The sequence below is a fragment of the Aotus nancymaae genome, unplaced genomic scaffold, assembly GCF_030222135.1.
Source record: "Aotus nancymaae isolate 86718 unplaced genomic scaffold, 86718_ANA_hifiasm-v0.15.2.pri h1tg000004l, whole genome shotgun sequence".
Lineage (NCBI taxonomy): Eukaryota > Metazoa > Chordata > Mammalia > Primates > Aotidae > Aotus > Aotus nancymaae.
This window is the reverse complement of record NW_026988415.1, coordinates 29,194,960-29,339,138: the sequence shown is the minus strand read 5'-3', so window position 1 is coordinate 29,339,138 and position 144,179 is coordinate 29,194,960. Positions and strand designations below refer to the sequence as shown.

The 144,179-nt window shown below is 43.0% G+C and overlaps 2 protein-coding genes and 1 pseudogene across 2 annotated transcripts; all 3 read left to right on the top strand.

Moving 5' to 3' along the window:
• The first annotated feature begins 56,660 nt into the window (after window positions 1-56,660).
• On the top strand, window positions 56,661-57,049 carry LOC105733449 (small ribosomal subunit protein uS17m-like; annotated as a pseudogene).
• Window positions 57,050-75,137: 18,088 nt separating this feature from the next.
• On the top strand, window positions 75,138-127,459 carry SLC25A43 (solute carrier family 25 member 43). The gene is made up of 5 exons (XM_012475851.2): window positions 75,138-75,412; window positions 82,719-82,960; window positions 86,948-87,120; window positions 122,405-122,539; window positions 123,226-127,459. The coding sequence occupies exons 1-5, from the start codon at window positions 75,138-75,140 to the stop codon at window positions 123,424-123,426; spliced, it is 1,026 nt and encodes a 341-aa protein (XP_012331274.2). The 3' UTR covers window positions 123,427-127,459.
• Window positions 127,460-138,677: 11,218 nt separating this feature from the next.
• On the top strand, window positions 138,678-141,751 carry SLC25A5 (solute carrier family 25 member 5). Its single transcript, XM_012475839.3, has 4 exons — window positions 138,678-138,870; window positions 139,869-140,355; window positions 140,582-140,722; window positions 141,330-141,751. The coding sequence occupies exons 1-4, from the start codon at window positions 138,760-138,762 to the stop codon at window positions 141,485-141,487; spliced, it is 897 nt and encodes a 298-aa protein (XP_012331262.1). The 5' UTR covers window positions 138,678-138,759; the 3' UTR covers window positions 141,488-141,751.
• The last annotated feature ends 2,428 nt before the right edge of the window (window positions 141,752-144,179 follow it).

Genomic DNA, 144,179 nt, shown 5'->3' with positions numbered 1-144,179 from the left:
GGTTCCTAACCTGTGGTAAGTAAACATTGTCAGTTTCTGACAGGCCTAGGAGCCCCAAGTTTATCTTGGAACCTCAAGAGGGGAGGAATTCACCAAATTCATAGTGTTATTTTTTTTTTGAGACAGTCTTATTCTGTTGCCCAGGCTGGAGTGTAGTAGTATGATCTCGGCTCACTGCAACCTCTGCTTCCCAAGTCCAAGCGATTCACGTGTCTCAGCCTCCCAAGTAGCTGGGATTGCAGGCATGTGCCACCACACCCTACTAACTTTTTTGTATTTTTTGTAGAGACAGAATTTCACCATGTTGACCAGGCTGGTCTCAGACTCCTGACCTCAAATGATCCACCCGCCTTGGCCTTCCAAATTACTGGGATTACAGACATGAGCCACTGTACCTGGCCCCAACTCATAGGTATTTGATGGTACAAATCCATGGTTGGGCTTGGCTTTAAAAAAGTCATATATAAGATTCTTTCTATGGAACAAAGTTCCATCAAAGTCAATTTAAAAGCCTATTTAAAAAACTAATAATTCTTGCTGCACTGTATATAAATAATCAGGCCAAGTATAATAAAGCAAATCAGTCCTACCATGATTTGCCTTTAGTTAAGATGGCAAACTGGAGAGAGAAAAATTATGTTTCAAAAACTACAGTGTACCTATTGTTAGATTCTAGTCTTACCTAATGTTTTTCAGTTTTTATTATTTTCTACAGTTTGGACCAAATTCTAATTTTTCTTGGTTACAAGTCTTCAAAATAATGTTTTCAATTTTTTTCCTATTTTCCCCCTATTTTTCCTAATTTGGAATCACTGAAAACTAAGCTGTGCTTTCATAAAGCCCTGTGAACTGAAGCTAGACAACTTAAACTTTAGAAGAAAATAACAGCAACATATTTACATATATAAACCACTTTCATATCTGCCTACTGATGTATAGACTTCAGAGTAATATGGCCTATACCCCAGGATTGTTCTTTTGTTTGTTGTTGTTGTTTTTATTTTTATTTTTTTGAGACGGAGTTTCACTCTGCCGCCCAGGCTAGAGTGCAGTAGCGTGATCTCAGCTCACTGCAGCCTCTGCTCCTGGGTTCAAGCAATTCTCCTGCCTCAGCCTCCTGAGTAGCTGGGACTACAGGCACTCACCACCATGCCCAGCTAATATTTTGTGTTTTTAATAGAGACAGGGTTTCACCATATTGATCAAGCCGGTCTTAAACTTCTGACCTCAGGTGATCTGCCTGCCTTGGCCTCCCAAAGTGCTGGGATTTCAGGCCTCAGTCACAGCGCCTGGCCTGTTGTTGTTTCTCTCCCTTCCTCTCCCTATTTTCTCTTTGTAGGACGTGAAACCTCACAACTTGCTAAAAATGAACTTTCCTAATAATTCGGGACCTAACCATCTAGAAATAAACCAACCTGGCCATGAGAGATCAGATGAAACCTGAGACCAGAGACTCATTTTCTTCTGAAATGCTTTCTCCAAAAGATTTTTTAAAAGAAAAGGGGGGAAATGTGAAAGGAAAATATCTTGGGGCCCCAGAATCACTAAGCTAAAGGGAAAAGTCAACCTGGGAACTGCTTAGGTGAAACCTGCCTCCCATTCTATTCAAAGTCACCCCTCTGCTCACTGAGATAAATGCATATCTGATTGTCTCCTTTGGAGAGGCTAATCAGAAACTCACAAGAATGCAACCATTTGTCTCATTTGTCTCTTATGTACCTATGACCTGAAAGCCCCCTCCCCACTTCAAGTTGTCCCACCTTTGCTTCAAGTTGTCCCCCGTTCCTGGACCAAACCAATGTTCATCTTACATATGTTGATTGATGTCTCATGTCTTCCTAAAATATATAAAACCAAACTGTGCTGTGACCACCTTGTGCACCTGTCATCAGGACCTCCTGGGGCTCTGTCATGGGTGCATGTCTTCAACCTTGGCAAAAGAAACTTTCTAAATTAACTGAGACCTGTCTCAGATATTTGGGGTTCACATAACTCAGGCTTGGGCTTCCAATGTTTAAAATCACACCTTGAGTCTTCCTTTACAAAGCATGCCTTCCATGCTAGTGTGTCTGGATCCAGCCTCAACAACAGTAAAATTTGGGAGAAAAGATTAAAAATATATAGAATATACATCTAGGAGGCCAGCATCCATTTATATGGAATTCCAGAAAGAAAGCAAAAACAAGAGAGGGAAAGAGGTAATTTTAAAAACAGAAAAAAAAAATGTCTCATAACTGAAGAAAGATTTCAGTTTGAAAGATCACTGAGTGGGAATTAAGATGAAAGAAAAAGCCTCACACCTAAACACAGCCTTATGAAATTCTAAAATATCAAGAATAAAGGGAAGATACTTAAAGCTTCTAGAAAGAGGAGAAAAATTATGTACAAAGAAATGGAAATCATTAGCAGCAATAGATGCAAACAAAACAAAGCAAAAGAAGCAAAATAATACCTGCGAATGTTGAGGGAAAATGACTTTGAACCTAGAATTCTGTATTAGTCAAATATAAGAATAAAAATAAAAAGACATGTTTAGGCATAACAGAACTCAGAAATTTTATACCCCCAGCCCTCTTTTCTGAAAAAAATTACTTGAAGATGTGCTCTAACAATCAAAAAAAGAGATTCAAGAAAGAGAAAGACCTGGGATCTAAGAAACAGAGATGATAACCCAGGAATGCAATGAAAAAAAAATCCTAAAATGGTGGCTGTGAAGGAGGGAGGAATAGAAAGAGTGGGCATATGTCAGAGCATTTAACAAGTAGTCTATGCAAACAAGTGGAAGGTATCAGTAATATGGTGACAATGGCACCTATATCTTCTGCCAAAAAATAATTAGAAATTCTAAGAAAGGAAAACTTCCTCATAAAGTCCTGATCCACATATAAAACAATCTAAAATGTGACATAACTAAGCAAGTGGAGTGTAAGGAAAGAGAAACCATCTGAACTGGAAATTTGTACTATTTCCCTTCAAGTGGCCTAGGTATAGGGATATAGGATTACATCTCGTCCAGTGATCAAATCACACATTCTGTTTTCTGCAGCTAATAACATTTACAAAATTATAATTTTGTAAATGATGTTTATTGCCTTTCAGAATCAACCTATGGACAAAGCATGAAAGACAAATATAGAATGGAATGTAAATATGAAAATACTTTAAACTTTAACAATGAAAAGTACTCAAATGACCAAGAGTTGGGAGTAATTTCTTCAGTTGACAGAGTAAGCCTCAAGAAGTAAGTATAAATGGAAGTTTAAGTACGTTATGCAAAGTGTTAAAGGTAAACAATTGAGGAACTAACAAAAAAGAGAAAAGGAAAGAGGAAAGTCAATACTACTTAAAGGAAATAAATCAAGATTTCAAAGTAAAAGCATCTTATTAAGAATTATGGAAGCGGCTTTCCTGCCCAGCTCACCGCTGCTGCGCCGTGCGGTTATCTCGTCCAGACCACCACCACCACCACCACCACCACCATCACCACCACCGAACTGGCTGTAAGGTAGCTCTCTTGCCCAGCCTGCCAGCATGAGATTGTGTGTAAGGTGGTTCTCCTGCCTGGCCTGCCACCACCGAACTCTCTCCCCTGCCGCTTCCAGATTGGTGTAACAAGGCAATGGGAATTCACTCCACAAATCTCAATACCACAAGAAGTTATCTATAAGGTCTCCAGGGATGAGATGATCTACATACTTACTCACGCCTGTTACAACAGCACTCTAGCCCAACATAATCATGTCCGTCTCTTGGAATGCAATGTGTGGACTTTAACTTACATGGCTCTGCTCTACCAATGAAGTCAGTGTCATAAAAAAAAGAATTATGGAAATAGGCAGGGCGTGGTGGTTCATGCTGTAATTCCAGCACTTTGGGAGGCCAAGGCAGGTGGATCACAAGGTCAGGAGATCAAGACCATCCTGGCCAATGTGGCAAAACACCATCTCTACTAAACATACAAAAATTAGCCAGGCATGGTGGTGCACACCTGTAGTCCCAGCTACTCAGGAGACTGAGGCAGGAGAATTGCTTGAACCTGGGAGGTGGAAGCTGCAGTGAGCCAAGATTGCACCACTGCACTCCAGCCTGGCAACAGAGGAAGACTCCATCTAAAAAAAGAAAAAAAAACCAACAGACGAAAAAAAAATTCCAGAAATGGTCAAAAGAGGCTCAAAGGTATCAAATTATACTCTGAATAGTAAGACTGAGGATAAGAGCAGGAAGAATCTTCATACTTTTAATTTTGTAACCTCCCATATGGCTATTCCAGTCAGTCATTCATTTCTTCAGCAAATACTTACAGAACATTACTATTGTACCAGGCGTGATTTAAACCACAGGGATACAGGGATAGATGAGGCAGAGAAGGTTCCTGCCCTCAAGGAACTCATATTCTAGTGGGCAAAAGTATACAATAAACAAGTAAATATTTTCCCCAAAAACATAGGTATAAATATTAAGTGCAATGAAAATTATAAAGCAAAATAAAGTGATAATAACTTGAGTGATCAGGGAAGGCCTCTCTGAAGAAGTAAAATTTGAGCTAAGATACTTTTTTATATGAGAAAGGTATAGGATCATAATCCCTTTCTTCCAAGGAGGCTCTGTGGCCCCTGTCAAATTTATATACTTCCTCCCCAGAAACCAGCTTAACAAACCAAGGAATTTGGGGAGAGGCAGGCTTTCTCAATCCACAAAAAAACTTGTACCCTCAGTCCAGAGCAACGATTACCTACCTACCTCAGATTTACCAAGAGAGCCTTTCCAAGTTACTGTTCCCAGAATAAGGAAGGCATGCTGCAAAGTGACTTGCTGGAAGACATTCAAGTAGCACCTTCTTTCCCTAATGATTCCCTAACCTGTGTCCAGCAGCACCAGGAAGAGATCCAGGCTCATCTCAAGGCGGGCGTCTCCATAGAAGCACAGTGAAGGGAGACCTACTACATAGGCAGAACTGCCTGTTCATCCCTGACAGCAAAGCCCTATATATAGGTCCTAAATCTGTGCTACGATGATATTGTAGCTCATTACCAATGCTCTTTTGAAACACACAGCATGAAGCATCTTCACTTACTCAACATCCTATACTACACAGAGGCATGTTTTTGGCCACAGGGGGGAAAAAAAGGCTAAAAGAGCTCAGTAGAGCTACCCTCCCCTCCCTCAATCACCAAGTGTTACTAGGAGACGTTCCTTACATTCCTCAGCAACTCTCTGTCAACTGTGGTCATAGCAAAATAATCATTGAAGTCAACACCTTCATGAGAACAGCCCACTTTCTTTCTTCAGCTGGACCACTTTCTGCCCCAGTTATCTCTACCTTATTCTTCAGAGACAAAATTGTTCCACCTCTAAGACAGCCTACCCTGCAACATCTGACTGGGGAGCCCAATTTGTGCAAAGTTTCTATAGAGCGTACTTCTGATCCACCACGTCTAAATCCACTTGTCCATTGTCCACAACAATCAAACTGAACAGCAGCCAGATAGAACACAGATTTTGGAGGAGACTTCTGGTTGTCATTCACCTTCAACTAATAAGATAACTGGGTCACACACCTCCCAAATGCTAAATTTGCTTACCGTACTCTGCACCCATCTATTAGAGCACCCCTTTTCACAGTTATTGCAGCTTTCTTTCTCATACCAACCAGCTGCATCACAACCTTTTGCTTTCCGTCAACAGATGTCAATTGCCTATTATGCACCAGACACTGTGCAGGATGTGAGGGTCATGGCTGCCCATAGGCCATGATGTGCCTGCATGCAAATTTGAAAAAGGCTCTCCAGATGGACACCTCTGTACCAGGTTGCATGAACAGGTGAGTACAGTGAAGGCTGGATTTCAATCCTTACTGACCCTGTCAACCAGATGCCCTTGTACAGTGAGCAATTGTACCCAGCAGGCCTATGGGATTCAACAATAAGAGTCTTGTCACTAACTGGAAGCATTCTAGATTCCCCCAGGAGGGCCAAAGGGACATCCGCATTTTCCAAATGTTTTATCTAGCTCTCCTACTAAAGTGTCTGCTCCACTTGCTGCTATTACATACTCAGGAATCATTCCCAGGGCCCAGTTACATTTCTGGAGATTATGAACCCTGTCACCTTTGCCTCCAGCTTCCCCTTTTTCATGTATACCCACCTCATCTTTTATCATCCTTACTAGACTCAGCTAGCCTCAACTCCACCCAGCACCTCACTGTGTACCTTATACCCACAGGATCCAATGTTGCACAATAAGAAACCCAAAAGACACAATACGGGAAATTTTGGAGCAAGCCACTACCTCCAGTACTGATCTTACCTCACCCCATTTAGCAGGGAGAAAGTGAAAGGCAGGAGGGGACATATCCAATCCTGCTATCCTGCTCTTTCTTAGGCTGATCAAATCACCCCCAAATAGATGGCCAACCTCTATTGAGAGTGGCCTTCACATCCCTCTGCCTTGGCCAAACACCGTGTTCTTTGTACCTCATTCCCAGATTGAGCCAGCTGAAGCAAAACCCAGTGAAGACCACCTTTACCATTTTCAAATAGAATACATAAAACCCCAGACTACAGCATCTACCTTCCCCTTTCCCGCCACCATAGAGGAACACTGGCAGATAGGTAACTTACTAAGAGGCCTCAATGAAGTGGTCTCTCCCAGAGAAAAGGCAGGTTTGACCCAAAACAAATTCCAGATCTCTGCTTAGAACCACAGGAAGAAATGCTAAAACCAAACCAAGGAAAACAACAGAAACCCCAGCAGTCTTTTATCTCCTCTAAATCTAGGTGATTTCAAAAGTGTGTCCATCATAAAAGGATCCCTAGGAGTTTGTTTGTACTAGAGGAGCATAAACATTTACATTGCCTTTTTTTCTATTGACAGAACAGTGAGAGGGAAGGGCCTCATCTGGCAATTTAAAGCAATACCATGTAGTCATTCCAAAGCCAGTTCTTTGTGTATGTAAGTAGCTGCCCTTGCAGGAGCCTTAAGGTACTGGGAGCTCAGCCTCCTGAATCAAACGATCTCTCAGCTCTACCACTTATAATTTGAACTATAAGAAGCCATATGGTATTACAGAAAGTACAGAGGCTCTGGACACTTGGCTGCCAAGTTTCAAACCCTGCTCTCCAACTTACCAGCTATGTGACCTTTATGATATTATGTGCCTCAGTTTCCTCATCTTTAAGATGATAGTTATATTCACTGTAACATCACAGGACTCTTATGAGGCTCAAATGAGACCATCCACAATCTCACCTATAGTAAGTGTTCACTAAATCTTAGTGATTATTATTCCTTTCTGAGTCTATTTCTCATTCCTTGAAAATGAGAAGGGAAATAAAGGGAAAGGGGTACTGCTTTGTGTAATCATATGAGGCAACATCACCCCTGTGAGCTGGGAAAGTTGAGAGAAGGTTTCTTTTCTTCCATGTGGATTTAGAGAGCATTCTCTCTGAGAATCTGTTGTTTATCCTGAAGAGATAAACGTGCATATCTGTGTTTCATTCAACTGTCACCTACTGGATATCAGAAAAACAAAAAAAAGCATTTATCTCTCTGTGACTCCAACTGATGGGGACCTCTGGAAAGGGATGACACTTGGAATGCCAGAGCCTACCCTAACCTGTCCTGTTGGAAGGCTCAGAGCCATATGCCAGGTTGAATAACTAAAATGTGGGCCAATGGCCTGCTAGGGGAGACAGAGGTGGGACCTGGGGCAAAACCAAGCCTTGCGAGTAGGGGATGGGTGGAGCTTCATTTGGAAGGTTAAAAAAGAGGAAGAAGGTGAAGCTGAATTCAAGGAAGAGGGGCATGAGGGTTCTCTCTGTGATGGGCCTCTCTAGTGATTTTCTCTTGGTCTACAGACATGAACATGGGCAGTAGATTATTTTTTATAAGTCCCCATACTTGAAATTCCTTTCAGTTATTCCCAGGCCTTCTGCAAAATCTGTACAACCCTGGTGGTGATGTTGGGAAGTACAAATGAGAGGACAGTATAGGAACGTGTGGTGTCCCCTCATTCACTCACCAGTGTCTGTTTATCCTTCTTCAGAGGGGACTTAGTGCTGGATTTCTGGAGGAGATCAAGAGAAAATTGAGTGTTGGTCCATGGAACAGCAGAGAAGAGTAGCTGCCAGATGAATGGCTCAGGGAGGGATGTGGGCCTAACCCTCTACTTTGTGATGTGTATACTAGAAGAAAATGACTGGTAAAGGAGGAACAGCAGGATAACATTGGAGCTACTGTGTATCTTTGCGTGTGTTACTTAACATCCTGGTGCCTCAGTTTCCTCATCTGAAAAATGAGAATAATGATAGTACCTAGCACATAAGATTGCTATGAGGATGAAATTAGTTAACATTTTCAAAATATTTCAGTGACCAGCACACATTAACCATATTAGAAGTGTTTGTTAAATAAAATTCAAGTTCAGCTGACAGAAATGTGGAGTGACTGATAAATGATATATTGAAAATGCAGAGCTGGGCAGTAAGAATTTATCTTCCTCTTCAGAGGAAAGACAAGTATTCTGGCCACTAGAATGTGTACTCCAGTATGGATCAGGTGTTCAGGGCTCCACTGCTTTCCACGTTAAGCTTATTTTCCCACAGGGCACCTGACTCCACCATGGTATAATGCAGATTTGTTTCCCACCCAGCCAGAATACAAAGCAAGAAGGTGATTTCAACCCCAAGTGAAGAAGAATTTCCTTCTTGAAATACCCTTGCATATTTGTACAAACATGCATCAATAAGGGTGTTCACTGCAGCATGTCTTGTAATGGTGAAAAACAGGAGCCAATTGAAATGACAACTGATAGGGACTGGCCAACTGATAAAGATTAAACCAAAAAAATGAATGAAAGAGGTGCATCTATATGGAGTGCACTGATAAGTTGCCAAAATATACTGTTTCATGAAGAAAACAGAAGCAGAATAGTATGAATAACTGTCATCTTGTTACCAGTGGAGGGTGTCCAGGTCCTTGGCATTTTGAACAAAGAACTGGACAAAACACAAAAAAAACAAAGCAAGGAAAGAATGAAGCAACAAAAGCCGAGATTTATTGAAAACGAAAGTCACTCCAGAGCAGGCCGAGTATGGGCTCAAGAGCCCTGGATACAGAATCTTCTCTGGTCCAAATACCTGCTAGAGGTTTCCCATTGGCCACTTGGTGCTCACCTCATGTAAATGAAGTGGCAGCCTGCAATCAGTATGATTCTAATCAGAGGCTCAAGTGAAGTTACAAAGTTACCCTACTATGCAAAAAGCAATCAATCAGAGATACTTTCAATTTCCCATGTGTAGTGCAGAAAAAGGTGGGGATTTGCAAAGGGAGTAGACTCTGGTCCTTCTACTTAGACATGGAAAGTTAGGGTTTTCCTTTCAATTTAGTTCTAGGAAGTCAGTGTGAAACAGCCTTAGGTTCCCTACCTCTACACCCTATTCTCCTGCCTCAATCCTCTCATCTGTGGGGTGTGTGTGTGTTTGTGTAAAAGGGATATGCACACACAGACACACACACACACACATACCATATGCTTATATAAACAGCAAAAACTTCTGGGTGGATAAACAAGAAAATGTAAGTGGTTACCCCTGTGGAATGGAGCTGGGGATGAGGATGGGAAAGGAGATTTCACTTGAATTTTGGGGGTTATTTCTATTTTGAATTATGTTCACAATAAAACTAGTTTATTTTTTTTCTGATTATACAAGCAATGAATGTTTATTCTTTTTTTCATATTTTAACTTTTGATTTGGAAATAATTTCAGACTTATAAAAAAAGTTGCAAAAACAGTACAAAGAATTCAAATATCTGCCCCCCACCAGCTTCCCAAATGTTAACATCTTATATAACCACATGCAATTATCAAAGTCAGGAAATTAACATTGATATGATACTGTTGACTAATCTAGAGACCTTATGCAGAAGTTGTCAATTGGCCCACTACTGCTGTTTTTCTGGTCTAAGATCCAATCCAGGATCCCACATTATATTTAGTTGTTATATTTCCTCAGTCTCCTGCAGTCTGGTACAGCTCCTCAATCTGTCTTTGTTTCTCATGACCTCCACACTTTTGAAAAGTAACAGCTAGTTCTTCTGCAGAATGTCTCTTAATTTAGGTTTGTCTCATGTTTTCTTATGACTAAGTACAGGTTATGTATTTGGGAAAAGAAAACCACAGAATTAATGCAAGGCCCTTTTCACTGCATCCTATTAGGAGGCATACAATGTAAATGTCTAATTACTGCTTATGTTAACTTTGACCACTTGGTTAAGGGGTGTCTGTTGGGTTGCTCCACTGTAAATTTACTCCTTTTCTTTTCTGAATTAGTTTATAGTTTGTAGGGAGATCATTTGAGACTATAGGAATATCCTGTTTCTCATCATACTTTGCCCACTAATCCTTTGATGATCTCTTGCCTAACACAATTATTACTGTGATATTTGTCAAATGGCGATTTTCTATTTCCGTCATTCCTTCTACATTATTAATTGGCATTCTACTGTGAGAAAGTGCTTTCCCTTCTCCCTATGTATGAGTTCAATTATTTATTTATGTAACTATGGACTTGCCAACAGAATGTATTGCCATACTTTTTAATTTTTGCTTATCTGATGGGGGGAAATGATATCCTGGTGTTGGTTGAATTTGCATTTACCTAATTATATGTGAGGTTACAAGGTTAAGGGGCTATTTACAGATGATAGACAGATAATTTTCTATTCATGTATTCCTCCATTTTTCTATTGAGTTTTGGGGACCTATGCCCATCAATTTGGAAGCATTATTTGTGTAGTCACAATTCTAGCCCCTTTATCTGTGATACATATTGCACATGTTTGCTTCCAGTTTTTCAGTTGTTTTTTGATGTTAATTATGATGAGGCTTTTTGCCATGGAATTTTTAAATGTAGTCAAATTTATCCATTTTTTTTATTGCCTCTAGCTTTCAAGTCACGAGTAAAGAGCCTTTCCCTACACCAAGGGTGAAGGGGAATTTGTTCATATTAATTTGTTCATATTTTCTTCTTCTTCTTCTTTTTTTTTTTTTTTTTGAAACAGGGTCTTACTCTGTCACCCACTCTGGAGTGCAGTGGCCTGATCTCAGTTCACTGCAACCTCCAGCCCCCAGGCTCAGGTGATCTTCCCAACTCAGCCTCCCAAGTAGCTGGGACCACAGGTGCACACCACCACTCCCAGCTATTGTGTGTGTGTGTGTGTGTGTGTGTACTTTTAGTAGAGACAGAGTTTTGCCATGTTGATCAGATTGGTCTCGAACTTCCGGCTCAAGCAATCCACCCATTTCAGCCTCCCAAAGTGTTGGGATTACAGGAGTGAACCACTGCACTCAGCCTCTTTTAATGTCTGTATAGTTTCATGTATTACACTTGGATCCTAGATCCATTTAGAGTTGATTCCTGTGTATGGTGTGAAGCTTGGATCTCATATTTTATTTTTCCAGATAGCTAGTCAGTATACCCAGCACCTTTTAAAAATCTTTGTCCCAGTTACATGTATTTATTCTTTACAAATTCTGGTGATAAAGACAAGTTTCAGGAAGAAAACAAAAAATCACAAATCCTACCCAGAGACAACCACAAATTATGTTTTGGTAGACTGCTCTGGTTTAAATATTTGACTCCTCTGAAACTCATGTTGAAACATAATCCACAATGTAACAATATTAAGAGATAAGGCTTTTAAGAGATGATTGGGTCATGAGGGCTGTGCCCTCATGAATGGATTCCATTCATGGATTTGTGGATTCGTGGGTAATCATGGGACTTGGTCTGTTATAAAAGCCAGTTTGACAAGCTCTTGCCCTCTCACCATGTGATGCCCTCTGTCATATTATGATGCAGTAAGAAGTCCCTTACCAGATGTGGTCCCTCAACCTTGGACAACCAGCTTCCACAACTCTAAGAAATAAATTTCTTTTCTTTGTAAATTACCCAGTCTCAGGTACTCAGTTATAGCAACAGGAAACAGATTAAGACAGTGACCATTCTTCCCTACCTTTCCCTATGCACATGCGCACGCACGCACACACACACACACACACACACACACTCTTTTACAAAGATGGGATCTCATACATGCTGTTTTTATTACGAGCATGTTTACTCACACTTTTTTTGCCCCATCCCTAAACATAATTAACAGCCTGTTATGTGACCTTTAGTACCTTTAGTCATGTCCAGCTATTCGTATACAAACCTATTCATACATGCATACGCTATAACACAAATAACAAAATGGGATTATATTGTACATGCTTGTCAGCATTGTATCTTTGCTACTTAATGAAACTTTAAGGAATTCCTCTAAGTCTGCTGGTATAGACTTAATTCCTCCTCGTTATTGTTTTTGTTTTTGTTTTTTAGAGACAAGATCTTGCTCTGTTGAACAGGCTGGAGTGCAATAGTACAATCATAGCCTACAGCAGCCTTGAACTCAAATGATCCCCCTATTTCATCCTCCTGAGTAGCTGGAACTAAAGGTGTATGCCACCACACCAAGATAATTTTTTTTACTTTTTATTTGTAGAGACGAGGGTCTTACTATGTTGCCCCAGACTGGTCTTGAACTCCTGGCCTCAAGAGATCCTCCCACCTTGGCCTCCCAAAGTACTGGGATTACAGATGTGAGCCCACACCCAGCCCTGATTATTCCTTTTTAATGGCAAATATTCAATAATATTAATATATTATTAAATACTGATGGGCGTTAACTGTTTTCCTTTTTCGCCACTGCAAACTGAGCTATCACTAACATCCTTGTACACATAGCCTTTTATAGTAGTGTCCTTGTTTCTTTGGTGCTTTTCAAGTTAAACTCTTCTATACTGTGAATTTTTATCATGAGCAAGCATCAATTTTATCTTAAAAAGCAAAATCTATCAGTGTATAGAGCTTGAGCGTCACAATCAGATTGATCTGAATTCAAATCCTCTAAAATTCAGACACTGCTGGTGGGAGTGTGAAATAATGCATCCATTTTGGAAAACCATTTGACATAATTTACTAAACTTGAGTATATATATACCCTGTAAGCCAGCAAATTTACTTCTAAGCATATCCAACACAAATACATGCACATGTATAACTCAGAGAAGTATCCAAAGATATTCTTATTGCTTCTATTTGTAATAATTCAAAACAGAATATTCCAAATGTCTGACAATAAGAAAAATCAATAGATTGTAGCATATTCTGACAATATAATACTACATAGCACCTTTTCTCAAAAATGTAATCTGTGGATCTCTGAGGAGCCCCCAAAACCCTTACAAGTCAAAATCATTTTCATAACACTAAAAAAAATTGCCTTCTTGACTACATTGACATTTGTACTGATGGTGCAAAAGCAAATATATATATATATATATATATATATATATATATATATATTGCCAGCACCTCAGCTCATAACAAGGCAGTGATATCAACTGTACTGGTATTCATGGCATTCTTCAGCCTACATACTTACAGTAAACAAAGTCCTTGATGAAGTAGTAAAAATCAATTCTATTAAATCCCAATCGTTGGGTACATTTTCCATATGATGAACTAGGAAGCATGCATAAGGCACATGTGTTACATAGCAATGCACAATGATTGTCTCGAGGAAATGTACTTGTTAGAATTGTCAGCTGAACTAGACAATTTGGTCATGGAACACCATTTTTACTTGAAAAAATGGCTAACAGACAAACTACAATAATTCAGATTTAGGCTTTTGGCAGACATTTCCTGGAAAATGAACAAAGTGAGTTTGTCACTTAACTAGCAATATTTGCTACCAATGATAATATTGGAACTTTCTCCAGGCACAGTGGCTCACGCCTGTAATCCCAGTACTTCGGGAGGCTAAGGTGGGAAGACTGCTTGAGCCCAGGAATTCAAGACCAGCTCCAGTGATGTGGTGAGAGCCTATCTCTAAAAAATACATACATAAATAAAATATATGGGAGCTTTCAAGTAAAAATTAGAATTTTGGAAAATTTGTATGAGCTTGACAGCGTCCCCATGCTTAAAGACTGTCCTGATGAAATCTGTGGTAATAGTAACAAATGTGATTTTAAAAAATAATATATGGCAAAGTCTGCTAATATTTGGAAGGTCTGCCTGCATACTTCCGTAAAACAATATTTTCCAAAAGACTAATGCATGTTGTTAAAAAGTTAAGCATGGGTAAAAGATTAATTCAAAGTATGAGATAGATTAATGGATTTTTAAAAGAACTATGTGAAGGAATAATTGACATACAATAAACTGCACATATTTAAAGTGTATGATCTCATAAGTTTTGATATAGTGGATACCTGTGAAACCAGCACCACAACAAAGATGATGAGCATATCTAAAAACCCAAAAGATAGCTCATGCTCCTTTGTAATCTCTCCCTTGTACACTTCTTTCTCTTCCCCAAACCATCCCCAGAAAAACCCTGATGTGTTTCCTGTCCCTATAGATTAGTTTGCATTTTCTAGAATTTTACAAAAATTGAATCATATACTATGTGCTCTTTTTGTCTAGCTTCTTTTTCTCAGTGTAATCATTTTAAGATGTATCCATATTGTTACATGTAGTATTTCACTGCATGATACACCACAGTTTATCCATTCACCTACTGATGGATATTTGGGTTGTTTCTAGTTGTTGGCTATTATAAATAAAGATGCCTTGAACATTCATATACAAGTCTTTGAATGTACATAGGCTTTCATTTTTCTTCAGTAAATACCTAAGAGTAAAATGACTGGGTCATATGGCAGGTGTATGTTTCACATTTTTAGAAACTGCCAAAATGATTTCCAAATGAGTTGTGCCATTTTGCATTCTCACCAGCAGTGAATGAGAGTTCCAGTTGCTCCATATCCTCATCAACACTTGGTTTGGTCAGTAAAATTACCTGGAAACAGTTTGATTCTTTTGGGTTTGCTTTTATGGTTGGTTAGGTGGGTATGCAACAGCACTTAGTCTTGGCTAGTCATTTCCCATTACTGAGGCAAGACCTCCTGAGTATTCAATGTCCCATGAATTATGAGTTTCTCTAGCATGCTTGGAGAGAAGAAGCACTATTTCTGGCCCTATGTGATCACAAGGCACAGTTCCCTCTAATCATGTCAGATGATTATTTGCCAGCCTCAGATAGTTTTCTCACATGTAAGTGCTGATCAGTACTCTGCTGAGTACTCTAGGTCTTTCCTAGAGTAGCTCTTCCTCTCTGGTGTTCTGTCCTATGAGCTCTCCTTTCTTGGTCTCCCTGGACTCTCAGTTCTGTCTCCTTAATTCAAGGAGGTCCACCAAGCTCTACCTCAGTTCCCTTCCCTGTGTTACTTTCTGAAATTTTCTCAAGGAAACAGGCTAAGGTTATCAGAGGGCTCCCCTTGTTTATTTCCATCTCTCTGGGATTATCGTCCTTCATTGCCTGATGTTCAATGTTGTAAAACCATTGTTTCATGTATTTTGTCTGTTTTTATTTATCATTTCATGCAGAAGGATATACCTGGGTTCTGTTACTCTATCTTGGCCGTGAAACCTAAACCTCCCATTCTCTTTCAGTCCAGGAAATTGGGGCCAAGAGCAACAAATTGACTTGCCCAAGTTTGTACCAGTTAATGAAGAAGCCAGTACTAGAAAGCAAGACCTCCTGACCTCTAATCTGATGTTGAGACAGGGATATTTCTTATCTTTCCAGCTTCAGAGATGGCTTGACAACAGAAGGTTAATTAATCAGCCACAGACAAAGTAAATACACATGACCTACAGTCTCTGAAAGATACAGACCAGCCTGCCCACCCATTCTTGATCAATCAGCAAATATTTATTGTCCACCTATGTGGAATGCCTCATATGAGACATATGAGAAAAGCAGGTCCCACTATCTCTAGGGACAAGGGCTTAAGTCTAGTTGGGAGAAAGCCTGCATGTGAAACATTTCCATCTTTACACTCTCACATACTGTCACTCAACTCCCCAGCCAAAATAGTCAGGAGGCATAATTTGTGGGCTTCTCTCAGGAAAGACTTCCCAGGGAAGGGAGGACTTGGAATCAGAAGATGGGTAATATGCCCTACTGAGGAGGACAATAAAGGCAGGACATTATCTCTATATGGCCCTTGTTAAAAATATAATCATAACTTCAGAGGGTCTTTGGCTTTGTGAAAAGCCTAAGCCTTGTGATAGGGGAAGAAGGTGATATTGTCCCTAACCAGAGGGCAGACTAAGGGATTTGATGGAGGTCCTGTGGTGAGGAAGATGCCTCATGGGGCAACCCCATCTCCTACTGCAGTGCTATGACCAGGGCTGCCTCTACTCTTTCTTAGCAAAAACAAATACTCCCGAGTAGATTTTTTTAAATATGAAAACAGAGTATTCCTACTTTCTTTATCTTTTTCCTGTCTCTTTCCATCCATTCTTGCTTAATAACTTTTAACAGGACCATTGCCATTCACTTAAGAGAAGATAACATGTTATAAAAAAACAAAAATCATGCAAATGTCTTACCTGGTCATGAAGAGCTGGGCTGTCCATTTGAAGCTGCAGGACAAACACTACAGACCTTAGTCATTTAATCATTCAGTGAGCATGTATTGAGTACCTACTATATGCCTGGAATTATGTTCAGGGCTGAGTGCTCACAGGTCCCTAAGACCCATGGCTTGCTTTATCTAGTTCTTGGTGTAGAGGGGAAGACAGACACTTGGACAATAGTGACATGAGTCAAATTCTGAAGTAGGAGTAAGCACAAAGTGCTCTGGGAACATAGAAGAGAATGATTCGCTAAGATGTGAAGGCGAAGAAGTAGGTCAGTGTCTGGGTGGGGTGCTCAGGAGCAGGCATTTTGACTGAGTCCTGAAGAATCATCAGGAATTTAACTGACAGTAAAAGAGAGATAAAGAAGGGAGGTCATTGCAGGTAAAGGAAACAGCAAGAATAGTGGCAGAGATTTTGTGTGTGTGTGTGTGAGTGTGTGTGTGTGTGTGTGTGTGTCTATCTGAAATGACTGGAGCATGGGACAGAGTACCAGATGTGTCTAGAAAGCAGGTTGAAGCCATGAATACAACACTAAAGGATTTGCCATGTACCCTGAAAAGTAGGTCTTCTGCCTCCCAAACAAGCAAGATATTTTCTGCCACCATTCCCTTCCCTGCTTGCCTGGTCTGTACCCTCACATTCTCTTCATTTCCTACCCAAACTAACCAACTTTCGTTATCACATCATGCGTTTACACATTTACTAAATTGATTGAGTCCCTTCCATGTACCAAGGTCATGTCTCCTTGGAACATCCATTTGTACCTGCTGCTTGTTGAAGCATGAAACCCAGAGACTGTGGAATTGTGCATGGTCCCCATCCTAGTGCTTCCCGCTGCCATCATTCCTGTGCTTTTCTGGGGTTTGGCTAAGACCTTTGGAAGCCAGCCACTGTATACAGTGTCAGTGTTCTGACATATTTGCCAGGACTCTAGTTTATACTCAATGCCATATTTCTCACTAATCTTTTTGTTTTGGAAAATATAATTATTTTCACTAAAATGTTGTTTATTCATGTTAACATGTAATGGGTTATTTAATTAATAAATAGTTTTAAATTTTTCTCAGTTTTAATTTCTAATACAGTAAATGTCAATAGCTATAGCCCATATAAGCAAATTTATTTGGTTCCTCAATAATTTTTATAAGTGTAAAGGGGTCCTGAGACGAAAAAGTTTGAGAATTGCTGTGCCATTCTCAATAAAAATAAAATTAAAATAAATAAAAATGAGCAACTACTGCTACTCACAATATTTCTAAATTTCACATAGAGCAAAAGTCAGACACAAAAGCATATGTACTATTATATCCCACTTATATGAAGTTCAAAACCAGGAAAAACTAATTTATGATGTTAGAAATCAGGATGTTGGTTACATTGGGGTAAGAAAGAGGGGTAGTAATTTAGAAATAAAGCATGATGGGGTTTCTGGGATACTGCCAATATTCTATTCCTTGGCCTGAGTGCTAATTTAAAAAGTATGCTCAATTTGTGAAAATTCAGTGGTGTTAAGTGCACTTTTCTGTATGTGTCATCTGCTCTGTTTTTTAAACATTAAAAAATATGCCCCTGCAAATCTTAGCTCTGCCATTTTCTAGCCATGAGTTGGAAAAATTACTTGACTGTGTATCATTTATTCAGCAAACATTTCAACATTTCTTGAAGATCTACCCAGTGCTGAATATGGTGTTATACATTACAGATAGCAGCAGTATGTAATGCACAGTCCCAGGTTTATGTAGTGCAGTGCAGGAGAGACAATTGTCTTAGTCCACTTTGTGTTGCTATAAAGGAATACCGAAAGCTGGGTATTTTATTTTATTTTTATTTTTATTTTTTATTTTTTTTGAGAAGGCATTTCGCTCTATTGCCAGGTTGTAGTGCAGTGGCGTGACTTCGGCTCACTGCAACCTCTGCCTCCCAGATTCAAACGATTCTCCAGCCTCAGCCTCCTGAGTAGCTGGGACTACAGGCACGTGCCACCACACTCGGCTAATTTTTTTTTTTTTTTTTTGTATTTTTAGTAGAGATGGGGTTTCACGACGTTAGCCAAGATGGTCTCGATCTCCTGACCTCGTGATCCACCCCCCTCAGCCTCCCAAAGTGCTGGGATTACAGGCGTGAGCCACCGTACCTGGCCAGTAATTTGTTTTTAAAATAGAGGTTTATTTGGCTCATGGTTCTTCAGACTGTACAAGAAGCATGGCCATAGCATGTACTTAGCTTCTGGTGAGGTCCTCAGGCTGCTTCCACTCATGGTGGAAGGCAAAGGAAAGCTAGAGTGTGCAGATATTCCATGGCAAGAGAGGAAGCAAGAGAAAGTAAGGGGAGATGTCAGGCTCTTTTTAACAACTAGTTCTCAGGTAACTAAGCAGGAACTCATTCACCCACCCCAGGGAAGGCATTAATCTATTCCTGAGGGACCCAATCCCATGACCTAAATTTCTTCCGTTAGTCTGCACCTCCCAACACCATCAAACTGGGGATCAAATTTCAACATGAGCTTTGGTGGGGACACATATCCAAACCATAGCAACAACCATTAAAACTATCACCACAAGGGTGCTGAGTCTTACAAAGAGAGAGGTACAGCATGCTGTAGAGTGTATAACAATGGAAGGTTATACTGTGCCCAGTGAGTCCAATATGAGGAGATGACACTTAGCTGAGCTGTGAAAGACAAGTAGGACTAGGCCACCCATGGAATGCTAAGAGTTACTTGGCATCTCCATTTGGCTGCCTAATAGGCATCTCAACTTATCATGGTCAGACTGAACTCATGATCTTCCTCCTCACCCTCCTCTCCACTTGACCTACCTCCTCCTCCTAAGGTGTTCACCATCTCAGGAATGGCAATTTCATCCTATTCACTCCTCAGGCCAAAACCTTCAGAATCATCCTTAATGTCTCCCTTTCTGTCACAGTGCCAGCTTTACCTGAAGCTAATGAAGTTTTATCGTCAGGAACCCTCATAGTCCAAGGCCCTGGAAAGGTCCCTAGTAATGTGTGCACATTATCGTATATTTTTGTAAAATTCGGGACAGTAAGATAATCTTACTTCAATCAATTAAGACCACTGTCTCTTTCCTTTCTAAATTTCCTTCCATCATGTTTCCCCCTTGTATTGGGTGCTGTTGGAGTGACCAAGAACATTTTTGGGATCCTGCTTAGGTGAAGTTGAATTAGGGATACATTTAGCTGGGCTTTGACAAGATACATTTATGTGGTGTGCAGTCACTTCCTTGCATACTGCATACTGCTGTCCCAATAAAAGTTTGGCTTCCTGGAACGCTCCTTACAGCCCATGTGCTGACTCGTCTTGTGTAGTGACAGAACAATAGAGGACCAGAAGTCATATTGTGATATGGATCTGTCCTATGGTACTTGGCACTAAAAGCATGGAGGTAGTGGAGGTAACACAAGGTTTGAAATGTACACAACCAGAAGCTAGACAGTGGAAAATCCTTCTAAAACATAGACTTGTATGCAGAAGATTTGGTTCTTACTGATGCCTAGATTAAAATGGGATTTCTCGGCCGGGCGCGGTGGTTCAAGCCTGTAATCCCAGCACTTTGGGAGGCCGAGGCGGGTGGATCACGAGGTCAAGAGATCGAGACCATCCTGGTCAACATTGTGAAACCCCGTCTCTACTAATACAAAAAAATTAGCTGGGCATGGTGGCGCGTGCCTGTAATCCCAGCTACTCAGGAGGCTGAGGCAGGAGAATTGCCTGAACCCAGGAGGCGGAGGTTGCGGTGAGCCGAGATCGCGCCATTGCACTCCAGCCTGGGTAACAAGAGCGAAACTCCGTCTCAAAAAAAAAAAAAAAAAAAAAAATGGGATTTCTCATGCCGAGGCAGGCAGATCACTTGAGCTCAGGTGTTCGAGACCAGCCTGGGCAACATGGCAAAACCGTGTCTCTACAAAAAAAAAAAAAAAAAAAAAAAAAATTAACCAGGCTTGGTGGCCTGAGCCTGTGGTCCCAGCTAGTTGAGAGGCTGAAGTGGGAGGATCACTTGAGCCCGGGAGGTCAAGGCTGCAGTGAGCTGTGATTGTGCCACTGTACTCCAGTCTGGGCAACAGAGCAAGACCCTGTCTCAAAAAAAGGGATTTATTTCCTGTTAAGAATATAGTGGACAATGCAGCACACACAATTATAAGTATGACATACTCTGTTTTTCATTTTTTTGATGGGAATATCATTAAATAGAATAGATCTGAATCCCTGTGTTTATAGGGCACAAAGCTGTAGCAGTACTACAAGCAATGAATATGTGTGTGAAGTCACAGGTTTTATGAATCCAGCATATCAAATTATGTCTTTGAGTATCTGACTTATCTTGTCCTGACAAAGTTTACCTGATTGGTATAATTGTTCTCATTTTATATACATACTCACATTTGTACTTTATTTTGTATATTTTTTAAACAAGTCCCCACAAACTAGATAACTTTCAGATCCTACATATAGAATATGGCTGTGCTCACACTTTATATCTAATCAGCAAGTCAAGATAGTTACAGTGTCAAAATATGTCCATAATCCAGCCCCTTCTCACTACCTCAAATGCTACTCTACTCTGGCCCAGGCCACCATCATCTATCACTTGGATTACTGTAACATCCTCCTGAACAGTCTTCCTGCTTCCTCTTCCCCTACCTGCATCTTCCTTCGAGTCTATTCTCAACATTGCGTAGAGGGATGTTTGAATAAAATTAATTAGATTATATGACTATTCTGCTCAAACCCCTCCAATAGCTTCACAATTCACTTGGAGGAAAAAGCCAAACTCTATAAAGTGACCTCCCAGCCCCTTCACAGTCTAGGCTCCAGCTGTCTCTTCAGTACCATCTCTTACTGTGCTTGTCCTTGCTTCTTCCACTTCAGCCATACCATCTTCTTTGCCATTCCTCCAACACAGCATGCAAGAGTCTCCCTCACAAGTTTGAAATGATGATTTCCTCTCCCTAGAATGTTCTTCCCTCAGATATCCACATGGCTTATTCTCTCACCTTCTTCAAGTCTTTGCTTAAATATCACCCACTCAAGGAGGCTTACCGTGACCTTGTCATTGAAAATTTCAGCAACGCACCTTCTTCTGTATTATAGATCCTGTTTACCTTGATCTCTACCTTTTCTTTTTTCCAGAGTACTTATCACCTTCTAAAATACCATATGGTTTATTTATTTATTGCATTCATTAATTTTTCTCTCCTCTTTCTAGAATGCAAGCTCCACAGCATGGGAATCTTTATTTTGTTCAGTGGTATATCCCCAATACTTAGAACAGTGCCTAGCACCTGGTAGGCACTCAATAAATATTTGTTGAATGAATAAATAAATGAATAAAGAGTTGTCAAGGCAGAGGGAAGATCACGTGCAAAGATCCAGAGATGAAAGAGTGTGTGGCTTATTCAAGAAACTTAAAGAATTCTCAAATAGAAAGATCAAAAATGAGAGTGGCTCAAGTTGAGTCTGGCAAGACAGGCAGGAAAAAGAAGATGAAGGACTCTGTAGACCAGAATAAAGATACTGAGCTTTAGAACAAAGAAAATCCATCAAGGAGTCATAAACAAGGGAGTGGTATGATCATGGTTTGGAAAGATCATTGGCAGTTGTGTAGGAAACAGATTGGGGGTGGGCAGACTGGAGGCAAAGAGACCAGTTAGGAGGCTATAAGAGTGGTCCAGGCAAGAGTATACAGTGTCAGACCAGTTTGGGTGTGAACAGTGGATATGGAGAGAAATGGAAAAACAATAAAAGTATTAAGGAAGTGAAATAAAAAAGCTCTGAATATGAACCAAAGGAAGAAGGGGTTTTGATAAGAAGGGGATGATAATCTGTGCTAACTGCTGCTATAAGGTTAAGAGAATAAAGACTGAAAATTGTCTATTGGGATTTAGTGACAGGGAAATAATTGGTGATCTTGTCAAGAGCATCTGCCACAAAATGGAGATGGCAAAGGTCAATCTCGAGTGCATTGCCAGGTGAGTGAGATCTGAGGACATGCAGGCCACTCCTAATATCTGCAAAGCACCTGACACCTAGCAGGCTCTCAGTAGGTGCCACTTTCCTCTCTCTCTTCTCTGTATTATGATGTTTTAGTCCTGTGACAGTATTGCTAATTAAACGAACTCCAAGTAAAGAAAACATGTTAACATATTAAAATAATACCATATGTAGTTAAATATTTACTATTTCTTTGGCATCAAATTTCTCAAGGTAAAATATTAAATTCAAATATTACTGAGGGAAACAGCTGGTACTGAATATTCAAGCTCCTGGGGGACCACGTTAATGAATCATTTAAAAAACTGGGCCGCATCACACTTAATATGTTCAAGGAATAGAAACACAGTCTTTTCTCAATTACTGTCTTATGAAATAAATACAAATTTCTGATTAGTCTGTTCCAAAAATGGAAATGGCCTTTTGACATTGTAGTAATAAATGTTTGTTCTAAGAAATTCAGGCATTAACTTAGTGTATAAAGAAGAAACAGGGTACAGAGTTTCAATGCTGCAAGACAAGAACTATTCTGTGGGATGCATGGAGGTGATGGCTATACAACAATGTGATGTACTTGATGCCAGCAAACTGTACATTTAAGAACTGTTAAAATGATCTATGTATATTTTACCACATTTTTTTAAAATGTCTTTTTTCGAAAATAACAAAAGGGGCTGGGCGTGGTGGCTCACACCTGTAATCCCAGCACTTTGGGAGGAAGAGGCGGGCGGATCACTTGAAGTCAGGAGCTCGAGACCAGCCTGGGCAACATGGTGAAATCTGTCTCTACTAAAAATACAAAACTAGCCAGGCATGGTGGCACACACCTGTAGCCCCAGCTACTCAGGAGGCTGAGGCAGGAGAATCACTTGAACCCAGGAAGCGGAGGTTGCAGTGAGCCAAGATCATGCCCTTGTAGTCCAGCCAGCAATAAGAGCATAACTCTGGAAGAAGAAGAAGGAGAAGGAGGAAAAAGAAGAAGAGTAAGAAGAGGAGGAGGAGGAAGAGGAGGAGGAGGAAGAAGAAGAAGGAGAAGGAGGAGGAGAAAAGGAGAAGAAGAAGAAGGAGGAGGAGGAGAAGGACGATGAGGAGGGGGAGGAGGAGGAGGAAGAAGAAGAAGGAGAAGGAGGAGGAGGAGAAAAGAAGGAGAACAAGAAGAGGAAGAAGAAGGAGGAGGAGAAGGAGGATGAGGAGGGGGAGGAGGAGGAGGAAGAGGAAAAAGAAGAAAGGAGGAAGAGGAAGAGGAAGATCACCTTCTAATCCCACTGCTTAAATGGGCATATAGGATTTTTCCTTCCTTCATTCATTCAACAGATATTTATTGGATAGCTGCTATGTGCCAAGCACATGTCTAGATGCTATGGATACATTACTGAACAGAATGAAGTCCTCTCCCTTGTGAAACTTACTTCTAATGGGGGGAGAAAGAAAATATATAAATACACAGGGAAGTATGTATTATATCAGATGTGATAAGTGATATAGAGAAAAATAAGTCAGAGAAGGGAGATAATGAGTGATGAGGAGGCTGTAATTTTACATAAGGAAGTCTCACTGATAAGGTGACATTTTAGCAGAGAGACCTGAAAGAACTGAGGGGGCAAGTCATGCAGATATCTGAAAGAAGACCGTTCCAGGTAGGGGAAATAACCAGTGCCAATGTCCCAAGGTAGAAGTATGTTTACTCCATTCCAGGGTGGCTAGAATGGAGCAGGTTAGGAGAGAGGAGAAGGAAAGGAAGTCAGAGAGATTTGTGGAAGCACAGGTCACATAGGTCTCCGAAGGGCACAAAAACAGACTTTGGATTTTACTGAGTGACGATGGAAACCACTGGATAGTTTTGAGTGGAGGAGGGACCAGATAGGACTTAGCTTTAAAATAATCGCTGTAGCTATTCTGTTCAGATTAGACTACAAGAGGACAAGGGAAGAAGCAAGAAGAAAAATTAGGAGGCTATTGCAATAATCCAGGAAGAAAATGAGGGTGGATGAGACCAGAGTGGTGGGAGTGAAGATGGCGAGAAGTACTCAGAGCCTGTACAGATATTGAAGGTAGAGCCAACAGTATTTCCTAAAAGACTGGATATGAGAAGGATAGATGTAGGCTTGCATGGCCTAATACACAATTCGAGGGTCCTCTGTTAAGAAGAAGAATACAAAATTAGGTACAAAAGTGAATTTTTTTAAAACTGAGAAAAGATATCACAATATATTACAAATTTATAAAAGCTTACAAATACCACAAACATCAAAAAATCTAGAAAAATAATTTAGTATTAACTACCTGACACACTCCCTATAACTTTCTCATGTTGTAGGTTGTATACCATTTGTTTCCCTGCCCATATGATGATTTTACAACTTTTTTTTGAGAGTCTCACTCTGTCACCCAGGCTGGAGTGCATTGGTGTCAACTCAGCTTACCACAACCTCCGCCTCCCGGGTTCAAGCGATTCTCCTGCCTCAGCCTCCTAAGTAGCTGAGATTATAGGCACCTCCCACCACACCTAGCAAATTTTTGTATTTTTAGTAGAGACGGGGTTTTACCATGTTCGCCAGGATGGCCTCGAACTCCTGACCTCAGGTGATCCACCGGTCTTGGCCTCCCAAAGTGCTGGGATTACAGGCATGAGCCACCACACCCAGCCGATTTTAGAATGTTTTCTATAAAAAGAATAGATAACTCTGTCTTTCCTTTAACATCGTTAACCAAAATTTATATTTTATTGATACTTTCATTTTGTTTTAATAGTTTTTAATTGCCATTGTAATAATAAGACAGGTTTTGACAGGCTAGTCTTTCAGTTTACATATTTGGCTTTCTTCCTATCATATTTAAATTTAGGCTCATCAAAAATCTGAAAAATACAAAATTCATCTGAAAATAACGCATTTATAAGAACAATTGCAGTGTATTGAAAAAGGGACACTGCATTGTATTGAGTTATGTAATTGTATAATCAAATCGCTTTTAATAATGCATACATTGAGTTACTGATTAATATGTTTCGGCCTTTTGTGATTGGAACACTTACTTCTTCAGGTTATTTTCTCGTGTTCGTGACAATTGCATATGCCATTTCATCTGAAACTGCCAGTCTTCATCAGAACAAGGTGAGTCAGTTACACTAAAATGTGATCCAATACGTTAAAATGCATAAAACATGCAAAGTCATACATAAACAAAAATCATGATTTGTAGTACTGCTACAGGCTAATGCTCTGAAAACAGAGCATTTCTGATAAATTCTATTTTACAAGATTTCCATATAAAATGGTGTGGCCACTATGGAAAACAGTATGGCAGTTTCTCAGAAAATAGAATTACCATATGATCCAACAATCCCACTTCTGGATATTTACCCAAAAGAATTAAAATTGGGAGCTCAAAGAGATATTACCTCTCCCATTTTCACTGCAGCATTATTCACAATAACCAAGATGTGGAAACAACCTAAATGTCCATCAGTAGATGAATGGATAAAGAAAATGTGATGGCTGGGCGCCGTGGCTCATGCCTGTAATCCCAGCACTTTAGGAGGCCAAGGTGGGTGGATCACGAGGTCAGGAGTTCAAGACCAGCTTGGTCAAGATGGTGAAACGCTGTATCTACTAAAAATACAAAAATTAACCAGATGTGGTGGTGGGCACCCATAATCCCAGCTACTCAGGAGGCTGAGGCAGAGAATTGCTTGAACCCAGGAGGCGGAGGTTGCAGTGAGCAGAGATTGCACCACTGCACTCCAGCATGGGCAACAGAGCAAGATTCCATCTCAAAAAAAAAAAAGAAAAGAAAAAGAAAAGAATGTGGTATATACATACAATGGAGTATTAACCAGCCTTAAAAAGAAGGAAAACCTGCCATATGTGACAACATGGATGAACCTGTAGGACATTATGCTAAAGGCAATAAGTCAGGCATAGAACCACAAATACTGCATGATTCCACTTATATGTGTTATCTAAAATTATCAAACTCAGCTGGGCACGGTGGCTCATACCTGTAGCACTTTGGGAGGCCGAGGCAGAAGGATTGCTTCAACCCAAGAGTTCAAGACCATCATGGGCGACATAGTGAGACCCCCATGTCTACAAAAAAATACAAAATACGGGAGCATAGTGGCATAACCCGTAGTCCTAGCTACCCAGGAGGCTGAGTCAGGAGGATCCCCTAAGCCCGGGAGTTTGAGGCTGCAGTCAGCTAGGATTGCACCATTGCACTCTAGCCTGAGTGACAGAGTAAGACCCTGTCTGTAATAAAATAAAAGAGTTAAACTCATAGAAGCAGAGTTGAATGGTGGTTGCCAGGGGCTTATGGGAAAGGGAAGTGGGGAGTTGTGGTTCAACAGGTATGAAGTTTCAGTTTTCCAAGATGAAGATTTTCTAGAGCTCTGCTGTACAACATTGTTCCTCCAGCTAACAACACTGTATTGTTTAGTTTAAAATATATTAAGAGGGTAGATCTTATGTTAAGTGTTATTGCCAAAATAAAAAAGATTTGTTGTGTTTATAGTTATGCATGCTGCATTATTGAGTATATTAGTGATAGAAGAAAACTCCCATTCTGACTAGGCAGAACTGAATCCTCCGTATATAGTTTTACATGTCGAGTGAATAATTTTCCACAGACTAGTTTCTGGCTCTGTAAATTCCAAATCTATTTCTCCTCAACTACACATATTCCCAATGCTGGGTGCTGTAGGAGGCGTTAGTGTTTGGGATATGCTCTTTGACCCTGCACCACTAGCCAGTATGGTAAGGTAAGTGAGTTGACAGTATTTCTGGAAGCCACTCCTACACTGAGATGGTTAACGGTGGTATAGAGGTGACTGTCAGCCATGTAAATATATCTGATCAAATCAAAAATAAATGTAAACTCAATTCAATTTCCCCTCTACATGATCCCAGCAATGTCCACAGCCACCTCAATGCTAATCCTGCCATGAAGGAAGATTAATACAGGGGAAGTCAGAATGAAAAGAGACAGCTGTCTTAACTGATTATAATTAAAATATTTTACTTTTGCAAATTTTACAAAAGCATATGACCATGTTATCCAACTGTAAGGAGCCTTGTGCCTCGTAAGGGGCTCCTGCAAGTGAATGGCTCTGATGCTTAAGCTTCATTAGCTTCACAGTAAATTTGGTACTAGATGTGGAGTGTGTGAGAGAGAGGAATCAAGGATGATGCCAAGGTTTTTGGTCTGAGCAACTGGGTGAGTGTTGTCATTTACTGAGATATAGAAGACTAAGAGAAGATAAGGTATGAGGATGAACATCTGAAGGTTCAGTTTGGAACAGGAAAAGTAGTTTAAGATGTGCTTAATGCAGCTAAGCCATGTCAAGTAGGCAGTTGGATGAATCTAGAGTTCAGGAGAGAGGATTGGCTAAAGAAGTAAATTAAGCAGATAGCAGCATGTGGATTATATTTAAGGCCATGAAATTAGATATGGAGCAAGGAAAGTGAGAGAAAATAAGTGGACCAAAACCTAGCCCTTGAAAAATTCTAATGTTGAAGAGGTTGGGGAAAAGAAGAGGGATGAATAAAAGAGACAAAGGAAGGAGCCAATGTGGTCAAAAGAAACCAGGAGAGCATGGGGTCCTGGAAGCCAAGTGAAAAAGAGTTTCAAAGTAGGAGTGATCGACTATTTCAATTAATGTTAGGACTGACAGTTGAACATTAGATTTAGCATCAGTGGTAATGGAGAAATTGCCAAGAGGTGGTTGGAGTGAGTCAAAGAGAATGGACAGAATAAACAACCTACAGGATGGGAGAAAATATTTATAAACTATATATCCAACAAAGGACTTATATCCAGAATCTACAAGGAACTCAAGTCAGCAAAAAAAAAAAAAAAAGCAAATAATCCCATTAAAAAGTGGGCAAATGGCCAGGCGCGGTGGCTCACACCTGTAACCCCAGCACTTTGGGAAGCCGAGGTGAGCCGATTAGGAGGTCAGGAGATCAAGACCATCCTGGCTAACATGGTAAATACCCGTCTCTACTAAAACTACAAAAAATTAGCTGGGCGCGATGGCATGTGCCTGTAGTCCCAGCTACTTGGGAGGCTAAGGCAAGAGAATTGCTTGAACCTGGGAGGCAGAGGTTGCAGTGAGCCGAGATTGTGCCACTGCACTCCAGTCTGGGTGACAGAGATAGACTCTGTCTCAAAAAAAAGAAAAAAAAAAAAGTGGGCAAATGACATAAGCAGACATTTCCCGAGAGAAGATACACAAATGGCCAACAGATATATGAAAAAATGCTCAATCATCAGGGAGATGCAAATTAAAACCACAGTGAGATACCATCTTACCCCAGCCAGAATGGCCATTATTAAAAAGTCAAAAAACAATAGATGTTGATATGGATGCAGTGATAAGGGAACACTTTTACATTGCTAGTGGGAATGTGAATTAGTACAACCTCTATGGAAAATAGTATGGAGATTTCTCAAAGAACTAAAAGTAGCTCTACCATTCGATCCAGCAATCCCATTACTGGGTATCTACCCAACAGAAAATAAGTCATTATATTAAAAAGACACTTGCACACATATGTTTATCACAGCATTATTCACAATTGCAAAGATATGGAATCAACCTAAGTGCCCATCAACCGATGAAAAAATAAAGAAAATGTGGTCTAGTCACTATAGCAAAGACATGGAATCCACCTAAATCCCCATCAATTCTAGACCGAATAATGAAAATGTGGTACATACACACAGTGGAATACTATGCAGCCATTAAAAGGGAATAAGAACATGTCCTTTGCAGGGACATGAATGGAGCTGGAGGCCATTATCCTAACACAGAAACAGAAAACCAAATACCACATGTTCTCGCTTATAAGTGGGAGCTAAATGATGAGAACACATGGACATATAGAGGGGAACAACATACATAGGGGCCTATCAGAGGATGAAGGGTAGGTGGAAGGAGAGGATCAAGAAAAATAACTAATGGGTACTAGGCTTAATACCTGGGTGATGAAATAATTTGTACGATAAACTCCCATAACACGAGTTAACCTATGTAACAAATTTGCACATGTACCTCGACCTTAAAATAAATTTTTTTTCAAAAAAGAAAATGTTCGCCAGGCGTGGTGGCTCACGCCTGTGATCCCAGCACTCTGGGAGGCTGAGGCGGGCAGATCATGAGGTCGGGAGACCGAGACCATCCTGGCTAACACAGTGAAACCCCGTCACTACTAAAAATACAAAAAATTAGTCGGGTGTGGTGGCACGCGCCTGTAGTCCCAGCTCCTTGGGAGGCTGAGGCAGGAGAATCACTTGAACCCTGGAGGCAGAGGTTGCAGTGAGCCGAGATCACACCACTACACTCCAGCCTGGGCAACAAAGCGAGACTCTGTTGAGAGAGAGATAGAGAGAGAGAGACAGAGAGAGAGAGAGAGCGAGGATAGGAAAGAAAAAAAGAAGAGAAAGAAAGAAGGAAAGAAAAAGAAAGAAAGAAAAGGAAAGAAAAAGAAAATGTGGTGTATATATATATATATATATATATATATATATATATATATATATGCTATGGAATACTAACTACTCAGCCATAAAAAAAGAACAAAATAATGTCTTTTGCAGGAACTTGGATGAAACTGGAGGCCATAATCCTAAGTGAAGTAACTCAGGAATGGAAAACCAAAAACCACATGTTCTCCCTTATAAATGGGAGCTAAGCTATGGGTATGCAAAGGCATACAGAATGGTATAATAGACACTGGAAACTCAGAAAGGGAGGAGAGTGGGAGAGGGTAAAGGATAAAAGAATTACCTGTCAGGTACAATGTACGCTATTTGGGTGACGGGTACACTGAAAAACCAGACTTCACCACTGTACAATTCATCCATACAGCCAAAAACCACTTATAGCCCCTGTGTTAGGTCATTCTTGCATTGCTATAACTACCTGAGACTGGGTAATTTATGAAGAAAGGAGTTTAATTTGGCTTATGGTTCTGCAGGCTATCCAGGCATGGCACCAACATCTGCTTGGCTCCTGGTGAGGGCTTCAGGGAGCTTCCAATCATAGTGGAAGGTGAAGAGGAGCCAGCATATCACATGGTGAGAACAGAAGCAAGAGAGCAAGGGTGGAGAGGTACTAATGTTGGAGACATTTAAACAACCAGATCTTGCATGAACTCAGAATGAGAGCTCACTTATCACCTAGAGGATAGCACCAAAGCCGTTCATGAGGCATCCACCCACATGGTCCAACACCTCACACCAGGACCTACCTACAACACTGGGGATTACATTTCAAAATGAGATTTGGAAGGGACAAATATCCAAACCGTATCAACCCCTAAAGCTATTGAAATAAAAGAAAGAAAGATAGAAATAGTCTAAAGTTAGGTTGTAATTATGGTTGCATAGCTCTATAAATATACTAAAAAGCTTGTAATTGTACAGTTAAAACATGCGATGATTATGTTACATAATATATACCCCAGGTAAAGCCTTTTTAAAAATAAACATCAAAAAATACCAGAGACAGTGATCATACTTTCTGGTTTCGAACTTGCTTTTCTCATTAATAGTTCTTGGGATTTTATTCCCATCAGTACATACAGATCTACTTCATTATTTTTAAAAGTTGTTTAGTGTAAGCAGTACTATAATTATTTACCCAATTCCCATTGATGGACCCAATTCCCTTGGCAATTGTAAATAATGCTGCGATGAATATCTTTGAACATATTTTTATGCATGTGCAAAATATAGATGTCTGATTTCTGGACATTTTGAGTTTTGACACATATTACCAAATTGCACTCAATTGACTTTTATCATCAGTAATATATAAGAATGCCCTTTCCACACACCATTTTAAGCACTGGATACTAATAATCTTTTAATCTTTGCTACCCTGATAGGTTTGTAAAAATAGCAATGTGATTTTAATTTGCATGTCTTTGATCACCAGTGAAGCAGAACACATTTTCATCTTTATTTTCATTTGTACTTCTGGCTTTGTATTACAACTGGATCCTTTGCCAATTTTTTTCTACTTGAGCATATGTCTTTTTATGTTAATCAATTTGTTAGAATCGTCTCGTATGTTGCAAATACTTTTTTCTAAGCATATTATTGGACATACATTATTTATGGTATTTTAATAGAGTTTTAAAATGTGGTCTAAGCTTTCATTCTTTTCTTTTAATGGTTTCTGCCTTCAGCATCACATCTGATTTTTTTTTTAACAAAAGCCAGAGAAATAGGTTTTCAGATTATTAACCCAAAGCTTAAAGAGAGCACGTTCCCTTTTCATAGCTAATCAGGTATCTGCAATGGAAATAAAATTTCCCCTCCCCATTCCCAACTTTAATCAAAATGTTTTTCTCCTTATGTTTCTGGCAAAAAACCACTGCCTAATTGAGACTTCTGTGTATTCAATTAATGCTTCTGTGTATTTGGCCTGTCAATGTCCAGGGGCTAATGGGACCATGTGCTTTCTCTAACAAAGATGAGAGTACAAACATGAGTAAGACAGCCTATTATGGGCTTTCCAAGGCCTTTTAAAAATAATACATTTTCAGCATGTGAATTACATCAAATGGTGGCAACACAGGTTTCTGCGGTTTAATGCATTTCAGTTCATTCCATTTATAAAGCAAAATTGAAATAAAGTAATTCTATTCCAAAATATGTTTTAATCATGAGTTTTTGAAAGCTCTTTAGGTAAGATGTTTTTGCCTTGCATGATTTAGAAACCATTAAATGAAGCAGGTTTCCATAGTATTTGAATACTGCAAGTTGAACTTTCTTTACATCTAAAAGCTGGCAGAAGAGATTTTTGATATAAACTGAATTATTTTCTTAATGATTAAAAAGTCGATTTAAAAAAAAATGCTAGCCACTACCTATAAAATAAAGAGTTCTCAATCCTTGTTGTTTTTCCAAAGTAGTCCGGGTGTTTTAGAGGTAAATTTTGAAATAAATTTAAAGTAAGTGTCCAAAGTAAGAAAAATCAAATCAAACATTCAGACTTCAATTACTGCAAAAAAGATTTACAAAAATCTTTCAGATCACAAGAAATTGTTAAAACACCAAAATGCAAAAACAGAGGAGAGAGGAGAAAGTGTGAGTTGTGAGGTTAATTCCAGCAGGTCTAGAATTAGCCCTAGTTGTTTTGCTGAAGTTCCGGCGTGACACTGACCCCTCATCAAGACATGAAACATACTGGTTAATGGTATTGTTTTGTAGCCATGAGTCTTGAGATTCACAGTGGTTTGTCCCAGCTTGTCAACATTGCATACTTATAACAGTGAGACTGATTATTTGTACCTGGTCTCAGTCTGACACCTGTTTCTTCCTCAAAGGGCTCTACTGTTGAGGCTAAAATATGCCTGTGTGACTGGCAAAAGATTTTTTTAAACCCAACTGAGAGTCCATTTTGGACTGCCTGGTTGTGAGGTGTTCTGTACACATGTCAGTGGTTCCTGGTCCAAGTGACAAAGTGTGTCCTATTGTCACGGCTCTTAGAGAGAAAGAAAATAGGATCCTATACCTGACCACTCTAGACCCCTGGCTGTATCCTTTTCCTGTAATAAACGATACATTTGTGAGTAATGCCATTTGAGTCCTCTAAGTCTCCTTTAGCAATGGAACCCTGTTCACTTGCCATAGTTAATGCAGTGTGAAAGTCATCCAAGAGAGTGGAAGAGACTATTAGTGGGGATAAAAAAAAAGTGCTGGAAAAAAAGACTATTAGTGCTGGAAAAAAAAGTGGTGCTAGGACAAATAGTGTAGTAGATGTGTCTGCCCAGGTCACAGTGATTCTTCCCAGAGAACTTCTATCTCCTATCTTCTCCTTTCCAATTCATAAGGATTCAGGAGTGGGTCCACAACAGCCACGTACACATTAAGTGACCCATGTTCCCTAGCCAAAGCTGGTCAGATCAGAGGTGAGCCCCTGACCCAAGCTAGACTGATCAGAGTCTCTTCCAGCCTGAAGGGTTGGCATCTTTAAGGGAGGAGACCTAAAACTCAGGTGCTGAGCTTTGGTATACACAGCCTCCACCAACTGGACCAAGTAGCAGAGAAAGCCCAGCCACAGAGATGAATGAAGCCAAGGCTCAGAGGGCAGCAGAGCTGAGGAATGGCAAGAAGCGACTCTTTGCATTCCTGACACCTTTTCCTTCTCTGATTCCAGTCGTTTGGGAGATTAAGCTCCATCCCAGATCTGGGTTCCAGAGAAAACTCCATATTCTTATAATAAATTCCCTTTTTTCCCCCATTAAACTAGCTTGAGTTAGCACCTTTATTAGCACCTAAATATCCTTAACTCACCAGCCATGTAGAAACATATAGAGCTAGATCCCTCCCTCACTGCCTGCCCAAAAATACATTCCAGATGGAATTAAGATTTCAATTTCAAAATAAAACAATATAGGGAGTAAAATAAAATATAAGAGAATATTTTTATTTATTTATTTGAGACCAGGTTATGAGACTGGCTAATTTTTGTATTTTTGGTAGAGATGGGGTTTCACCACATTGCCTAGGCTGGTCTCAAACTCCTGGCCTCAGCCTCCCAAAGTGTTGGGATTACAGGTGTGAGCCACTGTGCCACAGCCATATTTTTATGATCATGGAATCTAGAATCAAAAATTAAAAAGATTTAAATATTTGCCTATATAACATTTGAATACTTATAAACAGCCAAAACACATCGTAAACAAAGGTAAGAGGCATAAAATTAGGGAAAGTATTTGTAACAAATATGCAAAGCAAATGATTAGTATTGGTAATACGCAAGGGACAGTTATAAATTAGTAAGATAAAAAAGGCAGGCAAATTGACAAACGATGAAAATTGAGAAATCATAGAAAACTAGTTACAAATTGCCAGCAAACATATTACATGAAAAGATGTTCGACCTGACCCTTATTTCAGAAATAGAAATGAAAACTACATATTGGCAGATATTTAAAAGATTAATAGCCCTAGTGATGACGAGGTTTTAGAAAAACATATGCTCTCTTTTAACCATTGTTAAAAATGTTTTGGAGTGCGATTTGGCAATATCAATCAAAATTCCCAATGCACAATAACTTTTGATACCAGTAATTCCACTGCTAGGAATTTATCCTACAGAAAGTCACATAATGTGCATGACATTATATAATAAAGTTATTATAAAATGATTTATAATAATAAAATTTGGACACACCCAAATGTCTATCACAAGGTATTGCATTTGTTTTAATGTAGCATATCCACAGACAGTAATATACTGCAGCAGTTTAAAAATATTGAAGCAACATTGTGTGTACTGACATGGAAAGCTACTTGGGAGATATTTTAAGAAAAAAGCAAGTTGCAGATCATAGGAATAGCATGATCTTATTTTTGAGGAAGTGAGGGAGACCATGACCTGATAACAGTGGTTACCTATGGGCAACAGGAATGGGGTGGGGGCGGGACACAGAAAGCTGGCAATTTTTAATGTAAAAGTTCCAAGTGGTGTAAAGCTTCTACAACAGACATTTATTAATTTTGTAATGATTTTTAAATAAAATATTTTTAGAAACTTCAGACAAAAATGAAAAGACGGCTGGACGCAGTAGCTCATGCCTATAATCCCAACACTCTGGGAGGCCAAAGCGGACAGATCACCTGAGGTCAGGAGTTCGAAACCAGCCTGGCCAACGTGGTGAAACCCCATCTCTATTAAAAATAAAAAAATTAACCGGGCATGGCGGCACACGCCTGTAATCCCAGCTACTCAAGTGGCTGAGGCAGGAGAATCGCTTGAACTCGGGAGGCAGAGGTTTCAGTAAGCCAATATTGCACCATTGCACTCCAGCCTGGGTGACAAGAGTGAGACTCTGTTTCAACAAAAAAATAAAATAAAATTTAATTTAAAAGTAAATAAATAAAAAATAAGACTCAACATCAAACTAGGTCAATTCTCTTTAATTTAAATTATAAATCTAACATGATCCCAGTAAATCTGCCTATTCTGGGGACTAGAGAGGCTTGTCTGATGTTCATATAGAAAATAAGAAAGAATAACCAGAAAAATGCTGAAAAGGAAGAATAATGGGACAGGAGAAACTTGTCTTATTAAAGTGTATACGATAAATATGGACAGCAAGGATGCTTATTACAGCAGTGTTTACATTAGAGACCAACTGTAGTCTACTAAAATACCTACCAATATAGGACTAGTTAAATAAAATGTGATATGTCAATGTTGTGCAATACTACACAATTATTGACAATGATATAGATGTATGATGTAGAAAGATGTTCATGATATATTGCTAAATATAAATATAATAAAGCAAGTTGCAAAACAACACATATAATGTAATTCTATTTATGGAAGAAAGGCACATGTATATATAAACAACATACATTACGTGCATGTAAATACATGGAAAGTGGACAGAAATTATGCTCACTGAATTGATAACAGTGGTTACCTCCAAAGAGAGGACTGGGATTCAGGATATGGGTGGTGGGAGGGAGAGCAGTAGGGATTTTGTTCTGTATGCTTCTATAATGTTTGAATCTTTTATGATGAGAATGATTCCTGTATCACCTGTGTAATTTTTAAAAGACAAAAAGTGTCTGTAATCCCAGCACTGTGGGAAGCCAAGGTGGGTGGATCACTTAAGGTGAGGAGTTCAAGACCAACCTGGCTAACATGGTGAAACCCTGTCTCTACTAAAAATACAAAAATTAGCCAGGCATGGTCGTGAACTCCTGTAATTACAGCTATTCAGGAGGCTGAGGCACAAAAATCGCTTGAACCCAGGAGATGGAGGTTGCAGTGAGCCAAGATCGCATCATTGCACTCCATCCTGGGTGACAGAGAGAAACTCTGTCTCAATAAATAAATGAATAATGAAGAGTAAGAGCAGTTACCACAGCCTGCTTTCCCGTGAATGTTTGGACAAACTGGACTACAAACAAAAGTTTACATTCAATCACATATTTATTTCTTCATTCATTCAACAAATATTTCCTGCTGAGTTCTAGGTACTTGGTACTCACTGGTGATTAACAGACAATGATCTGATCCAGGGCAACTCACCCGGCTGGGTGATTGCTGAAACCAGCTGTCAGAGGAGGTGACTGGAACACAGGTTCAGTTGATGTAGCTCTTTAAAAGCCACATAGAGCAATTGTGTATCGTTAATGGCTACTAGTAAAATAAGAAGTTAATGCCTGTCACAATAATGTCCAAAAGTGAGAGACAACACGACAGAAGCAGAAAATCTAATCATCTTTGAATCCAATGATGCAAAAAGAGAAAATCAAGCAACAGTGGAAAAATCCAACTTGTCTCTTGTAAGACTTTTACCTAAAGCCTTTCTTGTTCTCAGAAGCAGCCATGGAATCAACTCTGCCCTCACTTGTACTTTCTGGTCTGCCACAGTGGAAACCTACCCATGGAACTTTGCATTTTCCTTCTTGGACTATGACAGACTCAGGGAGTAGAGGGTGGTGGGGCATTGCCAGGGCAGCTAGTGGGGACCTCAGGAACCATAGATTTGTGGCTAAATACCTGAATCCTCCAATCCTGGGGAAGACTGGGATTTACGTGGCCAAAGCCAGAGTGTGAAGCTTCTGCCAGAAGCAGCACAGTATGCCAAGAACCTGAAGGTCAGGTCAAGTCAAAGCCCTCAGCAGAAAGCTGGGGTTTGCTCACCAGGATGATCTGGTACAGGCCTAAATCCAAAGAGTCAGAGACAAGGCTCAGACTGAGCAAAAAACCCAACACTACATCTCCTCTCAGCTTCCCTGCTCACATCTCCCTGAGCTACTGAATTCCTTCCTCACGTTCCCCTTTCTGTCCTCTGAACTCAAGTCCTGGCATTGGCTTTCCTGCTAGAGCTTTGGCCCTTCTCCATATACTATCTGGCTTTCTGCCTCAGGCTGCCTGAGGAAAAGCCCTGAGACAACCTAGCCCCTGGGACCCTGCTACCCAGGAGTCAAGCCCATGGCCTGCACTCCCAGCCCATTTATCCTGTTCCCTTCAGTGGCAGAGAGACCGGCACCCTACTCGAAGGCATTAGAATCTCACTATCAGACCCCTGGCAAGGCCCTGTCTGGGCAGCTCTGCCTTTTCAGTATTGCTCTCTGGTTGCAACACTTGGCAGGCATCTTTCTCAGTGTAAATCCCCAAATTGGTATTCCGGATTCACAATCAACCAGTTGTAAATTTAGGTAGAGAAATCCCATCCCTAGACCTGAACACTGCTGGGAGAGCTGACAAAGTTTCTGAATCCTCAAATTTGCAAAACAGACCCTCAGCCCCTGGGAAGCCCTGCTCATACAGCCAGCTGATTTCTGTCTTTACCACATAGTCACTGAAACAAGGAGAGTCCAAGAGACGATTCTGAAATATAAAACCCTGTCTAGAAAGGCAGGCTTAAGGAGGGCCTCCGGGAAGGGACTGTGGGCAAAGCATAAAGTGTATGCAGGTGTATGGTGGTGGGGGACAATGGTAAGAAGGGGGAATAGAATAACAGAGTAGTTAAGAACGTGGGTGGGAGGGAGCAGGTGCTGAGAATTACCTAATGGATACAATATACATTATTTGGATCATGGATACACTAAAAGTCTAGATTTCAGATTGTACAATACATCCACGTAACAAAATTGCATTTGTATCTTTTAGATTTATACAATATATTTTTAAGAAGAATGTGAGCTCTGCCTGTGTTTGCATCTCAGCCCAGTTTCCTCATTTGTAAAACAGGATCATATCTGAAGTCCAGTTTCCTCATTTATAAAATGGGATCATAATATCTAAAGTCCAGTTTCCTCATTTCTAAAATGGGACCATAATAGTATATACCACTATGTTATGAGAATTAAATGAGATAGTACCATGGAAGACTTAGCACAATGTCCAGCACATAGGAAGCACTCAGTATATGCCACCTGTTCCTAGAGGAGAGACTGAGGCCAAGGAGGTTCCAACAGGGAAGAAAGGAGAAATAAATGAAGTGAGATGAGAAAGACTCAGATAAGCTGCCTAATTCCCACTTTTTCCCAAGGGCCAGCCTTGACTGTGTTAGGTGTTTAATGAGAAATGTATTAGCATGATTTGTAAATTTCCCTGTCACTACCAATTACCTATTCCAGCTCTGTCCTTTTCTATCTGTGTGTGACCATGGGTGAATCTCCTCATCGCTCCATGCCTCAGTTTCTCCAAAAGTACAAGTAAGTGGTTATTTTAGAAAGCAGTTAAGATTATTCCTATTCTAACATTCTGACTCTATCTTAAATTCTTGTCTTTTTATATGAGAAAGGGTTATGGATTGAATTATGTCCTTAAAAGAATATATTGAAGTCTTAAACCCCAGTACCTGTGTTAACAGTGGAGGGTGTCCAGGTTCTTGGCATTTTGAACAAAGAATTGGACAAAATGCATAAACAAAGCAAAGAAAGAATGAGGCAACAAAAGCAGAGATTTATTGAAAATGAAAGTACACACCACAGGGTGGGACTGGACTGGAGCAGCCACTCAAGGGCCATGAATACAGAATCTTTTTGGGTCCAAATACCCCCTAGAGGTTTCCCATTGGCCACTTGGTGTTCACCTTATGTAAATGAACTGGTAGTGCATAATTGGAGGCTAAAGTGAAGTTACAAGGTTGCACTTCTGTGCAAACGAAGACTTGGCCTGAGATCAGTCTGATTGGTTGTAGACAGCAACCAAATAGAGGCTGAAGTGAAGTTACAAAGTTACACTCCTATGCAAACGTCTGATTGGTTGCAAAAAGCAACCAATCAGAGGTATTTTCAATTTCCCATCTGCCCTACAGAAAAGGTGGGGGCTTGCAAAGGGAGTAGTGTCTGGTCCTTTTGTTACTAAGGTGTGGAAAGTTAGGGTTTTCCTTTCAATTTAGTTCTAGGAAGTCAATGTGAATCAGCCTCAGGTTCCCTGCCTCCAGACCCTATTCTCCTACCTCACCTGTAAATGTGACCTTATTTGGAAATAATCAAAGATGTAATCAAGTTAAGATAGGTCATTAGAGTGGGCCCTAATCCAATATGGCTGGTGTCCTTTTAAAAGTAGAAAATGCAGAGACGCGGGGGAGAAGACGGCCATGTGATGACAGAGGCAACAATTGGAGTGATTGATCTACAAGCCAAGGAACACCCATGATTACTAGAAAGCAACAGAAGCTAGAAGGAGGCAAGGAAGGATTCTCCCCTCCAGGTGTCAGAGGGGCAGGCCCTGAAGACACCTTGATTTCAGATTTGTAGAGTCCAGAACTGGGAGAAAATAAATTTTTGCTGTTTTAAGCCACCCAGTTTGTACTACTTTGTTACAGTACTTCCAGGAAACTAGTCTAGGAAGTGTCTATCTTGTGCTATGAAACTGTTTCCAAGAGTCCTACCTGCTTTCATATCTCCATTTCTAATTAAAGAAAGTTTAAACACAGCATTCTAAATTCCTGATTTAGCAATTTCATTAAATGATAAAAATTAATGCATGATATACCAGATATTCGGAAAACATAAATTGCCAGAAGATTGTTATAGCAACATCCATACTAATTAACATGTCTTAAGAAAGGCCATGCATGTTTATCATCTAATTAGAATCATACAATCAAAAGAATAAAGAGTACTTCCTTGGGGGATATAAAATAAACAACTACAGTATTTTCATTAGAGTTCGCAATGTTCCTTTGAACCTATTTGAGTGCTAGAAATTGATGTATAAATTAAATGGTCTTATAGTTTAGATTTGATATTTAGAAGAGATTTAGACTATTAGTGCAAGTTGTATTAAAATGTATTGTGTGTTTTGAAAATGCTATGGTGCTTACGATGCTATATGAAGAAAATGAGCTACAACTCATTTAAAATCTTGAATTAAAGGATGTTTTAGAGACTGATTCAATTTTCCCATGACACCTGAAAAATTCTCCAAAGTTCAGAGGGTTTAACAAAAAAATGCACCAATTCCTAGATATGGGGTTGCCAAACTATAACCCACAAGCCAAATCCATCCCATCGCTGGTTTTTTGTACAGCCTACATGCTAATAATATTAATATAAATGTATATATTAAATGGTTTAAAAAATTGAAAGAAGAAAAATATTTTGTGACTCATGAAATTTACATGAAATTCCAATTTCAGTGTTGATAAGTAAAGTTTTATGGGAACACATCCTCCCTCACTCATCACTTACATATTGTCAATGGTTATTTGCATCAGTTTCCTGTTGCTGTATAACAAATTACCACAACTTTAGTGGCTTAAAACACAAATTTATTATCTTACAGTTTCCGTTGTTCAGCAGTCCAGGCAGGACTGGGCTGTTTGTTCAGGTTCTCACCAGGCTGAAATCAAGGTGTTAGCTGGGGTGGTAGTTTCATCTGAGGCTCAAGATCCTCCTTCTTTTTTTTTTTTTGAGACAAAGTCTCGCTGTTGTCTCCCAGACTAGAATGCAATGGTGTAATCTTGGCTCACTGCAACCTCTGCTGCCTAGGTTCAAGCGATTCTCCTGCCTCAGCCTCCCGAGTAGCTGGGATTACAGGTGCCTGCCACCACACATGGTTAATTTTTGTATTTTTAGTAGAGATGGGGGGTTTCACCATGTTGGCCAGGCTGGTCTCGAACTCCTGGCCTCAGGTGATCCACCTGCCTTGGCCTCCCAAAGTGCCGGGATTACAATTGTGAGCCACTGCACCCGGCCTCAAGGTCCTCCTTCAAGCTTACATAATTGGCAGAATTCAATTCTTCGCAGTTGCAGAACTGGGACTCCCATTCTTATGCTGGCCGCCAGCACAGGGCTACCTTCAACTCCTAGAGGCCGATTACATTCCTTTGCCACATCCCCCGTCCATCTTCAAAGTAAGCAACAGAGAGTCTCCCTCACATTAAACCTCTTTAAGGTTTTGAATTTCTCTTACTAGGAACAGCCCTATCCCTTTTAAATGCTCACCTGATTAGGCGAAGCCTACCATGCATAATCTCTCTATTTTAAGGTCAACTGATTTGGGACGTTAAGAATGTCTCCAGCTGGGCGCGGTGGCTCACGCCTGTAATCCCAGCACTTTGGGAGGCCGAGGTGGGCGGATCACGAGGTCAGGAGATCGAGACCATCCTGGCCAATAAGGTGAAACCCCGTCTCTACTAAAACGTACAAAAATTAGCTGGGCATGGTGGCACGCGCCTGTAGTCCCAGCTACTTGGGAGGCTGAGGCAAGAGAATTGCTTGAACCTGGGAGGCAGAGGTTGCAGTGAGCCAAGATCGCGCCACTGCACTCCAGCCTGGTGCCTGGCAACAGAGAGAGACTCTGTCTCAAAAAAAAAATAAAAATAAAAAATAAAGAATGTCTCCAAAATCCCTTCACAGCAGCACCTAGATTAGTGTTTGATTGAATAACTGAGATAAAGTTTGTATGCATCAGGGCCAGGAATCTCAGGAGCCATCTTAGAATTCTGCCTACCCCACTGTTGCCATGCTATGATGGCAAACTTCAGTAGCTGCAACACAGACCACATGGCCCACAAAGCTTATTATTTGGCCCAGAGACCATATGGGCCCCAAATTACTTACTATTTGGCCCAAACAGAAAACGTTTGCTGACCCCATCCCAAATTAAGCTGGGTTTCAAACTTGAAAACTGCATGTGATCCCTGTTCAGCAAATAATCCTAAATCTGGGACTGTGTAAACAGAAGGAAGAGGCCATAAGAGTGAGAAAATGGTATCGTTACCAAACTGTTTCAGCTTTTCAACTCACATACACACACACATACACACACACACACACACACACACACACACACACACACACACAAATACCGATCGTACTGAACTGATGGTACTTTTTCTTTTTTTTTTTTCTAATTGGAGATGGAATCTTGCTCTGTCACCCAGGCTGGAGTGCAGTGGCGCGATCTTGGCTCACTGCAACCTCCGCCTCCCGGGTTCAAGCAATTCTCCTGCCTCAGCCTCCTGAGTAGCTGGGACTACAGGTGCGCACCACCACATCCGGCTAATTTTTGTATTTTTAGTAGAGACGGAGTTTCAACATGTTAACCAGGCTGGTTTCGAACTCCTGACCTCAGGCAACCCACCCACCTCAGTCTCCCAAAGTGCTGAGATTACAGGCGTGAGCCACTGCGCCTGGCCGATACTTTTTCAAATGAGTCTTTTCAAGCACACACTAGGGGACTAATAAAATGATAACTTACATCATAATATTATCCACTGTTCATCTTTGTCAAATCTTAACATGTTTGCTTCTTTTTAAGGTAATAAAAACTGGCCAGGCACGGTGGCTCATGCCTGTAATCCCAGCAGTCTGGGAGGCCAAGGTGGGTGGATTATATGAGTCCAGGAGTCTGAGACCAGCCTGGCCAACATGGTGAAATTCGGTCTCTACTAAAAATACAAAAAAAAGTTAGCTGGATGTGGTGGCACATGCCTGTAATTCCAGCTACTCGGGAGACTGAGGTGGGAGAATCATGTGAGCCTAAGAGTTCATGGCTACAGTGAGCAGAGATGGTGCCACTGCACTCCAGCCTGGGTGACAGAGTGAGGCTTTGTCTCAAATAAATAAAGTAATAAAGCCATAACATTGTAGCCTCCTCTGATCTCATGCTGCTCCCTCCACCTCCAGCGGTAAACACTATCCCTTCTACCTATTCATCTATCCACAGAAAACATATTGCAGTTTGTCATCTTTTGAACTTTACAGAAATCAAACTATATAGCATGTATTTTGCAAATTCCTTCTCTTGCTTAGTGTGCTTATGAAATTCATTCCCATCAATGTGTATAGCTATAATTTGTTCATTTTTACTGACATGTAGTATCCCATTGTATAAGTATGCCATGATTTATTTTTCTATTCAACTGATGGTGTACATTTGGGTTACGTGTAATCATTTACTATTATAAACAACGCTGCTATGAACATTCTTGTGTAGTTGACTCAGATATGATAAAGTATCTCTGACCAGATGCAGTCATGTCTGTATTCTCAGCACTTTGGGAGGCCAAGGCGGGCAGATTACCTGAGCTCAGGAATTCGAGACCAGCCTGGCCAACATGGTGAAACCCCATCTCTATTAAAAATACAAAACATCAGCCGGGCATGGTGGTGCATGCCTGTAATCCCAGCTACTCGGGAGGCTGAGGCAGGAGAATCGCTTGAATCCAGGAAGTTGAGGTTGCAGTGAGCCGAGATTGCACCACTGCACTCCAGCCTGGGTGACAGAGCAAGATTCCATCTCCAAAAAAAAAGAAAGAAAGAAAAAATATCTCTAACATAGTACCTGAGAGTAGAATTTCCGGGTCTTAGGGTATGTGTATGTTAATCTTTATTAGATATCATCAAATTCTTCTCCAAAATGTTTGTGCCAATTTATACTCCAACTAACATAAACAGTTCCCTTTTCCCTAGGTCCTTACCAATAATTAATATCATCAAACTTTATATTTTTGCCAGTTTCTTGAGTATGGTGTGGTGGTTTCATTATTGTTTAAGTTTGTATTTTCCTGATTACAAATTGTATAAAATACCTTTCCGTATTTTTACTGTATCTTCAGATTTCCTCTTCCCTGACCTGTCTGTTCATACCCCTTGACAATTTTCCTGTTGGGCCATTTGTTGGTTTTTGACTAATCAGTAGTCTTTACATATTCTAATACTAACCCTTTATCACTTATATTCATTTATTCATTCATTCAACAAGTATTTATTTAGTATATACTATATGCCACACATTATTTGAGGACAGAAGGATGTGGCAGTCAGCAAGACAAAGTCCCTGCTCTCAAGGAGTTTGAATTCTAGTGGGGAGATAGTCAATAAAAGAGCAAATAGATATAGAATATCAGGAAGTAATAAGTTCTATGAAGATAAAGCAAACGGAGAAGATGAAATGACGATGGTTTTCTTTTCAATAGGGTGGTCAAGGAAGGCCTCTTTGAGGAGGTGACATTTGGACAGACACATTAATTAACTGAAGAAGAGAGCCAGATGTATATTTGAATGCATAGTTTTTTTCCAGGCAGAGAAAAATCAATTGCCAAGGGCTGGGATAAAAGCAAGCATGTTGCAATTATCTATTCCTAGACTGGTTTGCTTTTTCATCATGTTTATGATTTGTCTTCTTGTACACAAGTTTTAAATTTTTAATGTAGTATAATTTAGCCAGATTTTACTTTATGTATGGCTTATCTAGCTGCATTTTGTTTATGAAATCCTTCCTTATTACAAGGTCATAAAGATACTTGCCCTGGCCAGGCGTGGTGGCTTGTACCTGTAATCCTAGCACTTTGGAAGGCCAAGGCGGGTGGATCACCTGAGGTCAATAGTTCGAGACCAGCCTGGCCAACATGGTGAAACCCCATCTCTACTAAAAATACAAAAATTAGCCAGGCATGGTGGCAGGCGCCTAGAATCCCAGCTATTTGGGAGGCTAAGGCAGGAGAATCAGTTGAACCCATGGGGCAGAGGTTGCAGTGAGTCAAGATCACACAACTTCCCTCCAGCCTGGGCAAAAGAGCCAAACTCCATTTAAAAAAAAAAAAAAAAAAGGATATTTGCCCATGCTGTCTTCTAAAAGTTTTTAAATACTTGTCACATTTAGGTCATAAAACCACTTTGAGCCAGGAGCGGTGGCTCACGCCTGTAATCCCAGCACTTTGGGAAGCCGACGAGGGCAGATCATGAGATCAGGAGATCGAAACCAGCCTGGCTAACATGGTGAAAACCCGTCTCTACTAAAAATGCAAAAAATTAATTGGGCGTGGTGGTGCATGCCTGTAATCCCAGCTACTCGGGAGGCTGAGGCAGGAGAATCGCTTGAACCCGGGAGTCGGAGGTTGCAGTGAGCCTAGATCGCGCCACTGTACTCCACCCTTGGTGACAGAGCGAGACTCTGTCTCAAAACATAAAATAAAACCACTTTGAGTTTGTTTTTGTATACAATGTGTGATTGAGATTTTATTTTTTCCGTAATAATAACCAATGGTTCCAGCAACATTTGTTAAATAATTCATTTCCCCACTGATCATGTATTAAGATTTTCTTTACATGTGGGTCTATTTCTGGGTTCTCTGTATTCTGTCCCACTGGTCTATTTTTCTCTGTACTGCCTTAATTACTATAGCTTATAAGCAGTGTTGCCATCAGGTAGGGTATATTGTACTGCTTTAATATTGACTTGGTTATTCTTGGTTCTATTTAGAATTTTAATCGGAATTGCATTCAATCTCTAAATGAATTCAAGGAGACTCTTCATCATTACATTATTAAGTCTTCCTATACATGAACATATTTCATCTATTAACTTAGGTTTTCCTTAATATTATTCAATAAAGATTTATACTTTTCTGCATGTAGGTCTTGTACATCTTTTGTTAGATTTATTCCTGGGTGTCTTTTGTTTTTTAGTTTTTGTTTCTACTGTAAGCTCTAATTGGTACACTATTGATTTTTTATATTGCTCTTATATCCTAAAACCGTGCTTCAGTACTTTATATATGCGTTTGTATCTTCTATGTAGACAGTCATATCATCTGCAAATAACAAGCTTTGTTTCTCCTTTTTTGATCCTTCCTTTTTATTTATTTTCCTTTTCTTACTACACTAATTGCGACCTATGGTACAAGGTTGAATAGAAGTGCTATTTTTGCTCCTTTGTATTATTGTGGTGAAGTAAATTAATAGTTTTCTTAAGTTAAATCACCCTTTTATTACTGAGATAAACCCACCTTGGTCATAGGTATTTTCAATGCATTATTCATTCTGATTGCTAGTATTTTGTTTTAGATTTTGGCATGCATGTTCATAAGTGAAGTTAGCATGTAATTTTCCTTTCTAATATCTTTGCCTGGTTTAGCATGGAGGTTATGCTAGCCTTATAAAATGAGTTGGGGGTGATTTAATGCAACGGTTTATATAGTATTGAGATTATCTGTTCCTTGAATATCTGATAGAACTCACCTAAACAACCAACTATCTAGCGGATACGTGGTGGTTGTTTGTTGGTTGATAGATTTTAACCGCTGCTTCAACTTAGTTCACCATCATAAGTCTGCTCAGTTTTCCCCATTTTTTCTTTAGTCAATTTTGGTAAATTTTAGCTTTTTATAAAATTATCCATTCTGTTTAAGTTTTCAAATTTAATGGCATAAAGATGTTCACAACGTTCTCTTATTTTTGTTTCCATATCCTATCTACTGTTACTTTACACCCATTTTTGTTTTTGTTTTTGTTTGTTTGTTTGAGATGTATTCTCACTCTGTTACCCAGGCTGGAGTGCAGTGGCACGATCTCAGCTCACTGCAACTTCCACCTCCCAGGTTCAAGCAATTCTCCTGCCTTAGCTTCCCGAGTAGCTGGGACCACTGGCATGCACCACCATGCCTGGATACTTTTTGTATTTTAGTAGAGACGCAGTTTCACAATGTTGGTCAGGCTGGTCTCGAACTCCTGACCTGAGGTGATCCACCTGCCTCAGCCTCCCAAAGGGCTGGGATTACAGGGGTGAGCCACCACACCCAGCCCCATTTTCTTTTTTTCTTCATTGATGGCCCTGAATTTATGGATGAGTAGGTGATTTTTTTATGGTTTATCTCTTGATTTATTCAGATCGTTAATGTCTTTCAGTGAAGTTTTACAAGTTTATTCTTAAGTGCTTTTTTTTTCTCTTGAAAGTGGCCTTTAAAATAATACTTTGTTTATTTTTGTGTATAGTAACCCTATTTATTCTATTTTTTAAACTTTTATTTTAAGTTCAGGGGTACACGTGTAGGCTTGTTACATAGGTAAATGTGTGTCATGGGGGTTTGCTGTACCGATTATTTCATCACCAAGTATTAAGCCTAGTACCCATTAGTTACTTTTCCTGATCCTCTCACTCCTCCCACCCTCCACGCTCCGAAAGGTCCCAGTGTGTGAAAGTCCCCTCTATGTGTCCATGTGTTCTCATCGTTTAGCTCCCACTTATAAGTGATGACATGCAGTATTTGGTTTTCTGTTCCTGCATTAGTTTGCTAGGGATAATGGCCTCCAGCTCCATCCATGTCCCTGCAAAGGACACATTCTTGTTCTTTTTTTTATAGCTGCATAGTATTCCATGGTGTATATGTACCACATTTTCTTTATCCAGTATATCATTGATGGACATTTAGGTTCATTCCATGTCTTTGCTATTGTGAATAGTGCTGCAATGAACATACATGTGCATGTGTCTTTATAACAGAATGATTTATATTCCTTTGAGTATATACCCAGTAATGGGATTGCTGGGTTGAATGGTAGTTCTACTTTTAGCTCTTTTAGGAATCAACATACTGCTTTCCACAATGGGTGAACTAATTTACACTCCCACCAATAGTGTACAAATGTTCTCTTTTTTCTGCAACCTTGCCAGCATCTATTTTTTTTTTTACTTTTAGTAATAGCCATCCTGACTGGTGTGAGGTGGTATCTCATTGTGGTTTTGGTTTGCATTTCTCTAATGATCAGTGATATTGAGCTTTTCTTCATATGCTTGTTGGCCGCGTGTATGTCTTCTTTTGAAAAATGTCTGTTCATGTCTTTTACCCACTTGTTAATGGGATTGTTTTTTTCTTGTAAATTTGTTTAAGTTCCTTATAGATGCTGGATATTAGACTTTTATCAGATGCATAGTTTCCAAAAATTTTCTCCCATTCTGTAGGTTGTCTGTTTACTCTGTTGATAGTTTATTTTGCTGCGCAGAAGCTCTTTAGTTGAATTAGATCCCCTTTGTCAATTTTTGCTTGTGTTGCAATTGCTTTTGGTGTCTTTGTCATGAAATCTTTCACTGTGCCTGTGTCTTGAATGGTATTGCCTAGGTTGTCTTCCAGGGTTTTTATAGTTTTGGGTTTTACATTTAAGTCTTTAATCCATCAAGTTAATTTTTGTATTATATGGTATAAGGAAGCAGTCTAGTTTCAATCTTCTGCATATTGCTAGCCAATTATTCCAGCACTATTTATTGAATAGAGAATCCTTTCCTTGTTGCTTGTTTTTGTCAGGTTTGTCAAAGATCAGATGGCTGCAGGTGTGCAATTTTGTTTCTGGGTTATCTGTTCTGTTACCAGTGAAGGGTGTCCAGGTTTTTGGAGTTTTGAACAAAGAATTGGACAAAACACACAAATAAAGAAAGGAAAGAATGAAGCAAGGAAAGCAGAGATTTATTGAAAATGAAAGTACACTCCACAGTGTGGGAGTGGGCAGAGCAGTACCTCAAGGGCTGGGATACAGAATCTTCTTGGGTCCAAATACCCTCTAGAGGTTTCCCATTGGCCACCTGGGAGGCAGGGAACCTAAGGCCATTTCACGTTGACTTCCTAGAACTAAATTGGAAGGAAAACCCTAACTTTCCACACCTAAGTAACAAAAAGACCAGAGGCTACTCCCTTTGCAAACCCTGACCTTTTCTTCTTGGCAGACAGGAAATTGAAAGTACCTCTGATTGGTTGCTTTTTGCGTTTTGCAAACAATCAGACATTTGCATGGCGGAAAGCAGGCAATCAGAGGCTGAAGTGAAGTTACAAAGTTGCACTTCTATACAAAGAAGATTTGGCCCACAGTCAGTCTACTGGTTGCTGCAGAAATCAAACATCAAGAAAGTGAAAGGAAAAAAGAAATTTAAGAACAGAAATTGATGAAATAAACTGCTAAGCCAAATCAAGAGGAACAGCAAAATAAGGATATTAATAAGAAGAACTGCAGACAGCAACCAGTCAGAGGCTGAAGTTACAAAGTTACACTCCTATGCATACATCTGATTAGTTGCTTTTCGCAATTTGTACTTTCAATTTCTCATCTGCAGAGCAGAAAGAGGGGGGTGGTTGCAAAGGGAATAGCCTCTGATCCTTATTATTTAGGTGTGGGAAGTTAGTGTTTTCCTTTCAATTTAGTTCTAGGAAGTCAGTGTGAAATGGCTTTAGGTTCTTTGCCTCCAGACGCTATTCTCCTGCCTCAGTTCCATTAAAATGTGTTTGTTTTTGTACCAGTTCATTTCCATTCTTATTATTTGTGTCTTTTCTCCTTTTTGCTTTCATCAATCTAACAGAATTTTCTGTTTTTCGAACAACCAGGTTTTCATTGTATTTTTGTCTGTGAATGCATTTGCAGGATAGACTTATGAAGACTAAGCCACATTTAATTCTCTACTTAGTCAATAACCTTTGTTAGAATAAAATTACATAAGAAAAAATACCAACTGTAACAATAATGTTAACGTAACAAATATATGAGATCAAGCCAATCCTGACATATCTAGCATGTATATTTGTCAACTTTATAGTCATATAAAAAACCAGTATTTTATTTTGCTGTTCCTCGACTTGGCTTAGTATTTTATTTTGTCAATTTCTGTTCTTAAAATTTTTTTCCCTTTCACTTTCTTGATGTTTTATTTCTAACTTCTTAAATCGTTAGTCTTTCACCTTCTCTAATATAAGAATTTAAAACTCTATATTTTCCCTAAGTACCACTTTAATTGCACTCTTTATATGCTCTGATATTTTGTATTTTCACTGTCATTCAGTTCTAAATATTTTCTAGTTTCCAGTACAATTTCTTCTTTGACCCATATGATATATAATTATAAACATCCAAGTATACATGGCTTTAAAATTATCTTCTTTTATTATTTTAATATAATTTCATTGTGGTCAGAGAATATTCTTTCCATGATAACCTTTGGTATTTGTTATTTTGTTTTCAAGTTAGGGATCCATTTTTTAAAATGTTATATGTGTGCTTGAAAAAAATATGTATTATCTAATTGATAGATGTGTGGGTCTATGTATGTCCACAAGAAAAATCCTGTTGTGTTTTCAAGTCTTTTATACCCTTACTAATTTCTCATCTGCGTTATCTCTCAAATATGAGGAGAAATGTGTTTTTAAAAATTTCCTATTTGTGTGTATTTATCCTTTTCTCCTTGTGATTTTGTCCATTTTTACTTTTATTTTTTCTCATAATGTAAATACATACAAGTTTAAAATTGTTACACGTTTTGATGAATTGTTTCTTTCATCATGATGTAGTAACCATATTTATGCCTAACAGTGTTTTCTACCTTAAAGTTTATTTTGTCTGATATTAATATAGTGCCACCAGTTTTCTTTTGGTTATGGTTCCCGGACATATTTTTTTTTCTCTTTTTACTTTCAAACTTCATGTCCTTATATTTTAGGTATCTCTCCTATAAACAGTGTATAGTTGGATTTTTAAAACATGATCTGTCAATATATACTGTTTAACTTGTAAGTTTCATCTGTTTACACTTGTCATTACTGGTTTATTGGATTTCTTTCTACCACCTTAATTTGTGGTTTCTATTTACCCTCCTTTTTATCTTCTCCTGTTTTTGCTATTCATTTGTGCTTGTTGTCTTAGTGTTATTTTTAATCTATGGCTGGATTTGGGGAGAGGTTGAGCAAAAGGTATTTGTTTTTACTAGAATTTTTTTTTTTTTTTTTTTTTTTTTTTTTTTTTTTTTGAGATGGAGTTTCGCTCTCGTTACCCAGGCTGGAGTGCAATGGCGCGATCTCGGCCCACCGCAACCTCCGCCTCCTGGGTTCAGGCAATTCTCCTGCCTCAGCCTCCCGAGTAGCTGGGATTACAGGCATGCGCCACCATGCCCAGCTAATTTTTTGTATTTTTAGTAGAGACGGGGTTTCACCATGTTGACCAGGATGGTCTCAATCTCTTGACCTCGTGATCCACCCGTCTCGGCCTCCCAAAGTGCTGGGATTACAGGCTTGAGCTACCGCGCCCGGCCTACTAGAATCTTTTAAATTCACTTTTACATTTTGTAAGGTTTCATTTAGTTAAAACGAAATCATGTTATCCATAAATTCACTTGACTTGGCGCAGTAAACAGTAAAACACTGCAATACAGTAGAAGTGAATGGATGAATATGGCACCACTGCCAAACCCTCTGTACTATGGAACTTCCAGTCTTCTTCCAGGATACCTTGTATCTTGTTTCTGACACCAATGGTCAGTCATAAGATTGAGTGAGCATGCCAGTGATAGCAATCCATATATTAAATATTGATACCTTACTCTTTGGTTTCAAAATATAAATGCGTATTCTAATAGTTTTATCCTACTCATCAAAAGAGCTGGTGTTATGGGTTGTGTTGTATCCCCCCAACAAACAGATATGTTGAAGCCCTACCCCAGTACCTCAGAATGTGACCTTATTTGGAAATAGTCTTTACAGAGGTAATCAAATTAAAATGAGGTCATTAGGATGGGTTTTTTTTTTTTTTTTTTTGAGATGGGGTTCTTACTCTGTCACCCAGGCTGGAGTGCCCAGCTCACTGGGCTCAAAAACATGCCAGGCTCAAGTGATCCTCCCACCGCAGCCTCCTGAGTAGCTGGGACTAAAAGCACATGCCACGATGCCTGGCTAATTTTTGTATTTTTTGTAAAGATGGGGTTTCACCATGTTGCCAGGGCTGGTCTCAAGAGATGCGCCTGCTTCAGCCTCCCAAAGTGCTAGGATTACAGGCATGTGCCACTGCACTCAGCCTAGGATGGGTCCTAATTCAGTATGACTGATGTCTTTATAAAAATGGAATGTTTGTGCACATGTCTGTTCACTGCAGCACTATTCACAATAGCAAAGACATGGAATCAACCCAAATGCCCATCAGTGATAGACTGGATAAAGAAAATGTGGTACATATACACCATGGAATACTAAGGAACAAGATTATGCCCTTTCCAGTGACATGCATGGAGCTGGAAGTGATTATCCTCAGCAAAATAACACAGGAACAGAAAACCAAACACTGCATGTTCCCACTTATAAGTGGGAGCTGAACACACTGACACAGGAAAACAACACACACTGGGGCCTGTTGTGAGGGGCACGGGGAGGGAGCGCATCAGGATAAATAACTAATGCATCTGTGCAGCAAATCACCATGGCACACCGTGGCACACATTTACCTATGTAACAAACCTGCATGTCCTGCACATGTATCCCAGAACTTAAAATAATTTTTTAATAGAATGTTTGGACAGAGATCGAGATGTGGAGAGAAAGCCACATGAAGAAAGATGAAGGCAGAGATTGAAGCAATGCATCTACAAGCCAAGGAATGCCAAAGATTGGCTGCAAACCCCCAGAAGCAATGAAAGATGCATGGAAAAGATTCTCTTTCACAGACTTCATAAGAAACCGCCCTTGCTGACACCTTAATTTCAGACTTCTATTCCCTAGATCTGTGAGACAATACATTCCTGTGCTCAGTTTGTGCCACTATGTTACAACAGCCTTAGGTAACGAATGCAGCATTAGTTAATGAAGCATTGATGTTATCCACCATAATACTGGACTAGATGTCCTTAAGGGCACTTCTTTACTTCTCTAATACAAAATATTTAAAACGGTTCAATTCAATGATAGAAGACAAAAAGTTGTTGGAAATATGTTTAATTCATTTATTCATTCAATAAATATTCATTGAACACACTACATGGCACTTGCTGGGGATACAGTATGGAACAAAACAGAAAATCCCCTACACTGGTGGAGTTTACATGCTAATGAAGGAGACACACATGAAACAAACAATAAATACGTAGGCACAAACTTGTTAAGTGATATTAAGAAAATACAGGGTGTGGCCAGGCAAAGTAACTCACGCCTATAATCCCAGCACTTTGGGAAGCTGACGTGGGTGGGTCACCTGAGGTCAAGAGTTCGAGACCAGGCCGGGTAACATGGTGAAACCTCATCTCTACTAGAAATACAAAAATTAGCTGGGTGTGGTGATGCATGCCTATGGTCCCAGCTACTTGAGACCCTGAGACAGGAGAATCCCTTGAACCTGGGAGGCAGAGGTTGCAGTGAGCCGAGAAAGCATCATTGCACTCCAGTCTGGGCAACAAGAGTGAAACCCTGTCTCAAAAAAGAAAAAAGAAAGAAAGAGAGAGAGAAGAAAGGAAGGAAGGAAGAAATGAAGAAAAAGAAAGAGAAAGAGAGAAAGAAAAGAAAATGCAGGGTACTAGGAAAGAGTATCAGAAAGTACTCATAGACGTCCTCTCTAGAGAGATAATATTTAAACTGGAAGCTTAAATATTATGGGAGAGGCAATCCCAAAGCTGGGCTTGTTAATAGAAGCCAAAGTTATAAGGGCCAAGTGGCTGTGTTTAACTGCTCGAAGCCAGAAGGCTGCAATTACCATAATGACTAGCAATCAGAGGAGCAGCCAAAGACACTTGACCATGGAGGACTCAAGAGCAGTAATAGTGCATGATGTCCCTAGAGGCAAGATAGGTGGACTGCCAACAAGATATTAATTACATAATTTTTTAAGTGGCAATAGATGAGCAGGAGGTTGAGGGTCAACACCCCTATAAAAAGCCATGATCTCCTGCCTAGTTCCTGGATCTGAGTCAGTTATCAGACTCGGGACTCATTCACTGAGGAGGTGGCTAGGTCTCCTGGAAGAAGAACCCTACATCACCATGGCAATTATAAACCATAGCTTGAGTCCTTCCCCCAAAAGGACCTAAGACTTAGATAACATTTAGAGACTACTGGAAATTGATATCTAGAGACCCAAAAAGTCTCTCTAACAAGGGATTCCAGGTAATAAGCAAGGAGGTAGAACACAAATTTGGATAGAAGATAGTTTACCAATATAGGAGTACTCTCCTGGTATACAGGATTTAACACCCTAGGAAGGACCCTGGAAGATAGCACCAACACAACGCTAGGATAGATCCTAGAAGCATGAAAAAACATGTTGTCTGAAACTAAGTGCAGTAGAAATGCCTAAATTGCCCTGGCAGACAGTGAAGAAAGGAATTAGAAGGCTTAGGGAGGTGGACATGCTGGAGTGCATATGTTATGTGAGGCCAGAAGACCTACTGGAGGATTCTGTTGTACAGAAGGACTCAGGGAACATCCAGTTCACCCAGGCCATGAGGAATGTGCTGGAGAGAGGGATGCCAGCATCACCGGTAAATTCAATGTGGCTTTCCTCTGCAGGCCAGAGTGGATGGTAGGAGGGGCAATCACAGAGCTGGGCTCATAACTAGCAACGGGGACGATAGGGCCTTTTCCATCCTAGAAGGGCCAGCAATGCATTCTCACAGGATGGACATTCATTCTGAATATGGTTTTGCCTTTCCTGCCCACAGAATCTCATCCAGCACCACCATCAAGGGGCTTAAGAAGTGCCTGATCCACACCATGGAATCCAACACAGCACAGCATCCAAACAGGGAATTTATTTCATAGCAAAGGAAGTTAGGGAGTGTGCCATGACCATAGGATCGCCTAGGCATGTCACATTCCACACCATTCATAAGTAGCTGGCCTGACAGAGCAATGGAATGACAAGGAACAGCTAAAGCACCAGCTCAGAAGCAACACTCTGCAAAGATGTGGTAGCATCCTCCAGGATGCAGTGTAAGCACTAAATTAGAGACCTCTATATGGCACCATCTCCCCAAGAGGAAAAATACATGGGTGCAGGAACCAAGGGGTGAAAGCAGGAGTACCATCATTCTCAATAAACTACTAGTAGCAAGACATTATGCTTTTAGTCTCCACAAGCTGGGGCTCTACAGTGTAAGAGGTGGGCACACTCTTGCCAGGGGCATAGCAGGAGTCCCATTGAACTATACAGCACAGCTACCACCAGAGCATTTTGGAGATCAGAGACATGGGAAGCAAGAATTAGAAATACTCTGTTATAAGGTGCCTGCACTACTCATGAAGCAGTGTAGTGTTAGTTGAAGGTTGACTTACATTAGTTTAAAATGTACGTTACAGGCTGAGCATGGCAGCTCATGTGTGTAATCCTGACACTTTGGGAGGCTAAGGCAGGAGGACTGCTTGAGCTCAAGGGTTTGAGACCAGCCTGGCCAACATGGTGAAAACTCATCTCTACAAAAAATACAAAAATTAGCCGGGCGCCATGGCATGCATCTGTAGTCACAGCTACTTGGGGAGCTGAGGTTGGAGGATCGCTTGAGTCCAGGAGGTCGAGGCTGCAGTGAGCCAAGATCGCAACACTGCACTCCAGCCTGGGTGGCAAAGTGAGACCCTGTCTCAAAAATAAATTAATTAATTAAAATGTATATTATAAACTCTAGGGCAACCATTGTAACTGATACATTAAGAGAGGAGATAAAATGGAATCATACATTATAAAGGAGAAAAAAATAAAAACAAAAAAGGAAAAAATGGAATCATACAAAAACCTCACTTTAAATCAGAAAAGGCAGAAAAAGAAGATGGGGAAGAAACAAAGAACAAAAGCAATAAATAGAAAACAGTTATTAAAATGGATACAAATACACACTTAGAAGAAATAAGACCTGGTTTTCAATCATCAGTGGAGTGGCTAAAGCTAACGTGAATCAATTGTACTTTTTTTTTTTGAGACAGAGTTTTGCTCTTGTTGCTCAGACTGGAGTGCAGTGGCACGACCCTGGCTCACCACAACCTCCGCCCCCCAGGTTCAAGCAATTCTCTTGCCTCAGCCTCCCGAGTAGCTGGGATTACAGGCATGTGCCACCATGCCCAGCTAATTTTATAATTTTAGTAGAGATGGGGCTTTCTCCATGTTGGTCAGGCTGGTCTCGAACTCCCGACCTCAGGTGATCCGCCCACCTTGGCCTCCCAAAGGACTGAATTACAGGCATAAGCCACCGCATCCAGCCAAAAAAAAGTTATTTAAAAAATGTGAAAAAAAAAAATAAACCTATGCTGTTTATAAGAAATCCACTTTTAATATAAAGACATAGACATATTAAAAGTCAAAGTATGGTGGCTCATACCTGTAATCCCAGCACTTTAGGAGCCTGAGGCGGGAGGATTGCTAGAGCCCAGGAGTTTGAGACCAGGCTGGGCAACATAGTGAGACCCTATCTCTACAAAAAAAATTTAAACTAAAAAGCCACAGATACACACACTTACCAAAAGAAAGTTGGGATAGTTATATTTCTATCAGATAAAGTAGGTTTCAGAACAAGGAATGTCATCAAGAATAAAATGGGGATCACACTGCGACCAGTGCTCCACAGGTCAGGTGACTGCATAGTCGTGGCGGAGGTGACCACAGCCACATAATGTCCGTAGTTCGTTCATCTATCTATGCCAAACAGATCGTGGGGAAGGTGATTGGGACAAAAATGCAAAAAACTGCTAAAGTGAGAGTGACCAGGCTTGTTCTGGATCCCTATTTATTAAAGTATTATAAGCGAAAAACCTACTTTGCTCCAATGCCCTTCAGCAGTGCGCAGTTGGGGATATCATGCTTCTCTAAGCTTCACCTGTTCCACGAACAAAGCATGTGAAACATGAACTGGCTGAGATCATTTTCAAAGTTGGAAAAGTCGTAGATCCAGTGAGAGGAAAGCCCTGTGCAGGAACTACCTACCTGGAAAGTCCGTTGAGTTTGGAAACCAACCAGCTAAGCAAAAATCTGGAGGAACTCAATGTCTCTTCAGCACAGTGAAGGGGGAGGGGAAGAAGGAGCTAAAGGGAAAGATTTACATGTTTATTTTATGGAAAAAGAAATTTTTCTAAGTTTCATCACAAACTGTGTCCAGTTTCCCTTGTGGTATTTATGAAATAGCTGAAAGCAAATGAAGTAAAAGGCATACTATGGTTTTTCATAAAGGATAATGGTCATGCTTCAAATTTTCCTTTCAGTGAACATACTTTCACATTACACTAAGTATGTCTAGCAGTCTGTTGCATTTTGTAAGATCACTGTTTTAGAAGGTTTTGTTTTTGTTTTTTGAGATAGGGTCTCACTTTGTTGCCCAGGCTGGAGTGCAGTGATGCGATCTTGGCTCACTGCAGCCTCAACCTCCCTGGCTCCAGCAATCTTTCCATCCCAGCCTTCTGAGTAGCTGGGAACACAGGAGCATGCCACTGTACCTGACTAATTTATTGTAAATTTTGTAGAGACAGGGTCTCCCTATGTTGCCCAGGCTGGTCTCGAACTCCTGGGAGTAATCGATTCACCTTAGCCTCCCAAAGTACTGGGATTACAGGCCTGCACCACTGTGCCCAGCTGGTTTTCTCTTTATTCTAAGGAATCTTGAAATTATCTTAGAACCTTTATTTTGAGGGAAGAAAGCCTTTGAATATAAACAGATAAGGCCACATTAAGTGAATATTTTGGATGCTATATATTCAGAATAAATATGTTATTTTTCTTATGTCACCAGTTCCAAAGGGAAATAATCAACGTATTTATGGTCAGAATTTTTTTGATCAAGCTGTATTAATAAGAATGTTGACATGTGGAAAATATAATTTTCCAATTCTTAAAAAATAATAAAAGGGCATTATGGGGGTCAAGTCTCAAGAAAACAATACAATCTTAGAACATGTATGCACCTAAAAACAAAGCATCAAAATAAACTAGACAAAAACTGATAGAACTACAAGAAGAATTAGATATATCTACTATTATCACTGGAGATTTCAACACCCCTCTGTCAGCAATGGATAGCTTGAGCAGGCAGGAAATCAGTACAAATATAGAATGGATTGTGGAGAAGGGAGAAGCTGAAACCTAGTGGCAGCCCTGAGACCAACTGCAGCAAGATGAGCTGTAGCTCTTCCCACTAACCTCCTCTTCTAAGTCTTCCCTCAGGAAGAGAGGTTCACAGGAACTCTGAAGTTAATCCAGGCAGTACAAAGGGTGGACTGTAGCAAGCATGAGGTGCATAGCTCAGAGCTCCCTTCAAGGAAGGATTTGCCATGGAACTATGAGGAGTGAAATTAGCTGACAGCCTCAGGTTGCAGGACTTCCAAGACCAGCTGCAGTATTCTTGACAAAGCCATGCTTTCCCTGGTCAATAACTAAGCAAGGTGGCAGTACTAGGGCCTGGCCACTTCTGCCCAATGTGAGGCTCTTTTAAGAGGCACTCTTATCTCCAGAACTCCCCACTGGGTTGAAGCCAAGACTTTGTCATATTTGCCTTAAAGTCTAAGGCAATTCTGCCCAATTCTGCTTCCACCCCAATTCTGCTTCCACACCTTATCCTTTCACATGTGTCAGATATGCATTGTGGTTCGAATGTCTTTCCTGCCCAATCTTGCTCTCTGTCCTTTTATCTTTCACAGGTATTAGCCATAATCAGCATCCTGTGTTCCTAACTCCATATTAGCATCTGCTTCCTAGAGGACCCAAATTGACACAATTAGCCACTCACCACTGCCATCCACTTTGGAAAAATTCTTCAGAATACACTTAATCAAGCATTTCAAGAGTCTCTTCATTATGATCAAACTGTTTTCAGCAAGTTCTTCAGTTGAATTCATAACTAAGTAAATCAGATAATGAAAACCATTTAATACCGCAGCCTCACAATCTCCATTACGGCATGTGTGCTGCAGCTACAGTTTTTGCAATCATTGCATTCAATTTATCTTCCAGGATAGAACACTGGTGGAGCTTGTCATACAAGCATATATTTAGGCTGTGTAAAGGTAATCCTAATCATGCTTATGATTGTTTTTTGTTCCAGAAAGACACAAGATTTTTCTTGAAACTCAGTCAAGTGATGACTTTTCCTTAGGGAAGTCAGTGACTTTCTTGAACAAAAGTAATTATTTATGGTCATTACTCACCTCATAACAAAGCTGGAAAAAAACCTTTAACAAACTGGCAAGCATTAAGTGCTTCTCATAATCTTCATGTGTAGCTCAGGTAGAGAGGGCTTTCTTGTGGTCAACAGTGTACAGATGTGTTAGTTAGTGCTATAGTTTGGATGTTTGTTCCCCTAAAACTCATGTGGAAATTTGATCCTCAGTGTTGGAGATGGGGCCTATTAGGAGATGTTTGGGTAATGGGGCAAATTCCTCATGAATAGATGAATGCCCTAGCGAGGGAAGTGGTGAGTGAGTTCTCACTCTATTACTTCTCATGAGAGCTGGTTGTTAAAAAGAGCCTGGTACCTCCCGCTTCTCTCTCTTCTCCCTTGCTTCCTCTCTTGTCATGTGATCTCTGCACACACTGGCTCCCCTTTGCCTTCTGCCATGAGGTGAAGCAGCCTGAGGTTTTTACCAAGATTCCCAATATTCCAGCCAGTGGAACCATAAGCCAAATACACCTCTTTTCTTTTCTTTATTACTCAGCCTCAGATATTTCTTTTCCTTTCCTTTTTTTTTTTTTTTTTTTTTTTTTTTTTTGAGACAGAGTCTTTCTCTGTCACACAGGCTGGAGTGCAGTGGTACAATATAAACTCACTGCAACCTCTGCCTCCCAGACTCAAGCAATTCTTGTGCCTGAGCCTCCCGAGTAGCTGAGACTACAGGTGTGCACTACCACATCCAGCTAATTTTTTGTATTTTTAGTAAAGGTGGGGTTTTGCCATGTTGGCCAGGCTGGTCTTTTTGTTTGTTTTTATTTTTGTTTTTGAGGCAGTCTGGCTCTGTCACCCAGGCTGGAGTTCAGTGACACGATCTTGGCTCACTGCTACCTCTGCCTCCCAGTCTCAGGTGATTCTCATGCCTCAGACTCCCAAGCAGCTGGGACTACAGGCACACGCCACCATACCCAGCTAATTTTTTATATTTTTAGTAGAGACGGGGTTTCACTATGTTGGCCAGGCTGGTCTCAAACTTCTGACTTCAAGTGATCTGTCCGCCTTGTCCTCCCAAAGTTCTGGGATTACAGGCATGAGCCACTGCGCCTGAACAGATATTTCTGTATACCAACACAAACAGACTAAGACAGTCAGGTAGACTAGAATCTTCTGTGGTAAGAAAGAAACCCTGAAATTTCAGTGGCTTGACCAAAGGTTGATTTTTCACTCACACAAAGTCCCATGAGGTGGTTCCTGAATGAGCAACTCTCCAGGGTGGTTTTAATATGAGTGGTGAACCCAAGGACCCAGGTTCCTTGCAATGCGTTCCACCATTTCAGAGTCCTTTGCTTCCTGCTGTACTAACAGCAAAGAGATTTATTAATAGCATGAAAAATCATGAAGGGTATTACATGGGTTAGGCATTTATCAATCCTACACACGTCACCTTGCCAAAACAAAACCAGATGGTCCCACTTAGGCAAAAAGAAAGCCTGGAAATGTAAGGGAGCATGTGAATATTCTCTGCATAGGAGGCATAATAGACTTTGCTTTTGATATAACAGCTTAAAAACATGAAACAAGCTCTAAAGCTGGATTTACCATAGCTTTTACACTCTTTATAGTTTATCCTGACACATCACTTTCAGTCTAAGTCATTCAATGAAGTCATAGATAAGCTTTAATTTCTTCTCTATCTCAATGAATTACATCACTATCCGCCCGTTTGCTCAAGTGCAAAATTTAGAAATTATCCATGTTTCTGTTACATAGCAACTGGTTAAAGGAGCCAGGCACGGTGTCTCATGCCTGTAATCCCAGTACTTTGGGAGGCCGAGGTAGGCGGATCTCCTGAGGTCAGGAGTTTGAGACTAGTCTGGCCAGCATGATGAAACCCCCGTCTCTAGGAAAAATACAAAAATTAGCTGGGCTTGGTGGTAGGTGCCTATAATCCCAGCTACTCGGGAGGCTGAGGCAGGAGAATCGCTTGAACCCAGGAGGCAGAGGTTCCAGTGAGCCAAGATCCCGCCACTGCACTCCAGCTTGAGCAACAAGAGCGAAACTCCATCTCAAAAAAAAGAAAAAGAAAGAAACTGGATAAAAGAAAGCCAAAGAGCCCTGTGCAGGGGTGATCTCAGAGCAGCCTCTATGAATATTACAGTCCAATTGGAAGGAATATTCCTAAAGTGAAGATGGGTTAGTAGAATTACCCTTGAAGATATGTTCACAATGTCAGGTTCATTTTTTAAAAAATACACTTAAATAGAATGACCCGTGAAGAGTATTTTAGTATTTCTGTTTGCTCTAAGGCTGTGTTTTATACTAACTTCCTATTGCAGTGTGATAGCTCATTAAGACTTCCCTAAAGGGAAGAGGGTTCCCTGAATATCCTACGTGAGTATTCAGGTCTGCTTAACAGTTATAGTTCTCACTGTCAATCAATAAACAGACACTTTGGTTCATATATATCTGTATCTTATGAGTAGAATCATTCATTCATTCATATATTTAACAAATATTTATTGAGTGCCTAGTAGGCTACACTTTTAAATGCCAAAAATATAGAAGTATACCAAACAGATAAAACCTCTGCCCTCATGGAGCTTACATCTTGGTAAGCTAAAGAGAGACCGGTTTTGGCCGGGTGCAGTGACTCATGCCTATAATCCCAGCACTTTGGGAGGCTGAGACAGGCGGATCACTTGAGGTCAGGAGTTCAAGACCAGCCTGGCCAACATGGTGAAACCCCATATCTACTAAAAATACAAAAAATTAGCCAGGTGTGGTGATGCATGCCTGAAATCCTGGCTACTTGGGAGGCTGATGTGGGAGAATCGCTTCAACCTGGGAGGTGGAGGTTGCAATGAGCCAAGATCGTGCCACTGCACTCCAGCCTCAGTGACAGAGCAAGACTCGATCTCAAAAAAAAAGAGAGAGTTGTTTTTTTTTTTTTTTTTTTTAAGAAAAATAAATAGTATGTCAGATAGTGGTAAATTCTATAGAGAACAAAAAAGCACGAAAGGGGGACAGGATATATCAAGGTGGGGGGTTATAATTTTAAACAGTGTTCAGGCCTCACTGAGAAGAAGACATTTGAGCAGATCTGATGGAGGTGAAGAAAGTAGCCATTCAGATGGCTATGGAAAAACATTCCAGGCAGAAGACACACCAAGTGCAGAGGCCTGAGGTGGGGAGTACCTGGCTTGTTTATGGATCAGCAGAAAGGCCAGTGTCACTGAAGTGAACACAGGGGTCCCAGTAGTGGCGAGGAGTCAGGGAGGTAATGTAGGGGCAGTGGGAAGATGAGGGAAAGATTGTGTAGGGCCTTGCAGGGCAGTGTTAGGATTTTGGATTTAACTTTGAGATGTGGAGTCATCGGAGGGTTCCAAACAGTGAAGTGACACCATCTGACTTTCATTCTAAAAGGATCAATCAGCCAGGCACCGTGGCTCATGCCTGTAATCCCAACACTTTGGGAGGCTGAGGCGGGTGGATCACCTGAGGTCAGAAGTTCGAGACCAGCCTGGCCAACATGATGAAACCCTGTCTCTACTAAAGAAACACAAAAATTAGCTGGGTGTGGTGGCAGGTGCCTGTAATCCCAGCTACTCAGGAGGCTGAGGCAGGAGAATCGCTTGAACCCAGGAGGCGGAGGTTGCAGTGAGCCGAGATCATGCCATTGCACTCCAGCCTGGACAACAGAGCAAGACTCTGTCTCTGTTAAAAATAAAATTAAAAGAATCAATCAGTCTGTTGCAGAATTGGGATTACAGTCTAAGGGGGCAATGGTGAAGCAGAAAAAGACCCATTAAGAGATAATCCCAATAGTGCAGGCAAAGGATGATAGTTTTTTAAAGAGAAAAAGGGGTGTCGAGCATGACTACAAGATTTTTGGCCTGAGTTACCAAGGGAATGAAGTTTCAGTCGGGTGCAGTGGCTCTTGCCTGTAATCCCAGCACTTTGGGAGGCCGAGGCGGGAGGATCACCTGAGGTCAGGAGTTCAAGACCAGCCTGGTCAACATGGTGAAACCCCGTCTCTACTAATAACACAAAAATTAGCCAGGCGTGGTGGTGCACACCTGTAGTCCCAGCTACTTGGGAGGCTGAGTCACAAGAATCGCTTCAGCCCAGGAGGCAGAGTTTGCAGTGAGCCAAGATCTCACCACTGCACTCCAACCTGGGCAACAGAGAAAGACTGTCTGAAAAAAAAAAAAGAATGAAGTTTCCATTTGCCAAGATGGAGAAGCTAGGGAGGGACAGATTTGGTGGGGTAGATCAGGGGTCTCATTTGAGACACTTTAGGCTTGAGATGCCTATGAAATGTCCAAGTGGAGCGATTAAGGGGGCATCTGGGCATGGGAATCCAGAGTTCAGGGGAGAAGTCCAAACTGGAGATACAGTAGTCCTTCTTAACTGCAGGAGATCTGTTCCAAGATCCCCGGTGGACGCCTGAAACCGCGGATAGTATTGAACCCTATATATATACTGCTTTTTCCACCTGATAACTGAGAGAGTTACTAAGAGACCAATAGGCAGGTATCATGGACAACTTGGGTACACTGGACAGAGGGATGATTCACATCCCAGGTGGGACAAAGCAAGATTTCATCACACTACTCAGAATGGTTCATAATTTAAAACTTATTAATTGTTTATTTCTGGAATTTTCCATTTAATATTTGCAAACTGTGGTTGACCACAGGTAACTGAAACTGAGGAACATGAAACTTCAGATGAGGGAATCCCACAGTGTATATCTGGGAGTCATCGGGACATAGATGACATTTAAAGCCATGAAACTAGATGAGATCAGCATGGAAATCGGTTTAAATGGAGAAAAAGTTCCAAGGAGTGAGCCTGGAGCACTCGAATATTTTAGAGGTCATGGAGATGAGGAAGAACCAACAAAGAAGATCAAGAGGAATGTCTGGTAGTTATCAAGAGTCAGCCCTCTGCCTATAGCAGTTCAGCTTAGCAAAAAAAAAAAAAAAAAAGCCAGCCCTCTGAGCCTGCTTGCTGCAGGGTACCCTGATAAAGCTGACTTTCTGGATCTGCAGAGCTAAGAAATCAACAGCAGGGACCCTCACAAGGGTACTGCTGTCTGGTGAAGTCTACCTAAGTAGTCAGAGTTTTGCTTCGGTATCTTTTAAATGTAACAAAATATAATACAAATTATATGCAAAAACAGCAGGATGGCAATATTATGGTAGATATGGCCAGTCTCTGGTTTAGGGACATTAAACACCAGAGCCATGCATGCCACACTGGCAGGAGCTCAACCCTGTGACCCTCCAACCAGGCCCTCAGGCCAACCTTGGAGAACACCCAGCAGAGAAACTGAAAACCACTCCCAGTGAGACAGGAGAATAGGGCCTAGAGTCATGGACCCAAAGGCCATTTTGGGCTGACTTCCTAGAACTAAATTGAAAGAAAAACCATAACTTTCCACACCTAAGTAACAAAAGGACCAGAGGCTACTCCCTTTGGGAACCCCTACCTTTTCGGTATGGCAGATGGAAAATTGAAAGTACCTCTGATTGGTCGCTTTTTGCAATTAATTAGATATTTGCAAAGGAGTGTAACTTTGTAACTTCACTTTATCCTGTGATTTGTTGTACTAATCAGATGTTTGCATAGGATTGTGACCTTTGTAACCACTTCAGCCTCTGATTGTGGGCCACCACTTCATTTACATGGGGTGAACACCAAATGGCCAATGGGAAATCTCTAGCGGGTTTGGACCTGAGAAGATTCTGTATCAGGGCTCTTGAGCCGCTTTTCCACCGCTTCCACACAGTGGAGTGTACTATCATTTTCAATAAATCCCTGTTTTTGCTCTCCCGTTGTTTCATTCTTTCTTTGCTTTGCTGTGCATTTTGTCCAATTCTTTGTTCAAACCTCCAAGAATCTGGATAACTTGCAGTCAAGACCCTCTACTGATAACACCAGTGCCCCAGTAGCAAAAGGTTACTGGCTCACTGCAGCCACTGCTGCCACTTTCACTGCTGCCACCAATACCAACTGATCTAGAAGTAAAAGAACACTTCACACTCCAAAAGCTGGACCTTATCAGCAGGTTAGGTTGAGAGAGATTTAAGTTAGGATTAGCACTCCAAATCTATGAGTAAAATTTGGGTAAAATCCCAAAGCCTCAAATTTCTCAAGGTTTTCTGCCCACATCCCTGCTGTAATTGAAACCTTGGCTGTCTGCTTACCCCTTTCAAGTGCACACTGTTTATTTTCTCATCCCCCCACAGCTAAATGCCTCAGGGAGTGCCAGGCGGTGGAGCTCAAACTCTCCTTGCTTCCCAAGACCACTTTCTTTTTTTTTTCTTTTTTCTTTTTTTTTAGACAGAGTTTCACCATGTTGGTCAGGCTGGTCTTGAACTCCTGACCTCAGGTGATCCGCCCACCTTGGCCTCCAAAGTGCTTGGATTACAGGCGTGAGCCACCGCGCCCGGCCTCCAAGACCACTTTCTGATCTTTGTTCTTCCTCCCTCCTGAGAAATCTCTGGCTCTTCCTTGGCTCATGTTATCCGCTGCTCGTATCATCCTCTCCCATTCCTGGTGGCAGTCTTCTATCACCTTCCACAAATGAGACACTACCCTCATTTGTGAAGAATTTAGTTCTGTATTCACAGTCTGTCTGTCCTCTTTGTCCCAACTTCCCCTATCATTCTCAGTGATTTCAACATTCACGTGCCCAGTAACCCAGCATGCACACCTCTTGTTTCCTTGATCTGCCCATTGCAAATGAGCCCTGCCATTTTGGGACATACTTGACGACCCAGAGCAGCAAGATGGGGCCTTGTATCTTGAAGGTACATATACTTCAATGCATTTTTTTTCATTGGTACACCAGCACATGGTTTCTAAAAGTTGATAACTCTTTAGTACAGGAAATAGGTAAAAGTGTATATAGTTTTTATTAGAAATTGGGCCTGTGCTTCATTCTTTCTGTTTTGTTTTCTGTTAAACTCACTGTGGGTCAGTGATTACAAATGGGATTTTATTTTATGGCTATTTTTTAGAGATGAGGTCTTGCTCTGTCACTCAGGCTGGAGAGCATAGCTCACTAGAGCTTCAAACTCCTGGGATCAAGGGCTTCTCCCACCTCAGGCTCCACAGTAGCTAGGACTACAGGTGCATGCCACCACACTCAGCTAATTTTTAAAATTTTTTGTAAAGACAACATCTCACTATGTTGCCCAGGCTGGTCTCAAACTCCTGGCTTCAAGTGATCTTCCCACATTGACCTCCCAAAGTGCTGGGATCATAGGCTGATCCACCATGCCCAGCCTATAAATAGAATTTTTAAGCGTCACAGTAGATGAAGATAAACCGCTAACAATCCAAAAATACATATGCACAAGGTTATTCGTAACAACATTGTTTATAATTGCAAACTATTGGAAAGAATCTAAATGTCCATACATAGGTTTATTGTTGAATAAGCTATGGTACATCCATACAATAGAATACTATGTGACTGTAAAAAAAAAAGTGAGAAAAATCACTACAAACTGAAGTGGAGTGACTTCTAAAATAAACTTACAGTGAAAAAGCAAAGTGCCAAAGATATGTCGATAGAATGCTACCTTTTAGGTAGTAAATAAAAGGAAGCATTTTCACACAAACACCTGTACATTAATGCTCACAGCAGGATTATTCATAATAGCCAAACACCAGAATTGGCCCAAATGTCCAACAACGGATGAATGGATGCTATCATTTGAATGTGTCCCCTCCAAAATAAAGGTGTTGCCAATGTGATGGCATTAAGAGATGGTGCCTTTCACAGGTGATTAAGCCATTAGGGCTCCTCCTTCATTAACAGGATTAAGGGCCTTATAAAAGAGGCTTCATGTAGCATTTGGTTAGCTTGCCATTCCACCTTTTGCCACGGGGTGATGCAGCAAGAAGGACTCACCATACCAGATGCCAGCACCTTGGTTGTGGACTTTTCAGCCTCCAGATCTGTGAATAATAAATTTTTGTTCTTTTTAAACTACCCAGTCTCAGGTATTTTGTTGTAGCAGCACAAACTAAAACAATGGATAAATAAATTGTGGTACATCCATACTATGGAATTCTTCCCAGTAATCAAAAGGCAGAAACTATTGATGAACACAACATGGATAAATCTTAAAGGTATTGTGCTGAGTGGGAGAAGCCAGTCTCGAAAGTTTACATGCTATATGCTTCCATTTATATGACATTCTCAGAAGGTAAGATGACAGGGACAGAGAACAAATCTGTGGTTGCCGAGGTCGGGGTTGGGGAGGCCTCGACTACAAAAGGGCAGCACATGAGAAGTTGGGAACAGTTCTGGATCCTTATTGTGGTGGTGGTCACAGGAGTCTATACATGTGCTCAAATTCCTAGGACTGTACACCAAAACATGGTGATTATGCTGCATATCAATTACAAATAGTGGAGTGGTGGAATCTGTGGTAAAAAATGTTATGACTTTAATTGTAGGTCAGCTAGTTATTAGAGATGTATCACTTCAATACTTGGACCATCTACTGGTATAAAAATAAATACCGGCCAGGCATGGTGGCTCTTGCCTGTAATCTCAGCACTTTGGGAGACCGAAGAGGACAGATTACCTGAGGTCGGGAGTTCGAGACCAGCCTGACCAACATGGAGAAACCCCATCTCTATTAAAAATACAAAATTAGCCAGGCATGGTGGTGCATGCCTGTAATCCCAGCTACTCAGGAGGCTGAGGCAGGAGAATCGCTTGAACCCAGGAAGCAGAGGTTGCAGTGAGCCGAGATCTCACCATTGCACTCCAGCCTGGGCAACAAGAGTGAAATTCCATCTCAAAAATAATAATAATACCAGCAGTGTCAGGCACAGTGGCTCATGCCTGTAATCTCAACATTTTGGGAGGCCAAGGCAGGAGGAGGATTGCTTGAGCCCAGGAGTTCAAGACCAGCCTGGGCAACATAGTGAGACTTCATCTCTACAAAAAAATTTTGAAAATTAGCTGGGCGTGATGGCATATGCCTGTAGTCCTAGCTACTTCAGAGGCTGAGGTGGGAGTACCACTTAAACCCAGGAGTTGGCAGCTGCATTGAGTTATGATCATGCCACTACACTCCAGCCTGGGTAACAGAGACCCTGTCTGTGAAAATAAAAACAAAAATAAAAAACAAATTTAAAAAATGGCAGCAAAGAAACTAAAAGTATCATGCAACTCCCATGAAAAATAACTGAAATTTGGATTACCATGGCCTGGCCTATTAGTCTATTTTCACGCTGCTGATAAAGACATACCCAAGATTTGGCAATGGATTTCCAATTCCACATGGCTGGGGAGGCCTCACGATCATGGCGGAAGGCAAGGAGAACCAAGTCACAACTTACATGGATGGCAGCAGGCAAACAGAGAGCTTCTTCTGGGAAACTCCCGTTTTTGAAACCATCAGATCTCTTGAGACTTATCCACTATCACGAGAACAGCCCAGAAAAGATCTACCCCAATGATTCAATTACCTCCCAATGGGTTCCTCCCACAACATGATGGAATTGTGGGAATTACAATTCAAGATGGGATTTCAGTGGGGACACAGCCAAACCATATCACCTGGTAATGAGAGAAAATTAAACTCCATTATGTGACATATATATCCCTTGCACAGTTCCTGATATAGAATAAGTATTCAATAAACATTTGTGGAATGAATAAATGAATGAGTGAGTGAATAAATGAAAAGGCTCATATATTTTGATACAAAATCTTCCTGCTTCATATGTCATCAAAAATTCTGAAGCAGAATGGAAGGACATCATCACCTAAAGCTAAACACAATAAGCCAAAGGCAAAAGGTGTGGAAACCACATTTTATAATGTTGTACTGAATTGCAAAGATTACACCTATGGAATTCATTGTTCACACACTTACTAAAACTGCTATTGAAGACATAGTAGAAATAATGACTGGGAACAAAGCAAGTGTCTTTGTCAAATATCACAGTTCTTTTCAAAATTACACATGTGGCTGGAAACTTAAAATAGCAAATATCCAACTTTGGAGGAGGTTGATACTATTTGATGCAAATTGATGAGTCTACTGATCTTGTGAATTTAGCTAATATTTTAGTATTTATCGTGTTTAACCTAAATAAGCTATTTCATGAAGACATCATGTTCTACCAAGCTTTTGCAACTTGTACAACTGAAGAAAAGATTTCCTTCCTCCCTCCCTCCCTCTCTCCCTCTTCCCTTCCTTTCTCCTCCCTTCCCCTCCCCTCCCTCCCCTTCTCCTCCCTTCCCCTTTCCTCCCCTCCCCTCCCTTCCCCTCCCTTCCCCTCCCTTCCCCTCCCCTCCCCTCCCCTCCCCTTCCCTTCCCTTCCTTTCTTTCCTTCCTTCCTTTCCTTCCTTCTTTTCATCTAACTAATGATTGCTGGCCACTAATGTGCCAGCCACCATTCCAGGTAACAAGGACACTGCTGTGAACAAGAGACAAGATCCCTTCCCTCGTGGATCTTACATTCTGGTAGGTGGAAACAGACAATAAAATGACAGGAAAGAAAAACAGCAGACAAAGATAAATGCCATACAGAGAATTGAAATGGGACAATATGGTAGAGTGAATGAGGGCTCTGTAGATCAAGCAGTCAGGCAAGCCCTCTGAGAGGAGGTAACATTTAAGTTGAGTTCTGAATGACAAAAAGAAATCAACTCTGCAAACGGGGGAAAGAACATTCCAATCAGAGGGAGCAGCTAGAGCAGTGGTTCTCACCAAGAATAGCAACACCTCCTAGGAAGCATTTTGGAAATTTGCGGGAAGGGTACCACAATGATTGAGGTACTCTGCTGGCATTTACTGGAGAAAGGCCAGGGAAGCTGCATGTCTGCAATGCACAAGACATTTCTGCATCCTTCACGGCTCTCAAAGATCCCATCAAACATTCATGTAGGTGGAAAACCTGTTTACAATGATCTGCATTGAGAAATTAACTCTGCTTTAATCCTAAAGACAAAATATTTTTTGCACAGTATTTTTGTACATGGTGTTTTCCAGGAACACAAGTACCATGTAAACAGAAGGAAGGTTGTATTTTCTTTGTTTCATTTAGAACTTCATCAAGACTTGTTGAACAGTAAAAAAAAAAAAAAAAAAAAAAAAGTTACTGGCCAGGCGAGGTGGCTCACACTTGTAATCCCAGCACTTTTTAAAGGCTGAGCTGGGTGGATCACCTGAGGTCAGGAGTTTGAGACCAGCCTGGCCAACATGGTGAAACCTTGTTTCTGCTAAAAATACAAAAAATTAGCTGGGTGTGGTGGTGGGCACCTGTAATCCCAGGCTGAGGCAGGAGAATCGCTGGAACCCAGGAGATGGAGGTAGCATTGAGCCAAGATCACGCCACTGCACTCCAGCCTGCACAACAGATTGAGTCTCCATCTCAAAAAAAAAAAAAATTGCCAACGAAATAAAGATGTGTCATTAAAAGGACAAAAAAAACTCACCAATGGCAAGGCAATGTCACAGAAAACACTGCACCTTCAGAGAAAATTGATGGGGAAGAGAATTTTGTTTAATTGATAATGCATGTCCGTGGCAAAAAGGAAAAAGGGAACAAACAACAAACAGCATAAAAGGGCGCACGGGGCCAGGCGCGGGGCTCACGCCTGGAATCCCAGCGCTTCGGGAGGCCGAGGCAGGCGGATCACTTGAGGTCAGGAGTTTGAGACCAGCCTGGCCAACATGGTAAAATTCTGTCTCCACTAAAAATACAAAAATTAGCCAGGCAAGGAGGTGCGTGCCTGTAGTCCCAGCTACTGGGGAGGCACGAGAATCGCTTGAACCTGGGAGGCGGAGGTTGCAGTGAGCTGAGATTGCGCCACTGCACTCCAGCCTGGGTGACAGAGCCACACTCCATCTCAAAAACAATAAATAAATAAAATAAAAGGGCACTTAGTCAAAGCTCAATCTCCCTTTCATCTCTGTTCCGAAGTCTCCTGGTTTCCTTTCCCAAAGATAACCTGATTATCAGTTTTTTGGATATCCTTCCAGAGGAATTATTTCATTTTTGTATCAAAGGAAGGAAAGAAGGAAGGCAAGAAGGAAGGGCAGAACGGAGGAGAAAGCAACCCCATATAAATATTTATTGGTCTGAGGCCGGGTACAGTGGCTCATGCCTATAATCCCAGCATTTTGGGAGGCCAAGGCCGACAGATCACGAGGTCAGGAGATCGAGACCATCTGGGCTAACACGGTGAAACCCCGTCTCTACTAAAAATACAAAAGATTAGCTAAGTGTGGTGGCATGCATTTGTAGCCCCAGCTACTCAGGGAGGCTAAGGCAGGAGAATCGCTTGAACCAGGGAGGCAGAGGTTGCACTGAGCCAAGATCACGCATTGCACTCCATCTCAAAAAAAATAAACAAATAAAAGATATTTATTGGTCTGAGCGTGAAAAAAAATATGAGGAGGAACATTCACAGGCACACCAAGCTCAACTGTGGTTACCTCAGGGCATGGGCAGGGGAGCTTAACTTTCTTTAATACACTTCTGGACTATTCGTCTTAGTACAACAGGTATACCCTACTTTTATAATTTATTTATATTTTTGACTCTTTTCCAAAAGAGTCAAAAATAAAAGAAAATTAAGAGAGTGGGAACCAATCACCAATAGTATAAATATAACAAGACAAACTATAATTTAAGAAATGCTAGCAAGTTAAACTAAAGCAATGTACTGAGATTTCGGTTGGTGAGAACATAAACTGAAAAATGAAAGCTGGAGAATTTAAAAACTGTTAGCATCCCCCAAGCCCTGACTGGGGCAACAGGAGGCCGCCTATGGCTTAGCTTTCAGCTGGCCACCTTTCTCCTTATATTACAATATAAGTTCTAAGTTTTTTTTTTACTCACCGCCTCTTCCCTTTTCTTTAGTTATCGTACATTGATTTTTTAGCAGAGCACCCCAATTTCACATCACATACATTTTCCAAAGTTGGAGATCATTAACCTACTATGTTCTCCACAGACTTTTCGACAAATGTGAAAAAGAGGCAGTAAGGTTGGCTTGAGTCTACAAGTCGAAATCCAAATCCAGGATATCCTCAGATTTATTTAGGATCAATATACATAAGGTGCCCAATGCTAAGCAGATGAATAAGACTCTGGGCTGAGGCAGGAGGATGTCTAGAGCCCCGGAGGTTGAGGCTGCAGTAAGCCCAGATGATGCCACTGCACTCCGGCCTTGGTGACAGAGCAAGACTCAGTCTCAAAAAAAAAAAAAAACGGTTAAAATAGAATATCAGTTCATTATCTCTCTTGGCCAATAACTATGAAGACCAAAATGACTCTTCTTGTCTCTGGTTCAATTGAACATCTTATTTTTCCTGAAGACAAAAAGAATGGCAGTGCTAAAGAAAACATGGCTGGTGCAGTGGTCTCTGAAAAAAAAAAATTAGCTAGGTGTGGTGGTATTCGCCTGTGGTCTCAGCTACTTGGGGGCTGAGGCAGGAGGATGGCTAAAGCCCGGGAGGTTGAGGCTGCAGTAAGCCAAGATCATGCCACTGCACTCTGGCCTTGGTGACAGAGCAAGACTCTGTCCCAAAAAAAATGTGTGTGTGTAGGGGGGGTATACTTGATCCTTAAGATTAATGCAATTGAAGCTTTCATACAAAATTTGCGTTAAAACAAAAGAAAAACAGGTCGGGTGTGGTGGCTCCTGCCTGTAATCCCGGCACTTTGGGAGGCCGAGGTGGGTGGATCACCTGAGGTCAGGAGCTCAAGACCAGCCTGGACCACATGATGGAAACCCTGTCTCTACTAAAAATCCAAAAAATCAGCTGGACATGGTGGCGGGTACCTGTAATCCCAGCTACTTGGGAGGCTGAGGCAGGAGAATCACTGGAACCTGGGAGGCGGAGGTTACAGTGAGCCGAGACTATACCACTGCTACACCCTGGGTGACAGCGAGACTCTGTCTCAATAAATAAATAAATAAATAACTTGGCTGTTCCAATCTCCATACAATGAGATTATCGCATGAAATGTTCCAGACCCAGAAACTTCCTGAAGGAGCTTTAGAATCTTGTCCCGTTGTCCAACAAAGTGCTTTAGGAAGTACTGGTACCTGCAGGTTTCCTTATTGTAGTCCCCAGATTCCAACTCAAGTCCTTTTAAAGTCAGGGTCCTCGGGTCTTCAGAGTCATAAATCTTTCTCCAGCTTCCCCGAGCCATGAAATTAGCTTACAGCAAGACAGGAGAATTCACAAAACATGAAAAAAGCATTCCCCAATTGTTGAGACCGGAGCAAGGCTTCTGCAACTAGAAAAAGTTCTCACAGTCAAAACCTTGTAATGTCACACTCAAGTGATATTGACAGTGAAAAGTAAAAAAGGAGAAACCCTGCAATGCCTTTTAGAAAACATCCCTCTAGCATTGTGTGTTGGTAAATATAAATAACTATACAAGCCTAAAAGCAGCTATGTACACAGGACATCTTGCTCACACCGACAGACAGCTGACTGTTCCTTTCCTTGTAATTATTAGCGACACGGCTTTTTTAGAAAAAAGGAGACAGAAAGAAATTCTGAACTTTTGAAATTTTTTAACTGATTTAAAATATCCTCGGATTCTAGCCAAGCCCCTCTTAACCATTCTTTGCCTCTATTGTCCTCTTGGCTTACAGAACCACTGAAAATGTCCCTACTGGAGTTAACTGTGCAGTACTAGTAGACGCATAGTGTAGCTGTTCATGGAAATCGACATAAACTGACATAAATTTGAAACTGGTCTCTGCCTTGCAGGTAGCTGTATAAGCCTGAGCAAGTCCTCTCTGTGTCTTGGTTTCCCCTTATGTAAAAGAATATCTGGGTTAGATGCAATGGCTCATCCCTGTAATCCCAGGACTTTGGGAGGCTGAGGCAGATAGATCACCTGAGGTCAGGAGTTCCAGACCAGCCTAACACGGTGAAACCCAGCCTCTACTAAAAATACAAAAATTAGCCAAGTATGGTGGCGCAGGCCTGTGATCCCAGCTACTTGGGAGGCTGAGGCAGGATAATCGCTTGAACCTGGGAGGCAGAGGTTGTTGTGAGCCGAGATCACGCCATTGCACTCCAGCCTAGGCAACAAGAGCAAAACTCCATCTAAAAAAAAAAAAAATTAATTTTTTTAAAAAAGAATATCTAATCAGAACTAACACATATAACCTGCTTACCTGTACCAGTCATTGTTCTTTAATCCTTACAACAACCCCTAGGAGGAAAAAATTATAACCTCTATTTTATAGATAAAGCAAATGACGAACAGAGAGGTTGAGTGACTTCCCCAAGGTCACACAGCTAATAAGCTGCAGAGCCAAGATCCTTATGCAGGTTCAAGAGTCCAGCTTCAAATTCCCACACCCACATAGCCTCTGTTAATGGGGATACATGTAGTTAGGGCCGTTTTGAGGATTACATGAGAACGTCTGTAAAGTCCAGTATTTGACAAGTGCCTGAGAGATAGCAGCTGTGGTTCTGTGGTTGTTAGAAGTTTTTACCTTCTGCACTGGGAAACCATCAAGGCTTTTTGGTTAGGCAGGAGGGGGAAAAAAAGCTTGGAGGGAAGAGGAGGAGGAGGGAAGAGCCAAGGGAGGAAGAGAGAGAGGTGGGGTGTGAAAGGGAGAAAAGGGGCAAACCAGAGGAAAGGCAGGGAGGGGCAGTGGGGGCGCGCTGAACTCAGGAAGGCTTCTAGCAGGCTGGGCCTTGAGAGAACAGTGACGGTTCCGCAACTGAAAATCGCTACTGGAGCTTTGCCAACTGGGGAGACTACACCCCTGATATCAGAGGCCTCGGACCCCGGACCCTGCTGGCCCTCACGTCCGACTCCCACCAGCCTCTGGCCGGGCTCGGGCGTGGACGGACCTGTCCCTCACGCGGGTCCGCCCCACGCCGGGCGGGGCCTGGGGCCCGCCCTCTCCGCTCGTGGCCCGAGAGTCCCAGGCCCAAGCCACGCGATCTCTCTGGGCCGGGCCTGGGCTCGATGGCGACGTGGAAGCGGGACGGCCGGCTGACCGGCGGCCAAAGGCTGCTGTGCGCGGGGCTGGCAGGGGTGCTCAGTCTCAGCCTCACCGCGCCCCTGGAGCTCGCCACCGTGCTGGCCCAGGTTGGCGTCGTGCGAGGCCTAGGCCGGGGGCCGTGGGCCACGGGGCACCGGGTGTGGCGGGCAGAGGGGCCCCGGGCCCTGTGGAAGGGGAACGCAGTGGCGTGCCTGCGCCTCTTCCCCTGCAGCGCCGTGCAGCTCGCCGCCTACCGCAAGTAAGAGCCGGGCGGGGCCAGGGAACCAGAGGCCGGACAGGGGTGGGGGTGGGGGGTGGCCGCGGCCCGACACCGCCCTGCTGCCTGCACTCGGGGCCCTGGGGTGGGCACGGCCCCCTTGCCGATCACGGGGAGGCCCCTTGGGGCGGTGGGCCACCTCTACGGGTCCCAGAGTGCAGTCCCAACGTTTTTCACGTTCTCTTGGGGTTCCCGCCGCGCAAGATACAGTTTTGTGGTCCGCAGCCCTTGCCCGAGAGGCTTTCCCGGTTGACCCCAGCGAGGAGGTGGAATGCAGCAAAGAGTTTGTGAGAAAGGAATGAACAGATCTCCAGAGAGATGAGTCCTAACCATTTCTACCGTCCTCCAATTTGGACACTTTTGCGTTGGTTGGCTTAGGAGGAGAGAGACCCTTTTAAAGGTGTGGGTATTTGTCTGTGTGACCCAAGCCCCAAGAAGAAAGTGCTTGGTATAGGGAAAGGACCCAATCCATCCATACGAAAAAGCCGGAGATTACTGCCCACACATCTCCCCAACTTAAATAAAGCTTGACTTCAGGGTCCGACAGAGGCTGCAGCTTCCCCTCCCCAAGCTGACAACGGCCCCTCAGCCTACTACTTCACCCCGCTGGCCTCATTCTTTGGGCCTTTTCCACCTTCTCCCACATCAACAGCTGCTCCTTAGTAAAAGATCTAAAGGTGTAAATGCAGTCTTAAAGCTTCCACCGAGCTCAGAGGTACCTGCATTTGAACTGGAAACCAAGCCTAAAAGAATGAATTGGTAGTGGTGGCCTTTCAGGAAGCAGAGATGTTTCTCTATTGGGGGGATGGTCCCTGTGTTCCTCATTCAGTGGGCACAGTGGCATCTCTGAAATCACCTTGGCTCTGAACTAGACAAACAGCCTACAGTTGGGAGAGTCGGTCTTGACCATGTAGTTTAGCCTTGGCAGCTATTAGTCAAAGGATTTTGCCTTGACACTGTCACTCACTTGGGATGCCAGAGCTGGAAGGCTCCCCTGGCAGCTGACAAGCCAAATGGAATCATCCTTATTACCTAGGCCTCTAGGCCGGTATTCATTCTGCCTCTGCCTGGAAATAGAGTTCCCTTCTCTTCCTCTGCACAGGGACTCCTAGGTAGGATCACGACAAGGCCCTTTTTCCTCCCCACCTCCACTTGCCCTCATCAACATCTGGCCTGCAGTCTGTAAACAGTTCACCTCTGGACCGGGTGCAGTGGCTCACGCCTGTAATCCCAACACTTTGGGAGGCCAAGGCAGGTGGATTACAAGGTCAAGAGATCGAGACCCTTGTGACCAACATGGTGACACCCCATCTCTACTAAAAATACAAAAATTAGCTGGGAGTGGTGGCACGTGCCTGTAGTCCCAGCTACTCGGGAGGCTGAGGCAAGAGAATCACTTGAACCTGGGAGGCAGAGGTTGCAGTGAGTCAAGATTGTGCCACTGCACTCCAGCCTGATGACAGAGTGAGATGGCATCTCAAAAAATAATAATAATAATAATCAGTTCTCCTCTAAGTCTTAATGACTCAATTTTCCCCCCACTTCACCCTCTTCTCTACAAAGTAGTATGGAAATCTTCCTTTGGATGGGATAAAATATGTCCAGAGGGGTGGGGGACAGAACTTCAAAGGCTGGTTTAAGTATTGTGGCTCTTCTGCTAACCACCTAGTATATGCACATCATTAGGTTTTTATAGCTCCTGCCTCCTGCCCTGTGAGGTCCAGAAGACAGGAAGCATTGTGCCTGTTTGACAGATGCAGAATTCGGCTCAGAGTGATCACACCACTTGTCAGGGACAGAGCTGAGCTCTACCACCTGGCCTTCTAACTCCAGATCTCATAGTCTTTCTATTAAATCGTGCTGCCTCTCTGCATCCATTTGGCATTAATTTAGTTAGACTACATTAAGTCCCCACTGTGTGCACGATGCTGGGGACAATGTCAGAATGGAAGGGTCATAGTCCCTCTGCCCCAGGAGCTTACAGAGTAATAGAAGAATAAGACTAATATGGCCATGACCATAACACACAAGGTAACGTGATTGTCTTGGATAATGTGCTCTGTAAATGTGCCCTTCTGATGAGCCATGAGGAGGAGAAAATGTGAAGACTTCATAGAGGAGGAAATAAAATTGAGTTTGGCATTGAGAGAATGAGTAGGAGTCTGCTGGGCACAGATGGGGAGAAAGATACTGCGGGTGATGTCAGCAAAGGCACAGAGGTAGGAAGGCAAGCAGCACGACAGGAAATATGGCCAGAAAAGCAGGTTGGAGTGAGATCTTAGAGGGTTGGATTAAGGAGTTTGGACTTGACTTGGTATCCTAGAGTAGCCGTGGGAGGTTTCTGTGAGGGATGAAGGGAGGGGGGCTGTGATTAAAGCAATTCAATGGAAATTATCATCACATGGTGGCCAAGTGAGACCAGTAGAGCGGAGGAAGACTGGAGACAGCAGGATGAGTTAGGAACCTGTTACACTGGTCCACATGGCAGCTGAGGGCACCGGTAGTCAGTGACTGTGGGAGGAGAGGGGAGGAGATGTGTGGGAGAACAAGAACAGACTTTCCTGGGCTAGGTTTGCTAGGAATTTTTTTCCTCTACAGGATAATTTTCTTTCTGGAAACTGAAAGGAATTATTTTGGTAAATGGCAAGGTATAGTTGGAAAGCAAAGTGATTGATTAATCACGCTGCGTCCTGCCTACATAAACATGATACTCTTGATTCATCAAGATACTGATTCACTTCTACTCTTTTCTGACCATGAATTTGTGAAACACTTGGCTGGGGGCCAGTGATCATTAGTTTGAACAAAACATAAACATCCAGAATGTTCGGGAAATGGGGTGGTTAAGTGACTTGTCTACAAACACAATTAATGGAAGAGCTGGAACTTGAAGCTGGGTCTTCTGGCTCCTTAATTCAGGGCTCTGTCCACTATCACACAGCAGAAATATCTCCTTAGTTGGATTTACAATCAAGAGTCCACTCAGTAGTCTATTGGGAGCTGGGTTATTGTAATGGGTGACTTTCAGATGTATCAAATAGAAGACCCTCCCACACTTGTAACTTCACAACTGTTTGTCTATCTTGTCTATTAGACATTAGTTTGGGTCCCTGAAGCTCTGAAATTGTTCATAACCAACACTATTTCCTTATTGAATAAGCACTGTATGAGCTTGTGTTTGGCTGCGTTGGCTGCTAACCTGTTAGGTTGAAGTGTTGGCAGTTCTAATTACACATATCCAGGGTGTGTGTTATATCTGTGCTGGTTAAAAGGAAAGGGTTGCTGCAATTCACCAGTGTATCCAGTCTCACTGAAAAAAGCTTCTGTGCATGTATGTGTGAGGGTGGGAGGAATAACAGAAAAGGGAACACTGCCACCCTAGCCAATCAGGCAAGAGTTTAAGATGCACGGACCAGGATGACGTCACTGGTGGACTATCAGGGTTGCCTGCCCTGACTCTGAAATTCTAAGGGGAACAATTGGTAGGCCTTATCTCTGTATCAGATGGGAGAAGTCTGAGAAAAAACGACTTCCTATGGTTCTTCTTTTTAATTGTGTATATTTGATATTGAGACTCTATAAAAGAAACTGACATAAAATATGGCTCCTTTTCCTAGTTCATCAAGTCATTCCGTGAATTAAGAGCTTGTTTCCTCTCCACTTGTCCCTACCCATCATTTCCCTGTCAGAAGTGTTGAACTCCCTTAGGCTCTATGCTGAGGGCTAACACAGGGTCTGCTACATTGTAGATGTTCAATAAATGGATAATGAATTAATGGCGCTCTAGAAGTGACCAGGTGGGATGGGGAATAAGAGTGGGACAAGGAACCCAGGTGCGGTGGCTCACGCCTGTAATCCCAACACTTTGGGAGGCCAAGGTGGGCAGATGACGAGGTCAGGAGTTTGAGAACATCCTGGCCAATATGGTGAAACCCCATCTGTACTAAAAATACAAAAATTGGCCACATGCCTGTGGTCCCAGCTACTCGGAAAGCTGAGGCAGGAGAATCACTTGAACCTGGGAGGCAGAGGTTGTAGTGAGCCGAGATTGCACCACTGCACTCCGGCCTGGGCGACAGAGTGAGACTCTATCTCAAAAAAAAAAAAAAAAAAAAGAGTGGGACAAGGAGAATGAATGGTGTTTGTTTGGGCATTTCAAACTCTACCTTCTAGGGTTCCAGCTTGCTGCAGATCATCCCTCCAGTCAAAAATTTCTACTTCCTCTGTTTCCCCTGCCTTTCCTAAGGTTCTCCTCCAACTTGCCTGGCCAGGGCAGAGAGGAGGCAGGAATGAGGAAGCAGGAGGCAGATGGTCTATTAGTGAATACCAGCTGTTTGGGAAAAACTCGGTCAAACTGGGGTTTTCCTGCTCTCATACCACAACAACAACTTTCAACACAGAAGATTTCTGTGACCAAATGTGTGGGAGTTTTCCCCACACTCCAATAAATGGATACCAGCTAGGTGTCCTCCAATTCAGTTCTGACATTGTCTACCCAGACATAGCATCATATGTCACAGGTTGAGGGCTTAGTCACCAAGACTGGCCACCCACCAGACACCAGTCACAAGTCCAGGCCTCCAGAAATTATTTAAAAAAAAAAAAAAAACAAAGACTGAGTCTCACTCTGTGACCCAGGCTGGAGTGCAGTGGCGTGATCTTGGCTCATTGCAACTTCTGCCTCCTGGGTTCAAACTATTCTCCTGCCTCAGCCTCCCAAGTAGCTGGGATTACAGGCACCCGCCACCTCACCCGGCTAATTTTTGTAATTTTTTTTAGTAGAGACGGGGTTTCGCCATGTTAGCCAGGCTGGTCTCAAACTCCTGACCTCAAGTGGTCTGCCTGCCTCAGCCTCCCAAAGTGCTGGGATTGAGCCACCATGCCTAGCCAGGCCTCCAGAACTTCTGACCAACCAGCTTCAAGTTTGGGTTCCCAAGACACCCTCTTTGGGTTCGATTAATTTTCTAGTGTGGCTCACAGAACTCAGGGAAATACTTAGTGTTTACCAGTTAACTGTAGAGGATATCACAAAGGATACAGATGAAGAGACGTGAAGGGTGAGGTAAGGGGCAAGGGGCGTGGAGCTTCCATTCCCTCCCTGGGCACACCAAACTTCAGGAACCTCCACGTGTTCAGCCATCCAGAAGCTTCCCAAACCCTGTCCCCTTGGGTTTTTATGGAAACTTCATTACAGAGGCATGATTGACAACCCATGCAGAAATGTGAATGGACAAAAAGCACATGATCTAAACCCAGCAAGGCCTGTCTGTTTAGACTTTTCTTGGCTTCTGTACAGCATTCCTTTCTCTAGGGCAGAGGTGTCCAATCTTTTGGTTTCCCTGGGCCACACTGGAAGAAGAATTGTCTTGGGCCACACATAAAATACACTAACACCAACAATAGCTGATGAGCTTTAAAAAAAAAATCGCAAAAAAATCTCATAATGTTTTAAGAAAGTTTACAAATTTATATTGGGTCACATTCAAAGCCATCCTGGGCCATATGCAGCCTGTGGGCCATGGGTTAGACAAGCTTGCTCTAGAGTATGGGGCAGGACCGATCTGGAATAAGGATCTTTTGACCCACAATCAGATTAGAGTCCTACCTTGGGGAGGTAAAAAGAGGGCAAGAAGCCAGGTGCGGTGGCCCACACCTGTAATCCCAGCACTTTGGGAGCCGAGGCGGGTGGATCACGAGGTCAGGAGTTCAAGACCAGCCTGGCCAAATTGGTGAAACCCTCTCTCTATTAAAAATACAAAAAATTAACGGGCTGTGGTGGCACATGCCTGTAGTCCCAGCTGCTTGGGAGGCTGAGGCAGGAGAATTGCTTGAACATGGGAGGCAGAGGTTGCAGTAAGCTGAGATTGTGCCACTGCGCTCCACTCCAGCCAGAACAACAGAGCAAGACTGTCTCAAAAAAAAAAACAAAAAAAGATAAAGCTGAAGTCCTCTTTATTTTCATTCCCAGTACCATCCCCTCTCTACTTTCCCAAAAGTCTGTTTTTATGCTTCATATATATGTTTCCAGCTATGAATAATATAAGATACTGTTTTGTGGGTATTTGTAAATAGTTGGTTTTCGTGTAGAAAAGATCACTCTGAAGCTTGCTTTTTAATTCAACATTATGCTTTTATGTTTATCCATATTGATAAACTCATTCTAAGCTCATTCATTTAGTACCCATTGTAAATATCATCCATTGTATGATACCACTATTCATCCATTTGCCTGCGATGGACATTTAGCTTGTTTTTCACACTGCTGTGTCTTTGTATGTACACATGCAAAAGTTTCTCTAGGGGGTGCACCTAGAAATGGGATAAAGGTAGATGTTTTTACAATTTTACTAGATACTACAAAGTGGCCATACCAATTTACATTTCTCTCAGCACTGGGTAAGAGTTCCTGTTTGCACACATCCCCACCATCAGTTGAGATTATCAGACTTTTTAATCTTTGCCAGTCTGCTGGGTGAGAAATGATATCTTGTTATTGTTTTTGTCATTTCACTGACGAATAATGAGGCAAACATCTTCTCTCATAATTATTCAACCAACATATTTTTAAAACTCAGCCAGGTGTTGTGGCTCATGCCTGTAGTCCCAACACTTTGGGAGGCCAAGGCAGGCAGATCACCTGAGGTCAGGAGTTCGAGACCAGCCTGGCCAACATGGTCTCGAACTAAAACTACAAAAATTAACTGGGCATGGTAGTGTGTGCCTGTAGTCCCAGCTACTAGTGAGACTGAGGCATGAGAATTGCTTGAACCTGGGGAGCAGAGGTTGCAGTGAGCTAAGATCGTGCCACTGCACTCCAGCCTGGGTGGTGACAGAGTGAGACTCTGCCTAAAACACAAACAAAAAAAACACAATTACTGAGAAACTCAAAGTTATCATTTCAAGAAATTTTGTTCCTTTTAAGTTTCAAAAGAACTGAAAGATTGCACTCCAGTTTGATATTTACCAGGTACTTCTGTGCATTTACACCCCACAGGCAAGCCAGGCTTGATAGTTAGGTAGATAAAAGTAGAAAATGCTTAAATTAAAGTGGGAAGGACTTGGGATAGATGTAAGTAAGAAAGTTAGGTATCTCTTCCTTATGGCTAACTTAGCATCACGGAAATACAGAAAAATGTAAATGTTATTCATGAATGTTTATATAGTATTGTAGTAACTTTTCACTTTGTAAAGCACTTTGAAACGCTGGAAAATATTTCAAGAACTAGTGGAGAGAACTCTAGCACAATCCATCGCTGATTCCTCTGCCTTTCTCCGTATTTTCTCCCAGGTTTGTGGTGCTATTCACAGATGACCTGGGCCACATTTCCCAGTGGAGCTCCATCATGGCTGGGAGTCTCGCAGGCATGGTTTCCACCGTTGTAACATATCCTACAGACCTTATCAAAACCCGGTTGATCGTACAGAACATGCTGGAACCATCGTACAGGGGGCTCCTCCATGCTTTTTCTACTATTTACCAACAGGAAGGGTTCCTGGCCCTTTATCGAGGGGTTTCCCTCACTGTTGTAGGTAAGATGAACCTTTTCACCTTGTCCAAGAAAAGGCTATGTCCTCTGAAATATACAAATGTATTGTATACTTTCGTGAGCCACTAAATCAGTTTTACTGAGGTCAAGGTTGTATGGATTCAACCTACATAGAGCCAATTAGTTTCATTCTATTACATAGTCATACACTCCACTCCTAAACTTTGGGCGTTTTTTTGTTTTTGTTTTTTTTTGAGATGGAGTCTCACTCTGTTGCCCAGGCTGGAGTGCAGTGGCGCCATCTCAGTTCATACAACCTCTGCCTCCTGGGTTCAAGCAATTCTCCTGCCTCAGCCTTCCACGTAGCTGGGATTACAGGTGCACGCCACCACACTCGGCTAATATTTTTGCATTTTTAGTAGAGATGGGATTTCACCAATTTGGCCAGGCTCGTCTTGAACTCCTAACCTTGTGATCCTCCCGTCTTAGCCTTCCAAAGTACTGGGATTACAGGCATGAGCCACCGTGCCTGGCCTCACTCCTAAACTTTGGCCAGTTATATCCCCAAGAGGGGAGTAGGACAGAAAGTGGAGGTGACTCAGCAAACTGGTAGGAATGCAATCCAAAGCACTCCCCATCTGACTGCAGAAGGAGTCTTCAGTGTGCATACACGTTTTTATGCCATGAGGGCAACTAAGGTAGCAACTGTGTCTTCTGGGGTCTTTGTAACCTTTGCCAGAGCTACACATTTATGGCCCATTTTCAAAATCCAGTAGACTTTTACCCTTTATCTGACCTGGTTGTAGCATTTGATAAGGTTGATCACCCCTTCTTCTGGAAACTTGGCTTCCAAGAGCCCTCCGAGTCCTGGGTGTCTTCCCATCTCTCTGGCAGCTCTTATCTGACTTACCCAGCCCATTTGGGTCATCTGACACTGCCAGCTCCTACGTGTTGCTCTTCCCTTGGGCTCCTTCATTAGCTTTCTTTTTACCCTCCCCTTTAGCTTGCTTCTCATCCTCCAAACCCTCCCTGGGTGGCCTCATCTATGGTAGTGGCTTAAACAAGTGTCACTGTACTCCGTGACTCTCATTCTCTACCTCTTTAGTAACAGTGACCGACTTCTGGGGGAAAGTACTTACTGCATGTCGGGTACTGCACCAAATGCATTGCACGCAGTTTCTCATGAGGCCTTATGTTACAGATGAGGAGACAGATGCTTCAGGAAGCTAAGTGACTTACCCAAGGCCACAGAGATAGAAAGCAGGAGAAACTAGCAATAGAACTCCAGAGCCCTCTGTTATCCCCTGACCAATACCAATTCCCAAACGGTAGTATGAGTCCCTGCTGTTGGACACCTTCACCTCCATGCTCCCTAGGCACATCAGGTTCAAGACTAACCCTGATGTCCTCATTGATCTCAAACTAGCTCTTCCTCCTGTGTTCCCTAATGAATGAGACTACCTTCTTTTCACCCCATGGCCCAAGCCAGAAAAAAACCTAGGGATCACTTCAATTTCTCCTCTCACTCTATCCCCACTTGAATCACCAAGTCCTGTCAATTTGGCTCATCCTCTTTCCCACAGATTCTTGCGACTCAGAATATCAGGCTCTCCCACAGACTCTGGCTCCTACCTGCTTCCACTGTTGGTCTCTCCTGCCCCAGTCTCCCTGTGTACTGCTGCCCAGCTGAGGTGATCTCCCCACGTGCAATTTCATCGTTTCACGGCCCTCATTTCACTGCCCTCCTTAAAAGTATTCAGCGACTCCTGAGCTACAGGAGAAAGCCCAAATTCCTTAGGACATTTCAGATCCTTCTGACCTGGCCCATGCCAATCCTACCTCATCTCCTGCCACACCTCCACCTGCATTCATGCTCCAGCCATTCAGAAAAACTTGAATTTCCTGGAAATACCACTCCCTTTGTACATGCTGTTCCCTCTGCCTTTCCACTCTGTCAGTGTCTGATGAAGCCCTATTCATTCCTCAAGACCCAAATCAAAAGTACTCTCTTCCACCAAGTCCCTCCTGACTCCCCCAGGCAAAATTAATCCCTTTGATCCTTGTGTACCTAATGCATGTCATAGAGCCCCCCTGTTGTGGCACACATCAGGGGTGTTACACTTAGTTTTCCCTAGCTGTCTCTTCTCCTTGATGATGAGCGTCTCCAGAAATTAGCCTGCTCCTCTTTCAATTCCCAGTGCCTGGCATAGGGCCCAGCACATAACCTAACCTTTCCAAATGTTTTCCGAATGAAGGTATATGGAAGGTTGTGAGCCAATTAAATAAACATTACATTTTTCTAAAGATAAGCAATCTCACTTATATTATCCCCTTTTTTTTTTTTAAGACGGGGTTTCACCATGTTGGTCAGGCTGGTCTTGAACTCCTGACCTCAGGTGATCCACCCACCTTGGCCTCCAAAGTGCTTGAATTACAGGCGTGAGCCACCACGCCCGGCCTATCCCCTATTTTTAATTTCATTTTGAGGGAGAAATTTAGTCCCTCTGTAAACCAAAGATGGCTCCTAAAGTTTCTGGAAGTTTGTGAAAGTGACACCTACTGTATTACTTGCTCACCATCTCAGTTCCTGGAAAGTGAGGAAGCCATACAATGTAGGGTACCCACTGGGCCATGAGATGACCACATCATTCCCAAAGGTGAGGTCAGGTGACCTCCCTCACCACCAAGAGTCTCTCACTTTCCAGTTTTCACAGACTGTTTCCTTCTCAGCTAGAGATCAGTCCCTCCTGTCCTCCAAAACATAATGAGGTGCTGCCCACTGATTTTTTTTTTCTTTTTTTTACTGGAGTGATTTTTCCCCCAACATTAAAAAAAAGTTTCAAACATCCAGAAAAATTAAAAGAAGTGTAGAGTACACACCCATGGACTATCTAGATGCAACAATTAACATTTTGCTACCCATCCCTCCAGCCATTCATCAGTCCATCTTTTTTTTTTTTTTTTTTTTTTTTGAGACAGAGTCTCAGTCTGCCGCCCAGGCTGGAGTGCAGTGGTGTAATCTCGGCTCACTGCAACCTCTGCCTCGCCCGTTCAAGCAATTCTCCTGTCTCAGCCTCCCGAGTAGCTGGGATTACAGGCATGCACCACCATGCCCAGTTACTTTTTGTATTTTTAGTAGAGACAGGGTTTCACCATGTTGGCCAGGCTGGTCTCGAACTCCTGACCTCAAGTGATCTGCCCGCCTTGGTGCTGGGATTATAGGCGTGAGCTACTGTGCCCAGCCAGTCCACAGTCCACAGACTGCCCAGCCAGTCCAGGTCACAATCCCTCCCATATTGCTGGGATTACAGGCATGAGCTACTGTGCCCAGCCAGTCCATCTTTTTTTTTGTTTGTTTTATGATTTCAGTATAACTTGCAAATATCAGTACACTTCACCCCTAAACCCTTCAACATGTGTATGATTAACTAGAGTTCAATATGTTTTTTTTGTTTTGTTTTGTTTTGTTTTTTGGAAACAGTTCCGCTCTTTTCAGCCATGCTGGAGGACAGTGACATGATCTCAGCTCACTGAAACCTACGCCTCCTGGGTTCAAGCAATTCTCCTGTCTCAGCCTGTGGCTGAGATTACAGGCGCCCGCCACCATGCCTAGTTCCTTTTTATATTTTTAGTAGAGACGAGGTTTCACCATGTTGGCAATATGGGCTGGTCTCAAATTCCTGACCTCAGGTAATCCGCCCCCCTTGGCCTCCCAAAGTGCTGGGATTACAGGCGTGAGCCACCTCGCTCAGCCCATGTATGTTCTTTTTAAAAGTGCAATTTACATCCAGTAAAGTGGACAGACCTTTAGTGAACCATTTGATGCATTTTGACAAATGACACAACCCCTACCAAAATAGATTATCATCACTCAAGAAAGTTCCCTCAAGCTCCTTGGGTTGGAGGGTTTTAACAAGCCTAGAGCCCCCTCCTATTTACTTTCCCTGGAACCCCCTCCCCCAGGCATTTATGTTCTCAAACCAGTGTTTTCCCAAGACAGCAGCAGCCTCTCCCTGGCCTTGTTTTGCAGGTGCTCTCCCGTTCTCTGCTGGCTCCCTTCTTGTTTACATGAACCTGGAGAAAATCTGGAATGGACCCCGAGATCAGTTTTCTCTCCCGCAGAACTTTGCTAATGTCTGTCTGGCTGCTGCAGTGACCCAGACCCTCTCCTTTCCCTTCGACACTGTGAAAAGAAAGATGCAGGTGAGGAGTTATGGGGCGGGTGGGGGTGGAATGCTTTGCAGTGTTTGTGGGTGGGTAACAACAGCAAAGAACACTGACCTCAAGTGATGCCAGGTTTCCAAGGAGCTTCCAACTGCTCACACAAATACTGTGCAAACCCCCACTCTGTGGCATTTTTGCTGCTATTCTCAGGGCTATTGGCTGGACGGAAGACTGCCTCCTCATTCCCATCCTCTGTTTTTGGTCTTTTAAGAAGCCTCCAGGCTGGGTGAGGTGACTCACACCTGTAATCCCAGCACTTTGGGAGGCTGAGGCAGGTGGATCACTTGAGGTCAGGAGTTCGAGACCAGCCTGGCCAATGGTGAAACCCCATCTCTACTAAAAATACAAAAGTTAGCTGGGCGTGGTGGCAGGTGCCTGTAATCCCAGCTACTCAGGAGGCTGAGGCAGGAGAATCACTTGAACTTGGGAGGCGCAGGTTGCAGTGAGCTGAGGTTATGCCACTGCACTCCAGCCTGGGTGACACAGAAATACTCTTGTCTCCAAAAAAGAAAAAAGAAAAAGAAAAAGAAGCCTCCAGATGAAACTGCCTTTTCTTTCCCGTCTTCCTGATTATATCACTTTTGTGGCTCTCCTTCCTCCAAGACCAGCAGAGAGTAGAATGTGAAATGCAGCCTGCTAGTGCTCCCTGTTCTTGCTGCCTCTACAGCTAGGATGCCACTCTTGCTTTCCTCACTGTGCCCTACCACAGTACAGCAGACTGGATAGGACCAACATAAGCTAGGAACTATAGCTAACAAGGCTCCAGCATCCCTGACTCCCTCGCTGAGGAAGGAACTGCATTTAAAATGGGGTGGCATCTTAGTGAGACCACTGAGGCAAAATCCTAGAATCAGAGGTTCCACAGTGAGTAATTGACTTAGCCTAGAATAAACCAATTTTGATCAAAGAAAAATCGGACTGGTTCAAATAAGGTTGGATGGATAATAGTTATATCTGTACAGTGGGGGCAGGCACAGAATCCTAGCAGGGCTGAGGCGCTGTATCTTCCCTTAGCCCCACTCAGGCCCTTAAAATTCAAAAATAGCTAATGCATGCTGGGCTTAGTACCTAGGTGATGGGTTGATAGGTACAGCAAACCACCATGGCACACGTTCACCTATGTGACAAACCTGCACATCCTGCACATGTACCATAGAACTAAAAATACACATTGGCTGGGCATGGGGGCTCACGCCTGTAATCACTTTAGGAGGCCAAGGCAGGTGGATCACAAGGTCAGGAGTTTGAGGCCAGCCTGGCCAACATGGCGAAACCCCGTCTCTACTAAAAATACAAAAATTAAGCAGGGGTGGTGGCAGGTAATCCCGGTTACTCAAGAGGCTGAGGCAAAAGAATCAGTGAGCCGAGATCGTGCCGTTGCACTCCAGCCTGGGTCACAAGAGCAAGACATCTCAAAAAAAAAATTAAAATTAAAAACAATTCCACTTCCATAGGCTAGCCTGTCTCTGTGGCCTCTTCTGGGCAAACCCTGATTTATACAAGCAATATATTCCTGGAAGAACTCTATGGAAATTAATTTGGGGTCAGCTGAATCCAAGTTTAAATGATCAGTCCCAGCTGAGTTGGGTTTTCCCCGTGACTCTAACTTGTCCTCCTTGCTCAATGCCCCTCCCTGCTCCTGCCTTCCCTCTGTAGTATTCCCGGCTGCCCTGGGCCATCACTTACCTCAGCACTAAACAGCCTGAAGGTGCTTATCAAAGCTGCCTTGAGACAAAACACACTATGATTACACTCAACAATGCCACTCCACTCTGAAACTTTTATCTGTCTGGGTGGCATTCCTTTCCTATCCTTGTCCAAACAGATAAATAAATCATTGGTAACAAGTCCTTATATATTAAAGGTATTAACCCTTTGTCATTTTCCCAGTTTGACATTTAGTTTGACGGAGTCTCACTGTCTCCCAGGCTGGAGTGCAGGGGCACGATCTCAGCTCACTGCAACCTTCTCCTCCCGGATTCAAGCCATTCTCCTGCCTCAGCTTCCCAAGTAGCTGGGACTACAGGCGTGTGCCACTACACCCAGCTAATTTTTGTATTTTTAGTAGACATGGGATTTCACTACATGTTGGTCAGGCTGGTCTCAAACTCCTGAGCTCAGGAGATCCACCCAACTCAGCCTCCCAAAGTGCTGGGATTGCAGGCGTGAGCCTCCGCGCCTGCTGACATTTGGTTTCTAAAGCTGTTTATGTGTCGGTGGTGGTAGGGTTTTGTTGTACATATTTTTAGAATTTTATCTAATTATAGCTATTACTATACTTTTGTTTCTAACTTTGCTTTTCTGCTTACATGTAAAGTCTGCTTAGTGCATGCTTATCTTTTTTTAAAAAAAAAAAGTATTTCTAACTTTAAAAATAATGTACATTTGGGAGGCCATCATGGGAGGATCACTTGAGACCAGTAGTTTGAGACCAGCCTCAACAACATAGTGAGACCTTGTCTCTACTAAAAATAAAAAATGTCCTGGGCATGGTGGTGTGTACCTGTGCCTGGGACACAGCTACTTGGGCGACTAAGGCAGGAGGAGGTTTACTTGGGCCCAAGAGGTTGAGATCACAGTGAGCTATAATATTGCCACTGCATTTCAGCCTGGGTTACAGAGAGAGACCCTGTCTCAAAGAAAAAGAAAGTAATGCACATATACTTAAAAATGGTTACAATGGTTCATTTTATGTATGTTTGACCACTTGAAAAAAAGTAATATGCATAAGTTGTAGAAAATTTGGGAGATACAGAAAAGTACAAAAAGGAAAATGAATTACCCATAGCACAACACCCATGGATTATAATGATTAATAGTTTTCCTCCTATGGATCTTCACATATGTACATATACACACTCACACACACACATATAAATATATATAAGGTTATTTCTTTTACAAAATTGTGTTCACACTGTACATAAAAATTAGTATCCTTCTTTTTTCACTTATTATATGATGGGCATTTCCCTGAACCATTAAATATTTAATTATCAAATAATATTCCACCATATGGATATGCCAGAAATATGTAACAATTTCTCATTTTTTTTAATATTTAGGCTTTTTCTAATTATTGAGCATAATAACATTGTAATGAAAACCTTTGTATTCTTTTCATATCTGTGATGATATATTTAGGCTATATTCCTAGAAACTGACTTTTAGGTCACAAAATATGAACAATTGCGACTCTTAATGAAATTTGCACTCCAGAAAGGTTGTAAGTTTGTAACTTGCACCAGCAGTAAAGAACAGTGGTTCAGCTTCTAAACTCTCTATATTAATTGATATTAATTATCAATAGCAATTACTTTTTAAATCATTGTGAGCCTAATTGCTGAAAAATAGTATTCCATTGTTTTAATTTGTATTTTATTGATTATAAGCAAGGTTGCACTGGCCTTTTGTATTTCTTTGTAAGTTCTGTATTTATGTCCTTGCCCTATTTTTCTAGAATATTCAACTTTTTCTATTCATTGGTAAGAAGTCTTTATATATTAAATATATTAACCCTTTGTCATACATTTCATGTATTTTTCCCAGTTTGACATTTGGCCTCTAATGCTGTTTATGTGTTGTTGGTGGTGGAGTGGTGGTATTTTTTTTTTTCTTGAGACAGGGTCTCACTCTGTCGCCCAGGCTGGAGTGCAGTGGTGGTTCAAGCGATTTTCCTGCCTCAACTTCCCAAGTAGCTGGGATTATAGGCGCATGCCACCACTTCTGGCTAATTTTTGTGTTTTTGATAGAGACAGGGTTTTGCCATGTTGGCCAGGCTGGGGTGGTGATGTTTTGTTGTACATAATTTTAGAAATTTGTCTAATTATATCTATTGGTTTTATTTTTTGTTTCTCACTTTGCTTTTCTGCTTAAAAGGCCTATTCTATGACTATTCACTTACATGTTCTTTAAATACTTTTTTTGTTATGATTTTTACACTTGGTGTTTTTTTTTGTTTGTTTGTTTTTTTAGGAGACAGGGTCTCACTGCCACCCAGTCTGGAGTGCAGTGGTGCAATCTTGGCTCACTGCAGCCTCAACTTCCCAGGCTCAGGTGATCCTCTCACCTCAGCCTCCTGAGTAGCTGGGACTACAGGCGTGGACCACCATACCCAGCTAATTTTTGTATTTTTTGTAGAGACAGTGTCTTGCCATGTTGCCCAGGCTGGTATGAAACTCCTGGACTCTACCGATCCTACCCATTTCAAACTCCCAAAGTTCGAGGATCACAGGTGTGAGCCACTGCAAATGGCCTTACACTTAACATTTTGATACTTTTAGAATTTACCTGGTGTGGCCAGGCGTGGTGGTTCATGCCTGTAATCTCAGCACTTTGGGAGGCCGAGGAAGGCAGATCACCTGAGGTCAGGAGTTTGAGACCATCCTAGCCAACATGGTAAAACCCCATCTCTACTAAAAATACAAAAATTAGCTGGGTGTGGTGGCGTAGGCTTGTAGTCCCAGCTACTCAGTAGGCTGAGGCAGGAGAATCACTTGAACTCAGGAGGCGGAGGTTGCAATGAACTGAGATCGTGCCACTGAAATCCAGCCTGGGCAACAGAGCAAGACTTAGTCTCCAAAAAAAAAAAATTTTTACCTGGTGCACCAGTGCCGTGGCTCCTGCCTGTAATCCCAGCACTTTGGGAGTTTGAAATAAGTAGAATCACTTGAAGCTAGGAGTTCGAGGCCAGCTGGCCAACATGGTGAGACCTGTCTCCACAAAAAATACAAAAATTAGCTAGGCACACCTGTAGCTGGTACACACCTGTAGTCCCAGCTACTCGGGAGACTGAGGTGGGAGGATCACTTGAGCCCTGGAGGTGGAGGTTGCGATGAGCCGTATTTGTGCCACCGCACTCCAACCTGGGTGACAGAGAAAGACCCTATCTCAAAAAAAAAAAAAAAAAAGAATTTTCCTGGTGCATGATGTGAAGCTAAGTTTAAAAAAAGAATAGTTTATCAGTTGTGTAAGTACCATTTTTTGAATAATCCTTCTTTTCTCCACTACTTTGTGCTGTGGCTTTCACCTCATACTAAATGTTTATATCTATTCTAGGGTCTCTGTATATCTTAATGACCATAACTTTAGAAAAATGCCTTTTAATATCTAGTGGAATATAGCTCTCCTCATTGATTTTCTTTTCAACATTTCCTTGATTATCTTCAGGCATTTGTTCTTCCTGATAACTTTAGAATTACCTTGTGATTATGACTGGAATTATGTAAAACCCATAAACTTGGAGTAATTTATGTAAAATGTTTTCTCTTTTATTCAGAGACACAGTATGTCTCTCCTTTACTTTCAATCTTCTTTCTTTAGCTTGAACCAGATGAAATGACCAATATCCAGCTTTGTTGACTTCATTCAAACAGCAGTTTTTTCTGGTTCAAACCTTAGAAAAGTTGTTTTCTTCACAGGATAATTATGCTCTCTCCAAACAAGAAAAAAAATTATTTTCTCTTAAAAAAGCTGGGGAGATCCACAAACAGAAGATCAGAAGTAAAAAAGAAAAAAAGCTTGGGAGCAATAGGGTCGGAAAGAAGTATGCTACACTGTAAACTTTTTATTCATTTTTTTAAAACCCTGGTCCTAAGATTTTCTCACTGCCAGGGGCATCTCTCCAGCATTTTCTGCCACCTCATGCATAGTTCAGGGCTCCATGACCTTAGCTTCCTCCCCATAGTGGGCCAGTCCAAAATCAGGGCCTTGAGCCTCAGGGGGTAGGGCTAGTCGGTGAAAGAGGATTTCAGGCCGGGCACGGTGGCTCACATCTGTAATCCCAGCACTTTGGGAGGCCGAGGCGGGTGGATCACCTGAGGTCAAAGTTAAAGACCAGTCTGACCAACATGGTGAATCCCCGTCTCTACTAAAAATACAAAAAAAATAAGCCAAGCATGTTGGCACGTGCCTGTAGTCCCAGCCACTTGGGAGGCTGAGACAGGAGAATCTCCTAAACCTGGGAGGTGGAGGTTGCAGTGAGCCAAGATCGAACTTCTGCACTCCAGCCTGGGTGACAGAGAAAGAAAGAGAGAAAGAGAAAGAAAGAAAAGAGAGAGAGAGAGAAAGAAAAGGAAAGGAAAGGAAAGAAAGGTTTCAGATGAAGTTCAATAACATCTAAATCAGAGAGGGGAAGGGTCCCAGTCTTCTCCATAAACCTTAGTTTTCCTTTCTCTTCCTGGGAGCTAGAACGGTGAGCTCATCTGGAAGAATACAGCCAACACCACATTCTACACCATCTGCGTTCTATATCCCTACCACAGCAACCCACTATACACTGGGGTAAGATACACTAGAAGAGGGTATTTGGGGGTAGTCCTGATTATCTTTTTCCTTGTATGGGAGCCTTCCAGATAATGCATATATAGAGCATAAGATGACGTTTTCAAATAGATGCAAAGTCATGGTGGTTGTTTAAAAAAATCCAAAGTGGCTCACACCTGTAATCCCAGCAGTTTGGGAGGCCAAGGCAGGCAGATCACAACATCAGGAGTTCGAGACCAGACAGGCCAACATGGTGAAACCCCGTATCTAAAAAAAAAAAAAAAAAAAATCCAAAGAGGTAATTGCACTGGTTTCACAAAATAGGATCAGCATGTAATTATAAGTAATAATATAAATGTCATCCAAAGATATAGGAAGTGAACTTTACGGTTTCAGTGAAAGTGTTACTTTGCAGGGGTTAATAAACATACTAATACTTTATCCACCCTATGTTAAAAAAAATTCACCCCCAAGACAGAACTGCAGGCTGCTTTTAAATGCAAACATGGCATTGGGCTTCTCTGGCCATTAGATGTCACTGCAGTAAATGGAGAGTAGCTGAACACCACCTGATTGCAGCCTAAAGTTTAGTGATCTCTGTCGAGTTAACAACTTCATAATCCCTGCCTGAAATCCATCTTCAGTTGGAGGCCTAGAAACCACAGGCTAATGCTAAACTTGTTGGTTTTGTCGTTATTGTTGTTTGTCCTACAAAGCACACACTCCAAATTCACCAAGAAGAGAGGGCTCTAATAACAGTCTGTCCCCGCAGGAGCAGGCAGGGTTTGCCAGCAGAATAAGTAACGAGGGACCTTTGTAGGGCCACCGGCTGCTCTGACCTGAGAGTAGATAATGGCAACATTTGCATTCCATTGGCTTTCCCCATTGCACTGCCTGTCGTGAAGCAAATCAATGGCAGGTGTCTGTTGGATAACGAGCTACACAGGGAATTTTTCTCAACTCCTGCACTGACTGGCCCCTTTGTCTGTGTGTCTCTTTCTCTTAATATGCTTTTCTCTTGACACACACAGCCCATTTAATGGCACATCAGGTTGGAACTCTTTTGAACATAATGACTGTAATCAGAAGTCTTGTTTAACCAGCTGAGCCCTTCCTTCACCATGCTTACACTCATTTTATCCCTTTTTACTTTGCTTGCCTTGGCTCCTGGCTGGCATGCTAGAGAATGGAGAGGTAAATACATTATGCATGTGCATGTCTTGATAGAATGGCTTCTGGTGGGAAGGGGGGTGGGTCAGGCCTATGCACACATGGAATGAGGTGCCCCCAACTTCGTGTGCTTTCATGGACCCTAACCACCCTGCATGAACTCCCCTTCTCCACGCTTCAGCGCATCTTAGCTCAAACCCTTCCAGGTACAGCCTGGCCTTTTTGTCTGTCTCCCACAGCTAGCCCAGGTCCTAGGCCAGAAGAGATGGCAGAACTTAGTGTGTTGAGAGAACAAGTAGGAAGGGTAAGATATTGACAGAGATGAATTGATCTGATTAATCTGCGTGCCCCTAATAAGAACCAGGGAGTCCTGAGAAAATGGTTCTCTGCACAGGTGCATGTGGAGGAGAAAGGGAGATAGGCTGGGGAAGGAACACTGCCCTGAAAATCCAGGGAGCAGCTAAGAATGTAGGAGCCTTGGAACCGGGCAGGCCTTCTGAAAGAATCAGAAGAAGGAGGCACCAGACACATGCTTGGTCCCCCCACAACTCTGACATCCTCCCCTGTTACCCATATTAGGTGTCTCAGTTTCATCAAATATAAAACCTAGTATGAGCCTGTTGCTTTATGCCCCAGTGGACTTTGACCCCATCACAGCTCACAAGGTAAGCAGGATTGGGCCAGGTCAGCATTTGAACTGAAAGCACATAAGATGAAGGACAAAGGTGGCATCCGAGTGGTACAGCTGACTGAGCAGAATACACATGGTCAGTGAATCAACAGAGGCCCCAGCCTACTCAAATACCAGATGCTCAATACCTCAGGTTACCTTTGCTGAATTGGACACAGTCACTTCATTCATTCCCTCATCCCCTCTTGTATTTTTCGTGTTCATATCTACATCTTCAACCCTGACCTCCCTCCTGAGCCATGGTCCCACACTTCCCACAGCCTGCTCGACATTACTGTTTGGCTATCATATCCCACTGTCACCTCTAACTTAATATGCAAGAAGCTGACTTCTTTTCCTAATACTTTCTTCCCAGAGTTTTCCATTTCAATTCCATCATTGCCCCAGTGACTCAGGGTGGAGATCCACAACTTGTGTTTGATTCTTCTCCTTCCCCTCACCCAGTCAACCTTGAGCCCAGGTGCTTCTTCCTTCCTTTTTTTTTTTCAGCCCAGCTGTTGCAAAATTCTTCATTCCTAATGCTCCCATGCTGGTCTTTCTTTCTGTCATTGCCCCCTGCCCTAATCTAGGACCTTATCAGCTCACATCTAGGTTATTGCAGTAATCTCCTCATTGGTGTCCAGGATTAATTCTAAAAATGATCTTAAACATTGAATATTCATATGTACCAGGCACTGTATTAAGTGCTTTATGTTCAATATCTCATTTAATCCTTAAAACAAGCCCTACAAGGTGGGCACTGTTATTACTGAGTCCATTTTACAGATGAGAAAACTGAGCTACCAAAAGTTTCTATAGCCTGCCAGTTCACCCATCCAGTAATTGAGCCGGGATATAAGGCCAGGGAGCTTGTCTCCAGAGTCAGTGCTCATTTCAGTCTTCTCCAGCCCAGCCCATATGGGATTCTGTTAGATGAATCTTTCTCAGATCTGTTGTCTGTGTTATATCCACTTTTTTTTTTTTTAAGACAAGGTCTTGTTCTCTTTCCTAGGCTGGAGTGCAGTGGCGCAATCACAACTCAATGCAGCCTCAACCTCTCGGGCCCAAGCAATCCCCACCTGAGCCTCCCAAGTAACTGGGACCACAGGCATGCGCTACCTATGCCTGACTAATTTTTTAAATGTTTTGTAGAGATTGGGCCTCCTGGTCTCCTTATGTTGCCCAGGCCAATCTCTTGGACTCAAGTGATCCTCCCGCTTTGACCTCCAAAAGTGGTGGGATTACAGGTGGGAGCCACTGCATTCAGCCTGTTGTGTCCTTCTTGATTTTTCCCAGAGAAAAAAGGCTGAGCCCCTTGGCCTGGCATGTTTCCCTTACCAACTTCACAATCCTTATTGCACAGACGCCCTTTATATAAGAAGTTACAAAAGCAAATGCCTGTAGGAACTTGGAAGTAACATGAAAAAGAGAATGTAGGGAAAACCAGATAACATACACTCACCCTGCAAAGAATAAGCCTTCAGGCTGGGCCTGGTGGTTGACGCCTATAATCCCACCAGTTTGGGAGGCCAAGGCGGGTGGATCACTTGAGGTCAGGAGTTCAAGACCAGCCTGGCCAACATGATGAAACCCCATCTCTACTAAAACACACACACCACAAAAAATTAGCTGGGCATGGTGGCAGGCACCTGTAGTCCCAGATACTCAGGAGGCTGAGGCAGGAGGATCACTTGAACCTAGGAGGTGGAGGTTGCATTGAGTCAAGATTGCACCACTGCACTCCAGCCTGAGTGACAGAGCGAGACTTAATCTTAAAAAAAAAAAAATAAGCCTTCAAATGCATTCTGAGCCATCATGGCTTTTAAAAGCTTTCTGGAGAGCTAAACTTCACTGTGCTCGTAAAATGTGATTTGCATCTAAATATCGATAGCAGAAAGGAATAAAGAGAGCCAGCCAGTGGAGGCTGTGGCCAGCTCCTCTTCTCCAAAGGATGGATGACATTTAGAAATATAGGCCCAGTTTTTAAACGAGCCTACAATCCAGAATTTTATGTAAAATCTCCCAGTTTTTCACCGCTGGCAAATGAAAATTGTTAAGTGCTGGCTGGGCTAAACAGAACACACATTTGTCTGACCTCTGCTCTAGTCAAGCCTCCAAGTCCATCAAACTAATCTTAGCTGCTTCTCCCATGTCCTGAAGACTAAGTGCATTTCACATTCCAGTCAGCAGGCCTTTGTTCATGAGGTTACCTCTGTCTTGGAACATCTGTCCCAATTTCCTTAAAGGCGCAATAGAGGTTTGTCTCAGTGATGGCTATCTTTTCTAACCTACTATAGCACCTATCTGTTATTTTTGAGAAATGAGTTGGCTTTTCCCACCCCCAAAACATCTGTCCTATCTTGATGGATCAAGGTAGATGTTTTGCCTTTGTAGAACCACAATGGAGGTGCTCCAGCCCACTTCGGAGGGGATTCTGGGGCAAGAGAAACTGAGTTAACTAATATACTCAGTCAATAACTACAGATGCCGTATTTTCACTGTCCCCCCACTCAATCCCCAAGGGCATAGTTATTTTGTTTAAGAGCTTTGTGGGTGAATAACCCCCCTTTTTTTGAGATGGAGTCTCGCTCTGTTGCCCAGGCTGGAGTGCAGTGGCATAATCTCGGCTCACTGCAACCTCCACTTCCTGGGTTCAAGTGATTCTCCTACCCCAGCCTCCCAAGTAGCTGGGATTACAGGCATCCATCACCATGCCCAGCTAATTTTGTATTTGTAATAGAGATGGGGTTTCACCATGTTGGCCAGGCTGGTCTCGAACTCCTAACCTCAGATGATCTACCCGCCTTGGCCTCCCAAAGCACTGGGATTACAGGCATGAGCCAACACACCTGGCCAAATAACCCCTTTTAAATAATGCTGTTAGTCTATACGTGCCCTCTGATCCAGCCAGTTTCTTTTCCATGGCACTTCTCTCCATGCCCTACGTCTTCCCATCTACATTATCACCCTGATGTCCCCTCACTATCACAGCCACCTCCTGAAGTCTTCTGCCATCTCCCCAAGCAGTAGTCTCGTGCTCCTGAATGTCCATAGCTCGCTCTCACTAGAGCTGTCTTCTGGCCCATGCTATATGCTTCCTTTTGTTATAATCTTTTGTGTCCCTTATTTCCTCTAGATTGCAAACTCTTTGCCTATGGGAAGTATGCCTTACACATTTGTATATCCTCACAACACACAGCCTCATGTAGCAGACACCTAATATTTGTTTAAAAATGAATGAAGTTTGGGGCTGGCTTAGGAGATCTCACTGCCTGTGAGTACAGAATTGAACCTTAGCTGCTGTTGGGTGAGCCCCAAGTCCATGTGGTTGTACCTACCCAAACTGAAGGTAAGAACATCCCAAGCCTGCCTCCCACTCAACCTGCTGCCCTAAGAAAACCCCTGCATGTCCCCTGTCTAAAACTGCCTACCCGCTTCACTGTGAGAATGCACTCTTCCATCTCCTGCCCTGACAATCAGGTTCTATGTGTCTCAGTGCAAACAGCCGTTAACGTTTCAGGATAGACAGATATGCTAAAAGGAAGAAGGCAAAATTCTTGGCACCATTTTGATTTACACCTCCTCTTCATTCCAGCCTACTGGTGCTTTGTATGGTGCCTGGAAGTGCTTGGGAAATCATAGCACCATCAAATTTATACAGTTGCCCCTAGGTATCTGCAGGCCATTGATTGCAGGACCCCTCTCTGATACCAAAATCCACTTATTTCTCAGCCCCAAAGTCGGCCCTGTGAAACCTGTGGACACAAAAAGGTGGCCCTCCTTATACACAAGTCCCACATCCCAAATTTCGCTGTGGATGCAGAACCCACAGAAACAGAGGGCTGATGGTATTGATTGAAAAAAATCCACATATAAGTGAACCAGCACAACTCAAATCCATGTTGTTCAAAAGTCAACTGTAGGCCAGGCGCAGTGGCTCACGCCTATAATGACAGCACTTTGGGAGGCCCAGGCTGGCCGATCACCGAAGGTCAGGAGTTTGAGATCAGCCTGGCCAATATGGTGAAACCCCATCTCTACCAAAAATACAAATTAGCTGGGCATGTTGGCACACGCCTGTAATCCCAGCTCCTTGGGAGGTTGAGACAGGAGAATCACTTGAACCCAGGAGACAGGCTGCAGTGAGCCAAGATCATACCACTGCACTCCAGGCTGGGCAACAGAGCAAAACTCTGTCTCAAAAAAAAAAAAAAAAGTCAGCTGTATTTGTTAGTTGATTGCTTTCTGTAAATGTGACCAGATCTGAATGAATGCATGTAAATCTATGCTGTACTTTGTTGGGGAGGTTTTTGTCAGGGATAAGGATGGGGGTAAACTATGTCAAGGGAGGTAATGCCAGGAAAGCCTTCCCTGGGATGAAGAAATTATAATAATATAATAATAACTACTATTTATTGGTCACTTAATGTGTACAAGGCAGTTTATTATCCCATTTAACTGTCTTTATTTACCCCGTGAAATAAGTACTACTAGTCCTATTTTATAGATGAGGAAACAAGGCACAGGGTGTCAGTCACTTACCCAAACATCACATAGCTAGTAAGTGGTGGCGCTGGGACTTGAACCTAGGTCTCTCCTTCCTCAGGCCCTTCCTTTATTCACCAAGAGTACAGGGGCCCATTCCTATAGGGGAGGTCATTGGATCATTTTGAGTTCAGTTCCTTTGCCCCAGGTGCGGGAGTAGGAAAGCAGGATGAAGGAGCAGGAAAGCAAACCTTGAGATTGGGAGTCCACAGCCTCTGTGCAAGAGGAGTTGAGAAAATCAATACTTTGCAAGCTCAGAAACTGACAGGCCAGGCTGCAATAAAAATACCATAAACTAGATGGCATGTAAACAACCAAAATGTATTTCTCACCATTCTGGAGACTGAGAAGTCCAAGGTCAAGGCAGATTTGATACCTGGCAAAGGCCTGCTTCCTGGAACCCTCTTGCTTTGCCCTCACATGATGGAAGGGGAAGCTAGCTTTCTTGCATCTCTTTTATAAGGACCCTAATCTCATTCATGAGGGCTTTACCTTCATAACCTAATCACCTCCCAAAGGCCCTGCCTCCTAAAACCACCACCCTGGGAGTCAGGATTTCAACAGATGAATTTTGGGAGGACACAGACATTCAGAGCATAACGAGCCTGACTTTGGCCAGTGAATGGTTAACTCAAGTTAGAGAGAGGAAAAAAAATCTTTGGAAAACTGAGCTGTCCTGGGGCCTGATTTAGAACTTGGCAGGCTAGCAATGGAAAGCCCTACTTGTAGCTTTGACTTGAAGAGCTGTCCAATGGTAACAAGCAGTGAGCCACAGGCATAGACCATTCGGTAGCCACAGGCCGTCGGCCACCCTAGAACGACAACTGCTTAGAGAGGCTGAGAAGAAAGCCCACCTACCACAGGGGGCGGGGCAGGGGGGCAGAAGCAAAGCCCCAGGATGGGAGAGTAAATCGTTATAACTATCCCATCTTACACCCTGTGCTTTGTTTCCTCATCTATAAAATAGGAGTACTAAGAGTACTTATTTTGGCCGGACACAGTGGCTCATGCTTGTAATCCCAGCACTTTGGGAGGCCGAGGCGGGTGGATCACGAAGTCAGGAGTTCGAGACCAGCCTGACCAACACAGTGAAACCCTCTCTAGTAAAAATACAAAAATTAGCTGGGCATGGTGGCGGGCGTCTCTAATCCCAGCTATTTGGGAGGCTGAGGCAGGATAATCATTTGAACCTGGGAGGTGGAGGTTGCAGTGAGCCGAGATCATGCCACTGCACTCCAGCCTGGGCGACAGAGCAAAACTCTGTCTCAAAAAAAAAAGAGTACTTATTTCATAGGTCAATAAAGACAGTTAAATGGGATAATGAACTGCCTTGTACATATTAAGTGACCAATAAGTGGTAGTTATTATTATTATAATTTCCTAATCCCAGGGAAGGCTTTCCTGTCATCACCTCCCTTGAAATAGTTTACCCCCATCCTTATCCCTGACAAAAACCTCCCCAACAAACTACAGCATAGATTTACATGCATTCATTCAGATCTGGTCACTTTTACAGAAAGGAGGAGGCGCTGTGAGGAGGTGATAACAAAGTTCCAGGTTTTCTGCCTACTTCAGTATTTCCTAGTTGGCATAGCATCTACTCTCAGTAGGAACAGAGCTCTGTTTTCCTAACAGAGTCGAATTACCTGTCCAGAAGTATAAACACTGCTAGGTTCTGAGCCTTCAGGGTAGTGGGAGGGGAGGGAGCCTTACCTTTAGTTTGTTATATTTTCAACTCCCTGCTGTCATCTTACTTTTAGGTCTGGCACCTATGTGAACCAACCTCTACCTAGTCGAGAAGAATTACGTTACCAGTCGGGGGGCGGGGAAAGATGCTTTTCAAATCCAAGTGGATGTCTGGACATCCCTTAGGCAAGATGGCTTTGTATGAGCATCACTGTTAAACTGAAAGGAAAGGAAAAGTCTCCGCCATTTTTTTTCAAAAGGTATAGAGTGCCCAAAATACTTTAGAGATGGCAGTTGTTGATCTTGGAAACAAGACTTGTCCCTAGACGAAAGGCAAGGGAGGTGTGGGAGGAGCCTTCCTAACTCCACTGAGTGTAAAATCACTCTCTCCTCTTCCTCTGACCTGAGCTGGCTTATTTCTTGGAAGAGATATGGGTCTGGGAGTCAAAATGACCACCCTGTGCTAAGCAGGCTTCTTTGAACTCCAGCTAAACAGTAACAGCAGCTAAGATAGGATCTTACCACCCTCACTCCCCACCTCAAAGTGGAGGTGAAGAGGGAGGTAGGGGAAAGGGAGAGAAACGTCCCAGGAAAGATCTGCTGTCAACAGGGAGGACTCACAGCTGGCTGGGAGCATTCACAGGAAGCACCAGTTTTCACCTTTTTTTCCACATAGCTGCTGCTTATTTGCCTACAATGGGTTTGTTCCTGAGGCTGCAATGGGCAGACTAGCTCAGTGGTTAACAGTGTAGGCTTTGGATCCCAGCCTTGCCCCTTACTCCCTCGTGAACTTGTGGATACCACGTAACCCTTCTGAGCCTCATCTTCCTCATCTGTTTTGAGGGTAAGAATGGTGCTGACCTCATCTACCTGCAGCAAAGACTGAATTTGTTTAGTGCAAATGCAGAGCTGGACCCATAATAAGTACTCTCAATAATGCTAAGGTGCCATGTTTATTATTCTTCAAGCATCCCTTCAGAATCTGTAGAGAACGTGGAAGGCCTGATTAGAACCATAAAAGCCAATCCAGGGCCAGGCGCAGTGGCTCCCACCCTTAATCTCAGCACTTTGGGAGGCCGAGGCAGGCAGATCACTTGAGGCCAGGAGTTCCAGACCAGCCTGGCTAACATGGCAAAACCTTGTCTCTATTAAAAATATAAAAATTGAGCCAGGCGTAGGTGGTTCACGCCTGTAATTCCAGCACTTTGGGAGGCCAAGGCAGGCGAATCACGAGGTTAGGAGCTCGAGACCACCCTGGCCAACATAGTGAAACCCCGTCTCTACAAACAATACAAAAAATTAGCTGGGCATAGTAGCAGGTGCCTGTAATCTCAGCTACCTGGGAGGCTGAGGCAGGAAAATTGCTTAAACCCAGGAGGCGGTGGTTGCAGTGAGCTGAGATCCTGCCACTGTACTTCAGCCTGGGCAACAGAGTGAGACTCTGTCTTAAAAAAAACTATATATATATATATATATATATATATATATATATATATATATTTCCTGTGATTACTGTAAACATAAAAATGAGCCGGGGTCACGGAACCTCAATAGCCCCTCAATCTGTATAGCTAATGAGGAACAGGGACAGGAAGACAGTTCGTACAGAATTTTTTGGTTTGGTTAGTGTAACAACAGGCTTTACAGAGAGGCTCCATGCGCAAGCACAGCACACGTCTGTATGTTCCCAGCCTTCTGAGAACTGTCACTGCCAAATCTTTTCCTTCACCCTCCCCACCCAATCTCACCCCCAGGCAAGGTGACACTCTCAAAGTTGGCACAGCAGGCAGCACATGCAGGGCCTGTGACCTGGGCCTCAGCAGCTCTGCTCACTTGCATGGCAATTGCTTTCTGCAGTCAAGCCCAGCTGCAGTTTGGGTTTCCCCACCCCCCACCCCCAATCACCACACAGGAACTGGCTGTTTCTCTTCTCTCTGTCTAAGCTGAATACTAACCTACTATGGTTTGCTTGCTTCCCCCACGGTGATCGCAGGCTTTCTGAGCAGCTAGTCAGACCCCTGGTCTGCCGCTGAAACGGGAGGCATTCACGCTGGAGGGGATCAAGGGGAGCTTGTAGGCTTGCTGTGCTGGCAGGCAGCTGCCTCCATCCACTTGTACCAATGTCCCCGCGGCAGAGCCCGGGCGCTTTCCAGCTGTACGAGGACAACTATTTGGGTCCCGGCTATGCCAAGAAAAACATGGGTCATGTGGTTCACAGGACAGAAAGGCTCATTTACTCCAATGCGATTGGCATTTATTTTGTTTGATTATTGGAGATTTGCCAAAAGACTGAAGCCTCCTGCCACAACTGCCTCCCCCACATATATGTCCTCAGATGGTTTGGGAATTGGACACCTTAGTCATCAGGTCATGTCCTCCACATGCACAGAAGATACAGGTTGTTTCCAGATAACATGCAGAAGGTTCTGAGCTCCTTCCTGTGTGCTCCAGCTCGAAGACTCTTTTCTTTTCCCTATGAATTTTTTCCCTTTTCTTACTCTGTTCTCTCCTTTCTAATAAATGGACTGCACTCATATTCATAAATGAGATTAAAGAAAAATTAAGTATTCTATCTTTTGAGTAGGTAACACATGCATATGATACAGAATCCAAAAGGTGCAACGAGTATATGCTGAAAACTAAGCCTTTCTAACCTTTGTCCTTAGCCGCCTAGCTCTTCTGTGAGTCAAAACTGTTGTTAGCAGTTTCTTACCTGTATCTTTCCAAAGATGGTCTATGCAAAGATCCACATAAACTTGTACATTTATGTTCTGTTTTTAGGTCAGCAACAGCACACTACATATACTCTTCTGTGCCCTGTTTTTTTCCACCTGAAAATGTATCTTGGCTGGCTGAGGTGGCTCACGCCTGTAATCCCAGCACTTTGGTAGGCTGAGGTGGGCGGATCATCTGAGTTCAGGAGTTCAAGACCAGCCTGGCTAACATGGTGAAACCCCATCTCTACTAAAAATAGAAAAATTAGCTGAGCGTGGTAGCGGGCACCTGTAATTCTAGCTACTTGGGAGGTGGAGGCGGGAGAATCGCTTGAGACTGGGAGACAGAGGTTGAAGTGAGCCAAGATCATGCCATTGCACTCCAGCCCGGGTGACAAGAGTGAAACTCTGTCTCAAAAAAAAAAGAAAAATATATATATCTTGGAAATGATACCATATCCATCCTGATAGAACTGCCCATATTTTTTCATTTATTTATTTGTTTGTTTATTTATTTTTTGAGATGGAGTTTTGCTCTTGTTGCCCAGGCTGGAGTGCAATGGTGCGATCTTGGCTCACGGCAACCCCCACCTTCTGTTTTCAAGCGATTCTCCTGCCTCAGCCTCCTAAGTAGCTGGGACTACAGGCATGCGCCACCACGCCCGGTTGATTTTTTGTATTTTTGGTAGAGACGGGTTTTCTCCATGTTGGTCAGGCTGGTCTTGAACTCTCAAAGTGCTGGGATTACAGGCGTGAGCCACTGTGCCCAGCCATATTTTTCATTAATAACATGGTATTCCACAGTATGATATATTATTTATTTAACTAGTCCCCGTCATGTGGACATGTAGATTATTTCCAGTCATCTGCTAGTACTAACAGTGCTGTAACAAATCTCCTTGTAACATACATTTTTCATGCACATGCAAATAGATCTGTAGGATAAATCAGAGGTCCCCAACCCCTAGTCCGTGTCCTGTTAGGAACCAGGCTGGGCCACACAGCCCGAAGTGAGTGGCCAGCAAGTGAGCATTACGGCCTGAGCCCTGCTTCCTGTCAAATCAGTGGCGGCATTAGATTCTCATAGGAGTGCAAACCCTATTGTGAACTGTGCGTGCAAGGAACCTGGGTTGCACACTCCTTATGAGAATCTAATTCCTGATAATCTGAGGTGGAACAGTTTCATCCCAAAACCATTCCCCCCAAACTACTGTCTGTGGAAAAATGGTCCTCCACGAAACAGGTCCCTGGTGCCAAAAAAGTTAGGGACCACTGGGATAAATTCCTAGGATTTTTGCTTCTGTCAAAGGGCATACGTGTTTTACATCTTGATAAATATTGTTCAGTTATTTCAGTACTCATGGAAAGATTGAACAACCAAAATATTGCCTCTGTTGGAAGACCTCTGAGGAGTTTATCACAGGAATAATCAAACACTTTGCTTTTTTTTTTTCTTTTTGAGACGGAGTCTTGCTCTGTCACCCAGGCTGGAGTGCAGTGGCACAATCTCGGCTCACTACAATGTCTGCCTCCCGGGTTCAAGCGATTCTCCTGCCTCAGCCTCCTAAGTACCAGGGATTACAGATGCCTGCCACCATGCCCGGCTAACTTTTGTATTTTTTTAGTAGAGATGGGGTTTCACCATGTTGGCCAGGCTGGTCTCGAACTCCTGACCTCAGGTGATCTATCTGACTCAGCCTCCCAAAGTGCTGAGATTACAGGCGTGAGCCGCCGCACCTGGCTCAAGTGCTTTGCTTCTAAGTCTTTGTTCTTTATTTATATCTACTGCGCATTTGTTCTTTCTTTCCTTCAGTATGTATAAAGCACCTCTACTGTGCACCAGATAAGCTTTGAGGCCAAAACCATAAACATAACAAATGTGGCTGCTGCTCCCATAGTATTTAGTCTAGGAGATGGAGCAGATGGGGGCAGGAGTACACATGAAAGAAATAATTATACAGTCAATCATTATAAACTGTGTTAAGTGCCATGAAGGAGAAGTACAGGTTGACTGAAAGTGTTCAATAGGCTCCTGACTTCGTGTGGGGGGTCTCAGAAGACTTCCCTGGGGAAATGATGATGTTTATCCTGATCAATAAGACAGACAGCGAGGCTGAGGAAATGGCAAGTTTGAAGTCCTGGAGTAAGGACGGAGCACGGATTCCGGCCAGCAGCATGGATTATAGGATCTGGAAAGGGTCTTCAAAGTCATTTTGTTTCAGTCTCCTCATTTGACATGTGAGGAAACGAAAGTTCAAGGAGCTAAATGACTTGACCAGGGTTATACAGATAGTAACAAAGTCAGGCCAGGCTGCTCTGATTGTTTCAGATGATGCCAGGCTGCAGAATCCAGTGTGTTCCCAGGAGCTGTGGGTCTAGACTAGACAGCTATGGGATAGTTGCCTGGGTTTGTGCAGGAGGAGTTAAGTTCTGGTTCTTGTGACAAGCTGCCTGACATGTTTCATGTAAGATAAAGTTTGGATGAATGGCCATTCCAATCTAGTGGGTTGGTTTGGTCTTCAGTATACTTGTTTTTCTTATAAGTTTAAATAATAACAATAATGGTTGTTCATTCTTTAGCACTTGCTATATGTCAAATACTGTTCTAACCAGTTTACATGTATTAAATCATTTCATTTTGACAGCAGGTAGGTATTATTATTATTACCCCATTTTACAGATGAGGAAATTGAAGCTCCAGAAGGTAACGGCACTTGCCAGCCATCACAGAGCTAGTGAGTGGCAAAGCGGGGACTTGGTCCAAATGGTCTACCTTCAGGACCCATGTGCTTTCTCCCCCAGGCACTCGCAGTCTCAGCAGCGGGCTGATGGACTCAGGTTTGAGCCCGTAGCTGCCTTGTGCCATGGAAGGTCCACATCAGTGGCTCTCAATCCTGGCTGCATGTCAGAATCAGCTGGGAAGATCATGAAAAGTGCTAATGTCAGCTGGGTGCAGTGGCTCATTCCTGCAATCCCAGCAGTTTGGGAGGCCAAGGTGGGTGGATCACCTGGGGTCAGGAGTTCGAGACCAGCCTGACCAACATGGTAAAACCCCATCTCTACTAAAAATACAAAAATTAGCCGGGTTTGGTGGTGCATGCCTGTAATCCCAGCTACTTAGGAGGCTGAGGCAAGAGAATCACTTGAACCTGGGAGGCGGAGGTTGTGGTGAGCCGAGATGGTGCCATTGCACTCCAGCCTGGGCAACAAGAGTGAAACTCCATCTCAAAAAAAAAAAAAAAAAGTGTTAATGTCCAGGCCTCACCCCAGTTCACTTAAATTGCAATCTCTAGGGGTGAATCCCAGTCACTGAGGATTTTTAAAAGCCTCCGTGGTCAGCCTAATGCAGCTTAGGGTTAAGATGTACTGGAATCTAGCCTTGTCATTCCTTTGCCCTTTGGGAGCAACCAGCAACCCATACTTGCCTTTGTGTTCTGGACACCCACTTAGTAGGACACTTGTAGAGGCACTTATTCATACCACACCACAGGCTCCTGTCTCAGGATAAAGAACTCATGCAGCGTACATGCTGTGGCAGCCACATCCACCAATGATGTGTAGTAACAAGTCTGTAAAAGGCTAAGAGAGTATTTTCAGTCCTGAGCGTCAGGAGACAGTGTACCTTAGTGGGGTACAGCTTGGCTCTGAGTCAAACAGACCCAGATTCAAGGTGATGTGTTATATCATGGTCTGTAATTTTAGAGACTGGTGTTTATCCTCTCACAGACTCCATTTTGTCATCTATTTAATCAAGCTAATATGATAATACTACCTCTTTCATGAGGCTTTTGTGAGGATTAAATGAGATAGTACATAGAAAGCACTTAGTCGCCTGTAATCCCAGCACTTTGGGAGGCCTAGATGGGCAGATCACCTGAGGTCAGGAGTTTGAGACCAGCCTGGCCAACATGGTGAAACCCCATCTGTAATAAAAATATAAAAATTAGCTGCGTGTGGTGGAGGTCAGCTGTAATCTCAGCTACTCAGGAGCGAGGTGGGCAGATCACCTGAGGTCAGGAGTTTGAGAACAGCCTGGCCAACATGGTGAAACCTCATCTCTAATAAAAATATAAAAATTAGCTGCGTGTGGTGGAGGTCAGCTGTAATCTCAGCTACTCAGGAGGTGAGGCAAGGCGAGGCCTTAGATCCCTCTTTGGGAAAGGAAAGTATATGCTCCTTTGAGGAGGCAAGGGGCTAGGAGTAGGTGGCCATCATGTTATCCCCTGTGGGATTCCATTTTTAACTTGACCCAGATTGTCTTGGGCTCCCTTTGCTTTCACGGGGCTGCTTCCCTGGTCCAGGCTGTGTAGCACTTCCTACCCTCAGACATGAATACAGACTGGCCAAAATGGTTATCCACTCAAGGCCAAAGCCTGCCCTGAGCGCAGGCACACCTGAGTCCCTCAACAATCTCTTCCTCAGCCAGCACAGGGAAATCCAGACTCAGGGTTCCAGAAATCCCCCATTCCCAAACCAAACCAATCATGGATCTTCCCTTTAAGGGGTAGAATCAGCCTTTCGAGTTACAAGCCCCTGGAAAGGGAAGCAGGTCCCTATACAATTAGCCTTCCTCCTCCCTCTTCTTGGAATGGGAAGAAGGGCTGAACAGTCCCTCTTCCCCACTCCTGGCTGTCTGAGTGGGCACTTGTCTGGCTGCTGGCCAGCAGTGAAGGGCCACTTAGAGAAGTGACATGGCCTGGAGGAGATTCGGGGTACCTTTCCTTAGTGAGCTTTGATAGGGTCCAAAAACAGCCTTAAATCAAGAATATTTGTGGTCGAGGTGGGCGTGGGAAAGGCTGGAGAAGAGTTAGGTTTGTGCTTTGTAGTCTTGGCCTCCATGTTTTGTGCCTGCCCTCCCTCTTGGGGAGGCCATGCTTGGCTCTGCTGAAAGCTGCTAACTGGTAACACGGTGGATCATGGTGAGGGCTAGGGATAAGGTCAGGGAACTCTTAAGCTCTGGCCCTGCCCTCTATTCCTCTTCTCCTTTGGTAGCAGTTCCCTGACCTGCTACCAAACACAAGGGCAAGCTGTGTCTCAGGAAGGCGGCTCCTGTGCGTGCCTGGGTGTGGTTAAGGCGTGGCCCAGAAGGCTTCCCTGGTACTGTCAGTCCAGGCAAAGCCCAGAACATCTGAGTGCATCTGTAACTTCCAGCGGCAACAGGTTGCTCAGTTTGAGTGTGGTGAAACAGGGTGTATTCTTTTCCACATTCTGTGTCATCTAGTCATGCAGGTAGGGAAAAGTTAGTCTAATTGAAGATTGTGCAGTTCCTAGTGACAGGTGCCAAGAGGTTATGATACGGGTTTCTCGGGTCTGATGTACAGGGTGAATAAATGGTTGCAGCTCTTAGCCCTTTTTGGATCAATGAAGCACTTTTTTATTAATATTTTCTCATGTTAAAGGAGGAACCGTAACTCTCCGTAGCTGTACATATAACACTTTTCTCCTAAGGAGGAGTCAGTCAGTGCTCCTATATTTTTAATTTCTTTGTCAAAGCAAGTAAATACTTTAGAATTGTTAAATGTATAAATAAAGTGAATAAACTTGAGTGTTCTGCAAACACACACACACACACACACACACACACACACACACACAAGCGCCTTGGCCTCATCCAATCAGTGAAGGCCTTAAAAGAAAAGACAGCTGTTTACTCACATAAGCCACCCTGCCCCGCCCCCGGCCCCGCCCCGCCTTGCCTCCCTACTTTTTCTAGCCAGCACCCCCAAAGCAGTGGCTTCTCACAGGAAAGGATGAGTGGGGAGCACAGCTGAGATGACTCTTGATGGCAAGATGCTGCAACTGGCCTGCTGTAAAGTTGTGAGTGTGTATCCAGAATGCCTGATGGCCTGTGAGGGTCTTTACCAAGGAGATGCTGGCTTGACCCAGGCCTCATTTCCCTAGGAGTAGCAGGAGCTGAGGCACAGGGACTCCCTCATCTCCTTCTGGCCAGCGAGCTGCTCCTATGATGTCACCCTCTGTCCACCGTGACAAGGACAGACACATTGTGCAGAAAACTCTGGGCTGCAGCAGCGCCCCGTCTCCAACAGAAGGCAAAACCAAGATGGTAGAAGCAGGAGAGCAAGGAGACAGACACTCTGAAGCTCTCTCCATCTTCCTCCCCAAACGCCAGGCGACAGGAAGGACGGGGACAATGCAAAGTAAATGTATGCTGTGACACCCATGTGTGACACAAGCCAAAAATTCTAAGTGGATTTACGAGCCACGCCACTCAGCCTCGGGTCCTCCCTCTACAGCCGTACGAGGTCACAGAGCCAGGATTGGTCTCTGGCATTGCACCAAGAGCTGCTGTCCCCTCACACGGTGTCTGCGCTCTTGCTGAGTGGGGGAGGCTGCCCTGCGTCCCCATTCTGGACAAGCCAGCAACCACCCGCCCAGTGCTGAGAGCTGCATGCAGGTTTCCTGAGCACCCTCTGTGTAATCACTTTCCAGAGCTTAGAGCCCCAGTGAAAGTGGGAGTGGGGGCAGCATGGTCCCAACAAGCCCCAGGCACACTCCTCTGTGTCTCCTACCCAAGTGCCCATTTGGTCTGCACGCTGCCCTGACTGGACGCTGAAGCCCGGCCTGCCACGACTGGCCACACCACTGAAACGACCAAGTCCCTCTAGTCCCTCAGCCTGGAGCAGCAGATGAGATGCTGAAGAGTTAGTGGGGGAAAGAAGAGGAACCCTGGCTTGCTGTGAGGTGCAGGGGGCAAGGCAGGGCGAGGGCGAGGGCGAGGCGACTCAGGTTTTGAGTCAAGTAGGTAGTTGATTACATGATCCTGTGGCTCAGAGGAGAGATACAGATAGAAATCATCAAGCTGAGGAGAACAGAAAGAAGGCCAGCACAGTTGAAGGGTTTTGTGACTTTGTTCCACATTGCAGCCAAGTACCCTTCCAAACTCATCAGATGCTACCTTTGCTTTGCTAACAGTGACCCATGATAAAGTTGGAAAGGTGGGCAGATCGGGCATGGTGGTGCATGCCTATGGTTCCAGCTACTAGGAAGGCTGAGGCAAAAGGATCACTTGAGCCCAAGGGTTCTGGGCTGTACAACACTGCATCTGATTAGCTATCAGATGTCCATATTAAATTCATTATCACTATGGTGACCTCTTGGGGGCAGGAGACCAGTAGGTTGCCAAAGGTGGGGTGAACTGGCCCAGATTGAAAACCTAGCAGATCAAAACTCCCGTGCTGATCAGTAATGGAATTGCACCTGTGAATAGCCCGTGTTGCCCACTCCAGCCTGGGCAACATAGTGACACCACATCTCTGTTAAAAAAAAAAATTTTTTTTTTTGAGACAGAGTCTCGCTGTAATGACCAAGCTGGAGTGCAATGGCATGATCTCGGCTCACTGCAACCTCCGCTTCCCAGGTTCAAGCAATTCTCATGCCTCAGACTCCCAAGTAGCTGGGACTACAGGCATGCGCCACCACACCTGGCTAATGTTTGTATCTTTTAGTAGAGACAGGGTTTCACCATATTGGCCAGGCTAGTCTCAAACTCCCAACCTCAAGTGATCCGCCCACCTCAGCCTCCCAAAGTGCTGGGATTACAGGCGTGAACCACCCCACTGCACCCGACCTAAAACATATTTAAAATTTTTTTAAAAAGAGAAAAATAGGTGGGCAGAGCAGATCATATAAGACCTTGTAGCCTACAAGTAGCATGCTGGAGCCACTTCCTACTGGCTCAGAAGAACTGACTGTTACATTTCAGGAAATTTGGGAGCTGGTTGACTTCACATTTGGTAGCCCGATATCAGCCATAGTGGAAGGACTGACACTGCTGAAATTGGTAAATGCTACAACTCAGACCTTTTTTTATTTTCCCCCAGAGAACCAGTTGTTAAACTTTACCACCACATTAGCACTATGGCTTGTAGGCTCCAGTAAGAAATTTAGACTTCATTCTAAGTGTGATAGAAAGTCATTAAAATGTTTTAAGCAGGTGAGCAAAAAAAAAATCTGATTTTTAAAAATCACTATATGTGGCTGGGCACAGTGGCTCATGCCTGTAATCCCAACACTTTGGGAGGCCAAGGCAGGCAGATCACCTGAGGTCAGGAGTTCGAGACCAGCTGGGCAACATGGTGAAACCCTGTCTCTACTAAAATACAAAAAATTACAGGGTGTGGTGACGCGCGCCTGTAATCCCAGCTACTCAGGAGACTAAGTCAGGAGAATCACTTGAACCCAGGAGGTGGAGGTTGCAGTGAACTGAGATTGCACCACTGTACTGCAGCCTGGATAACAGAGCAAGACTCCATCTCAAAAAAAATAATAATCACTGTACAAGAATGGACTTTCAGTGGGAGAAGGCAGGATTGCTAAGGAAACTGCTACAATGATCCACATGAACCCTGATGCCTTGGCAGTGCAGGTAGAGTGAAGTCCAGAAATTAAGGAAGATAGTCAAGGTCCTAAGACTGGATATAGATGACCCTTGATTAATCAATCACAAGTTGTTTATAATTGACCTGTTATGTAATTCGTGTTACCTAGTGTCTTTTTGTTTTAGTTGTGGGGAGCACCAGATTACAGAATATTACCTTGACTCATAACTTGGGGCTTTTTACAATTCCTACCAGAAACTGGCAGGTGATAAATCAATCACCTTATTTGGTAGCAAAATAAGGAGGTTACTTTCCTGCATAAACATAATTTCCTCTTTTCAGTATTTCAATCTTACATTGGCAGGAGGAACTTGAAGTCTTGTGATTAGGCCATTTCTTTGTAAGGGAAAAGGAGGCTTACTATCCCTTTGGTAACAGTTCTTTACTGATAGGGTAAGAAGGAAAGGTTGAGTTCAAACAATGCTAAAGGAAACACTTTAAAGTAAGACATCCGTCGAAGACCCCTAGCCATTTTGCCTACTGTAACCAAGCTGGGAGACTTGGCTTGTCCATTTCATGTTCTATTTCTCACAATCATCTGTGTTTGCTTGTCACTACACCTTAAAGAGAGGGCCTAACTCCAAAGTTTCACCCTTTACCTTGATGGAGAACTCTATTTTTATTTTTATTTTTTGAGATAGGGTCTTGCCCTATTGCCCAGGCTGGAGTGCAGCGGTGTAATCTTGGCTCACTGCAGCTTCAACCTCCTGGGCTCATTCGATCCTCCTGCCTCAGGAGCTACTCCCTCCTGAGTAGCTGGGACTACAGGTACATGCCACCATGCCTGGCTAATTTTTTTTTCTTTTATAGAAATGAGGTCTCATCACATTGCCCAGGCTGGTCTTGAATTCCTGGGATCAAGCAATCTTCCAGCCTCAGCCTCCCAAAGTGCTGGGATTACAGGCATGAGCCACCATGCCCAGCCATGCTATATTTTTAAAGCATAGAATATTGATCCTTTGAGCTGGATTAATATGGAAAGATACAACAATCCAATAAAAAATAAAGAATTGTGAAACCTCATCAATTTTTATGCCACTAACCTAAAATTCTAATAACCCAGGGCTTAGTTAGCAAATTAGTCATATAAATGGCATAATTATAGGGATATTTAAACTCTTTACCAAAAGAAGCTGCTTTTAAAGCCTGCTGAAATACGTATTTATTACTAATAATGGCTAACATTATTGACACTTGTAATGTTGCTGGCACTCTTCGTTGTCTCATTTAATTTTCACAGCAACTCTAAGAGCTAGGTATTATCGCTCCCACTTTTGAAATAAGGAAATTGAAGCTCAGAGAAGTTAAGGAGGTCGCCGGGCGAGGTGGCTCATGCCTGTAATCCCGGCACTTTGGGAGACTGAGACAGGTAGATCACTTGAGGTCAGGAGTTCGAGACTAGCCTGGCCAACATGGCAAAACCTCGTCTCTACTAAAAATACAAAAATTAGCCAGGCATGGTGATGTGTGCCTGTAACCCCAGCTACTCAGGAGGCTGAGGAATAAGAATCGGTTGGAGGCAGAGGTTGCAGTGAGCCAAGATCACGCCACTGCACTCCAGCCTGGGTGAGAGAGTAAGACTCTGTCTCAAAAACAAAAGTTAAGGAACTTGCCTAGGATCAAATAGCTAGTGAGTAGAAGAGACAAGGGTTCCAATCCAGGTCTGTGTGATGGTAAAGCCCACATACAGAACATTCGTCCTCTATCTTGCCTTCCACAGATCACTCAGCCATGCATGAAAGTAAGGCCTGAAAAGTGTCTCTATTAGGTTGCCCTTCATTAATCTAGTTCCAGTCATATATAATAAAATGGAATGTCTTTCCAAAATTTCATAATTTAGATTTCACTCATTGAGGCTGACTCCCCCACCCCCATACATTCCCACAGTTGGAATCAGTGACCTTTTACTACATGTTGTATTGAACGTCCTTATAGTTGGGGGTCATGAGAGAAGCTAAAGTCTAACTTGGACAAGATGATGACTGGCATTGCCAGTGTTGTGCAGCAATATGTCCTGCAAGGGCATGAGTTAGGTGGCTGTCAGGTGCAGGATAAGTTGTAGTGCGAAGCCTTGGAGCCTAGAGGCCAAGGTCAGAGTCACCAGGAGGCAGGATCCTGGAGTGCAGATTGCAGTGGCCCAGTAGGCGGAGCATCTGGCTTCTAGGCCTGCCTCTGCGATGCACCAGCTGGGGGCTTTGGTTAAGTTGCTCTGCTTCTCCAGGTGGTAGGTTTTCATTTGTAAAATGAATAATTGGACAGGAAGATCTTAGGGTCCCTTTCAGATTTGGGTCTCTGGTTTAGGGAGCTGCATTATCAGAGCCTAAAGTAATCAAGGCCTTGGAGATCTAGTCATCAGAAGGAGAGCAAGAAAGAGCCAGCTTTCATGGTCAGGGGCAACAAAGAGGTGGCTCACGCCTGTAATCCCAGCACTTTGGGACGCCAAGGCAGGAGGATCACCTGAGGTCAGGAGTTTGAGACCAGCCTGGCCAACATGGCAAAAGCCCATCTCTACTAAAAGTACAAAAATTAGCTGGGTGTGGTGGCGTGCACCTGCAATACCAGCTACTCTGGAGGCTGAGACAATAGAATTGCTTGAACCTGGGAGGCAGAGGTTGCAGTGAGCCAAGATCGTATCGCTGCTCTCTAGCCTGAGTGACAGAGTGAGACTCTATCTCAAAAAAAAAAGAGTCCAGAAAGCCTAATTTGAATCAGTAAAATCTAGTTTTCACACTGCTTCTCTGATTGTAATTCATTCTTCTACCGATTTTTAAGCAGGGTGGAAGAGAGAAAAGCTAAGTAAAACATGGTCCTAGGCATCACAGGTCTCATAATCTCCTGAGGGAAAGACACAGGAAACAACTAACTAGAATATAAAACAGAATAAAATCTGTTCATTACCTGCTGTATGACCTTGGTCAAATCACTTAACCTGTCCCTGAGCCTCAGTTTCCTCAACTGTAACAGACACATAGGCAGTCAATAAATTTCAGTATTGGTACTGGCAGTAGTAATATGGAATACATGTATCATATTTTGTACTATGCCATTACATCTTAGTAAAATAGAACCATCAAAATGTCTTGTGAAGAGAGAAATGAGATGAATTTTGATACTTGTTTTCTGCAAAGATTCTACATTACACTGTATGTCTTGACCTCTCATTTTTATAACACATGCATAAAATTATATGAAAATTCTTTAAAATTTCCAGCCCACTCTTATACTGAGCATTTTATGTACTCATTCAGCAAACCATTCACTGAGCACCGGTCATGTGTCAGCTGCTGGTTAAGGCACTAGAGATACAGAAATTAACAAGACCTAGTCCTCACAGAGTTCACAGCACACTAGCAGAAGCAGATATGTAAATTGAACATGATTACAATACAATTGTGAAAGAAGCCTCTTTGAAAGCGTTGTCTACATTAACCATCTCCAATCTTTCTCTTCCCATTCTCTCTTTTTTTTTTTTGAGACAGAATCTCACTCTGTTGCTCAGGCCGGAGTGCAGTGGTGCAGTCTCAGCTCACTGCAACCTCCACCTCCCCGGTTCTTATGCCTCAGTCTCCTGAGTAGCTGGGATAACAGGTGTCCACCACCATGCCTGGCTAATTTTTGATATTTGTATTTTTAGGCGACATGGGGTTTCGCCATGTTGGCCAGGCTGATCTCAAACTCCTGACTTCAGGTGAATCACTTGCCTTGGCCTCCCAAAGTGCTAGAATTACAGGTGTGAGCCACTGTTCCCAACCCCTCTTCTCTCTCATTTTCTTTTTTTTTTTTTTTGAGACAATCTCTCTCTGTTGCCCAGGCTGGAGTGCAGTGGGGCGATCTCAGCTCACTGCAACCTCCACTTCCTGGGTTCAAGCAGTTCTCCTGCCTCAGCCTCCCAAGTAGCTGGGATTACAGGCGCCCACCACCACACCCGGCTAATTTTTGTATTTTTAGTAGAGACGGGGTTTTACCATGTTGGCCAGGCTGGTCTCAAACTCCTGACCTGAAGTGATCCACCCATCTCGTCCTCCCAAAGTGCTGAGATTACAGGCATGAGCCACCGTGCCCAGCCCCGTTCTCTCTTAAATCTTCCCGTTAGACGTTTGCTCCACCACCCAGTAAACTTCTCTTTTATTTTTTGAGACAGGGACTCACTCTATCACCCAGGCTGGAGTACAGTGGCACAATCATGGCTCACTGCAGCCCCAACCTTGAGGGCTCAAGCAAGCCTCCCACCTCAGCCCCCCAAGTAACTGGGACTACAGGTGTGCACCACCACACCCAGCTAATTTATATATTTTTTGCAGAGATAGGAGTCGCACTATGTTGCTCAGGCTGGTCTTGAACTCCTGGGCTCAAGCAATCCTCCCGCCACAGCCTCCCAAAGTGCCGGGATTGCACATGTGAACCACCACACCCAGACAAAACTTCTCTTTTTATGATAACTGGTGACCTCCATGTGTCTAGATCCAGTGGCCAATTCTGAGTCCTCATCTGACTGGGCCCTCAGCAGCTCCCTCCTCCTTGACATAACACCTTCACTCGGCTTCCTGGATGCCACACTTTCCTTTTCCTTCTTCACCGACTACTCCTTCTCAGTCTTTGCTGGGCCTCCTATTTCCTTGACCTCTAAATGTGGAAGTATTCCCAGGCTCAAGCCCTAAGTGATCTCATCTGGTCTCCTGGCTTTAAATACCATCTGTATACTGACGACTCCCAAATTATGTCTCCAGCCCTGACCTCTCCCCTCAACTCCGGACTTCTGTAGCCAACTCCCCATCTCCATTTGAATGGCTAACAGGCACTGCACAGTTGAACTCCTGATGCTTCCACCCACCCTCAAAAAACAAAAACAAAAAGCCAACCTGCTTCTCCCATAGCATTCCCCATCTCAGTTAATGACACTTCCATCTATCCCGTTGCTCAGACCAAAAACATTAGAGCCATCCTTTAACTTCTTACATAGGATGACAAAAGAAAAACAAAAGAAAAACTTTTAAATAGAGCCATCCTTGACTCCCCTCTCACACCCTCATCCAGTCCATCAGCCAATCCTGTTGACTCCACCTTCAGAATATATCGAGTCTGACTACTGCTCACCACTCCACCAATAGCATCCCAGTCTAAGCTACCATCATCTCTTGCCTAAATTACTCTAGTAGTCTCCTAACCAGTCTCCATCCTACTTTTCCCTCCATCCTTGAGTCTTTTTCAACACAGCAGCCAAAGTGATCATGTGAAAATATAAATTAGGTCATGCAACTCTTCTATTCATAACCCCCCCACCCCCACCAGCAACCTGTCTTCTCACTCAGTAAAAGCCAAAATGCAGGTCGGGCATGGTGGCTCATGCCTATAATCCCAACACTTTGGGAGGCTGAGGCAGGTGGATCACCTGATGTCAGGAGTTTGAGACCAGCCTGGCCAACATGGTGAAACGCCATCTCTACTAAAAATACAAAAATTAGCCGGGCATGGTGGTGCACTCCTGTAATTCCAGGTACTCAGGAGGCTGAGGCAGGAGAATTGCTTGAACCCGGGAGGAAGAGGTTGCAGTGAGCCAAGATTGTGCCATTGCACTCTAGCCTAGGCGACAAGAGCAAAACTCCATCTCAAAAAAAAAAAAAGCCAAAACGTTTACTGTGTGGCCTACCAGCCTTATACAATCTGGCCACCATTTACTTTCTGAAGTCATATCCCATTCCTCTCTGTTTTGTTCATTCCATTGCCACCACATTAGCCTCCTCATTGCCTCTCTAACACCCCAGACACGCTCTGGTCTCACAGCCTTTGAAGATATCTGTACAACTCGCTTCCTCACTTCCTTCAGATCTCCACTCAAAAGTTATCTTCTTGGTGAGGTCTTCTCTGATTACCCTAATAAACACTTCCGCATCCTCTAGACACTCCCTATATGTTTCCCCTGCTTTTATTTTATCCAGAGCACTCACCTCCTCTTGGTATTTGGCATTATTTGCTTATTTATTTTCTTTCTTTCTCTACTCTTCCCCTGCAATTAGAATTTCAGCTTTATAGGAACAGGGACTTTTGTCTGTTTGCTTCACTAATGTATCCTGAGTGTCTGGCATATAGTAAGTATCAATAAATATGCAAATAAATGAATAGTCTTTAGAGGGGATAATGGGAGTACAAAAAAGAGTGGGCCAGGTGCGATGGCTCATGCCTGTAATCCCAGCACTTTGGGAGGCCCAGGCAGGTGGATCATGAGGTCGGGAGACCATACTGACCAAAATGGTGAAACCCTGTCTCTACTAAAAATACAAAAATTAGCTGCACATGGTGGCAGGCACCTGTAATCCTAGCTACTCAGGAGGCTGAGGCAGGAGAATCACTTGAACTTGGGAGGCAGAGGTTGCAGTGAGCAAAGATCATGCCCCACTGCACTCCAGCCTGGGTGACAGAGTGAGACTTTATCTCAAAAACAAAAAGAGCGAAGGGGTGAGTGACGCTTTTCATGCTGGAAAAGTTGTCATGAAGGGCCTTACATATTATTCTAAGGAGCTTAGATTTTATCCTATAGGTGGTAAAAAGTCAACGGAGGAGTCAGCGGTCTGAATTGGAATCTTAGAAATGTGTTCTGACTGTAGTATAAAGAATGAGGCCCGGCACAGTGACTCACACCTGTAATCCTAGCACTTCGGGAGGCCGAGGTAGGTGGATCACCTGAGGTCAGGAGTTTGAGACCAGCCTGGCTAACATGGGGAAACCCCATCTCTACTGAAAATACAAAAATTAGGTGGGTGTGGTGGTGTGCACCTATAATCCCAGCTACTCGGGAGGCTGAGGCAGAAGAATCGCTTGAACCCAGGAGGCAGATGTTGCAGTGAGTCAAGATCGTGCCACTGCACTCTAGCCTGAGCAACAGTGAAACTCCATTTCAAAAAGAAAAAAAATGGAGAATTGGAGGCTGGATGTGGTGGCTCATACCTGTAATCCTAGCACTTTGGAAGGCTGAGGTGGGAGGATATGTGAGCCCAGGAGTTCGAGACCAACCTGGACAACATAGGGAAACCCTGTCTCTATTTAAAAAAAAAAAAAAAAAAACACAAAAATTAGCTGAGCATGGTGGCACATGCCTGTAATCCCAGCTACCTGGGAGGCTGAGGTGAGAGAATCACCTGAGCCCAGGAGGTTGAGGCTGCAGTGAGGCATGATTGCACTCCAGCTTGGGCAACAGAGTGAGACTCCATCTCAAAAAAAACAAAAAGAAAGAAAAGAATTGAAAATGACAATAGTGGGTCCAAGAGGCCAGTAATAGACTGCTGCAGTAATGCACACATGAGATGGTGGTAGCCTGAACTAACGGAATGCCAGAGTGGATACAGAGGAGGGGCTGGATTTGAGAAATGCTCTTTTTAGAAGACAGGACTGATAGGACTTGATGATTGCTTGGATAGGGCAGTGAGGGTGAGCAAACGAAGAAATCCCAGGTTTCGGGCTTGGGGTAACTGGTTGAACAGGATGGCCATTCATCACTGAGATAAGAAGTACAGAAGAAAGAATAAATCAGACACTGTCGAGGAGAAAGGCAATAGTGGGTTCTAGGTGTGTCGAGCTTTGAGTACTTGTGTACTATGCAGGTAGAGCTGCCCAGTAGGCAGTTGGGTGCTTGGTTTTGGAGGTTAATGGGAGGTCAGAGCCAAAGATAAAGATTTGGGAGCCATCTGCCTGTAGGAGGTGTTTAAAGCAAAAGCTATGGTAGAATTTTCTAGAAAGGGTATATAAATTGAGGAGGACCAAAAGAGTTGCTGGTTACCAGTGCCAAATATTGCCCCCTTAAATATCCAGTAATAACCGGGCGCAGTGGCTCACATCTGTAATGCTAGCACTTTGGGAGGCTGAGGTGGGTAGAACACTAGGTCAGGAGTTTGGGACCATCCTGGTTAATATGGTGAAACCCTGTCTCTACTAAAAATACAAAAATTAGCTGGGCATGGTGGCGCATGCCTGCAGTCCCAGCTACTCAGGGGGCGCTGAGCCAGAAGAATCACTTGAACTCAGGAGGTGGAGGTTGCAGTGAGCCAGGATTGCGCCACTGCACTCTAACCTGGGACACAGAGCAAGACACCATCTCAAAACAAAAAAAATCCAGTAATGATATAACCAAAAAGAGCCACTGGATTTGGCAACCAGGAGGTTGACAATGGAATACATTTCATTTATTCAAATGTTGATTAAATATCTACTATGTGTTAAGGATACTAAGGATACAGTGAATAAAACAGAACAAAAAAATCCCTCCTTCCATGTAGCTGAAATTTTAGTTGCAAGGAAGGAGCAGATAAATAAAGGAAATAAATAAGTAAATTATATCAAATATTAAAAGGCAGTGAATGCTCTGAAGGTTAGGTAAGCTGCCTAGGGTCACATGGCTAAGTAAGTGCAGAAACCAGGACTAGAAACGAACCTGCTCAACTCCAGAGTTGTGCTCTTCTTACTGTTGTACCATGCCTCCTCTCCCACTTCGAAAATCTTGGTTCCATTGCCACAGAATGCCATATAGCCCCAGCTAAACATTTCAGAAACAAACCAGAGTACGTGCAGAGTTTAATCTAAACTCAACACCATTTCTGAAAGCCAGCTATGAGGGGACATACCCAGACAAGTAGTACCAGTTTTATATGTAGATGAGATGGTATATTGAAAAGTCATTTCATCTGATCATAAAATTATTTTTCTAAGAGGATGACTGGGTGCAGTGGCTCACACATGTAATCTCAGCACTTTGAGAGGCCAAGGTGGTCAGATCATTTGAGGCCAGGAGTTTGAGACCAGCCTGGCCAACATAGTGAAACCCCATCACTACTAAAAATACAAAAATTAGCCAGGTGTGGTGGTATGCACCTGTAGTCCCAGCTACTCAGGAGGCTGTGACAGGAGAATCACTTGAACTCAAGAGGTAGAGGTTGCCGTGAGCCGAGATCACACCACTGCACTCCAGCCTGGGCAACAGAGTGAGACTCTGTCTCAAAAAATAATAATAATAAAGGATAAAACATTCCTTTCAGAGATGGAGCATTTGGGTAATAACAGAGTTTGGTCAGCATGGCTCTGAAGGTGGTGATGATGTCCATGGGATAGCCAAAGTGGTATAAAGGTGAAGATCACTGAAGCTGAGGGCCAGAAACTGGTCATAGGCTGGGTCATATTTATAGATGCCAAAGTTACCTAAGATGATGGTAAGGCTCGGAGAGAGTGAGCTACCAGGTGTCACAGTCTTCAATGAATGTGGAAGAGTGGCCAGATTAGGAGATAATAGCAGAACAAGGAATATGGTTCAGTGACATCAGCCCCAGCTAAGCGCTTCTGTCGTGAGAGTGAAGGAGGAAGGGTCTGGGAACAGCAACAGAGAGTGAGAAGAATGTCACCTACCCTGTCACATCTGTGATATGGAGAAATGAAGAGCCTCTGCTTGGGAGCTTCACAGAGGAAGTACCAGTAAAGAGAAGGAAACAGGAGAATACTGTAAAAAGGCTAAGGACATGGGAGTATGTTTATCCTGTCCAGAAGGCACAGGTTGGGAGGGACTGTAAGTATGAAATTGAGTCTGTCCCAAATGCCTGCTTCCTTCCAGGCAAAATAAACCACAAATATGTGCACAGGGTATCATGATTGTATTGCATGTTAATATCCATTCTAAGCCCATAGAACAAGAAGAACCCCATGGCAGCCATTCTTTGCTATCATCTTGGCCAGGAGCACAGCATCTAGAGTGCAGACTTGAGACCCTGGCTTCTTCCACTAGGACATTTATTTCCTGGTGTTTCAATCATCTCATCCCAGCTTCTGTTTCCTGCCAGGCTCAGAGCCCCTACCTCCCACACAGTGGAGGAGTAGATGTCCATTTCTCAGGAGCAGTGGACTGCTTCCGGCAGATAGTGAAGGCCCAGGGGGTCCTGGGGCTCTGGAATGGATTAACAGCCAATTTACTGAAGGTAAGAAGAGCTACCTGTCTCTGCTGCTCCTCTGCCTCTTCCAATTCTACCCTCTTCTTTTGTCATCCCCCATCACAGTTAGCTTGGAAAACCCCCTCTAGCACTAATGGGTAGCATAAGGCCAATGAATGCACACTGTCTGTCAGCCCTTTAGAGAGGTGAACATGTGTAGTGGTGGACTATCTTATACCGCATTCCAGAGGAGCTGAGCATTTAGTGCAGAAATTCCTAATGTGGAGGTTCATGGGCCCCTAAGGGGAACCTAACCCCTCATCCTAAAATACTATGCAAAAATGTATGTGTATATGCATATGTGCATCATATTCCCAAAGAACTCCATGACCAAAAAAAAAAAAAGGTTAAGTACTCTGGACTAACCTTGCACTAGCTGGCATGTAAATGATTCCAGTCAAGGCCAGCATATCATGACAGGCAGTATTAGATCATCTGCATGCATATGACCTAGATCCAGCATCTCCCAGGCAGGGCATCCCCTTCAATCACTGTCATTCCTCTACCAACCCACACTGGGCCAGCTTTCCTTTTGCCATCTTCTCTGATTCCAAAAACAGTTACCATTTGTATTGCCACTGCCATTATCTCACTTTACCCTAATCCAAGTTGACTGCAGACACATTGTTTTCTTTTTAAGAATTTAACTTGATTTTCATTTTCTGTTTTAACAGATAGTTCCATATTTTGGAATTATGTTTAGCACCTTTGAGTTCTGCAAGAGAATCTGTCTTTATCAAAATGGTTACATTCTGTCTCCACTGAGCTATAAATTGACACCAGGAGTCGATCAGAGTTTGCAGCCCCAGGAATTACGAGAATTAAAGAGGTTCTTCAAAATGAGAAAACTGAAGTCTAAAAAACCAACTCTATAAAATGGAATGGAACTAGAAGTGCACTGACGGCGTGTTGCAATCACAGATAACTGTAGCCTCATAACTGGGCACCTAAGGAGAAGCTACTGCTGTCTGCTGCTCTGGGATATGAGACAGTATGGTCATGCACCACCTCAAATCTCCGAACTGATGTCCCCATGAACTCCTGCACCACGAGAAGGTTTCCCAACATGAGTGTGTCATGATGGCATTCCACGAGATTTTGTAATCAGAATCTAGCAGTGATAAAATGTATAATTTATGCTATGAATAGAAACATAACACCGAAGAAAGGACATTGTCATAACATCTCAAAGCAACATGTAATTGACGTGGCTGAGTGGATACCACATTGTAAGCAGAGCCACCGGGTCACTTGTACTTAATGCAAAGCTTGCACAAACCAACGTCAGCCTAGTTTTGTTTAGTTTGACCTGAGACTTCCCAATACAATCTGTTGTTTTGTTTTGTTTTTAGAGACAGGGTCTTGCTCTGTCACCCAGGCTGGAGTACACTGACACAATAATAGCTCACTGCAGCCTCAAACTCCTGGGCTCAAGATATCCTCCTGCTTCACCCTCCCAAGAGTTGAGACCATAGGTGTGCACCACCACACCTAATTTTTTTTTGAGGGTGGGGATCTTGCTATGTTGCCCAAGCTGGTCTTGAACTCCTGGGCTCATGCAATCCTCCTGCCTTGGCCTCCCAAAGCACTGGGATTACAGGTGTGAGCCACTGCAACCAGCCCCAATACAATCTTTCTTGAACTCAAATTTTTGCTGACTTCTGAGTGTACACACCACTCAGTGACGTGTATCACAATAGTGATAGCTTGTAAATGTTCGATATTTTTATTTAGTTTATCAGAAACTAAATAAAAATGTCAAACATTTAAAAGCTATCACTATTGTAGTAGAATCATCCTCCTTTTTTGAAATTTGAAGCATCCCAGGCTTAAAATCTTGTGTTTCAGGAAGACAGTTTATACCATGACTGCTTAATTATGCCCTAAAGACCTTCTTCTGATTGAAGTCATGTACAGTTCAGTGGCCTCAATTCTCTGCCTTTTTAACTTGCTTTGCAAGCCTACCCTGAAAATAAATTCTTTAGTCAAGTTTTTCTCAAAGATGTCCCAGTTGCCTAGAAAGGATCAAATGGAACATTTGACACACATACCCAAAAAAATGTAACTGACTATAAACACTTTAGCCTAATCATCTGTATCAAACTTTCTAAAAATCAAATTTGAGGATTGTTCCACCTTAGGAATTCTATGTAAAGTTTAAATAACTATACTTTTCAAATAGCACCTATCCATGCATTTTTAAATGCCTTAATATAAGGCCAGGTGCGGTGGCTCACGCCTGTAATCCCAGCACTTTGGGAGGCCGAGGCAGGCGGATCATGAAGTCAGGAGTTCGAGACCAGCCTGGCCAAAATGGTGAAACCCCGTCTCTACTAAAAATACAAAAAAATTAGCCAGGCGTGGTGGCATGCGCCTGTAATCCCAGCTACTCAGGAGGCTAAGGCAGGAGAATCACTTGAAACCGGAAGGCAGAGGTTGCAGTGAGCTGAGATCATGCCACTGCACTCCAGCCTGGGCAACAAGAGCAAAACTCCATCTCAAAAAATAAAAATTCATTAATATCTAACATTAAATTGTTAATTTATACACACACATACACTTATACACAGAGAGAGATTTTCAGTATGTTGCAAGTATTTTTTCCTATTAAATTTATTTTCCAAAGAAAACATGACGTATTGGGCATTTATTGCTAATCTGAGTTATAAAACTATTGTTAAATACATACTGGCCAAATCTGTAAACTCTCTGAGCCTTATCCTATTTAAGTATACCAAAATAATTCACTTTTCCAACTGCTGCGGCATTCTGTTTTATGGAGAATGGCAGTTAACACACATACATGGAAATCTCATCTGTAGCTCAATCTGTTAGAGTTTGGAGGGTGGCAGATTCTTTACCCAGAGTGAATAGTTCATGTTTATTACTCTTTATTTTCCTTGAAACAGACAGCTTTTCAAACAGTTCTGAAAGCTGCAAAAATATTTTTTACTTTATTTTTTTAATTAACTCTAAAATCCTAACCTCACATTATTTCATGGTAATATCTTGTGTATTCTTCACAAGTTTTTTTTTCTTTTGAAAACAATTGTCACCTAGGCTGGAGTGCAATGGCATGATGTCAGCTCACTGCAACCATTGCCTCCCGAGTTCAAGCGATTCTCAAGCCTCAGGCTCCCGAGTAGCTGGGATTACAGGCACCTGCCACCATGCCTGGCTAATTTTTGCATTTTTAGTAGAGACAGGGTTTCACCATGTTGGCCAGGCTGGTCTCCAACTCCCGACTCTAGGTGTTCTGCCCACCTCCACCTCCCAAAGTGCTGGGATTAGAGGTGTGAGCCACTGCACCCTGCCCTTCCACAAGTCTTATTAAATAGATAGCCAAGCTCTTGCAGTTGTCATGCACAGAAATGTTTTCTGAGCTGCAGTTTTGATTTTTTCTTCATTAAATTAAGAGGGGAAAATAATATGCCTGATTTTTCTAATTTCGGAAGAACTCTAAAACTCTTGTTCTGTTTCTAAAATAAACTTCCAACTAATTTCATTTCCTTGGAGGTGTGAAGAGAGAGTTCTGCCTTTCTGCTTTATGGCTGACAGTGAGCACCACACTGGACTAAGTATTTGAGAAGGATTATAAAGATGTGTGATGCAATATTGATTCAGAAGGAATTTATGGGCTTAAGGAACAAAACATACATACCTACATATATGTAATGACTGATTACAAAGCAAATGCAAAGGCATGATAATGTAGTATCAACTGTTTCTAAGATTGCCAAGGAGCTTATACTTAGTGAATAAAAAACTGAAGGGGTCATCACAGGGGAGAGAGACTAGTGATCAGCAGAGATTTGGGGAGGTTGTGAATCTTATTTTTTTTTTTTTTAGACAGGGACTCATTCTGTCACCCAGGATGGCTAACTGCAACTTCTGCCTCCCGGGTTCAAGCGATTCTCATGCCTCCGCCTCCTGAGTAGCTGGGACTACAGGCGCCTGCCACCATGCCTGGCTAATTTTTGTGTTTTGTTGGTAGAGACGGGGCTTCACCATGTTGGCCAGGCTGGTCTCGAACTTGCGGCCTCAGTTGATCCACCTGTCTCAGCCTCCCAAAGTGCTGGGGTTACAAGCATGTCCCACCACACCCAGCCATGAGTCTTGAACTAAATTTTGAAGTAAGTTAAGGGATATGTATTGGTCATGAATAGGAAGGCACTGCAGGTTAATGTCAGGGCATATGCAGTGTCACAGAGATGGAAGCAAGCAAAAGTGGTTTAGAGTAAGAAGAGTGGCTTTGTGCATTTATTCAATAACTGCTAGGCACTACAGACACAGTGGCACAAAAGGCAGATAAGGTCTTTGCCCTCAAGGAGCTTATATTCTAGTGAGAGTGGCAGTCAATAAACAAGTAAACCAATAATTTAGGTAATCATGGACTATAATGTTATGAGGGTGCTTATATACAGGATGTTTTATTAGAGAATTATGTGGAGGTAAGGGGAAGGGGAATATTTTATTTTTGGTTTTTGTTTTCTTTTGTTTGAGACAAGGTCTCACTGTGTCATCCAGGCTGGACTGCAGTGGCACGATTTCAGCTCACTGCAACCTCTGCCTCCCTGGCTGAAGCCAGAGGGGAATATTTTAAATCAGGGTGCCAGAGAAGGCCACTCTGACAGGTGACATTTGAGATGAGACCTGAATGATGAGAATGAGCCAACCATGCAAAGAACTAGGGAAGGCTGGTAGAAGTGCAGTGGGGTTTACAAGTAATTGATCACAACCAGCTACATATTTCTTTGTTCCTTCCTACTCACACTGCTTCACTTGACTTGACTTAAAAAGTGAAAAAAAGGGGGCCGGGTACGGTAATCCCAGTACTTTGGGAGGCCAAGGCAGGTGGATCACTTGAGGTCAGAAATTTGAGAACAGCCTGACCAACATGACAAAACCCCGTCTCTACTAAAAACACAAAAATTAGCCCCACGTGGTAGTGCACGCCTGTAATCTCAGCTACTTGGGAGGCTGAGGCAGAAGAATCGCTTGAACTTGGGAAGTGGAGGCTGCAGTGAGCCAAGATCATGCTACTGCACTACAGCCTGGGTGACAAAGCAAGACTCCATCTCAAAAACCATCATTCTCAGCAAACTGACACAAAAACAGAAAACCAAACACCACATGTTCTCACTCATAAGTGGGTGTTGAACGATGAGAACACATGGACACAGTGAAGGGAACATCATACACCGGGCCCTGTCGGTGGGTGGGGGGCTAGGGGAGGGATAGCATTAGGAGAAATACCTAATGTAGATTGCGGGGGCATGGATGCAGCAAACCACCATGGCACGTGTATACCTACGTAACAAACCTGCATGTTCTCCACATGTACACCAGAACTTAAAGTATAATAATAATTTTTAAAAAGAAAAGAAAAGGAAAAAAAAAGAGAGGGAGAAGAGCATTCCTGGCAGAGACAAAAACAAGTGCAAAAGTGTGGCAGTGGGAAAGCCTTGGTGAACAGAAAGGAAGCGAGGGTAGCCAGAGTGTGGTGAGAGTGGGAGATGAGACTGGAGAGAGCGAGCCAGATCTTATGTGGCCACGTGGGCCAGAACAAGAAGTTCGATTTTATTCTAAATGCAGTGGGGAGGCATCGAAGATTTTTAAGCAGAAAAGCAATATAATCTGACTTTGATTTTTAAAAGATTACTCAGTTGCTGTGTGGAGAACAGATTGGAGGGAAGCAAGGCAGTGAGAAGACCAGTTAAGAAGCAATTTCAGAAGTCCAAGCAATAAAGGATGGCTTGGACTAGAATAGTGGCAATAAACATGGAGAGGAATGAATGAGTTCAAGATGTATTTTGGAGGTGGACTCAGCATGATTTGCTGAGCAATTGAATGTAGGGAGTTGAAGAAAGGAGTCAAGGGTGGCATCTAGGCTTTTGATTTTTGTTTGTTTTTCTGAGACAGGATATCTTTTGCTCCAGGCTGGAGTGCAGTGGAGCTATTTCGGCTCACTGTCGAAATAGAACTCCATCTCCCGGGTTCAAGCAATCCTTCCACCTCAGCCTCCCGAGAAGCTGAGATTACACGCACAAGCCACCATGCCTGGCTAATTTTTGTGGACATGGGTTTCACCATGTTGCCCAGACTGGTCTTCAACTCTTGAGTTCAACTTAGCAAGGCCTGCCTTAGCCTCCCAAAGTGCTGGGATTACATGTGGCTGGTTTTTGGCTTTTGACTTGAGAACAGGTAGATCATCTTGCCATTTGCCGATGTGGGGAAGACCGAGGAGGGCCAGAGTTTTGGTGGGGAGGAATTAAAAGTTCTGTTTTGGAAATGCTAAATTCAAAATGCCCATGAGACATGCAAGTAGAGAAGTAAAGTACACAGTGGGCTGGAGCACACGCTGTCTATGTAACCATCCAAACCAGTCGCGGTAAGCAGAATAATGGCCCCTACCAAAGGTATCCACACCTTAACCCCCAGAACCTGTGAATATGTTACCTTTCCTGACAAAAGGGACTTTGCAGATGTGATTACTGTTACAGACATTGAGATGGAGGGATTCTCCTGGATTTGTTGGGTGGGCCCAATCTAATCACAATCCTTAAATCCCAGCACTTTGGGAGGCCGAGGTGGGCGGATCATTTGAGGTCAGGAGTTCGAGACCAGCCTGGCCAACATGGTGAAACCCCATCTCCACTAAAAATACAAAAATTAGCCGGGTGTGGTGGCAAACACCCATAATCCCAACTACTCGGGAGGCTGAGGCACGAGAATCACTTGAACCTGGGAGGCAGAGGTTGCGGTAAGCCAAGATCATGCCACTACAATCCAGCCCGGGTGACAGAGTGAGACTCCGTCTCAAAAAAAAAAAAAAAAAAATCACAAGTGGGAGAGGAAGGCAGAAGAATGGGTCAGGGAGATGCAAGGATGGAAGAAGAGGCAGGAGAAATGAAGCCTGAGGAGAACTGGATTCGCCATTGCTGGATTTGAAGACAAAGATTTCCAGGAGCCAATGACCTCTAAAAGCTGAGCATGACCCTCAGCTGACAGCCAGCAAGGAAACAAAGGACCTCAGCCCTACAGTCACAATCAACTGGACTCAGCCAAGAACCTGAATGAGCAAGCTAACAAATTTGCCTCTGGAACCTCCAGAAAGGCACTCGGGCCTGCGGACCCTTCAATTTTGGCCCAGTGAGACCTATGTCAGACTTGTGACCTACAGAACTGCAAGCTAATAAATTTGTGTTGTTTAAACCAATGCATTTGTGGTAATGTTATAGCAGCCATAGGAAACTACCATATCAGAACATTATTGATAATTATTTCAGGATAATAGGGACAAGTCTAGAGTTTGGGGAAAAGTGATGACTGGAGACATAGGAATTTGGGTGTCATCAGCAGATGGATGGCATTTAAAGCCAAGGGACTGAGTAAGAACACTAAAGGAGTGGATGGGAAGAAACTTCTGGGAGAAGGGGAAGCAGCAAAAACTGACACTGAAGATGGTGGCTAAAGAAAGGCCTCAAGATGGGACTTGAGGCTGGGCACGGTGGCTCACACCTGTAATCTCAGCACTTTGGGAGGCCAAGGTGGGAGGACTGCTTGAGCCCAAAGAGTTCAAGACAAGCTTGGGCAACATAGGAAGACCCTGTCTCTACAAAAAAAAAATTCAAAAATTAGCCAGGGGTGGTGGCAGGTGCCTGTGGTCCCAGCTAATCAGGAGGCTGAGGTAAGAGGGTCACTTGAGCCTGGGAGGTTAAGGGTGCAGTGACAGTGAGCCATGATCGCACCACTGCACTCCAGCCTGCGCGACAGAGTGAGACCCTATCTCAAAAATAAATATATATAAATTAATTAATTAATTAATAAAATTTTACAATAGGATGATGGAAACACATCACACTGTATGTACTCTAGTACATACAGCTAGGGTAGTCATCAGAAAATAAATATCACATATTAGGTCCTGAAATAAATATTTTTGCTCATATTTCTAAAAGGAAACTTGAAATAAAATTTTGTGCACTCATTATGTTTACTTTGGAATTAGAAGAAGCTATACATCTTTATCAAAGATGAATCTCTGCTCCATTTTCAATGGACTCACCTGGGGATCCCGATTGCTATACTAAGCTGCCTGATTATATATATATCAAATTACATTTAATTCTATATATGTAATATGTAATTTTTCCCATGAAGTTATTTAGTCTTACTCAGACTAAAGTTGGAGATCAACAAAGCAAAATGCAACTGTGCAGGGGATGTTTTGTGTAAATTTAAGGGGTATGAGTGCAATTTTGTTATATGAATATATTGCTTAGTGGGGAGGTCTTGTCTTCATATAACCATCACCTGAATAATGTACATTGTACCCTGCACAGGTTTAGAAGATAATCACAGCTTATAAAATTTATTAAAATATATCAAATATTTCTAAGTTAAATTTTTCTGAGTTAAATTATTTATATACAATTGGGCCAGGTGCAGTGGCTCATGCCTATAATCCCAGCACTTTGGGAGGCTGAGGCGGGCTGATCACTTGAAGTCAGGAGTTCGAGACTAGCCCGGCCAAGATGGTGAAACCTCATCTCTACATAAAATACAAAAATTAGCCAGGCCTGGTGGCAGGCACCTGTAATCCCAGCTACTCGGGACAATGAGGCAGGAGAAGCACTTGAACCTGGGAGGCAGAGGTTGCAGTGAGCCAAGATTGCACCACTGCACTCCAGCTTGGGTGACAGAGCAAGACACTGTCTCAAAAAACTTATTTACATACAATTGCATTTGAATGGTAACAAATCACCCCCATTTTCCTTCCTAACACATGTATATAAAAATAAAAACATTTGATCTAAAAAAGAAAGCAAGAAAGAAAGGCCTCAAGATGTGGAGGAACTGGAACTCTTGTACCCTGTTGTTGAGAATGTAAAATGGTTCAATCACTCTGGAAAAAACTTGGCAGCTCCTCAAATGATTCAACATAAGTTACCACGTGACCCAGCAATTCCACTCCTAGGCAACTATCACAGAAATAAAAACATATGTCCACAAAAAAACTTGCATGGGAAAGTTTATAGCAGTGTCATTCATAATAAGCAAAAAGGGGAAATGAGCCAATGTCCATCAAATGATGAATAACAAAACGTGGGCAGGGCATGGTGGCTCAGGCCTATAATCCCAGCACTTTGGGAGGCCAAGGTGGACAAATCACCTGAGGTCCAGAATTTCAAGACTAGCCTGACCAATGTGGTGAAACCCTATCTCTACTAAAAATACAAAAATTAGCCAGGCGTGGTGTCACATGCCTGTAATCCCAGCTACTTGGGAGGCTGAGGCTGAGGCAGGAGCATGGCTTGAACCCAGGAGGCGGAGGTTGCAGTGAGCCAAGATCATGCCATTGCACTCCAGCCTGGGCAACAAGAGCGAAACTCCATCTCAAAAAAAAAAAAAAAGTGGCATATCTGAACAATGAAATACTACTTAGCAACAGAAAGTAATTAACTATTGATACATACAACAACATGAACGAATCTCAAAGGGTTACATGCCAAGTGAGAGAAGCTGGACCCCAGAAAGAAGAGTACATAATATATTATCTCATTTATACAAAATTATAAGAAAGGCAAACTAATCTATAATGACAGAAAGCAGATCAAAGTTTGCCTGGGGATGGAGAGATTACAAAGGGGCACAAGAAAATTTTGGGTGGTGATGGATATGTCAATAATCTTAATCGTGGTGATGGATTTACACGTGTATACATGTGAAAAAACTTAGCAAACTGTGCACTATAAATATGTACAGTTTGGCCAGGTGCGTTGTCTCACGCCTATAATCCCAGCACTTTGGAAGGCCGAGGCGGGTGGATCACCTGAGGTCAGGAGTTCAAGACTAGCCTGGCCAACATGGTGAAACCCCATCTCTATAAAAAAAAATTAAAATAAAAAAATAAAATATATATATGTACAGTTTTATTGTCTGACAATCACACTTCAATAAGACTGTTGTTTTGTTTTAAGCAGGATTTAAGCAGGATTCCATGGGCTGGAATCCTCCACCAACTGTTTTGTTTTGTTCTGTTTTGTTTTTTTGAAACAGAGTGTCACTCTGTCATCCAGGCTGGAGTGCAGCAGTGCGATCATGGTTCAATGCAACCTCCACCCCCCTGGCTCAGGTGACCCTCCTGCCTCAGCCTCCTAGCTGGGACTACGGGCATGTGCCACCACGCCCAGCTAATTTTTAATTTTTTTGTAGAGATGGGGTTTCACCATGTTGCCCTGGCTGGTCTCAAACTCCTGGACTCAAGTGATCCTCCTGCTTTAGCCTCCCAAAGTGCTGGGATTACAGGGATTAGCCACCCCATCTGGCCATAATTTTCTTAATATTAATAAAATCTGACACATATTAAATGCTGTTCTATGCATACATTATCTCATTAACATGTGCCTACAGTCCTCTGAGGTATAGGTACTATATAGGTACTACGAGCATTCCCATTTTACATCTGAAGAAATTGCAGTTTGGAGAGGTAAAGCAATTTATCCAAGACCTGACGGCTAGTAAGTGGCAAAGCCTGAATTTAAACTCAAGCAACCTGGCTGTAGGGCCCACCCTCTTAACCACTGGGCTAAATTACCTTTCTCTTCCTATTTGCCCCAAATTCCGAGACCCAGACCCAGATGCTCAAATCCACTTATCTTATAGATATAAAACGATACGGCCATAGAATCTTAGAAACGGGAAGAATGTAGAACTCTCTTCCAGACCAACACAGCAATTTCCCCCATAGCATCCCTAACAAGTGGTTATGCTGCCTCAACTTTTAGCCTTTCCAGTAGCAAAAAGTTCACCCCCTCATACAGCAACCCATTCTACCTTTAAGTAGCTTATATTTTAGAAAGTAATGTCTTCTTGAACTGAAGTCTACCTTCATGAAACCTCTGCCAGCAGGCGTTAATTCCATATTGAATGTTTTAATTCTCTTCTACCACACAGTCCTTCAATTATGAAGACAGTTATGATGTCCCTCTTTCACCCAAAGCTCTTTCCCAGTTAAATATCTCTCATTCATTCAGCCATTTCTCATAATACATGATTTATAGACACTTCACTTTCCTGATTGCCTTGTTTGAATATATTCCAGTTTGTTAATATCCTCTTAAATGTGGCATCCAGAATTAAACGTAAAACTCTATGGGCTGGCCAACAGAGACCCAAGTGAAACTGAAAGTCCCTCTGATCTGGTCACTACCATTCTCTTAGTGCAACTCAAGAATCATTAGTATTTTTTGGCATTGCCAACCCACAGTGAACTAGGACACGTAGTTCTAGTTCTCTTTTTCACACATGCTACCATTAAGCTCTATCTCATCCTTAAATGTCTTGCACTAAATAGGGCATTAGAACCCTTTATTGCAGTGCTTCCCATTTTATAAGCCTGGGTTTATTCTGGACTTTAGCCCTTATGAGTCAATTCCCAGAGGTATGTGATATTCTTTGGGCTTTGTCATTGGAGGCACAGTCCTCCTTCTGTCATCTATACATGTACTTTTAAGATGTGAGCTCATCAGAGAATAATCTATAAGGATACTGTAGTTTATTAGACATCTCTCCCTTTTTATCATTGGGACTTTTCCAAATTCTACAGTTCTGAATTTTCAACTGGATCCTTCCTCTCCCTCTTGAGCTATCTTTCTCTTTTGGTGTTAGGCCAGGAGATCATACTTATCTTTTTTCTGATCCTTTTGAAGTCTACCTTACATACACACAAACATACACCGCCCCCCCCTCCACACACACACAGGTTAATTAACCTATGTGACCATGCCCAACATTTTTTTTTTTTTTTTTAGTTTTTTTGCTTGACAGATATCCAGATGACAGGATCACTTTCCCCAAGATTCTTGTCACTTTCACTTTGCTAACCAGATCTTCCTTATTTATTATCAGAATTAAGCCCAGCTTAGCAATTTACCTCATTGCTTCTTCATTCTTTTGAGAACTATAATTACACTGTATTAGCAAGAGAGCCAAGAATCTATCAGATGTTTTCTTAACTTTAAGATGGTCTTAAAAATAAGAAAAAGGAATGTATCAGCTATGTTGTTATCAGAATAATGGAAATTCCAGGTGTTCAGAATTGGATTAGAATTGGAAAGGGTGTAGAACTCTCTTCTGGACCAATTTCCTAGTAATTCTCAAGGAAAAACAAGGAAGAGAGTCAGGAATGACACTTTTAAGGCCTTTAAGATGTTCAGATATTGCCAAAATGCAGATTATTCCATGTCTCTAATCACTCTTTCTCATCTATGTGACAGTTTTATGAAGTACCATTCATACTTTTATTTATTTTACTTTTTATTTTATTTCTTTTTGAGATGGAGTCTTGCTCTGTCACCCAAGCTGAAGTGCAATGGCACAATCTTGGCTCACTGCAACCTCCGCCTCCCGGGTTCAAGCGATTCTCCTGCCTCAGCCTCCCAAGTAGCTGGGATTACAGGCACGAGCCATCACACCAGCTGATTTTTGTATTTTTAGTAGAGACGGGGTTTCACCATGTTGGCCAGACTGGTCTCGAACTCCTGGCCTCAGGTGATCCACCCCCGCCTTGGCCTCTCAAAGTGCTGGGATTACAGGCATGAGCCACCATGCCTGCCCCATTCATACTTTAAATCTGAGCAGTCTCTTGTATACTTCTACAACTACAATCACTTTCATTTCTCCCTTTCATTCTCACTGAATGCTTTCACCCTCCAGCCAATGAATTATTGGTTATACTTTCCTGATATATTACTGCTCTCCTCTTCTTCTGTATGGTATCTCTCTGAACCAAGTTTTCCAGATGCCAGCCAGAAGTTCCTACCAAGTTTGAACAATACCTATAAAATTGCATTTTTCTGAGAGTATTAAAATTTTACATTCCATTTATTACCCATATTCTGGGTGTTGGTACATAGATATCTGAGGCCTTAAAAGTGCCATTTCTGATTCTCTTCCTTGTTTTTCCTTGAGAATTACTAGGCATTACCTTAGCTTTAGTTCCTCTTTGACTTGTATTTTACATAGCTCCCAGAAACACAATAATTACTAACACAGCACTATGTCTCAATGAAGGAATTCGTTTTGATTAAATGACCAGCCATATATCATTATCAATATCATCATCATCATTATTATCACTAATATTCTTCTCGGCTGGGCACCGTGGCTCATACCTGTAATCCCAGTAATTTGGAGGGCCAAGGCAGGAGGATCTCTTGAGCCTAGGAGTTCGAGGCTGCAGTGAGCTATGATTGTGCCACTGCACTCCAGACTGGGTGACAGAGTGAGACTCTATTCTCTATTTTCCTGGATGCTTGTTCCTGGTTTCTTTTTCCTTCTTTTTTCTTTAAAAAATTTTTAAACTTTCACACTTGTCAAAATGTTGCAAAAATAGTACAAAAACGTCCACATATCCTTTATTGAACTTCTCTAAATGTTAACATCTTACATGGCCACCATAACCAAAAATAGTATTGGTAATCTACAGATATTCAAACTTCACCAATATAACCAAAGTCCTTTCTCTGGTCCAGGAGCCAGTTGAGGATCACATATTGCATTCAATTGTCAAGTCCCTTTAGTCTCCTTTAATCTGTGACCATTCCTTAGTCTTCCTTTATCTTTCATGACCTTAAGACTTTCGAGAATATCTGACTCCTTAAAGTATACATGGTGATAGGCGACTAGGGAAGCTCCAGCTCACCACAGATTTAGCAAAATACCAAGTGATGGCATGAAGTTGCTTTTAAATGACCCATCTTGTATTTCATCATCAATAGAACCACACTTAGTTACCCAAAGACTGAGAAGGGGAAAATTCTATGTAACTATTTGATCATCTTTTTTTGTGGAGAGAAAAAAACTGACAAAACAATGAGTTCTAAAACAGAATACAGTAGAGGCATCATGCTCAAAGAGAGTAGCAGATGTGGCCAGGGAAAGGTCACATGTAGAAAAGGGATACACGAGTGATGGTGAGGTATATCGAGAAATAATTAACAGTTGAATAAAAATGCATTAATCAGAATGTCGAGTTCAAACTAGAAAGGTTTTGAATTTTGGCCAGGTGCGGTGGCTCACACCTGTGATCCCAGCACTTTGAGAGGCTGAGGCGAAAGGATCACAAGGTCAGGAGTTCAAGACCAGCCTGACCAACACAGTGAAACCTCATCTCTACTAAAAGTACAAAAATTAGCCAGGCGTGGTGGTGCATGCCTGTAATCCCAGTTAGGAGGCTGAGGCAGAAGAATCAGTTGAACCCAGGAGGCAGAGGTTGCAATGAGCCAAGATTGCGTCACTGCACTCCAGCCTGGGCAACAGAGCGAGACTCCATCTCAAAAAAAAAAAAAAGGTTTTGAATTTTATTTTTAAATGCATTATAAATAAAATCCACCTCTCTCCAAATAAAGCCCTCTGTAGAATTTTGCTTTAGCTCTTGCTTCTCTCACCAGAACATAGAAGTGAGTATCACCTTCGGAGGATATACTCTACCATTCTCTCAAACTGTACAGCAAGGTCATTTTTGTATCCAGCTACCTCACTGTTATAATCAGCTGGAGCCTTTCACTAACACAGGTCAAAGATTTCTCCCAGGATCAACAAAGCTAGATTAAAAAACTGCTCCTTCGAACACATGCAGTTTGCGTGCATCAGTTTGGATCGCTGGGGTTCTTGGGGAGACTAACAAATGGCAAAGTGTACTTTCAGAAGAAGGGCCTAACCATCCTGGAGGGTCCTAGAATTGGGTCCTTCCACAGCCAGATCTGGAGAAGATGGGAGAGGGCAGGAAAGGAAAGTGAAGGAAATGAACACTATGTCTTCTGTGTGCAAAGGCCTGCTGGCATTTTGCCTTTGGGAATTCTGAAGTCTGGGAACATAAAGTTCAGCTGCAGTTGCAGTTTTCCACAGTTATCCTTATTTTTATAAACATTGCTATGATTATTCACACACAGAATTTGTGATTACACTATCTGCTCCTGTTCTGAAACTGAGGGAGTACACTTAAGCTAACAAGTAGTTTTTTGAGGACATGTGCGGCAAATGCTTACCCAGTGCAGGGATTAAGGGGCTCAGTAAGCACTTGTCCATTGGCACAATGGCTGCCAATCTAATTCTATTGATTCCTCTAAATGTTTCTGGAGTTCAGAAATCTATTCGATCCAAGGGCACTTTACCTGGAGTCCTGGGAGCCAAATGTCAACGTAGCTCCTAACCTTTCTAAGCCTCTTAGCCTTCTGGGTACAATCTCTGTATTTGCCTTCTGACTAAAAATCACTTCCCCACCCCCAGCCCAGTCCTTTGGACTCTCCTAAGCCAATTCCCGGCAAGATCTTTGTTAAACTGTATTTGCAAACCAGGGTCTGGGGCACGGTGGCAGTTCCTGCGTCTGCTGTTCCCTTAATTTTGTCTGGTTTCACTGGCTCCAGGACAGTGCCCGGTCTAGGGCGGGAAGAGTGAGGCACTCGCCTTGGTGAGAAATAACTCAGTAATTAAGACAAATTATTTTTAATGCACTATTTTTAAAAATCAAAAGCAATGCAAAAATCCATGAACAAATTATCAACATTTGAAATACAGACAGGATCCCAACCTGCACTTACATGACCTGGTCTCTCTTGCCTCACCCTAATCCCAGCCTTGACATTCCAATTAAACTTTATTTACAAAACAAGGGGTCCGGCCAGCAGGATAGTTTGCCAATACGACTTTTTTAAAGTATCGCATTAACTAATGTTTATCTCGATGACTGAAGGGTTTTTTTGGCATCCCTGTAACAAATGCGTCTCACCCTAGTCCTGGTCCTTCTCCAAGGGTTTTTCTCCAGGCACACTGTGACCTCACCCTACCTCCTCACTCCGAGGTTTCTCTCAGGGTCCAGCGTTCAAGTCTCGGGTGTTCTCTGGACCCGCCCCTTCCACCCGCCTGGTCCGGTGCCAAGGGCGAGCCGGGGCGGCGCGGACGGCGGTCCCGGCCCGCCCTCCACGACTCCTCCCCCTGCGCGCTGGGCCACTCAGCGGCTCTGCCGCCCAGCGCGCCGGGGCCTAGCCACCGCCCCGGCCCCGCCTCCGACGCCTGCCGCTCCGGCGCCGGCTCCCCCTATATAAATCGGCCATTTGCGTCGCTCCGCCCCGCAGCCCCGGAGTCAAAGCCGGTTACCGGCCTAGTCCCGTCCTGCAGCAGCCTGCCTCCTCTTTCCTTTCAACATGACAGATGCCGCTGTGTCCTTCGCCAAGGACTTCCTGGCAGGTGGAGTGGCCGCAGCCATCTCCAAGACGGCGGTAGCGCCCATCGAGCGAGTCAAGCTGCTGCTGCAGGTACAGCCTGGGATCCAGGAGCCCAACCAGGAAGTGGGGGGAAGGGTCGCACAGAAGGCGGGCGCGCAAAGGGTGGCGGAGAGCGAACTCTAAAGACAGGCCCTGGCAAGGAAAGGCCAGAGGCGGAGCAGAAGGCAAACTGGTGGGAGACTCCTTTAGTGACCTGAAGTTCTGAGTCTAGGAAGAGGCCGGGGGCGGAGAGGAGGACCAGGCGCTCTACATCCCCGAGGCGCCGGACTCGGATGGAGCAGTCCCGGAGAGACGGTCTCCCCGGGCCTGGGCGTCTGAAGGCCGAAAGCCGGCGTTATATAGGAACCCCAGTCCTTACCGAAGACCTCAAGGTCGCGGCAAGGAGATAACTGCCCAGGGAAGGCCATGCGCCCGGGTGCAGCGGCAGCCCAGCACGCGGACGCACTCAAACCTCGCCGGGCCGGAAGCCGGCGCCGGGAAGCGCGTGTGCCTTTTACGTCCGCCCCCGCGCAGCCGCGGCCGCCGGGGCCCCTCTGCCTGCCTCCCTGCGCCGCGCGCTCTCCACTGCCGGCTCTAGAGGGCGCGACCGGACGAACATGTAGGGGTGGCGGCGGCGGCGCTCGGGTCACCTCTGGGAGCGGAGTGGGGGCGGAGCGGGACGGAAGCAGCTTTGGAGACCTGAGGCGGAGGCTGCAGTCCCCAAGGTGACCGCGCCCTACATGGGACTCGCCCTAATGCCTCTGAACCTGGGTTTGAGGTAGTGACCTTTCTCCGAGGTCTAAAGGTCATGGGTCCGCTGGAGGGTGCCCCCTTCCCACCCAGAGGAGTGGAGGCTTAATGCCTCTGGTGCACATCACCTCTTCCCCTGTGACAGGCTCAGGGGGCTGGGAGGGTCCAGCCAATATGATATAGGAAGACTAGATTTGGGGAAAGGGGAGCCAGCCTTAAAGGGCATTGATTGAGATGGCATATGCTCTTCCCTTTCCCTTCCCCATGGTTATAACTGTCCCTGTTGGCTTCCTTCCTAGGTACAGCATGCCAGCAAGCAGATCACCGCAGATAAGCAATACAAGGGCATTATAGACTGCGTGGTCCGTATTCCCAAGGAGCAGGGAGTCCTGTCCTTCTGGCGTGGTAACCTGGCCAATGTCATCAGATACTTCCCTACCCAGGCTCTTAACTTCGCCTTCAAAGATAAATACAAGCAGATCTTCCTGGGTGGTGTGGACAAGAGGACCCAGTTTTGGCGCTACTTTGCAGGGAATCTGGCATCAGGCGGTGCTGCTGGGGCCACATCCTTGTGTTTTGTGTACCCTCTTGATTTTGCCCGTACCCGTCTAGCAGCAGATGTGGGTAAAGCTGGAGCTGAAAGGGAATTCCGAGGCCTCGGCGACTGCCTGGTTAAGATCTACAAATCTGATGGGATTAAAGGCCTGTACCAAGGCTTTAACGTGTCTGTGCAGGGTATTATCATCTACCGAGCTGCCTACTTCGGTATCTATGACACTGCAAAGGGTAAGTTTTCTGTGGGCTTTGAAGTTGTGATCATAGCAGACAATTTAAAAGAGCTTGTACCAACCTAACATTTCAAGAGCCAGAGAGTTGTTTTTTTGTCATTGCTGTAGGAAGCCGAGATCATCCAATGCAACCCTCGTGTATAGATGACATGTTTAGGGGATGCGGGGAAAGGAAGTCAGTAAAACTCTGCTTTTTGGTAAAAGCGTCTCTTTCCTATTCCCAGGAATGCTTCCAGATCCCAAGAACACTCACATCGTTATCAGCTGGATGATCGCACAGACTGTCACTGCTGTTGCTGGGTTGACTTCCTATCCATTTGACACTGTTCGCCGCCGCATGATGATGCAGTCGGGGCGCAAAGGAAGTAAGTTTCACTTGAGCAGAAGATAAAGTCATAGGCGTGGGGCAAGCTGTGGCCACAAACTAGTGAGGCCCACCTTTAAAAATGGCTATCTGCCTGGGCAACGTGGTGAAACCCCGACTCTACTAAAAATACAAAAAAAAAAAAATTGCTGGGATGGCAGCATGCACCTGTAATCCCAGCTACTCAGGAGGCTGAGGAAGGAGAATTGCTTGAACCCAGGAAGCGGAGGTTGTAGTGAGCTGAGATAGGGCCACTAAACTCCAGCCTGGGCGACAGAGTAAGACTCTTGTCTCCAAAAAAAAGAAAAAAAATGGCTGTCTGTCCAAGTCAAGGGATGGGGTTGATAGCATCGGGCTCTTCAGATGCCTATGAATGAGGGTGCTTAAATGGTATTAGAGGTTAAGCCCAAGGGGTAGTCTACATATTCGTGCTGTTTTCTCTAGTCACAGCATTAATATTTCAGTGTTGCCCATGCTAATGTGTGAATGTTGGGTTTAAAGCTGACGTTAGTCCTTAGAGAGGTGGGGCTCTGCTTTATTTAGCCTAGTGAATCTTAGGATTTTTCATCAGCCTTTGCTCGCTAACTCCACGTCTTTATTCTTTGCAGCTGACATCATGTACACAGGCACACTTGACTGCTGGAGGAAGATTGCTCGTGATGAAGGAGGCAAAGCTTTCTTCAAGGGTGCATGGTCCAATGTTCTCAGAGGCATGGGTGGTGCTTTTGTACTTGTCTTGTATGATGAAATCAAGAAGTACACATAAGTTATTTCCTGGGAATTTTCCCCCTGTGAACAGGCATGTTGTATTATATAATGTATCTTGAGCATTCTCGACAGACTCCTGGCTGTCAATTTATCTGTGGCAACTATTTACTGGTTGAAAATGGGAAGCAATAATATTCATCTGACCAGTTTTCTCTTAAAGCCATTTCCATGATGATGATGATGATGGGACTCAATTATATTTTTTATTTCAGTCACTCCTGATAAATAACAAATTTGGAGAAATAAAAATATCTAAAATAAATTTTGTTTGCAGTTTGTTTTCATATTAAAACATACTTTATATTTGATTGCTATGTTTGAATACTACCTTTTTAGTGAATGCTACATTTTTAATAACGCTACAGTATCTCCGGAGATGAAGAACGGTCTTTGTAAAACTGGTTGTCAGCCATCCACTTACCAAAGAATAAGTTGGTTGTGCCACCCACCAATGTTCCCAACACATTAGCAAAGGAATTCAGGCCCAGTGCATCCAAAAAACGTTCATTGCCTATGGACGGTCATAGCTGAATGAGCTTTCTCTAATAAATACTATGAACCCACCTTTCTTAGTCCTATGGTTATTAATCAAGGAGCACAAGCTGAATTGTTCACATTAAAATGGTTACATTTGTGTGAATATCACCTCATTTAAACAAAAATTTTTTAGACTGTTTAAATCATTACCGATTTCATCCAGTTTCCTTCATTTTCACCTGGCTCAAGCCATTTTTTGTGTGTGTGTGTGACAGTTTCACTCTGTCGCCGGGCTGGAGTACAGTGGCTCAATCTTGGCTCACTGCAACCTCCGCCTCCCAGGTTCAAGCGATTCTCCTGCATCATCCCGAGTAGCTGGGACTACAGGCGCAAGTCACCACACCCAGCTAATTTTTGTATTTTTAATAAAGATGGGGTTTCACCATGTTGGCTACCAGGATGGTCTCGATCTCTTGACCTTGTGATCCGCCCACCTTGGCCTCCCAAAGTGCTGGGATTACAGGCGTGAGCCACAGCGCCCGGCCCGCTCAAGCCATTTTTAGTCCCATTCAGAGCAGAGGATTAGAGCTGGCACGGTTTCGTAGTGCTGAGATTGCAGTACCGTTAAAGATTCTGAAGAGGGCTAAACATCGGCCATGACCTCAAAACTCACCTTAAAAAGAGGAAATAGCATCTGCATTTTGCTTCATGTTAGTAAGCCCGGTCATGTTTATTTTCAATAAACCCTTATTTGGAATCCACGAGTGTTTGGATTTTCTGTAGCTCTTGATTAGGGTTCAAATCCAGTAGATTTTTGCCATGAGATTTGTACTAAGAATAAAGTATGTCTGTCAAAGCACAACATTAAAAATGATAGGATGGGTGGCTCACGTGCACATGTAAAACTCATTCCTGAGGAACATCCCACACACTGGCATGTATAAGCTATTCATAAGAGGTCTGCGTGGCATGCATGAATGCCCAAAGGTCCCAGAGTTTATTGTTTTGTCCTGTGGCCAGGCACCTGAATCGTAGTATAGCTTAGTTAAGAATTCTGTTCTGGTATCAAAGAAGCCTGGACTGAAGATCTGGACTCTGATGCTTAGTTGTGTTAGGTCAAGTTATTTAATTTCTCTAAACCTCGGTTTTCCTTATCTAATAAAGGGGGCTATTAATAGTGCCTGCCTCAGAGGGTTGTTGCAAAGATTAAATAATTTATGCAAAGCATCTACCATAGAACATCATAGGCACTCCATAACTGGTGACTGACAATTCTTAGGAGGCAGATTTCAGGAGTTCTAGAATCAATCAGACATACCTGAATTTTAATCCTAGCTCTACTGATTACTGTGTGATCTTGGGCAAGTCACTTAATCCCTGGGAGCCTCAGTTTCCTCGTCTATGAAATGGGGATATAATAGTGCTCATACATTTCTTTCTTTCTTTCTTTTTTTTTTTTTTTTTTTGAGACAGAGTCTCACTCGGTCCCCCAGGCTGGAGTGCAGTGGCGCAAGCTCGGCTCACTGCAAACTCCACCTCCCAGGTTCAAGCCATTCTCTTGCTTTAGCCTCCTGAGTAGCTGGGATTACAGGCGCACGCCACCATGCCTGGCTAATTTTTGTATTTTTAGTAGAGATAGGTTTTCCCCATGTTGGCCAGGCTGGTCTTGAACTCCTGACCTCAGGTGATCTGCCTGCCTTGGCCTCCCAAAGTGCTGGAATTACAGGTATGAACCACTGCACCCAGCCTGCTCATATATTTCTTAGGGGTGTTGTGAGTGAGGGCTAAGCACAAGAAAGCATATAGAGCCAGAAGTAGGGTACCTGGCATTTAGCAAGCACTCCGATGTGAGCTTTCTCATAATATGGCACTGAAAATATGGTTTGTTGAGTGAAGATTTGCCCAAGTACAGCCCTGCTTAAGAATGAATCCAAGCCCACCTTTCTTTTTCTGCAACAGACTAGACATACTATATTGTGTAGCATTTATACAAAATAAACTTCAGCTTAGGTCTTTTTCACTTGTAGATTTTGTTCCTGAAAGGGGATAAGAGGCTCTCCAGTAAGGGCTGCGTACATGATGCAAGAGGATCCAAGCCCCCTTTATGGTTATTACAATAGATGTGGACTCACTGAGCTGGCAGCTATTAAAATAAACCTAGGACCAGGCATTAATGATCAGAAAGCAAGAAGTGGTGCCTCCCGCAATTGGGT

Coding starts and splice junctions, on each gene's coding strand:
- SLC25A43 (XM_012475851.2), top strand. CDS start 75,138: ATGGCGACGTGGAAGCGGGACGGCCGGCTGACCGGCGGCCAAAGGCTG. Junction 75,413..82,718: donor CAGCTCGCCGCCTACCGCAA/GTAAGAGCCGGG, acceptor ATTTTCTCCCAG/GTTTGTGGTGCTATTCACAG. Junction 87,121..122,404: donor CTGTGAAAAGAAAGATGCAG/GTGAGGAGTTAT, acceptor GTTTCCTGCCAG/GCTCAGAGCCCCTACCTCCC.
- SLC25A5 (XM_012475839.3), top strand. CDS start 138,760: ATGACAGATGCCGCTGTGTCCTTCGCCAAGGACTTCCTGGCAGGTGGA. Junction 138,871..139,868: donor GAGTCAAGCTGCTGCTGCAG/GTACAGCCTGGG, acceptor CTTCCTTCCTAG/GTACAGCATGCCAGCAAGCA. Junction 140,356..140,581: donor TATCTATGACACTGCAAAGG/GTAAGTTTTCTG, acceptor TCCTATTCCCAG/GAATGCTTCCAGATCCCAAG.